General features: G+C 43.1%; 7 protein-coding genes across 11 annotated transcripts; 2 read left to right on the forward strand and 5 right to left on the reverse strand.

The window, feature by feature from the left end:
• Positions 1–7,019: 7,019 nt before the first annotated feature.
• On the reverse strand, positions 7,020–8,132 carry LOC109776237 (F-box/LRR-repeat protein At2g43260-like; the record flags this gene model as incomplete). Its single annotated transcript, XM_020334900.1, has 1 exon — positions 7,020–8,132. A coding segment is annotated over one exon (1,113 nt), but the record flags the coding sequence as incomplete, so codon positions are not given.
• A 16,736-nt stretch (positions 8,133–24,868) lies between these two features.
• LOC109748545 (disease resistance protein RGA4) lies at positions 24,869–28,821 on the forward strand. The gene is made up of 2 exons (XM_020307578.4): positions 24,869–26,243; positions 26,660–28,821. The coding sequence occupies exons 1-2, from the start codon at positions 25,027–25,029 to the stop codon at positions 28,572–28,574; spliced, it is 3,132 nt and encodes a 1,043-aa protein (XP_020163167.1). The 5' UTR covers positions 24,869–25,026; the 3' UTR covers positions 28,575–28,821.
• Positions 28,822–36,043: 7,222 nt separating this feature from the next.
• LOC120968558 (uncharacterized) lies at positions 36,044–39,089 on the reverse strand. Its single transcript, XM_073503472.1, has 3 exons — positions 38,995–39,089; positions 37,100–38,735; positions 36,044–37,003 (listed from the first exon to the last, which is right to left on the reverse strand). The coding sequence occupies exons 1-3, from the start codon at positions 39,087–39,089 to the stop codon at positions 36,044–36,046; spliced, it is 2,691 nt and encodes an 896-aa protein (XP_073359573.1).
• A 13,971-nt stretch (positions 39,090–53,060) lies between these two features.
• On the forward strand, positions 53,061–62,572 carry LOC109748541 (uncharacterized). 4 transcript variants are annotated; one of them, XM_073505621.1, is made up of 7 exons: positions 53,061–53,201; positions 53,287–54,255; positions 55,141–58,425; positions 59,287–61,318; positions 61,435–61,756; positions 61,893–62,010; positions 62,237–62,572. In XM_073505621.1, exons 2-5 carry the CDS (start codon positions 53,303–53,305, stop codon positions 61,474–61,476), a joined length of 6,312 nt encoding a protein of 2,103 aa, XP_073361722.1. In that variant the 5' UTR covers positions 53,061–53,201; positions 53,287–53,302; the 3' UTR covers positions 61,477–61,756; positions 61,893–62,010; positions 62,237–62,572. The 4 variants fall into 4 exon arrangements, with proteins under 4 accessions (XP_073361722.1, XP_020163160.1, XP_020163159.2 ...); XM_020307570.4 differs by having other exon boundaries at positions 53,064–53,205; XM_020307571.4 differs by lacking the exon at positions 62,237–62,572 and having other exon boundaries at positions 61,893–62,179.
• A 797-nt stretch (positions 62,573–63,369) lies between these two features.
• Positions 63,370–67,533, reverse strand: LOC109748540 (large ribosomal subunit protein uL5m). 2 transcript variants are annotated; one of them, XM_020307569.4, is made up of 5 exons: positions 67,304–67,533; positions 66,211–66,315; positions 66,023–66,099; positions 65,876–65,930; positions 63,370–64,299 (listed from the first exon to the last, which is right to left on the reverse strand). In XM_020307569.4, the coding sequence occupies exons 2-5, from the start codon at positions 66,277–66,279 to the stop codon at positions 63,700–63,702; spliced, it is 801 nt and encodes a 266-aa protein (XP_020163158.1). In that variant the 5' UTR covers positions 66,280–66,315; positions 67,304–67,533; the 3' UTR covers positions 63,370–63,699. The 2 variants fall into 2 exon arrangements, with proteins under 2 accessions (XP_020163158.1, XP_045087610.1); XM_045231675.2 differs by lacking the exon at positions 67,304–67,533 and adding an exon at positions 67,163–67,284.
• Positions 67,534–86,526: 18,993 nt separating this feature from the next.
• Positions 86,527–88,420, reverse strand: LOC109748538 (uncharacterized). Its single transcript, XM_040397135.3, has 2 exons — positions 87,091–88,420; positions 86,527–86,755 (listed from the first exon to the last, which is right to left on the reverse strand). Exon 1 carries the CDS (start codon positions 88,274–88,276, stop codon positions 87,095–87,097), a length of 1,182 nt encoding a protein of 393 aa, XP_040253069.1. The 5' UTR covers positions 88,277–88,420; the 3' UTR covers positions 86,527–86,755; positions 87,091–87,094.
• Positions 88,421–96,956: 8,536 nt separating this feature from the next.
• Positions 96,957–97,715, reverse strand: LOC109748542 (uncharacterized). The gene has a single exon (XM_020307575.1). It carries the CDS (start codon positions 97,713–97,715, stop codon positions 96,957–96,959), a length of 759 nt encoding a protein of 252 aa, XP_020163164.1.
• Positions 97,716–125,353: the final 27,638 nt, after the last annotated feature.

Raw genomic sequence — 125,353 nt, forward strand, 5'->3', positions numbered from 1 at the left:
CCATCGAGCACAAATCGCTGAAAGAACAAACCGCGCAAAAAGTACTAATCAACCACACGTTTTTTTAGAAAGAAAGGGATCTTTCCCCCAATTTCATTAACGAAACCAAGTAGTTTGATACAACCAAAACACAGCAACGACCCTCCTCAGGCCTCAGCGCCCGCTAAACATACAACCAAAACACGGTTATAATAACCGGCCAGTATCAAGTCGAAATCATCCATATGGAGCACAAAATCACGGAAGAGGATTGGAGCTATACCTTTTGCCGGCGACGACGGGGATGTGCCACGGCCTGATGAAGATCCAAAAGAACTCAATTCCCTGTTTCGTACATTTGCCCCTAGGTACACCATAGGGAGTACACCTTCCTCAAGGGGTGGCATGCATGGCGGATAGTCTAGTCACCATCCTTAATTCCCGACTTCCTCTGATGGTGTAATGTCGGCTCTTGCTGGCAAAAGCAACTGGTTGGTTGAAGGCCACGACCTTTTGGCTCACAATGATTCCATACTGCACCTTCCCTTGCCTACATCCAAGACATTCTCTTTCAGCTCCCCATGGCTCCTCGCGATGCCCTGCCGCATCTATCCCAGGAAGTCTTGCTGGAACTTCTCTTCCTGAATTATAGCCAACTCATCCAACAGCAGATGAATCTGAAAATGATGATATTGATCTCTGTTAATACTGCAGTGGGTTGTAGTCTTGTCTCTAACAACATGCAGCAATAATGCATGCTATATGACGACTATGATACAGGAGTAGGATTGCTGGTTGCCACGTGGGATCTCGTGATGCTATTTTCTTAGTCATAAAAATATATGGATATTGACCAACTATATATGGAAATTCCTAAAAAAAGGAACTTTGTCTATACACTTTTGTGGTGGGCTTGAGTATATTGGCTAGAGAGCAAAGATATTGTAAGAAAAAACTATTAGCTAAAACGGTAGATTGAGATATATAAGAATATAAAGAATGATTAAACAAAGATTGTTTCTTTTGGTTATGTATAGGTTTTCGTCCGTATTTCATGAAGGTTGGTTTCTTTGTTTAGGCATTTGAACAAACGTTGAAAGAAAATTAAGTTATGGAAAGGGGAGGGTAAAATTTATATATGTTTACAGAGTGGCTATGGCACCAGCCCGAGCAATTGCGTAGGGCTAACATACAAGTTTTATATAAATTATGTGGCCGACGTAGACTCACTTGTCTAGCATCAGCAGCTGCGGGCTGCCCATGGTGCCCAGCGATAGGATGATCTCGTCGTTCCCGTGGCGCGCGTAGTTAAGGAGCCCTGTGTGTCTAAGTCATGGAACACGACGTCGTGCTGGCTCCAAATAATCGAAAGTTCGGGGAATAAATTCAGTGTTTTGGTATCGTCATGCCAAGTCAGTATGTCACCAGACCGTACAATAAAAATAACAATCACAGAAACAGCAAGTCCGTTGTCGGCTCTGACCTCTGACGATATTGATGAACAGGATCTTGGCTACACTGGCATGGAGTAAGACATCGATCCCATCTGCTCGTGCATACCACAGCAGGTCCGCGGCGGTCGGCCTTGAAAATGAACCCACCAACCTTGGTCCACTGAACATGCTCGAAGGTGAATCCGTTATCTGGCCAAACCTGGAACTCGAGCAGCCCCCTCCTTAGAGCGACAGTCAATGACGCGCCGAGCCACCGAGCACCGAGCAAAACAGTTGTGGTAATAGCCTTGGAGATACCATTTTGTTGTGATTAATTTCTATATATGATTCTACAGAACATACATAGGGCTTGTCCTAGCAGATAGCGATCCATGTACCTAGAAGGTCTACCCACGGCATTTGCAATATTTTCACCGTTCTTTTGTTTTTGAAAGTTCAGTTTATTTGTAATGTTTGTGGTCATGAAGGCAAAGATTAATTTTTCTGTGATTAACTTCTCCATGTGATTTTACAGAGCTCAATCCTACCAGCTAGTGATCCATGTACTGAGAAGCTCTACTTACCGCATTTCCAATATTTTGTTGATCTCTTGTGGTTGAAAGTTCAATTAATTTGCATTATTTTTGGTAATGAAGGCGAGAATGTCTTGCATGTGTTGGTTAATTGTGCAAAGGCTTGTGCCCTGTGGTTCGCGCTCAGGATTTGCCCAGTGAGGAGTTTTTTGTCGATTCAAGCCTGTGTTGGTGTCGGGGCAAGTTGACACCGGCATTCGAGGTAAGTTATTGTTTCTCACCTCAGAAATGATTTGATTTCTTTGTGAAGGAAATCTGCTATTTGGCCGCTAGTCATTTTCTTCAAAATGAGTGTTTCTTCTTTTCTTGGACTTAAATGTGGAATAATGGCAATGGCAAGTCTGCTTTTAGGGCTACTTTATTGAAAAACAATATGTTAGTAATTCTTTTCTTGGAGTACGAAAGTTGAAATTCGGAATGATGGCAACGGTAAGTATCGGTTATGTGTGCTGCCCGAGGAGTTCCTAATGACAAGTCTTTTGGCTCTGGTAGCCCCTTTAGGCCCCATTTGTTTGGGCGACAGATTCCCAAGAATCAATTGTGGCTTCGATTCCAGCTGTGGCTACAGATTTTGAGAATCAGAAGTTTACCATTGTTTACCTTTCTTTTAGAATATCATAAGCATTGTGAAATATCTGCAACGCCCCGAATGTGTTGGTCAACCATGGAACGTGCAGAACTAATCACACTCATTGAACAGTTCACAAATCTTCCAATTCATACATACATACATACATACATACATACATACACATTCTCACCGGGAGAAAACACACATGATATGAACAAATGTCCATCAGAGAAGAGAAAAGAACGACAAATAACATGGCAACTTCTCAACCACGACAGTAGAGCAGTGATGTCTAGAGTCTAGACCCTCTAGTTGATGGACCAACATGGAAATGAGGCAGGCGGTGGAGCGCAGTAGATCGGGCTCGAGAATGGAGCATGTTGAGGGCATGGCTAGAGCAGGGAGTGGTGTGCTTGGGGTGTCGTTGGTCGACCTCGGGGCGGTAGGGGGCGCATGAGGTTCCGTCAGGGAGGATGATGGACAGAGGTCAGAGAGGTGGAGGAATTTAGATCCGGCTGCCATGGGTGCCGGCGGGGGTAGGGTATGTGTGCGTCGCCACAACCAGATGGGAAAAATGAGAAAGAGGACGAGGGTAGGAGAGGGATGAACGGTTTGAGAGGTGGTAAAAATCTGTAAAAAAGTCAAGTGAGTGCAGGAAGCAACAAAGAAGCTCAGGAATTAGCGATTTCAGTGATTCTGACTTTGGATGGCCCGTAGTTCATTTAATAGAATCAGTTCTGGCAGTCCATTTAATAGAATCAATTCTGGAGAGCTAGAAAGAACATGATACGTGAGCTGACTGACAGTATAGGTGTGGTACATTCAGATTTGGCATCGATGGGGAAAGTGGTCAATGAATATTTCCAGGGGATTTTTTCTGCAGAAAACTCACTTGATTCTGCTCCTATATTGGACCTGGTTACTCCCTTGGTGTCGGCTGATGACAACACTAAACTTTGTGCTCCATTCAGTGATAAAGAAATATCAGATGCATTGTTTCAGATTGGCCCCTTGAAGGCCCCCGGACCAGATGGGTTTCCGGCTCGTTTTCTCCAACGTAATTGGAGTGTTCTAAGGGATAGTGTTCTGGCATTGGTAAAGGAATTTTTTCGTTCCGGTATAATGCCGGAAGGTGTCAACTCTACTTCCATTGTACTTATCCCAAAAATTTCTAAACCCGTCAGAATTTCTGATTACAGGCCAATAAGCTTATGCAATGTTACATATAAGGTGATCTCGAAGTGTTTAGTAAACCGGATGCGGCCGTTGCTGGATGATATTATTCCTCCGGAGCAAAGTGCGTTTATCCCTGGGAGACTCATCACAGATAATGCACTACTGGCTTTTGAATGTATGCATCATATCAAGCAGGAGAAAGACCCTTCGAAGAGTTTTTGTGCTTATAAGCTAGACCTCTCAAAAGCTTATGACAAAGTGGATTGGGGTTTCTTGAGGCAGGTGATGCAAAAGATGGGCTTCTCACACCGATGGGTGGACTGGATTATGTCATGTGTCACATCGGTGAGGTACTCTGTTAAATTAAATGGGACCCTCTTGGATTCGTTTGCACCGACGCGTGGGCTTCGGCAAGGTGACCCTTTATCACTGTTTCTTTTCTTGATCGCGGCGGATGGCTTGTCAGCTATTTTAAAGCACAGAGTGGCAGATGGAACTATTACCCCGGTGAAGGTGTGTAGAAGAGCTCCGGGTATTTCACATTTACTCTTTGCAGATGATACACTTCTTTTTTTCGAAGCGTCTCAAGAGCAAGTTGTCCAAGTTAAGGAGGCTTTGGAAGTATATGGTAGTGCTACAGGTCAGAGGTTGAACCATGATAAATGCTCTCTCTTTTTTGGAACTGCTTGTCCAGATGCTACACAAGATCAAGTAAGGGCTGTTCTGAATGTTACAAGTACTGTTTTTGAAGAGAAATATTTGGGGCTCCCAACCCCGGAGGGGCGTATGTCGAAGGGTCGTTTTCAGAATTTGCAGACTAGCTTGACAAAACGTTTGATTCAATGGGGGGATGGATACCTAGCTCAAGGGAAGTTCTCATTAAATCTGTGGCTCAATCGCTACCAACCTTTATAATGGCGGTGTTCAAATTACCATATTCACTATGTGATGATCTAACGCGAATGGTGAGGAACTTTTATTGGGGCTCATCTAAAGGGAGAAGGAAAGTTCATTGGAAAGGATGGGACCAACTCCTACAGCCAAAGGATAGAGGAGGGGTTGGTTTTCGTGATTTCCGAATGTTTAATCAGGCTCTGTTGGCGCGACAAGCGTGGAGATTGTTAGTTAAACCTGAAAGTTTGTGTGCCCAGGTTTTGAAAGCCAGGTACTATCTGAATGGGAAACTTGAAGATACAATTTTTTCAGGGAATGCCTCATCCTCTTGTCAGGCGATCAGCCATGGCTTGGACCTATTGAAGAAGGGGCTGCTGCGGAGGGTTGACAATGGTAGAAGTATAAGGATATGGAGAGATAATTGGATCCCGAGACCTTATTCATACAAGCCAATCACACTTCAAGGGAGGTGTCGTATCCGTTTTGTCTCGGATTTGTTGAATGAGAATGGTTCTTGGAATGTTAACCTCCTGTCAGAATATTTTCATCCCGCGGATGTGTCTGAAATTATGAAGATCCGTGCATCTCCAAGACAAGAGGAAGATGTTCTAGCTTGGGGACCTGGTCGCTTTGGTCTCTTTTCAGTAAAAAGTGCTTATGATATGGCTTTTGACGAAGCTCACCGTGGTAGTGCCGTTTCATCCAGTAGTAGTCCGAATGGCAGTAGATCTTTGTGGAAACTAATATGGTCAGCTGGTGTTCCCCCGACAGTCCGGAACTTTGCATGGAGGCTCGCGTCGAACTCTTTACCAACCTGGCAAAAAAAGCATAAGATTGGCCTTGAAGTTTCAAGTCTGTGTCCGATCTGTGGGATGGAAACTGAGGACAATTTTCACCCAATGTTGAACTGCCCGTTGGCTCGCCAACTATATCTGACGATGACAAAGGTGTGGGAGCTGCCTGACATTAAGTCAATTCTGAATACCGGAAGAGAGTGGCTGTTCCAGGTCTTAGAGCCGCTGGATAATGTAAGGCGATGTATGGTGATGCTCACGTTTTGGAGATGCTGGTACATTCGGAATGAAATTATAGACCTGAAACCAGTCCCTCCGATGAATGCATCATGCAGGTTCCTTCAGAGTTATTTGGATTCGCTCATGGGACTCAAGACAAACATGCATGCTGATCCTGGGAAAGGAAAGATGATTCTGTCTTATGACACAGAAGTGCGGCAAGCTAGCGCTGTAGCTCCGGCCTTGGCATGGACTCCGCCGAGGCTCGGCTGGGTCAAACTGAGTACCGACGGGTCTTTTGCAGAGGACGGTTCAGCCGGCGCGGGAATGATCTTACGCAATGAAACTGGTGGTGTTATTTTTTCTGCGTGTAGACAGTTGTTTACTTGTCGAGATGCGATGGAGGCGGAACTTTGTGCATGCATGGAAGGGCTATCCTTTGCTATCCAAAGAAGTGAGCTACCAATTGAGATCGAGATGGACTCGCTGACGACGTTTGGCATGATTCAGAAGCGTGAAGAGGACAGATCCATCTATGCCTCTCTCGTGAAAGAAGTTAAGTATTTGTTAAGTCTTCGAGAAACTTGTATTACTCATGTTAGTCGTAGTCAAAATAAGGCTAGTGATTGTCTAGCTAGATTTGCAAGAACTGAAGGTAGAACCATGACGTGGATCGGTTCGGGTCCGTCTATGGTCTTAGATTTGGTGAAGGAGGATTGTAAGAACTTTGTGATTGAGTAATATATTTTTCTCCCCCGCAAAAAAAAAAATCAATTCTGGAGGAATCAGTTTGGGAAGCCGGTTGTTTGTTAGGGCTATGGGCCTTGGTAGATTTAAGAAAGAGGCATTTGGGGTTATGCAACACCTTCAAAGATAGCAAATCTTATGTGGCAACCTCCAAAGGGTTTTAGAGGTTTTGGAGTGTACTACCATGTCTGATTCCTTAAAAACTTATTACCTTATATTAATTCTCTCTTATATTTCTCTTATGTTTGTACATATGAGCTCCTTTTCAATTTGACCTTCGTATGGATATAATTGAAATATTCATGTTCAAACTCAAACAATTTAATAACATTTAAAATCCATGGATTGTAAAAAAGAAGAAGCAAAACACCCGATCTTCCATTAGGTGTGTGTGTGTGTGCCTCTTCTTTTCGAACAGAAGCGTGTTTCTGACAAATAACATAATACTTCTGCAAAAACCATTAGTGACATAGTTAACTAAAGCTTCTCGTCATGCAAGCCCTAAAAACCATGTCAAAGTTCATATAAAATCTACCATGTGCAAACAACTATATTTGGTTAAAATACCAGTGATTGTCCTTGCTGATTACATAGCTAGCAATAAGCCAGCTAACTAGATTTGAACTAGGGTAGGAATGAAAAAGATTACATCAAAGTCCTTAATGGTCCCCCATGAGTATTCAACAAGTGTGCCCATGTCGGGGTTATGATACTTCAAGTCAGTCATGCAAACCATAAATTTATTTCCTTGATGAGTTTGACGCCAGAGATACGATGATCCGTCTTGGTACACTATCTCATCGTTGAATGTAGCTATCAGACGAATATAAGCCCGGAAGTTGAAAACATGGCGCTGCTCCCACCGTGGCGGGTTGTTGCTTTCCGCATCATTGCACATCCATATCTCAACAGATTCATAGTTGGGCCCTAGACGATGGACGGCTAGCTCACCGTTCAACTTAGCTAATCTGGATTCTAAATAGTCGCCCGCTTCAAACCATGGAGGACCCGTCATGATGCTGAATGATTCGTCTTCAAGACTAAACCGGACAAAGCACGTCATACTTGCATGATGAAGTAGAAGCGAGGGATCACATTCATACATAAGTGAGTACTGGTCAACTGTCCAAATCAGGGAACCCTTGAAGAAGGTCGCAATCCGTCCTGCTAGAAACGGGTACGGTGGTTGTGCGGCCGTCTCACGCCAGTATTGGTCCTTTCCGATAGTGAACACCTCCATCCCATGGCCACCCATGGCACGAGTTTCACGGTAGAAGAAGCGAGCGACCTTGTAGGCGTTGGAGCGATGGTCGCGCCCGAAGCCGAATGCTTGGTGTCCTTGTGCCACCAAGTGCCGGCGTGGCGCAACGCTGTTGGGGCTCCAAGGGAGCTCGATGATTCGGCTTGTGGCTGGGTTGAGCACACGCACGGTATCCTCGGCGGGTAGGAGCACGAGCCCGTCGCAGTGGGCGAACCCATGTCTTATCTTGGCCTCCTCATCAGTGAACGAGGAGGTGTCGTGCAAGAGGGTCGCGACGCCCTGCCGGCTCTCCTCCCACAGGTAAAGTCCCGGGGTGGCGATCTTCCCTTTGATCCTTTCGCTTCTGATACGTGGTGCGATGAGCAGGCTGCAGGGCTTCTTGACTTGCTGATGAAGTCGGTAGAGGTGCGCCTGAGAGAATGAGGGGTCGGCTCCGGAGATGGTGTCGCGCCAGGCCCCATTTGTTTAGGCCCTATTTTGTTATGCGTTCATTTTTTTTTGACACACCGGCCATTATGTGCACGTAGCATCCAAAAAATAAATTTCGCTTGAAGGGAATCTAACCCTGGTTGCCGAGTTATATAGGACGTCGCGTAAACAAACTAATCTAGCACCTGTTGCATGAAAAGGAAGCGGACAGTTTCCTTTTGTCATTTTTCGTCGGTCGTGTCCTTCATACGTGTCGCGGTTTCAATAAGGAGATATTGAGGATTTGGAATTTCAAACAACGTGGCCCAGAGATAATAAGGAAAGGAAAAGCGTGACAAAACGAGATAAGGAAGGAAGAGAATGAGGTAATTAATGATGAGATAATTGAATGGGATTCCCGAGAGAGACACATGATGCATATAATTATGATTGGCTGATTAATGATGGGCTAATTAAACATATTATGGTAATTAATGGTGGGCTAATTGAATGGGATTCCCAAGAGACGAGACATCATGTTGCATATAATTATGATTGGCTAATTAATGTTTGGCTAATTAAACGAAGTATATGGCAATCTCTGAGAGACATGCACGACTCCAAGAACACAGCCGTTATGATTGGCTAATCATAATGGCGAGTTAATTAAACAAATTATGGCTATGGATTCCCGTGGGGCATGCATATATGGCAACACGTGTTCTCTCGCAGGCTCCAAAAACACATCCGTTATAATAAAATCGATCCACTAACCCCTCGAACCAAAGGTAGTCTTCCGCCACTGATTTTTATCCACACTCTTTTTTTCTCACCTTCCTTTTGATGATTTCTTTGCTTGCTTGCATGTGTGTTTTGCTACTTCCATCTAGAGTCCCCAATTCATTCGCCGCAATTACAGTTTACCTACGTACAAATGCAATTTAATTCCATGTGAAGTCAATGACTGATTATTTACGAAACTCTTTAGGTTTGCATGATGAAGTTGGATTTGACCAAATAGATATGTTAAATTATGGAAGTTTTTCGCAATTAGTATCCAACTGGGTTGGTTTGCTTGCTGTTGTTGGTGCTGCAATTGTTATTCTAGGTTGGTTTGATTGTTGTTGTCCGCAAATGATTCAATGTTTTTTTCTCATCGGCGATCGTTGTCCCACGATTTTCTCGGCTCGGGAACATGGTTCATAGGAATTGTTATTTTTTTCCCGTTGCAATACACGGGCATTGGTGCTAGTATTTTATAAAAAAGTTGTATAAAAAGTTAAGGCATCGGTATTTCATTTTTTTTCTTTTATGTTTTTTCATGTTCTTTCTTAATTTTTGTTTTCATATTTTCTGTTTTCACCAATTTTATCTTTTCAACATATTCTGTTTTTTAGTTCCATTTTTGATGTTTTCTATAATGGGCCGCCGAGTCCGTGGGAGGAGCCGGCGAGGTGGGGTGACCTGTGACTGTTGCCCCGTGAAGAGGGAGGGGACGACTTGTTTCGAGGGAAGGTGGGTGTGTGTGTGGGGGAGCGGGGTGGAGCTTAAATGGAATTCCATGGCGCCCTAAAAACAAGAACCAAAATGCTTAATTCTTTTGTATGTAGACACACCTCTTACATATGCGCGGACAAACAACAAAGGACACATCACATAGGCGTCTGCCATGCCTGGCAGGCGGCACTGCCGAGGGTTTGACACGCCTAATTAGCAGGCGGCACGATTGACGGCCTGAAACTCCAACTTGACAGGCGCCACTGCCGCTGTACAGCCACGACTATTTGTCAGGCGTCACTGCCGGTGTATAGTCACGCCAAACAGGCGGGCGTACTTATGTTTTTGAAACACCAAATCTTAAGACGAATCACAACTGAAACACGCCAAACAGATGGTTGTGTTCAGATTCAAGTATTGACTATTGACGCCTATCACAACTGAAACACGCAAGACAAATGGTCGTGTTCAGATTCGAGTATTGATGCCTATCACAACTGAAACACGCCTAACAGATGCATCATCATGAGCTTCAGAGATCCTATCAAACACTGAAGGGGTCCTCATCATCCTTCTTCTCTTCTCCCCCACAAAGTCCTCCGTAGCCGTCATACGGTCACCATCATTGGGCACCCAAATATGCTTCGGCCTCCTCTTTGCATCCTTCTAGGCTCCGCCACCTATCATCTCTCTGGGTGTCCAAAGCCGGATGAGTCTGCCTTGGTTTACAAACAAAAGTATGTGGGAGCCGCTGGTACTCATCATTCCTCAAACTAGACCCTGGTCTACCCGAGCCGCTCCTTGAGGATTGGCCCTGTCGCCCCTCCCTCTAGTGAGGTTTTTCCGGGCTAAATGCTTTCTATCGAGACTCATCTGTTTGTAGTTGTAGCGGTTGCCCCTTCCAGGCTCCCTGTCATCAGATCTGTATGCTTTGTTGTTCTGGGAACTTTATATGCTCGGTTTTTCTTTGCTTCTCTGTATCGTATTTCATTTTTTCTTTTATGCTTTTCTTTTCCTGTTCCATTTTAATTTTTTTTCATATTTTCTGTTTTTCTACCACTTTTATCTTTTCAACCTATTCTATTTTATTATTTCCATTCTCATATTCTCTATATAAAAAAGGAGTGAACACTTTTTACGTATCATAAATATTTAAGAAATTGTGCGATTTTTTTAACACACCCATGAACATTTTTCTAAGCATGTGATATTTTTCTAAAGTATTATTAACAATTTCCTATATATCATGATTATCTTATAAAAAATGCGTAATTTTTTTACATTTCGTGAGCATTTCTCATACACATAATGATTTTTTATAATTCCATTATAATTGTTTATAGACTTATGAAAAAAATTAATGGTACAATTTTTTACTGAAATTTAAGTGCACATTTTTAGGAAAGGAGGACAATTTTTTAAAATCAATGTTGAATATTTTTCAAAAACACATAAAAATATTATAATGTGTGAACATTTTTCAATTTATTGAACATTTATTTCAGCAATTGCGTGAAAATGTTTTACATTTTATGAAAATTATTTGAAAATGTCATGAACATACTTTTTAAATCCATGGACATTTTTTTAATATCAAGAGTACTTTTTTGAGTAATACAATATTTTTTAAATCATGCCAATAAATTTACAAATTTCTTCAGAAAATACCATTAATAGTTTTTAAATGTTTGAACATTTTGGAATGTCACAAACATTATTTTGGATGGTATGAACATTATTTAAAAACTAGAGTAATTTAAAATTAAATCAACTTACAAATGATTTAAATTAGTTTAAAAGAAATTTGAAAAATTCAAATATATATATTTAGTGTGAAAAAGGAAAAAAATAAACAAAGAAGATTTTTTTTTTGAGGATCAAATCAGCAAAGAGCAAATTATCAAGACTTTGAACTTTTAGCAAATTGTTTGAGCTGATCAGCAAGCTAATCTATTTAGTTGTAGGTGCACTGCTTCTCCTGACAAATAATTGAATACTTTTGCAGAAAGGCCATTAGTGACCTAGTGAATTAAAGCTCATCACCATGCCCGCCTTTATGAAATCACTTGTCAAAAATCATACAATCTACCTCGAGCAAACAACTATATTTTTCGTTGAATGAACCAAAGATGACACTTGTTGATTACACACGGTAATAATCTAGCTAGATTTGAAGCAGGGTGGGAATGTAAAACATTAAATCAAACCACACGACATCCTGCCGCGAGTATCTAACAAGCCTGCCCATGTTGGGGCCATAATACTCCAAGAGATTCATGCGACATAATCTTATCTCCCTGATAAGTATGACGCCGTAGATAGTCTGATCCATCTTGATACACTATTTTGTCATCAGACATGGCAATCAGCCGAATAGAAAACCGGTAGTCGAGGATGAATCACACTGTGGATGCATCACATAGCCTATACCATGTCGATGCATCTCCCTTCAAAGATAAAGGGAAGACCTTCTTCTTAACAACATCATCGGGTATACCTGCAAGCTTAAATAATCCACAAACTTCATTCACATAGAGTAGATGTTCATCAGGATGCTTTGTTCCATCTCCTGTAAAAGTATTAGCTAGCAGTTTTTCTAACATACCCGAAGGAACTTCAAAAGGAACATTTTCATTTTCAGTAGGTTGAGTAGGTTGAGGAGCAATTCTTTGCTCTACTGGTCGGGGTGAAGATACCCCGAACAAGCCCCTCAGAGGATTACTTTCCATAGTAACAAGTGACAGTAAATTTTAGCACACTATATAAATTTTTCCTTACCAAATTCCACCTACCAAAGGCGCTTCACTCCCCGGCAACGGCGCCAGAAAAGAGTCTTGATGACCCACAAGTATAGGGGATCTATCGTAGTCCTTTCGATAAGTAAGAGTGTCGAACCCAACGAGGAGCGGAAGGAAATGATAAGCGGTTTTCAGCAAGGTATTCTCTGCAAGTACTGAAATGAGTGGTAACAGATAGTTTTGTGATAAGATAATTTATAACGAGCAACAAGTAACAAAAGTAAATACAGTGCAGCAAGGTGGCCCAATCCTTTTTGTAGTAAAGGACAAGCCTGGACAAACTCTTATATAAGGAAAAGCGCTCCCGAGGACACATGGGAATATCGTCAAGCTAGTTTTCATCACGTTCATATGATTCGCGTTCGGTACTTTGATAATTTGATATGTGGGTGGACCGGTGCTTGGGTGCTGTTCTTACTTGAACAAGCATCCCACTTATGATTAACCTCTATTGCAAGCATCCGCAACTACAACAAAAGTATTAAGGTAAACCTAACCATAGCATGAAACATATGGATCCAAATCAGCCCCTTACGAAGCAACGCATAAACTAGGGTTTAACCTTCTGTCACTCTAGCAACCCATCATCTACTTATTACTTCCCAATGCCTTCCTCTAGGCCCAAATAATGGTGAAGTGTTATGTAGTCGACGTTCACATAACACCACTAGAGGCTAGACAACATACATCTCATCAAAATATCGAACGAATACCAAATTCACATGACTACTAATAGCAAGACTTCTCCCATGTCCTCAGGAACAAACGTAACTACTCACAAAGCATATTCATGTTCATAATCAGAGGGGTATTAATGTGCATAATGGATCTGAACATATGATCTTTCACCAAGTAAACCAACTAGCATCAACTACAAGGAGTAATCGACACTACTAGCAACCTACTAGTACCAATCCCGGACTTGGAGACAAGAATTGGATACAAGAGATGAACTAGGGTTTTGAGAGGAGATGCTGCTGGTGAAGATGTTGATGGAGATTGCCCTCTCCCGATGAGAGGAGCGTTGGTGATGACGATGGCGATGATTTCCCCCTCCCGGAGGGAAGTGTCCCTGGCAGAACAGCTCTGCCGGAGCCCTAGATTGGTTCCGCCAAGGTTCCGCCTCGTGGCGGCGGAGTCTCGTCCCAAAAGGTTGCTTCTGATTTTTTCCTCGACGAAAGACCTCATATAGCAGAAGATGGCCATCGAAGAGCCAACAGGGGGCCCACGAGGTAGGGGAGCGTGCCCTGGGGGGTAGGGCGCGCCCCCCACCCTCGTGGCCAGGTGGGTCCCCCTCTGGTGAACTTCTTTCGCTCAATATTTTTTATTATTTCCAAAAATGACTTTCGTGGAGTTTCAGGACTTTTGGAGTTGTGCAGATTAGGTCTCTAATATTTGCTCCTTTTCCAGCCCAGAATTCCAGCTGCCGGCATTCTCCCTCCTTATGTAAACCTTGTAAAATAAGAGAGAATAGGCATAAGTATTGTAACATAACGTGTAGTAACAGCCCATATGCAATAAATATCGATATAAAAGCATGATGCAAAATGGACGTATCAACTCCCCCAAGCTTAGACCTCGCTTGTCCTCAAGCGGAAGCCGATAACGATAAATATGTCCCCATGTTTAGAGGTAGAGGTGTCGATAAAAATAAAATACGGACATGAAGGCATCATGATTTTTCTCATAACAGCAACATATATAGATATTGTCATATGATTTCTTATGCTCAAGTAATAATCCATTCACAATGCAGAGTACGAATCATAAACTTTATTGAGAACCAACAAACTATATTCTCAGTCATTGAAGCAATTGCAATTTATCATAACATTAGAAAGAGTCTATGTCAGAGCTTAATAGCAAGTCCACATACTCAACTATCATTTAGTCTTTCATAATTGCTAACACTCACGCAATATTTGTGGTTACGGAGTTTTAATCGGACACAGAGAAAGATAGGGGCTTATAGTTTCGCCTCCCAACCTTTTACCTCAAGGGTAATGTCAACAATAATAACTCATGCTCCCCTACATCCAATTAGATATATCTATCAGGATCTTTCCAACATACTGTGCTTGCCAAAGGATAAAGTGTAAAAAGGAAAGGTGAAGATCACCATGACTCTTGCATAAGGTAGAAGATAATAATTAAAGATAGGCCCTTCGTAGAGGGAAGCAGAGGTTGCCATGCGCTTTTAGGGTTGGATGCACAAAATCTTAATGCGAAAGAACGTCACTTTATATTGCCCCTTGTGATATGAACCTTTATTATGCAGTCCGTCGCTTTTATTTCTTCCACATCACAAGATCGTATAAAGCTTATTTCCTCCACACCAATCAATCATACATATTTAGAGCAATTTTATTGCTTTGCACCGATGACAACTTACTTGAAGGATCTTACTCAATTCATAGGTAGATATGGTGGACTCTCATGGCAAAACTGGTTTAAGGGTTTTTGGAAGCACAAGTAGTATCTCTACTTGGTGCTAAGAATTTGGCTAGCATGAGGGGGAAAGGCAAGCTCAACATGTTGGATGATCCATGACAATATACTTTATCTCAGATATAAGAAAACATAACCCATTACGTTGTCTTCCTTGTCCAACGTCAACTCTTTAGCATGTCATATTTTAATGAGTGCTCCCAATCATAAAAGATGTCAATAATAGTATATTTATTTGTGAAACCTCTCTTTCCTTATTACTTCCTATTAATTGCAACGATGACCAAAGCTATGTCTGCCAACTCCCAACAACTTTTAATCATCATACTCTTTCTATGTGAAGTCATTACTCTCAATAAGATCAATATGAACTCTTTGTTTCTTTTTATTTTTTTCTCTTTTCTTTTATTCACTCATGATCATGGCAAAACAATCAAGCCCTTGACTCAACACTAATCTTTATTATATAGCTCACGGACTCGATTGCATAGAGAGATCATAAAGCAAAAACTCAAAACTAGATCATGCCATAAACTTTATTCTACTAGATCAAGATACTACTAATAGGATCGAACTAAGAAAAACGGTAAAGATAGGAGATGTGATGGTGATACGATACCGGGGCACCTCCCCCAAGCTTGGCAGTTGCCAAGGGGAGTGCCCATACCCATGTGATTATGTCTCCTTCTTTGGTGAAGAGGATGATGGTGATGATGGGGTTGATGATGATGTAAATTGTGCCTTCAGCTTCTCCATATTATAATTGAGGAGAGCAATTTCCTCCTTTAAACCATCGACCTCCGATTCCAGCTTCAAGATCTTGTTACATAAATCTTCTTTGCTTTTCTGTCGAAAACGAGAAGGAATAGATCGATTGTTAGATAGTTTAGCCCTCTTAGGGAGACTAGACTTCTTGAACATCACGTGCATATCCCCAGGTTGAGGTAGAGGGACTTCATCTTCATCTGAGCTCGTCTCCTCCTTTCTCTTAGGTTCATAGTCCTCTTCTTCTTCCGTAGTCCAACCACAATGCTCCACATCTCCATAGACTTTAGGATTTGCAAGGTAATCAGCCACATAACTTTCTCCTTCCGAGTCCTGGGACGACATGTTGCTCAAATCTGCAGCAGGACGGCTCGAAACGAAAACAGAGGATAATTGTGTGATACAGGAGTCAAAACCTTCGAGAGAATATATAATGAATTTTTACCGACCAAAATACGTATCGTGCAGGAAAACGGAGTCCGGAAGGCACACGAGGTGCCCACGAGGTAGGGGGCGCGCCCAGGGGGTAGGGCGCGCCCTCCACCCTCGTGGAGCCCTCGTGTCCTTCCCGGACTGCTACTTATTTTTCTATTTTTCTAAATATTCCAAAACGGAGAAATATTGCCTTTAAAACTGTTTTGGAGTCGGTTTACTTACCGTACCACATACATATTCCTTTTCGGAGTCTGAAACGTTCTGGAAAGTGTCCCTTATGTATTCCTCCGGGGTTACGGTTTCAATAACATTGGTTTCAACATTTATAGGATTACCTGAGATATAATGTTTGATTCTTTGTCCGTTTACCACCTTCGGATTTGTGCCTTCGAAGTTGTTGATTTTTATGGCACCGGAATGATAGACCTCCTCGATGACGTAGGGGCCTTCCCATTTAGAGAGAAGTTTTCCTGCAAAAAATCTTAAACGAGAGTTGTATAGCAATACATAATCACCTACATTAAACTCACGCTTTTGTATCCTTTTATCATGCCATCTTTTAACTTTTTCTTTAAACAACTTGGCATTTTCATAAGCTTGGGTTCTCCATTCATCAAGTGAGCTAATATCGAATAACCTCTTCTCACCGGCAAGTTTGAAATCATAATTGAGCTCTTTAATAGCCCAATAAGCCTTATGTTCTAGTTTGAGAGGTAAGTGACATGCTTTTCCATAAACCATTTTATACGGAGACATACCCATAGGATTTTTATATGCAGTTCTATAGGCCCATAATGCATCATCAAGTTTCTTGGACCAATTCTTTCTAGATCTATTAACAGTCTTTTGCAAAATTAATTTGAGCTCTCTATTACTCAATTCTACTTGACCACTAGACTGTGGGTGATAAGGAGATGCAATTCTATGATTAACATCATACTTAGCAAGCATTTTACGGAAAGCACCATGAATAAAATGTGAACCACCATCAGTCATTAAATATCTAGGGACTCCAAACCTCGGGAAGATAACTTCTTTAAGCATCTTAATAGAAGTGTTATGATCAGCACTAATAGTTGGAATAGCCTCTACCCACTTAGTAACGTAATCAATAGCAACTAAAATATGTGTATACCCATTAGAGGCAGGAAAAGGTCCCATATAATCAAAGCCCCAAACATCAAATGGTTCAATAACAAGTGAATAATTCATAGGCATTTCTTGACGTCTACTGATGTTACCAATTCTTTGACATTCATCACAAGACAAGACAAACTTACGGGCATCCTTGAAGAGAGTAGGCCAATAAAAACCGGATTGCAATACCTTATGAGCAGTTCTATCTCCAGCATGGTGTCCTCCATATGCTTCGGAATGACACTTGCGTAGGATCTGTTCCTGTTCATGCTCAGGTACACAATGTCTAATAACACCATCTACTCCTTCTTTATAAAGATGTGGGTCATCCCAAAAGTAATGTCTCAAATCATAGAAAAACTTTTTCTTTTGCTGATATCTGAAACTAGGTGGTATAAATTTAGCAACAATATAATTAGCATAATCAGCATACCATGGAGTGCTATGAGAAGTACTTATAACATTTAATTGTTCATCAGGAAAGCTATCATCAATAGGTAGTGGGTCATCAAGAACATTTTCTAACCTAGACAAGTTGTCTACAACGGGGTTCTCAGCTCCCTTTCTATCAACAATATGCAAATCAAATTCTTGTAGCAAGAGAACCCATCTTATAAGTCTAGGTTTAGCATCTTTCTTTTCCATCAGATATTTAATAGCAGCATGATCAGTGTGAATAGTTACTTTAGAATCAACAATATAAGGTCTAAACTTATCACAAGCAAATACAGCTGCTAAGAATTCTTTTTCAGTAGTAGCATAATTTCTTCGAGCATTGTCTAGAGTCTTACTAGCATAATGGATAACATTTAATTTCTTATCAACTCTTTGCCCTAGAACAGCACCTACAGCACAATCACTAGCATCACACATAATTTCAAAGGGTAAATTCCAATCAGGTGGCTGAACAATAGGTGCAGAGATCAATGCTTTCTTAAGTATTTCAAATGCTTCTACACAATCATCATCAAAGACAAATGGTATATCTTTTTGTAATAAATTAGTCAGAGGCCGAGAAATTTTTGAGAAGTCCTTAATGAACCTCCTATAAAATCCGGCGTGACCAAGGAAACTTCTTATACCTTTAATGTCCTTGGGACATGGCATCTTTTCAATAGCATCAACCTTGGCTTTATCAACTTCAATACCTCTTTCAGAAACTTTATGCCCCAAGACAATACCTTCATTAACCATAAAGTGGCACTTTTCCCAATTCAAGTCAAGATTAGTTTCTTCACATCTCTGCAAAACTCGATCAAGATTGCTCAAGCAATCATCAAAAGAGGAACCATAGACGGAAAAGTCGTCCATGAAAACCTCACAAATCTTTTCACAAAAGTCAGAGAATATAGCCATCATGCATCTTTGAAAGGTAGCAGGTGCATTACATAAACCAAAAGGCATACGTCTATAAGCAAAAGTACCAAAAGGACATGTAAAAGTAGTCTTTGGTTGATCCTTAGCCGACACAGGTATTTGAGAGAATCCAGAATAACCATCTAGGAAGCAATAATGTGTATGTTTGCATAATCTCTCTAGCATTTGATCGATAAAAGGTAAGGGGTAATGATCTTTCTTAGTAGCCTTATTTAATTTGCGGAAATCAATTACCATCCTATAACCTGTAATAATTCTTTGCGGAATCAATTCATCTTTATCATTAGGAACAACAGTAACTCCTCCCTTCTTAGGGACACAATGGACAGGACTTACCCACTGACTATCAGCAACGGGATAAATTATACCTGCCTCCAGAAGATTTAGTATTTCTTTTCTTACCACTTCTTTCATCTTAGGATTCAGTCGTCGTTGATGATCACGAACCGGATTAGCATCTTCTTCCAAATTTATTTTATGTTGACATAGAGTGAGACTAATGCCCTTAAGATCATCAAGAGTATATCCAATAGCAGCACGGTGCTTCTTCAGAGTCTTCAATAATCTCTCTTCTTCATGCTCTGAAAGGTTAGCACTAATAATAACAGGATATATCTTCTTTTCATCAAGATATGCATATTTAAGATTATCAGGCAACGGTTTAAGCTCAAACACGGGATCACCCTTGGGTGGAGGGGGATCCCCTAGGATTTCAACAGGAAAATTGTGTTTCAGAATAGGTTCCTGTTTAAAGAATACTTCGTCTATTTCCCTTCTTTAATTCATAAACATATCATTTTCATGGTCTAGCAAATATTGTTCTAAAGGATCACTAGGAGGTACGACAATATAAGCAAGACCAATAATTTCATCCTTACTAGGCAATTCTTCTTCACGGTGTTGTCTACTAAATTTAGAGAAATTAAACTCATGAGACATATCACCCAAACCAATAGTAACAACATTCTTTTCGCAGTCTATTCTAGCATTGACAGTATTCAAGAAGGGTCTACCAAATATAATGGGACAAAAACTATCTTGTGGGGAACCAAGAACAAGGAAATCAACAGGATATTTAGTTTTCCCACACAAGACTTCAACATCTCTAACAATTCCCATTGGTGAAATAGTATCTCTATTGGCAAGTTTAATTGTGACATCAATATCTTCTATCTCAGCAGGTGCAATATCATGCATAATTTCTTTGTATAAGTCATAAGGTATTGCACTAACACTAGCACCCATATCACATAGGCCATGATAACAATGATCTCCTATTTTAACAAAAATGACAGGCACGCCTACCACAGCTCTATGTTTATCTTTAGCACAAGGTTTGGCAATTCTAGCAGTTTCACCGCAGAAATAAATAACATGTCCATTAATATTATCAGCCAAGAGATTTTTAACAATAGCAATATTAGGTTCAACTTTAACTTGCTTAGGAGGTGTATAAGTTCTAATATTGCTTTTACGAACCATAGTTGAAGCTTTAGCATGATCCTTTATTCTAACAGGAAAAGGTGGTTTCTCAACATAAGAAGTAAGAACAACAAGATCATTATAAGTGACAATCTTTTCTTCAACTTTAGTAGGTGCAGCTACTTTTACTTCTATGGGAGGATGATATTTAAACCACTTCTCCTTGGGAAGATCAACATAAGTAGCAAAAGATTCACAAAAAGAAGCTACTATCTCAGAGTCAAGTCCGTATTTAGTGCTAAATTTACGGAAAATATCGGTATCCATAAAAGATTTAACACAATCAAATTTAGGTGTCATACCTGACTCCTTACCTTCCTCGAGATCCCAATCTTCAGAGTTGCGTTTAATTCTATCCAATAAATTCCATTTGAATTCAATAGTCTTCATCATAAAAGAGCCAGCACAAGAAGTATCGAGCATGATGCGATTATTTTCAGAAAGCCGAGCATAAAATTTTTGAAGGATTATTTCTTTTGAGAGCTCATGATTGGGGCATGGATATAACATTGATTTAAGCCTCCCCCAAGCTTGAGCGATGCTTTCTCCTTCGCGAGGCCAAAAATTATATATATAATTGCGATCACGATGAACAAGATGCATAGGATAATACTTCTGATGAAATTGCAATTTCATTCGCTTATAGTTCCATGATCCCGTGTCATCACATAGCCTATACCATGTCGATGCATCTCCCTTCAAAGATAAAGGGAAGACCTTCTTCTTAACAACATCATCGGGTATACCTGCAAGCTTAAATAATCCACAAACTTCATCCACATAGAGTAGATGTTCATCAGGATGCTTTGTTCCATCTCCTGTAAAAGTATTAGCTAGCAGTTTTTCTAACATACCCGAAGGAACTTCAAAAGGAACATTTTCATTTTCAGTAGGTTGAGTAGGTTGAGGAGCAATTCTTTGCTCTACTGGTCGGGGTGAAGATACCCTGAACAAGCCCCTCAGAGGATTACTTTCCATAGTAACAAGTGACAGTAAATTTCAGCACACTATATAAATTTTTCCTTACCAAATTCCACCTACCAAAGGCGCTTCACTCCCCGGCAACGGCGCCAGAAAAGAGTCTTGATGACCCACAAGTATAGGGGATCTATCGTAGTCCTTTCGATAAGTAAGAGTGTCGAACCCAACGAGGAGCAGAAGGAAATGATAAGCGGTTTTCAGCAAGGTATTCTCTGCAAGTACTGAACTAAGTGGTAACAGATAGTTTTGTGATAAGATAATTTGTAACGAGCAACAAGTAATAAAAGTAAATAAAGTGCAGCAAGGTGGCCCAATCCTTTTTGTAGCAAAGGACAAGCCTGGACAAACTCTTATATAAGGAAAAGCGCTCCTGAGGACACATGGGAATATCGTCAAGCTAGTTTTCATCACGTTCATATGATTCGCGTTCGGTACTTTGATAATTTGATATGTGGGTGGACCGGTGCTTGGGTGCTGTCTTACTTGAACAAGCATCCCACTTATGATTAACCTCTATTGCAAGCATCCGCAACTACAACAAAAGTATTAAGGTAAACCTAACCATAGCATGAAACATATGGATCCAAATCAGCCCCTTACGAAGCAACGCATAAACTAGGGTTTAAGCTTCTGTCACTCTAGCAACCCATCATCTACTTATTACTTCCCAATGCCTTCCTCTAGGCCCAAATAATGGTGAAGTGTTATGTAGTCGACGTTCACATAACACCACTAGAGGCTAGACAACATACATCTCATCAAAATATCGAACGAATACCAAATTCACATGACTACTAATAGCAAGACTTCTCCCATGTCCGCAGGAACAAACGTAACTACTCACAAAGCATATTCATGTTCATAATCAGAGGGGTATTAATGTGCATAATGGATCTGAACATATGATCTTTCACCAAGTAAACCAACTAGCATCAACTACAAGAGTAATCAACACTACTAGCAACCTACTAGTACCAATCCCGGACTTGGAGACAAGAATTGGATACAAGAGATGAACTAGGGTTTTGAGAGGAGATGGTGCTGGTGAAGATGTTGATGGAGATTGCCCTCTCCTGATGAGAGGAGCATTGGTGATGACGATGATGATGGCGATGATTTCCCCCTCCCGGAGGGAAGTGTCCTTGGCAGAACAGCTCTGCCGGAGCCCTAGATTGGTTCCGCCAAGGTTCCGCCTCGTGGCGGCGGAGTCTCGTCCCGAAAGGTTGCTTCTGATTTTTTCCTCGACGAAAGACCTCATATAGCAGAAGATGGCCATCGGAGAGCCAACAGGGGGCCCACGAGGTAGGGGGCGCGCCCTTGGGGGTAGGGCGCGCCCCCCACCCTCGTGGCCAGGTGGGTACCCCTCTGGTGAACTTCTTCCGCTCAATATTTTTTATTATTTCCAAAAATGACTTTCGTGGAGTTTCAGGACTTTTGGAGTTGTGCAGAATAGGTCTCTAATATTTGCTCCTTTTCCAGCCCAGAATTCCAGCTGCCGGCATTCTCCCTCCTTATGTAAACCTTGTAAAATAAGAGAGAATAGGCATAAGTATTGCAACATAACGTGTAGTAACAACCCATAATGCAATAAATATCGATATAAAAGCATGATGCAAAATGGACGTATCACACACGTATATGAATTTGACTGTTAACGTCGCAGTCTGTGAGAATTGGGTGTTTTCTAATAAATTTATGAAAAGACCCTGGAGTACGACGTATACGCTCCACCCGCGGGGAAGCCTTGTGGCATCCCAGTATCGGTCAAGAATTTGTGTGAAACTAATCTCGCAGAAAACTTGTAGTTCAAGGCATAGTCCATTATTCAAGTTGTGATCTAGTGTAGCATAAATCTCTAAGTGGAAGTTCAACTTCACAGTCTCCACTAAGCACCGGTATATAAACAATGTTTTGGAACCAAATGGTGAAATGTGCCAATGAGACTTTGTGGGGGATTGTTGGAATTTGCTAGTGGTCTTTTGGCCCAAAGCCCAACTAAAATTCTGAAATTCTCTTGGCCCATTCATGCACACACGTGAGTGGAGTGAGTGAGGCTAAAGTTTAGTCCCACCTCATAAGTTGAGAGAGAGTTGCACCTCTTTATAAAGTGAGCTCTTCTACCACTTGTATGAGCATCAGAAGAGGAGACCTACACGCGCGCTCCTCCTCCTCGCCTCGTCACGACGCGCCGCGCCGCGCCGCGGGTTGCGGGATTGAGCCGAGCCGAGGACAGAGCTATGCACGTTGTCTACATTTTTGCTGCTCGGGAAAAATTAATGAGTCATTAATTAATAATTAACGGACGCGTTAATTACTGAACCGTTTCCGTTTCCGATTCTTTTGGATCGTGACGACTCGGAAGTGGGGTTTACTCCCACGACCTACCCGGCCCGCACTATATAATCAGGCAGACGTCTACCCTGGCCGCCGCCGCTTCGTATGGTTTCTCACCACCGTTCCAGATCATTGTGCCGCCAAGCAAGTCTTCTCCATCCCTCTTTTCGGCGTGCACCGGGAGAAGGGGCAGCAGGCCTCCGGAACCCCGCCTCTCGTGATCCTGTACGGGAGAGGGGCGATCAGGTTTTTGGGGAACGCACTCGCGCGATTGCTGGCAGCGACGACTTCACGAACGATGACTTCTTCCCCGACCTCGGCAACCTCATCCTCGACGACATGGGCGACAACGTCAACGTCGGCGGTGCTGCTCCCGCTGCACCGTATGTGATTCTATCCTTCCTGTTCGAGATCGTGGTAGAATTCATGTTTCTAGTATGTGCCCTAGATGTGATATGTTCATCTGCTATGCTAGTTCGCATGATCAGTTCAATCTCTGCTACTGTAGTCATGATTTATCTTCTATTTATTCGGATTAAATCCCGTAGTAATTTGCTCATATTTCCAACAGAGGAGACATTCCCGTCGACTACATAAGCTTCTGGGATGACTTCGTCAATCTCAAAATGATATGTCGGCTTAGTCTCTCGAAGGCGCTTGTAAGGGTAGGGTGTGTGCGCGCGTTCATAGAGGTGAATGTATGTGCATAGGTATAAGCGTTTGTATTTGTACTGTATCAGAAAATATTAGCGTCTCGCAAAATATCATGATGAAATAATATCACACAAAAAAAATAGTACTCGGAGCAACTCCAACGCGCGGACCCAAACAGACGCACATTTTGTTCATTTTTTGTCTATTTGGGTCGTCCATCCCCTTGTTGTTTGCCCCTTGCGTTTGGGTCGGCCACCCGCTCGTTGCGTGCCCCCTTTTGCGTTTGGGTCAGCCGTGACTCCAACCTGCGGATGCATTTTCGTCCTCGTAGCCGGCCTGCCATGTTTTGTACCTTGTCATGCGAGTCCATTTGAGTCGAACGGCTTGTGGGCGTCTATTTGAAAATGAAATTGTGGAAAAAGAACTCGTCGACAGAGTCCATTTGTACCTTGCGGGCAAATCGCCGAACAACCTGCAGGCGTTGTTGAAGAAGCTGGCCGTTGAAGATTCATGTCCGTGTCCGATGAGCATGGCGGCGTCCGAAGAGGGAGGACACCGCCCTTCCTCCGCTTCAGGCAGAGCCGGCGGGCGGGGCGAGGTGGTGCTATCGTCGACGGTGCGGCGAGGCGGTGGTGGCGGCGAGGTTGGAAGGTGACATGCTGCGGGGGAGTATATGGGTGCGGACGGTTGGCCTGGGCACCGGAACTGGGCGGCAGCGGCGGCGATAGGATGGGGCGACGCTGAAAAAGAATGGCCTATGTGCCACCGACTGGTGGGCCAGGAGAGAAATAGGTGGATGTCGCACGCGTCCGTCGGGTGTCCGTCGGACCCGAACTTTTGAGTTGGAGTTGCTCTCATACTTTCGAGCACTTTTGAGTTTTGAGTACTGATTTTGTTAGTACTGACTCGTCGTTGGCCTGAGTGTTGCGAGGTGGTTTCCCCTCCCCATCCATTCTGATCCCCTTCCCTTCCGGCCACACTCCCCCGCTAGCTAGCTACCCATTGACCGTGCCGGTGATCACCGGCCAAGGAAAGGGAGACCGATGGAGGCGGCGATAATCGGCGCGCTGCTGAAGACCACGCTGCCGAAGGCCCTCTCGGCGCTGGGCGGGAGCAGGGACGTGCGGTCCATCCAGTCGGAGCTCAGGTACATCGAGGCCACCATCCAAGACCACCGCAAGAAGACCGGCGGCCGGGACACGAGCCACCTGCGGGCGGCGTGGATCCGGGACCTCACGCTCTTCGCCTTCGACATCGAGGACTGCGTCGACCGCTTCCTGCGGCAGGAGATGCCGCCGGAGGACGGCGAGGCCGGCTTCCTCCGCCGCTCCGCCCGCGCCGCCAGGAGCACGGTGTTCACCCGCACGTTGTTCTCCCTCAGGATCCGCAAGCTCAAGGCCAGATCCGAGGAGATTCACCGGCGCCTGAAGCGCTACATCGAGGAGGAGACGGCGGAGGCGACGACGCCAGACTGCGGCGCGGCGTCGGTCCCTTCTGCTCGATGCGGTGCTCCGGCGGCGGCCGTGGGGATGGACGAGCCTCTTGGGGAGCTTCTTGAGCTCGTCCGGGAGCCTGGGACGCCGTCAGAGGGGAAGCTCAGGGTGATCTCCGTCGTCGGCTTCCATGGCATGGGCAAGACTCTTCTTGCCCACCAGGTGTTTGATCACGGCGATGTGCGCCGCCTGTTCCCTATGCGCGTTTGGGTTTGCGCGGCGGGCAAGGGCACGCCGGAGGTTCTCAAGGAGATGCTCGATCAAGTGCTCCAGAGTGGTGCGGGCACCTCCGCCGATGGTGCCCGGCAGGTTGACTCTGCACCTGTGGCCACGACGACCACTTCCAACGCCAACGGCGCCGTCCCAGAGGTTGAGGAAAATGGTGTTGAGCAAGTCCAGAATGGTGAGAGTGCCTCAGTCAGTGTTGCCCACGGCATCAGTACATGGCGCCAGTGCCTCCAAGCAGTTTGGTGGACTCTGGCGACGATAATGCTGTACATCTTGTCCCCGGCGTTCACCGTGGCGAACATGGTGCAAGCCTCTTCTCTCCAAGTTGAGTCTGCAGACATGCATAGCGCTACTGCAAATGCGAGTATCTCCACAAGCACCAAGATCGTTGCACAAGTTGATGGGAACAAGAATGTCCAGATGAAGAGGCAAGCTGACCGGGGCAAGGCTATTCAGGAGGGCACTCACGCTCACCAGGACGCTGTAGATGATACGACGCTCATCGAACAACGTCTAGGATCATACCTGAAGAATAAAAGGTGATCTTTTGTTTTTGTTGATTAATTTTCTCTACACGCATATATACAAGTTCACAGCTTACACATATAAAAGATACTCTGTGCTATGGAATAATTTGGTAAATCTATACTACTGTAATTTCAACAGCTAAATGAGTTCTTCATATGTAACCAAGAATTTACAAGAATAGTTGCTCTGGACAATCTTTTGTAGGAGTATGTATGAAGTGATTAATTCTGACATAGAAATCTAAGTGGAAACATTTAAACTCAACTCTGTTTTGTAAGATCTAGTTCTGATTGTTCGGTCAGTCTCGAGAGTAAGTTTAGTTAGTATATTACTTACTATTTAGTCCGTCTCAAGATCTATTTAGCTGCAGAGGAGAAGGGATATACTATCACTTACTATTTTTATTTCCTTAATTTACGTCTTGTAGGTATTTGATTGTAATTGATGGCATGCAAACAGAAGAGTTGTGCAACATAACATCTGTATTCCCTGTGGATGACGGAGTGGACAGCAGAGTTATTGTGACGACAACCATTAAGAAAATAGCAAGACGCTGCAGCTCTGCCAATGGCCGTGTGTACAAAATGAAAACACTTGACGACAATGATTCAAGAAAGCTGTTCTTCGAAGTATTTTCCAAGGGTAAATATTCAGTTGCAGATGCAACGGAGTTGAAAGCATCTGCCCTCCTGGAGAAATGTGGCGGCCTACCGCTTGCCCTTGAAAGCAAAGCAAAGTTTCTGAAGAGTGAGGAAGACCTGACAAAGAGTAAATGTGAAGATGCCTGCCGCAAGCTTTGTGCTCCAGAAAGATGTGATGACACATTGGGAAGAATGCATGGGGTTCTCGTCAGCAGCTACGAGAGTCTATGTAGCCTTGTTCTCCAGCAGTGCTTGCTATATTTCTGTATGTTCCCGCGTGGCCATCGTGTCAGGCGGAATCCTCTAATCAGGCGGTGGCTGGCGGAAGGACTTGTGCATGTACAACCAGGGGATGCAGTGAGCACAACACCCCAAGACATCGCAATTGAGAATTTGGAGACCCTGATTGACCGCAGTATCATTCAGTCCACGGAAGTGAGCACCTGTGGGCATGTGAAGAGATGCCAACCTCCTGGGATGATGCTCGAGTACATTGTCCGCAAGTCCATGTCTCAAAATTTCATCACCTTGCTTTGTGGTGAGAGTGAGACGACCGGAGAATGGGACTACGTTCGCCGACTTTCTCTCCATGATTACTGTGCTGAAAAACTGCCCAAGGGCTTATCTCGTCTGCGGACCCTGGCGGTATTCCCTACCGGGGATGCTGCTAAACACGGACCTACATTGAATTTTGCCAAGTATGACCTACTGCGAGTGTTGGATTTAGAAGAATGTGATGGTCTGAATGACGGGCACCTCCAGAACATATGCAACCTTGTGTTTCTGAAATATCTGAGCCTCGGGGGGCGCATTAGTGAGGTTCCAAAGAAAATTGCCAAGCTGCAATGGTTGGAGACACTGGACCTGAGAAGAACAAAGATAGAGAAGGTGCCCATAGAAGTCATCCAGCTCCCCCAATTAAAACATCTCCATGGCAAATTTCAGCTTATTGAAGGTGACTGCGGAAAGATAAATCCAGAGTACTTGTCTAAGAGATGTACCCTGGAGACACTTTCAGGATTTGTTACAGGAGAGAGCGAAGGATTTCCACAGCTGATGAGGCACATGAAGCGGCTGAGGAAGGTGAAAATATGGTGTGAATCCACCGCAAGCAGAAGAAACCTGAACCAACTTGAAGAAGCCATTAAGGTGTTCATTCGTGATGGGAACGAATGGCCTCATCGCTCCCTATGCATTGACTTCCAAGAATGCTCAGACCCATTCTTGGGTTCTCTGAAGGCCCCTGGCAGTCTTGCCTCGCTGAAGCTGCGCGGCAAACTCAGCGGATTCCCTCAGTTTGTTACGAAGCTGAACAGAATCGAGGAGCTGTGTCTGTCGTCGACTAACCTAAGCCGGGGTGTTCTTCTATCTGGGAGTCGTCTGGATACACTTAAGTATCTGAAGCTGATCGAAGACAACATCGGGCCTCTCGAAATACGCCACGAGCACTTCCCAAGCATCCGGCGCATATGGCTCGTCGGCGTGAAAAGTCTGCACTCTGTAACGACCGGAGCTCTGCCACATCTTACTTCGCTTCATATGATCTGTGAATCTTTAGATGGTCTTGCTGGCATCGAAATCAGACGCCTAGAAGGATTAAAGGAAATCAGGCTGCATTCTGCAGTCGATCAAGGAACAAAAGATGCATGGAAGAAAACTGCAAGGAGCCACCCGAAAAGGCCTGACGTTCTTCTTCACTGACTACTGTTCTGTGCTGGGTCGATGTATCTCTTCAAAGTTATGTAGATTACTTGGTTCCAATTGTTGGTTTTAGGACAGAGATAGTCATTTCTATTACTTTTTTTATTGTTACTACACAATCATCTGTGTGTGGCAACGGGAGCATAGTATTTTAATAGATTAGCCCGTGATTTACATATCCATATAAATGTGATTGTGTAAATAAAGTATTTTATTTGGTAAGCATTCATTGACTTACCAAAGAAAACATAAGGGCAGTGCTATGTGTCATCGAGTGATAATGTAAAAAAGATTGACTGTCTCGCCCGCTGTTGGATGGAGCCCCGAATAGCCGCCTGATCTCTCCTGAGCGCCGGTCTTTGCAACAAGGCTTTTTTTTGAGGGAGTCTTTGCAACAAGGCTAGTGTTACGCTCGGCCCTATGCAACCGGAGCCTTGTTGCAATCTTCCCGGACCGCTTTTTTCCTTCTAAACAAGGCCTTTGTTGCAGTCGCAACAAAGACTGTAATACAATCCCATGATTGATTTGTTTTCTCCTTGTCCTTTTATCCTTTGAAACAAAGCCTCTTTTCCGATCGCAGCAAAATCCCATCAATTTGTTGACAAAGGAAACACTAGTGTTCCTACCATCTAACCCTTTGATTTGAGGAAGATTTCTATTGAAATTGGCGGCCTACAGCGAGTGAAAAGGGGTGTGTGGATTGGTATCTGACTAAGTTAGGGAGGCCGCTAACAGCGGGACCGGTGTTGTCATAGATGCCGTGGGATCTGCGTCGGTCGTCCGGATAGACATGTGTCGTCGCCTCTGTGGGATCCAGCCGCCGCCACCCTCCCTAGCGTCTGGTCGGTCTGCAATAGACCCCTTGTTATGGTCAAAAGGATTTGCAACGACTGCCAAGTTGCAAACCTAGACTATTGGTAGATGTTGCTCCCGAGCCGACTGATCAAAATCATATCTGAAACGAAGAAAATGTTGGAAATATGCCCTAGAGGCAATAATAAATGGTTATTATTATATTTCTGTGTTCATGATAATAGTCTTTTATTCATGCTATAATTGTATTGTCCGGAAATCGTAATACATGTGTGAATACATAGACCACAACATGTCCCTAGTAAGCCTCTAGTTGACTAGCTCGTTGATCAACAGATAGTCATGGTTTCCTGACTATGGACATAGGATGTCATTGATAACGGGATCACATCATTAGATGATGTGATGGACAAGACCCAACTTAAGCATAGCATAAAAGATCGTGTAGTTTCGTTTGCTAGAGCTTTTCCAATGTCAAGTATCTTTTCCTTAGACCATGAGATCGTGCAACTCCCGGATACCGTAGGAGTGCTTTGGGTGTGCCAAACGTCACAACGTAACTGGGTGACTATAAAGGTGCATTACGGGTATCTCCGAAAGTGTCTGTTGGGTTGGCACGGATCGAGACTGGGATTTGTCACTCCGTGTAAACGGAGAGGTATCTCTGGGCCCACTCGGTAATGCATCATCATTATGAGCTCAATGTGACTAAGGCGTTAGTCACGGGATCATGCTTTGCGGTACGAGTAAAGAGACTTGCCGGTAACGAGATTGAACTAGGTATTGGGATACCGACGATCGAATCTCGGGCAAGTAACATACCGATTGACAAAGGGAATTGCATACGGATTGATTGAATCCTCGACACCGTGGTTCACCCGATGATATCATCGTGGAACATGTGGGAGCCAACATGGGTATCCAGATCCCGCTGTTGGTTATTGACCGGAGAGGCGTCTCGGTCATGTCTGCATGTCTCCCGAACCCGTAGGGTCTACACACTTAAGGTCCGGTGACGCTAGGGTTGTAGAGATATATGTATGCGGAAACCCGAAAGTTGTTCGGAGTCCCGGATGAGATCCCGGACGTCACGAGAGGTTCCGGAATGGTCCGGAGGTGAAGAATTATATATAGGAAGTCCAGTTTTGGCCACCGGGAAAGTTTCGGGGGTTATCGGTATTGTATCGGGACCACCGGAAGGGTCCCGGGGGTCCACCGGGTGGGGCCACCTGTCCCGGAGGGCCCCGTGGGCTGAAAGTGGAAGGGAACCAGCCCCTAGTGGGCTGGGGCGCCTCCTTGGGCCTCCCCCCCATGCGCCTAGGGTTGGGAACCCTAGGGGGGGAGTTCCCCCTTGCCTTGGGGGGCAAGGCAACCCCTTCCCCCCTTTGGCCGCCGCCCCCCCCAACCCTAGATGGGTTTTGGCCGGCTCCCCCCTCCCAAGGGGTCCTATAAATAGTGGGGGGGAGGGAGGGCAGAAAAGCTACAGCCTTTGGCGCCTCCCTCCTCCCCTACAACACCTCTCTCTCTCGCGCAGAAGCTCGGCGAAGCCCTGCCGAAGAGCCGCTACATCCACCACCACGCCGTCGTGCTGTTGGATCTCCATCAACCTCTCCTCCCCCCTTGCTGGATCAAGAAAGGAGGAGACGTCGCTGCACCGTACGTGTGTTGAACGCGGAGGTGCCGTACGTTCGGCACTCGGTCATCGGTGATTTGGATCACGGCGAGTACGACTCCGTCATCCACGTTCATTGGAACGCTTCCGCTCGCGATCTACAACGGTATGTAGATGCACTCCCTTCCCCTCATTGCTAGTAGACTCCATAGATGCATCTTGGTGAGCGTAGGAAAATTTTAAAATTATGCTACGATTCCCTACAGAAAAATTGTCGACGCTCGTAGAGTTATCTGTCGGGTGAGCCATAGCGTTCCAGTTGTTATTGGTAGGTCAATAAGAGGTGCAGCAGTTGAAGGGTTTCTGAAACAATGAAACCGATGGAAAACCAGAGATATGTTGGTAAAAAATCAAAATAGGAAAAGAGAAGGGAATTGTACATATTATGGTCGGACGAGCGGACCATGGAAACTTACGACATTTTTTAAATAAGGAGAGAGAAGAGAAGAGAGTATTTGGCGGAAATACAATTGGTGTTGTTCTTCTATATATGTATCATGTTCCAAGGTGGACAATTTGATCACTACACTGTCCTAAAACAAGTGGAAATGTCAAAAATCTAACGCTAAAAATCTGACGACTAGATTTGATATGCAAAAACATATAAAATTACTGTGTTTGTGTATAAGGATTTTTTTATGTTCTACAGTGAAAATTGTCATGTAGCGTAAAAAAATCAACAGGAAAATTGTCATGCTGCAGCAATTAATTGACATGTGTTCGATCTGGATGAGTATTTAACCAAAAACTACCACATTTGACAGAAACGTGACAAAAAACTACCACTCTACGATTTTGTGCGAAAAACTACCAAATTTTTCCTAAACCGTGGCAAAGAACTACCAACTCTCGAAATCGCTCGCTTCGGCCGCGCTAACCCCGAATTTGACCGCTTGGGCCCGCGATTCAGTTGCCACGCTAGCGAACGGACGCCCGCCGCGCGTTGACGGCCGTTAATGGCCCGTTCGCTGTCGGAACGGCGGCTGTCAGTGGGCCAATAAGTCAGAGCGAGCTCAGCCACTCGCTCATTCTCTTCCTCCTCGCTCGCTCTCACTCGTCCTCATCCTCTCCCTCTCCCTGGTTCTCTGAGCGAGCTCAGCCTATCGCCGTCGCCGCCGCGGCCATTGCTGTCGGTAGAAGTTGAGGATGCCATCCTGGAATGACGAGGAGAGCTCGGACGAGGACATCAACATGGTTTCAATGGATCCTCAGCTCTTTGTAAGTGCATAATGGTGGAACAGAGTTAGGGTTAGGGTTAGTTCATCAAAATTGGAGATTCCAAGTTCCTTTTGGTTTGATTCGAAGTTTCTTTTGCAGGAAACCCCTGACAGTGTGGTGGAACCATCTTTCTGTGGTTCTTACACTGAATCTGAGCCGACGTGCATGATGCATCATCAGAGGCCGAAGAAGATGGTGGCTTTTGAAGGTGCTTTGACTGGGAGGCGATTCCTGGGTTGTCTTGTGCAGCAGGTATTAAATCTTGCACGCTAACTTGTTTTGCTGGTGGAGATGTGTGATGTGTTTTGCTGCTGGAGATGTGTGGTGCAGCATGTGGTGCAGAGATGTGTGATGTGCAGAGATGTGTGCTGTAGTTTAGAACTGAAACTTGAAAGTGCCATACATATGGAAGCTATATGTGAAAGTAGATTTTTAGTTAACTGAATTCAATACATGACTGAACCTGAGAACACCTACATGCAGAGATCTTTAGTGTACTGTGAACTGAATGTATTTGTTAGGTGTTAACTGAAAAAGAACAGAGTTAAATGAATTTATATCTACTGCTAAATATAGCTGTTAACTGAATTTATCTCTAATGCCAAGTCAGGTGTTGTGTGCTTACTATGAAAGAATTATGTTTGCATAATTCAGAGAGCATATTAATGTAAACAAAGGGTTTTAAATGAAATGACTTTATGACTTTAGTTATCTGTACTAAGTTTGTTTCAAGTGCTTTGTGCTTAATTATAAATAATTGCTTCTGTAGGATGTAGGTGTGAACTGTGGGGTTGTGGAGTGGGTGGATGGTCCTTGGCCAGAGATTCTACAAAGGTGCCTAACAAGGATTTGGGACATGTACCATGAGCAGAACTTGGGGAGGGTGAATGACAAACAAGCCCATGAGAAAGAGGTTGGCAAGCTATAGAAGGAAATTGATTTCCTGTCAAACAACTACAGCCAGTTGGTGGAAGATGTATCCAAGCTTTTTGACTATCAAGATGGCAAGATGTCTCATGACATGGACTATACCAGTCAGGCAATCAATGAACTAGCTGAGAAGAAGAAACAACTTGAGGATCAGGCAAAGATTGAGTTAAGTATCGAAAAGTTGAAGCTTGCCAAGGAGCAAAGGTGCATTCTTCAAAGCCAAGCAGATATCATTCAGAACATGAGGAAGGCCATGAAGGAAGTGGAGGGGGACAGGGACCTACTTAAGCAAGAGAAGAAGAAGCTGGAGTATCTGATTGCTGATCTGCTCAATGTTGGGCATGCCAGCAAAGATAAGCTGGAGAGGATCAAGGCAATTATGAATGAGTGAAGTGCTTGGTGTGTGGGTTAAGTAATTAGTAGGCCTATATATATAGCTGGCCTTCGAATGTCATGCATGTTAGGTGTATATTTTGGGAAAGTTTCATGTGCTTTCAGAATGGTATGAGGGAGGGAGGTACTGTTATGGTTTAAGAACTAGTTGGTTTTATCTATGATGTAATGACTTTTATGTTAAGACCTACTATGCTAAGTGAGTACTCATGCTAAGTTAAGTAAGTAAGAATGTTTTATCTATGAATGTTTTACTCTGCATATATCATGTGTGGATAACTGACAGTAGTGACATAGTTGGAAGTGGCAAGTAGCAAGTAGCTTAGATAGTGTGACAAATAACTTAACATATGTAGCAAGTAGCAAGTAGCAAGTAGCAAGTAACATATATAGATAGTCTGACATAGATAGATAGTACTGCCATTCATAGTCTGACATATATAGAAACTAGTAGTAGATAGTGCCTGACATAGATAGCAACTAGTAGTAGATAGTGCCTGACGAAACTGAACCTAGGAACTTACTGAACTTACGAAAGTTCAGGGCTGACGAAACTGAATATTTTTGCACTGAAGTAACTGAACGCAGCACTTCACTCCTCCTTCTTCAGCATCTTCAGGCGCTGGGAGCGGCGCACCGCAGTCACGGCCGCCCTCTTCTTCTTGCCCGGCGCCGACTCCACCACATCTTCCTCGCCGCCATCTTGTTCTTGCTTCACGACGACGCCGTCTGGGAGATCGACCTCTGGCGGCGCATCCACATGGATTGAGAGGTTCCTGTCCCCCTCCACGGCGTCGAGGACGGGAGCCAGCAGCTGCACTTCAGGCTCGTCGTCGGAGAGGACGACGACCTCATCCACCTCGTCGTCAGAGTCGTCAGACGACTCGTCCTCATCATCGTCACTGGACTCATCGTCAGAGGACTCGTCGTCTGAAGACTCACCGTCAGAGTCGTCAGAGGGCCCAAGGACCCATGGATTGCGCCTCTCCCAGTAGGCGTTGTTGATTGGGGCTGGGAGAGCGAGGACGGCGTCGGTGACGTGGTCCGCGGCGGCCGGCGGCGTGGTGGATGAGCGGTACATCCACCATCGGGCGCGCTACCTGGGGTCGGGGGAGCGCTGCACCTCGCGCATCGCCCACAGCAGAATGGTCGCCGGCGGGATGGTGCGGCCGGCAGGGAAAGCGCGCTGCTTTTCAGCAGCTGTCATCACCTTCACCAGGCCGTGGGCGTGGTTCCTCATCATCTCAAGACTTGGGAACCAGCGCGTGATCTCCCTGTACTGCGCGCGCATCTCCTGGTTGTTGCCGGCGAGAGCTTCGATGGCGAGCTGCCAGTCCATGGCGACGGCGGTGGGGGTGGTTGTCGGCGGCGATTTCGACATGAGAGAGGGGGAAGTGGAGTGGGCGGTGCGAGCGGCGAGTGGGCGAGTGAGCAGAGAGCGTGGTGGGTGGACACGTATTAAAGGCATAGAATCCGAAACGGCTTCTGTTACTCAAGGCACGCTCACCACGCTGCCGGCCGCAACACACGCTGAAAAGACGACGTGGCTAACAACATATAATAAGTTTGGCCGATACTAGTCAAACAAATCACTAGCACTGGCCCATTGGTACTGAACGCATGGTTACAACCAACTGGTCCTGGGTTCGAGCCCCAGGCCAGACTTTTTTTTGTGCAGATATTTTTTCTAAAATGAATTTGTCAGTAACTTCTGAACTGTAGAAATGTCAAAGTAAAACAAATAAAACAAATTAAAACAATTAAAACATGCACCTAAACTGTAGAAATGGAAAAGTAAAACAAATAAAACAAATCACTAGCACTTAGCCCATTGGTATTGGGCATAAAGAAGTACCATACATTCAACATTGTCCACAAGTTCACGTGTCTGAATTTAAGCAGTCTAGTAGCACAACACGCATTTAGTAGCAGAACAAAAACTTAGTACCATACAATCAAACTAAGTAGCAGAACACAAACTTAGTAACAGAGTTTCATTTGTTTCCACTAGCACTGAAATATAGTGCAAACTTGCTAGGGGGTTTCCTCTTCCTCTTGCCTGCTAATATCCCTGGTTCTCCAGTGGATGCTCTTGGTGCATTGAATGTTCTTGTTGATGTTGATCCTCTTGGAGCTCTTGTTGATGTTGATCCTGTTGGAGGTGCTGGTGAAGACCTGGCTGCTCCTGCTGAAACTGTTGATGCTGAAGCTCTCTTATCTGCTGCTGTTTTTCTGTTCCTCACTGCTTTAGGAGGTGGAGCAGATGAGGCTGGCATCTGTGAAGTTTGGTGTTGATGTGGTGGTTCTGGAGGTGGGTGTGTAGCACTAGAGGAACCCCTAAAAATTTCTCTATTCTCCTGCATGACAGAATTAAAATAGTTAGTACATACAGCAGACCTAAAATAATTAAACAACTAATAACTAAACAAAGAATGCAACATTTTTAAATGACCTGGTGTAAGTTCTTTCTCATCTGAAGACTTGGGTTTAGAGCTTTCCCACAGTAAGTATATCTATGGCCCTGTAGACCACAATTGTTGCATGTAATTGTTCCCATCCTGCTTGTGTCTTTTGGTGCACGCACCTCAAACTGGCCCTTTCTCCTAGCTGTTTGTTTCTTCCCTGCTTTTCCTTTGAACACTGGTGGCTCTATATCCTGAGTATGGGTGTCAGGCCAGAATCCAGGACCAGGGACAGGGTACACTATGTCTTTGTATGCTTCAATATATAGTGGTTTCTTGAAAAATTCATGCACATAGTCCTCTGGGTGCATGTGAATCTTGCTCATTGCTGCTATTGCATGACTGCATGTCACACCTGTCATGTCCCACCTCCTGCAGTCACATGAGTTAGTAGCTAGGTTGACATAGTACTGATTTTCCTTACTAGACACTTGCCAAATGTCAGGACCAGCCTTATGTGCCTCACAAAATTTGGCATACTTCTTATTCTCCTCTAGTTTCTCTGAATAGTTGGGTGTGATCATCCACCTACTGTTCTCTGTTTTTTCCCTAGTCTTCTGCCTTTTGATCATCTGCTTAGTCCTAATTCTTTCAAACATAGTCCTAATTGGTTTGGCCCTAACATCAAGGATCATTTTGTTGAAAACCTCACTAAGGTTGTTCACAACAAGATCAGTTTTGCAATTGTAATCCATTGCAGACCTACACCAAGTCTCCTTTGGAATTTTTGTAAGCCACTTCCAGGCATCCTCACACTCTGCTTTAAGCTCTGCCATTGCTAATTCATGGCCATGTTTGGTGAATGAGTAGCTTGCCTGATCTACTAGCTTTTTTAGTTCTGCTCCTCTGAAACCAGCTGACTGAAAATTTGCATATATGTGCCTGAGGCAGTATCTCTGAGGGGAATCAGGGAACACCTCATTTATAGCCTTAAGAAGACCCTGATTGTAAATTAATAACCATGGTCATGAACAAAAAGAAATAAAGCCAGTAATAACTATATTTATCTGAACTACTGGCTAAGATAGGTTGCATACCTTTTGCCTGTCAGAAATAATGGTGTAGGTTCCAAATTTGCTTCCACTTCCAATGCAAAATCTTAGCTGGGTTAGGAACCATGTCCAACTCTCTGAATCTTCCTTATCAACCACACCAAAGGCTATGGGGTAGATGTTGTTGTTGCCATCTCTTCCTGTGGCTGCAAGAATCTGCTGTCCAGTGGTTAGCTTGATGAAGCAACCATCAAGCCCTATAAAGGGCCTGCAACCATTAAGAAATCCTTGCTTTGATGCATGCAAGCAGTAGAACATGTACTTAAATCTAGGAGTTGGGGCAGGGTTTTCTGGATCCTCAAATGTTGTAACTATACACCTGCTACCAGGGTTTGTATCAATAACTGCTTGTAGGTAGTCCCTCAGTCTATAGTACTGCTCCTTCTGGTCACCTTGTACAACCTTAATAGCCTTCCTCCTTGCCCTATAGGCCACACTCTTTGATACATCAACTGAAAACTTGACTTTGCTGTTTTTAATAAGTGAATCCACAGGTGCTCTAGGATCTGCTCTAAGAGAAGGCTCAACTGCTTTGGAAAGCCACTTAGTAGTAACCTTTGTGTTCTCTGCTAATGCTGGACAAGTGTGCTCCATGTTACACTTCTTAATGCAAAATGTTCTTTCATGAGCTATCCTGGAGGCACACATGTAAAATTCACATCCATGCTCTCTCTGTGAACACCAAACAATAATTCTTGTTGGAGTGTTCCTGTGGTAGTGAAAAGATCTCAAAGTCCTTATATGAAAATCTCTTAATGCTTCTCTGAACTGGTAAACAGAATCAAAACACAAGCTCTTGCACAAGAGTAAATGTGGATTGGGAATTGAGGGGTCAAAATATACCCTTTCCTTCATCTTTTTCTTACTACTCTTTGTCTTTGGCTTCTTCATGAGGTATGGTAGTTCAACTTCATCTTCTTCTTCCTCATCACATATGCCTGCATCACCAGCAAAACAAAACTCATCTGCTTCAGGAAACCAATCTTCAAAACGTTTTTTCTCTACCTCATTGTGACATCTGCTAGTTGGACCAGGGTTCTTCACATGTTTCACAATAGCAGTAGTTTGCAATGTTGTTTCCTCTTCAGAGCCACACTCTATTTCCATTTGTTGAACAGCTTCAGCACTCCCATCTGAATGAACTGAATCATCAGAACAAAATTCATACACTTCAGTGTCTCCTTCAAAGTGGTTCAAATCTGCCCCTCTTTGAATCCTGCTCCTCTCAAGCTGAGCCTTTCTATCATCTATCTCATTCTGAAGCTCAGATTGCTCCACAACCTTTTTCAAACAACAACTCTCTTGAGTGTTCATGTAATTCTGATTAGCTTGTGTACTTATTCCAGGTTCAACATCTCTCCCAACCCTTATGTTCACAACCTTGACATGATTAAAAAACTCCAACATTTCATGAACACTAGCTACATTACCTAAATACTTTACTCTTTCAGATCCAATTTCCTCCTCCTTCACATAGTACATGTAATCACTCTGCCCATACCCTTCACTAGCAATGAGTGATTGTAGAGTAAGAAAAGATATATCTGACTCATATATACCCCTTTTCACAGGGTTTCTTCCTTCTAAATGAAACCATATCTCCCACTTCTTGTCAGCAAAACTGCACAAATAGGTTCTCATGAATTGAATTGAAATTGACAGAGCTACAAGTGCAATACAGTTTACTACACATGTCCAACAAACAGAAACAAACACATCTTACTAATTTGCCAGATTGAAGCAGCTAACCAATTTGCCAGATTGAAGCAGCTAACCTAGCAGATGATATTTCCATACCTGCAACCCATTGCGATGACTGGGCAAGCTGTGCCTCCTGCTGCTGCGAGCCGGCCTACGTCGAGAAACTGGTGCTCCCCAACCAATTGTCGACTGAGCCCGCAGCGTCCAAACTTGTGCCACTGCCGCCTCCACCACCCATATCGCCCACGCCCCGCTCCGGAACCACCGACGACATGGCGGCCGCCACCTAGTTCAGAGAGAGGGAGGAGGGAGAGAGTGCAGCGAGAGGGGAACGGATCAGATCTTGACCCGCACCCGACCGACAGTCGCCGTTCCGACAGCGGACGGGCCGTTAACGGCCGTCAACGCACGGCGGGCGTCCGTTCGCCAGCGTGGCAATTGAATCGCGGGCCCAAGGGGTCAGATTCGGGGTTAGCGCGGCCGAAGCGAGCGATTTCGAGAGTTGGTAGTTTTTTGCCACGGTTTAGGAAAAATTTGGTAGTTTTTCGCACAAAATCGTAGAGTGGTAGTTTTTTGTCACGTCTCCGTCAAATGTGGTAGTTTTTGGTTAAATACTCGATCTGGATCCGACATATCCGAGGGTATCAGTTTTTTATCCCTAAAAATATGATGTCAAATGTTTATTGAAGTCCTAAAACAAATGTATATTGAACACACATAATAAGTGAGAGATGCAGAGTAGGAGGATAAGCTGTCAAGGCTGACCACACATATAAGGGGTGCAGAGGAGGAGGATAATCTGAAAGGTTGGCTCCGCATAACAGGAGAAGGGTCCCGAAGACAGGTTGGCTCCGCAATTTTCATATACTAGGGCTGTACCAAAATATGGCCTGCAAAAAGTCTTATATTTTGATACAAAAGGAGTATATCAGTAGAGGGATAGGCACTAGTAATACAATATATGGGTTATGATTTTTTTTTTGCTATTCTTGATTATTCAACATGGTGGCGGTTATAGGTTGATGGTTATAGGTTGCTTTGGTATCACCAGTAAAACTGTGTTTTTCTGTTCTTGATTATCCATGTGATAGTGGCATGATCCATTGGTGTGTGTCTTAACATTGAATCATATGCTAAATTTTAATACTTATAAATCTTATATCTTATCTTATATATATATACACTAATTGGAAGCACCTTTCAAGCCTTCTTATTAATTCACATCATCAAAATTAATTACACCGTTGGATAATAGAATTTACGTCTAAGATGAAAGGATAACTTATGTAACATAGACGGTCATGCCATAAGAAAAAAAGCATCTGACACGTTCAATGTTTGAGAAACAAAAAAAAGGAAAGCAGCCACGTTTTTTCTAAAAACTCCACGGTTGGAAAGGAAAAAGAAAATAACAGATTGCATCTGACACGTTCAACATTTTTTTTAAACACGTCTAACATTGGTGAAATAAAAAAACGTTGGAGAGACAATACAAGGAAATCATCCAGGGTCTTTTTTAAGGATAGCCTCCTTACATATTAACTTCAAAGATGAAAAGAAAAGAAAAAGATTGCATCGACGGATGGAAAGGAAAAAAAATAACAGATTGCGTCTGACACGTTCAGTGTTTCTTTTCTTGAGGGAAAAAGTCCATTTTAAACCCTAAACTCGTAGAGGTTTGGCGAAATGAATCCTCAAGTTAAAATCCCGGTCGATTGCACCCTGAACTATGCAATCCCGGTCTAAATCGAACCTTGACATGGTTTGATACATAAAAACGCTGATGTGGCAGGGATTTGTCTGGCTTGCGGGCCAAGCAGCAGCGATGTTGACCACAGCGCGCACTGGGCCGGCCCATCATACTCTTTTTTCTTTACGTTTTTCTGCAAAACGTTTCAAAAAACGTGCGCCATGACGTTTCGAACCCAGCACCTCACAGGCAATGTACGAGTGCGCTAACCATCCAGGAAAACATCCGCTTCGTCATAGTTTATTCTTCCATTCTATTTTTAGTAACGATCAATTTTTTGTGCTAGATTCCAGCTTGTTTGCTTTTTTGTGCCATTTTTCTTCTTTTTTCAATTTCGTGAACTTTTCTCGAGTTTATGAATTTTTTTCGTTTCTGTGAACTTTTTTCCGAATCTTTTGAATTCATGAACTTTTTCAAATTCAATGAACTTGTTTTCAAAATAATGAAAATTTTCTAAATTTGATGAACTTTTCAAGTTGACTAACTTTTCAATGAATTTGTTTTTTTTTGCCTGTTAAAATGTCTTTTTTCTGTTACACTGCTAAAAAAAGGTGTGCACATAAGGTGTTTTGAACTTGCAACCTCCCCCTTTTGGTGCAAAAACTGTCCTTACCAACCACGCCACCTCACCTCTTGTGAATAATTTATTCCAATTTCTTAGCTTTTTTTCGTTTTTATCTAATGCGTGAAACTTTTTACAGAACTCGTGGACTTTTTTTGAATCCGTGGACTTTTTTCAAATCCACGAACTCTTTTCATTTTTACAACTTCTTTCAAAATTCCGAGAATTTTTCTTTTGAAAATTTGTGAACTTCTTTTGAAAACATTTGAATTTATTTCTAAATCCGTGAAATTTTTATTAAAAAATTGCGGCCTTTTTTTCCTTTTGAAAAATTGGTTCACGAGGTTTTTTTTCCTTTGGTATTCCCTACTAAGATGTCCATGAATTTAACAAAAAATAAAAAACGAAAAATATAAATAAAAAGAACAGAAAAAGAAAGAAGAAAAAGAAGAAACAGGGATAATGTGAACAATGATGTGCTGTCCAGGTGGTTACTTCCGTCGACTAACAGCAGCAGGTCGCGGGTTCTAGTCACCCTACGTGCTCCTTTTTTGCAGTTTTAAAGAATAAAAAAAACGGCGCGTTTTAAAAGAAAGAAAAAGAAAACTAAAGCGGGCCGGCCCAATGGGGAACAGTGCGGCGAAATGGCACCAATCCCGGCCATCCTGTGACAGGTCGTTGATCTTGGTTTGCCAAACGACTCCTGGGTTCAGTTTAGACCGGGATTGCATAGTTCGGGGTGCAATCGACCGGGATTTCGACTTGAGGGTTTGTTTCGCCGAACCTTTACGAATTCAGGGTTTAAAATGAACTTTTTCCTTTCTTGAGGAAACACATTCAATACTGGTGGAAAAAAAGGAAAGCATCCACGATTTCTTTTTTAACGATAGCCTCCTACCATATAAACTCCATGGATGAAAAGAAAGAAAGATTGCATCTGACGTCGGTGAATCAAAAGGAAAGCATCCACGGTTTCTTAAAATAAGGATAGCCTCCTTCTATAAAAATTTCACCGACGAAAAGAAAATAAAATCCATTTAATGACCATCGGAATTCCGGCAATAAAATCTTTTCCCGATTCAAAGAGAAAATCATTCACGGAAAAAAGTAAAAACATCTCTTCATCGAGTCCTTGGCCGCTGAAACTTACAATATAAATTGTTCCGTCCAAAAAAACAAACATTTGACACGTACAAGTACACATATGTTGGTGACAGGACCATACATGTACGTGGATACTTAGTTGTAATCCATCACACTAATTTATGCTAAAAGAATCTATGGATACTTAGTTGTAATCCATCACACAAATTTATACAAAAAAAAATCTTTTTTTGCGAATAAAAAGAAACTATCACACTAATTGTCCTACACGGAGCACATACATGTGTATATCTACCAGGGAATCTCATATGTACTTATGCTACAGACACGTACAGTTGGTGTTAAAAGAAAGGAAATCATCCATCGGTTCCTTAAAAACGATAATCTCCTTGCATAATAAAAACTCAAAAGGACAGATCCATTTGACGTCCATTAAAAGTCCATAAATTCCCCGCAGAAAAAGTCCATAAATAGATTCTTCTACCAACTGAGAAAGGAAAAAATACTCACGCAAAAAAGGAAAAACATCTCCCTAAAAAAAGGAAATCTACGTAACATATACTCTAGAATTGGTTTCATATGATTCATTGGACGTACTGATTGCCAATACGTATTTGCATATATAGCACGGCTATGCATGTCTTTTTTTATCCTTATAACAAAGACAAAAATTAGCCAATAAAACATCTTTATATCCGTATAAATTAGTGCATCAACAAAAAGAATTTGGAGGTGTCATGCGCCACAAAGATCTCATATAAACACATGATTGTCTATGCGTTATATTAGATATATATATATATAGTATGGATAGAAAAATGTAATTTTCCATCCATGTTAATCATAACAGAATTTTTTTAAGAATTCATTGGTACACACAAAAACTTCTAATGTGAATAATCTATGGTTCTTATAGTATAATGAGAATATAGAACTTCCATACATATATTATTTGCTAGGATATCATGTATGTTGACCGAAAGTTATGCATGCATGTGTCCATTATTGTGTATAGAAACAAAGTTTTTATAATTCTACCATTCTTCCGTGGCAAAAAAACATGTATTTCTTCTTTTAGGTTAACTAAGAAAGGCTACAATAGAACACTTGACCTTTATGCCTTTTAGAAACTTATAGATCACGAGTGCATGATACACACAATAACTTTTGCATTCGTAACCATGTTTTCTACCAACATAAAAAAATACCTTATATAACCTTCATAAAGTAGCACATCCATATTTCCACAAATCTTCTATAAATCTGACGTGATTTGCCATCACACAGCGATATTTTTTATACTGTCGTCACACAATTGGACATAAACAATCAATCACAAAATAGTCAAAGCAATGTAACTTCATTGGATCCAATGTGCATGTGTAATAATAATAACCTATATCAAGATATCCAAATGATTGTTTCATATTTCTAATTTGTCAAAAATATGTTATATCTGATATTAAAAATGCTAGCCCGTGCAGGTGCACGGGTTGACGACTAGTTGGCTGAATTCGGTATTATTTTGATAAAACCATGTTTTACTAGTGATCTATGTGCATTGCCTTAATTTAATACGATAGGATTTTCTTGTGCACTTTACCATACACCTAAATGGGCACCTAAATTTAAGTTCCTTCAAATAAGCTAATGAGGAAGAATATAAATAGGAAGCAAAGATTTTGATATATACGCACAAGGTCTCAATATCATTTTGTCTCAAGAGATGTTGTAGCTGAAATGGAATACAACCAAACATGCCCGAGCGCAACAAAACAAAAAACAAAGACTGCAAAGAGGCTACCACTTTGCTCCAAAATCAGTAAAGACATCCCATTTGTATCCTAACCCTCATGCATCAACAATCCCACAAATTCATATGACGGTGAACAACATGATATGTTCGGTTAATCAATTTGAAACAGCCCATGTTGGGACTTATAATAGCATGCAAGAAAGTGTTTCACCTTTTGTTCATCGGCAACTAACCTGTGGATGCTGGAGATGAAGAGCTCGTTGTAAATGGTTACACCGATGCTAGCTTCATGACTGATATAGATGACTATATATAAGGGCCTGTTCGATAGTTATCTAGCTTCTTGATCCATCAAATCCTCAGTGGATCTGCGCCGAACAGTCCGGCTCCCAGAAGCTGCCTTCCCGGATCGGATGAGGTTTTACGTGTAAAAAACTGGAGCAACGTTTTGGGTGATCCCAGGAAAAACGAGATCTGGAGTTAGCCTAATTTATGAACGAATGCCACCGCCAAGTGACTCCACGGGCGCGTACCAGTTCACTACATTCTCTCTCCCCTCTCCTGATATGGTAGCTCTCATGAACGAGCCACCTTACCTCACTAATGGGCCAACTTCGCTCCTTCCTGGGCTGGCGGCCCGTACAAAAAATAGAAGCTGAATCAATGGCATCGAACAATTTTCTTAGCGATGATTCGGCCGGTAGAAGTGGGAAGCTGGCATGCGGAGTGGGAGCTGAAGATTTTGCGAAGCTGGGAAACTACGGAACATGCCCTAAGTCTCAATCAGGCTATGTTTTCACCCTTAAGGATGGTGCAGTGGTTTGTAAGAGTTTCAAGCAGAACATTGTTGCGCATTCTACAGCAGAAGCAAAATATATTGCGGCTTTAGAAGCTTCGAAGGAGGCAGTCTGGATCAAGAAGTTTCTTGAAGAGATTGATGTGGTCCCAAGTGCGATGAACCCAATGGCACTCTATTGTGATAATAGTGGTTTCATTGCTCAAGCAAAGGAACCTCCCAGGTGAATACCAGACATATCGAACGCAAAAGTATCACATTATCCGACAACATGTCGAGAAAGGTTTTGTGAAAGTACTCAAGATTCACACGGATTTGAATGTATCACACCCAATCATGAAGCCGCTACCACGAGCAAAACATGAGCAACACTGGATAGCCATTGGTGTTAAAGAAGCTATGTAACTAGATTATTGACTCTATTGCAAGTGAGAGTCTATTGGAAATATGCTCTCGAGGCAATAATATTGTATTATTTGTTTCCACATTTATAATTAAGAGTTTATGTTCTATACTATAACTACAATGATTCTGGAATATGCGATTGAGTGGAAAACTCATTAGCACGCGTGGAATGATGAACGGTAAAATCGATTCATAGTCTTGCCTCTAGGACTATCTCAAGTGTTGTTTGTGATTATGTTTTCCAGATCTTGGGATATGGTTAAGTGTAACTATAGTCCCGAAACAACTTTGAGAACATGACATTAGAAGAACGATCATACTAAATTGACCCAACATGTTTGTTATACTTTGAGATACTATCGTCACATGTCAATCAATATAACACAGAAAATTAACATATGCTTTAGTTCCTTAGACCATGAGAGTATCGTAGCCACTTCTTACCGTGCGGGACTTTGGGGTTGCTCAAACATCATCAGATCTGTAACACGGTGATCATAACGACAACTTACAAGTTCATCAGAGAGTTTGACAAGGGGCTAGATAGCTCAAGAGTGACATTTGCTCCTCCGATGATGGAGAGATATTCTTAGGGCCCTCTCGGTGTGACAGCATCCATCATCGTCTGGCCAGACATAGGTAACTAGGTCACAGGGATGCCGGAACATGTCAACCAGAAAGAAGAACAAAACCGGTAACGAGGAGACTGGCATAATGAGCATGAGAATGACTCAAGAGGAAACCGATACATCTCACCTCGGGCTTTGTAAAGTATCGCGAAGAAAAGGGAATAGCACATGATAACCAAAGGTTCACGCTAATATCATTCGTGTATTCATAGGGAACAATATGGATGTCCATGGTTCCGCTATTGGTCATTGAACGAAAGGTAGTTTGGTTCATGTTTATGTTTTACCAAACCTACAAGGTCACAATCTTAAGGGAATCATGATCTGTTGAGTGTTAGTGGAGTGAGAGTTATGAAAAATATTCTTGGAATAGTTCCGGAAATATAAGAAATAGTTTCGAGAGAGCTCCGAAAGAGTTTCAGATGTTTCCAGAATTGTTCCGATAGATTCTGGATAGATCCAAAGGGTCCTTGGTGCAAGGACACCTTGGCTGAGCAAAGGGGTAAGGACCATGAGGCCTTAGATCAGTGCAAAAAGGGTTTTTGCTGAGGACATGGGCCAAACGCCAGGGTCCCTGACGTTTCCCCCTTGGGCTAAACGCTGAGGTCCGTGTTGTTTCCGAAAATGCCAGGAACCTTGGCGTTTCATGTTGGAATCCGAGAAGGACTCTTCCTTGTGGTCCAAATTGACTTTGGGGAGGCCCTCTCCCCAAGTTGCGACCCAATGGCTCAACATATAAATAGAGGGGCAGGGGCAGGGGCAGGGGCAGCCCCTAACAAAAGTTTTGGAGCCTCCTCTAGTTCTCTAGTTCTAGTTTTAATCTGGAGTTGATCTAATTAGAGCTAGATATAGATCTCTCTAATTCCCTTAATAGAGAAGCCCCGTGCGGTTCTCTTCTTCTCTCTCTAATTATCCGGCGGCGATTAGCTCTGAACGGCGAAGTGCTGCCAGATCGTGAAGCCCGTACACTTGCAATCTGTAGAGAGGTCGTGTTTTCGGTCTTTGGTTCGGAGGATCATTCATGAACAATTTGATGGACTTCATCAATGACCTACACCAACTCTTCTTCCGCTGCAACTCATAGTTGGTAACGATCTGATCTAAACCCCTTATGTTGTTAAAAATATGTTCTAGAAGCAATAATAAATTGGTTATTATCATATTTCCTGTTCATGATAACTTTTATTATTCATGCTGCTGCCTCAGTCACGGTTTAAAAGGCGCACTTCAGTTTTCATGCATTTTTAGAATAGGAGAGGATTAAGGCGTGTGGCCAATTAATGCTAAGTTACTTAAGCCGTTTTGAGTGCGCCTAGCTGTATCCCATGAAAGCAGTGCTTTTCCTTCACAGGTGTATACGCGGGGTTGAAACATTTCATGCATAGTGCGAACGTCTCTGTCCAGTCTCCACCACTGCATGACAATTAATGCTGAGTTAATTTCTCTGCTAATTAGGCGTCATAGTTAACAACTGATGCTATTTTTCAGTATGTGGTACAACCAACCACTAATCACCTTGGTCCTAGAGATTTTTCAGTACGCCCTGTAAACTCTGACGGAGGGAGTAGAATTGTATTGACCGGAAACTTAAATATATGTGTGAAAAAAATACATAAACTACATTGTGTCCTTGGTAAACCTCTACTAGACTAGCTCGTTGGTCAAAAATGATTAAGGTTTCGTAACCATATACATGAGTTGTAATTTGATAACGGGATCACATCATTAGAAGAATGATGTGATGAATAAACCCAACCGTAAGCTTAGCATCAGATTGTTTGGTTATTTGCAACAACTTTTTTCATGTCAAGTATTAGTTTCATAGACCATGAGATCATGCCACTCCCGGACACCAGAGGAATACCTTGTGTGCTATCAAACGTCACTTCGTAACTAGGTGATCATAAAGGTGCTCTACATGTATCTCCGAAGGTGTCTGCTGGGTTGCATGGATCAAGACTGGGATTTATCACTCCATGTGACGGAGAGATATCTCTGGGCCCTCTCGGTAATACAACATCATAAGAAGCTTCATGTGACTAATTAGTTTAGTTACGGGATCTTATATTATGGAACGAGTAAAGAGACTTGATAGTAACGAGATTAAACTAGGTATGGAGATACCGACGATCGAATCTTGGGCAAGTAACATATCGCCGGACAAAGGGAATTGTATACGGGATTAACTGAATCCTCGACATCGTGGTTCAACCGATAAAGATCTTCGTGGAATATGTGGAAACCAATATGGGCATACAGGTCCCCTATTGGTTATTGACTGAAGAGGAGTCTCGGTCATGTCTACATGATTTCTCAAACCCGTAGGGTCGCTCGCTTAATGTTCGATAGCGCTAGAGTGGTATAGATATTAATAGTGGAAAGTACAAAGGTTGTTTTGAGTCCCGGATGGGATACGAGACATCACGAGGAGCTCCGAAATGGTCCGGAGGTAAAGATTTATATATGGAAAGTTGTTGTCGGGGTTCCGGGAAAAAGTCTGGTTTTTTCGCTACTGTACTCGAAAGTCACCGGAAGGTTCCTGAGGGGTCCGGAAGTCTTTGTAGGGTTCCACCACGTCCCAAACAGTAGCATGTCTGTAGGGGGGCGCCCTGGCCTTATTGGGCCAGGCGCACCAGCCCGTACTTGGCCCATGCGCCTAGGGGAAGGGCCCTCCACTTGGCTTGGAGGGCACTCCTCGCCCCTTGGCTGCCGCCCCTTGCCTTGGGAGGGGGGCTAGGGCTGGCACGCCCCTCCCTCACCCCTATATATAGAGGACAGGCGCACGGGGCAGCCAACCCTTCCACGCTTGCCCCGTCTCCCTCCCGTTAGTCCTCTTCCATGTTTCGTCAGCGCTTGGTGAAGCCCTGCCGGAATTTCGCTGCCACCACCACCACGCCGTCATCTTGGTTCAGATCTCATCTACCTCCTCTTCCTCACTTGCTAGATCAAGAAGGAGAGGACGCTGCCAAGCCATACGTGTGCTTAACTCGGAGGTGCCGTCCGTTCGGCACTAGATCGGATTGGATCACGATTGGATCATGAAGAGTACGACTACATCAACTGCGTTACTACATTAATGCTTTCGGCCTACATGGGTATGTAGACACATCCCCTCTCGTTACTTTGCATCTCCTAGATTAGATCTTTGGTGTTCATAGGAATTTTTTTGATTTTCATGCTCCGTTCCCCTTCATATGCATCTTCATAGTGTTCCTGGACCGTGATCGTATCACGAATATTTTTGTTTTTCTACTACGTTTCACAACATCCATAATGCATATGAAGTGCTCCATACGCATATGGAGTCACCGACTCACCGTAGGCGACTCTAGTAGAATTTCTATTAGAGCAACTCTACAGAGTCGTCATGTGGCCTCGCTTTCCATAATAACTGCCAATATGAACATTTTAAGCCAAAATAGCACTCGAGCATAGTTAGAATATGAGTTTCGATCGACATAATTTATCGAGCTCACTCGATAAATGTCCTTGTAGCCTCCATATTGGAGGCCTCCATATTTGGAGGCTGCCGGGGGCGGTACGGAGCTCACTCTATACAGTGTAAGCGCGGGAGAAAAGTTTCAGCTTCTTCCTCCTCATGCCATGGTCGAGTTTAAAGCAGAGCGTCACCTGCACATGCGTATTCGCATTCTGATTAATCACTGGGGAGTGGGGCAATGTGACCGGTAACCACCCACACATTAATGGCCTCCATCACTCCTCTCGATTCCCAAGGCGGCCATTCAGATGGCCACGCGACTTCTTCCTTGACTATAAAATCCCGGCGGCGAGGCCTCCCCTTCACCAAAGCCCTAGCCGCCTCCTTCCCCCTTCCCACCTCCTGCTTCCCTCCCATCTCGCCATGCAAGAACGCAACATATTGGCTGGACTTGGTAGTGGAGCAGAACCTCCCGCCCTTGCGCACCAGCGCAAACTCTCACAACGGCTCTCTAGCCACAATTGCCTCTGGATCCTCCTCCCGTGGCGGCGGTGAATCTGGCAGCGGCACGAGATCTAACCCCCTCATCCGGGTGAAGGAAGAGGAGGACGCCGCCTCCATTGGTCCCGCGGGACCCCTCGTCCCGGTTAACGATGTTGTCCCTGTCAAGGCCTAGCTAGTGCCGTAGTCTGAGGACCTCATTGACGGCGTGTTGAGGCTCTACATCTTCGAAGCTCGCAACGAGTAGCGCATCCTCCGAGGTTATGCCCCCGCACTCACCGATGAGGAGGAGCAGTGGCAGCTTGTGGCTCCTGCTCGAGAGTCTGTTCCTACGCCCACTTCGACGATCTCTCGGGGACGAGGAAAAGGAGGAGGAGAAGACCCGTAACTGGACGATGTCGGCCACCAACAGTGTAGGTAGCAATGTCAGAGACACTTCTTGTTTTGAAAATATCATTAAACGATGTTTGTCACTAAGTTTATGTAAAGCGGCACATTTTGGCCACTGAATATAGTTAATCACTTTGTAGATGCAATGTTGTCCCAAATTAGTGTTTTCGAATCCTTCAAATTATGTGTGTGAATTTTTAAGTTGATGCAAAGAAATAGAAGAAGAAGATATGGTCGCGGTTCCATATCCATAGGAGGAGGTCGACCTCCTCCAAATATGTGTTTGTGGTCGCGCCCTCGATATCCATATGGAGTGTACTCTATATGCCATATGGTGACCGTAGATATGACTTGACTTGTGGGAGTTATAATATGAACCATGTGACCGGTTAGTGATAGAATTGATTTCTCTTCTTCTATCTTCTTTGTGTGTCCCGTACCCCACCACATGCAGGCATAGCAGACCTCCACATAAGAGCATCTACAACCAGGCACCCCAAACCATCCCAAAACTCTCGGACGGGCCGATTGGTCACTGACCGGTCAAAAATATCCAATCCACCAGGGGCGCCTCAAACCTGTCCCAGACGCCCGGGCCATCCGGCACCCCTCATATCAAACCCAAAATGTCTGGGCGCGTCCGCCACGTCAGCTCGGCCCACCACTGACCCCACTCCGTCCCCCACAAAAAGCACAATCCGGAAACCTAGCTCACTTCACTCTTCGCTCTCGTTCTGTCCCCTATTCTCCCCTCATCCAATTTCTCCGATTTGGATCGAATTCGATGACTCTGGCGAGCATGTCGGGCTCCGGAAGATGCGCCGACTCTGAACTAGATGTCAATGAGGAGCTGGCCGTCTGCATTGCGCTGGAGGGGGGGTCCAAGGTGGACACGGGGGACAGTTCCAGATCTGTCCCGTTGCCGGTTCCCTGCTGGAGCAGCGCGAACGCCGGAGCTGGCCCCTCCCGGCCCACGTGCAACTCTGCGAGGGTTGCTTAGTCTGCGCCGCCCCTCCGGCGTCGCCTTCCCGCACCAGTTGCTGCCAGTGCTGGGTACTAGTGCCGTTCCGCCAACCCTGTGGACGCGCATGTAGGAATTGGAGGCGTGCGTCGCCCGCCACTAGAGGCAGCGGGCAAGGTAGAGGGAGACGACGGAGCAATCCGTTCGCCACCTGCACGGGTTGTCGGCGGAGCCCGACAAGGAGGAGCGGCTCCTCTCTTGGGTCTACCGTCGTTCGCTTATGACGGCGGAGATCTCCGGAGGAAGAACGCCAAGGTGGTCCGGCTAGCCATTGAGCAATCGAAGCGCGAGGTGAAAGGGTGGCCAAGCTCAAGCGGTAGCACCGGGCCATTCGGCGGATGAAGGGCCTCATCATCATCTCCGATTGCTCCTTGGACGACGATGACCACGACTTTGACTCCGACAATCCACCACCTACTGCGGAATCCTACAGCTACGCCGGCAACTGGAAGGGCAAAGGCCCAACAAGAAAGTGGTGAATTTCCGCTGTCTCCATCGTTAATTTCTAGTTTTTTAGTACTCTAGTTAGAATCGTTTCGTCATATATATGCGGATTATTTGAATTTTGACTGTACTTGGCCATAAGTCGGGCCAGGCCTAATAAAGCCCGTAGCAGAAAACATAGGCCCGAGCCCGTCCCGACCCCCAGGCTTAGATTTTAGGCCCAGGCCCAGGCTCGACCCATCAGAGGAAAAGCCCGTCGAGCCTCGGGTCGGGCCTCTTCCCTAAAACGCAAATATGCAAGCCCAAACCTGGCCCAGCCGGCCTTCGGGCTCAGATTTCAGGCCTAGGCCCCGCCCGTGGGCAAGACCGGGCTGGGTCGGGTCAGGCCGGCAGGGCCGGGTTTCCCATGGCCAGGTATAACTTTGACTAGCATTTGCAGATCCATTGGTGATCAAATTGTGCATATCTATGTCTGTTTCATAGTCCGCGCGATGATCTACATACTTTTTATTCTTGTTGCATGCTTAGTATGGATATAGGGTATCAGATATGAGATACACGGATGTGGAGGACAGAAATTAAATAGTGTCGTGACAGTGCCCTGGGCGCATTCGCGGGCGTTTGAGGGGTCAGTTTTGATGGACCTTTCTCCGCTCCTCTTATTACCAATGAAGCCATCAAACAGGGAAGACGAGGGGGAATGAGGCCATGTCTGTTTGGGTTTTTACTTTTGCGTTTGTAGTTTTCCACTTTGACAAAAAGCCAAAAAAACTCTTAAATATGTGCTTTTGCTTAGGCTTTTGGCTTATACCATCGTATAAAGATATTGATTCATAAGCCAAAAGCCGAAGCAAAAAGTCCCTATTTAGGAGTTTTTGTGCTTTAAAAAAAAAGTAGAAAAGATACAAAAGCAGAAGCAAAAACCAAAAAATAGGACATGAGGCGGCGACATGTATGGAAGTTGTGCCAGCGGGTAAAGTTGGGAGTATAGCTGGCCATAAATTGGGCTAGGCCTAATAAAGCCTGTAGCAGAAAACCTAGGCCCGAGCCTAAATTTCAGCCCCGGCCCGACCCATCAGAGGAAAAGCCCGTCGGGCCTCAGGCCGGGCCTCTTCCTTAAAACGAAAATATGCCAAGCCCAAGCCCGACCCATGGGCAAGACCAGGCTGACCGGGCCGGGCCTAATAAAGCCCCCGTAGCATAAAACTTAGGCCTGGGCCTAGATTTCAGGCCTAGACCTGGTCCATCAGAGGAAAAGCCCGTCGGGCCTCAAGCTAGGCCTAAAATGTAAATATGCCAAGCCCAAGCCTGGCCCAACCCAGCCTTTGGGTTCAGATTTCAGGCCCAGGCCCGGCCCGTGGGCAAGACCGGGCCGGGTTTTCCATGGCCAGGTATAGTAGGGAGTCACTGCTCTGAATTTTTATATGGTGGAGATGCTCTTAGGGGTCGTAATCTGAACCGTGAGACAGGTTAGGGGTAACATTGACATCTCTCTTGGGTTCTTCTTCTTCTTCCATGAGTCCCGTTCACCACACCTGTGCTGCCATGGCGTAGCTCCACCTTGCGCTCCTCAATCGAAATCTCTTTGTGTAGGTAATTCCGCCCTCTTTTTACATGTTTCATCTGCTGCTTGGCTTCTCATCCATGACTAGAATTATCTTTTGCTTGCTTCAGCTACAGGCGGGGATCGATGTTCCGATTTATCAGTGCTTGGCTACAGGTGGTGCTCCGGTATATCGCCGCATGGCTTCAGGCGGCGGCGGCCGCGGCGTCGGCAGCGGCGGATAAACTGGATGCTGCGTCGCTCTCGCTTCAGGGGACGGCGGCGATGGATTTTCCTGCTACTGTTTCGCTTGGCCCCCTCCACCGGCAGCTCCATTCATTCAGGGCCGCCAAGAACAATCTCCCAAACGGGGTTAGCGAGGGCCAGGTCCGGCGCCTCGAAGAAGATCTGGAGACACTGTTCACCGAGCTCAAGATCGTGTCGGAGGCGGACGACCCCAGCTTCACGGCAAGGTGCTGGATGAAGGAGGTGCGGGAGCTCCGCTACGACGCAGAGGACTTCTTCAACGAGGTCCCGCGCTCCTCCCCCGGCGCCGGCAGAAGCGCTCTTCACACCCTCATTCTTTCAATCCCCAGAAAACTGAAGCGGCGGCGCCAGGTTGCAGAAGCTTTCTCAGATCTGTGTGCTCGTGCCAAGGATGCGAGTCAAAGACGCCAAAGTTTCCAGCTTGGACCAGCAACCATCAAACCTGAATTTGGACAAGTCAATGTCAGCCGCTCCAAGAGCCTCGGACTTATTGGCCTTGAGGAGTCCATGGATAAGCTTGTCAAGCTGCTGGCTTTGGACGACCAAGAGATTGCAGAGCTGCTGGCTTTTGACAGTGAAGATACAGAGCAACTAGTTCAGGTGGTACCCATCTTTGGATCTGCAGGTGTTGGCAAAACAACACTTGCCAGAACCTTCTATCGGAACTTCGGGGGGAAATTCCAGTGCCGGGCTTTCGTGCGGGTATCTCGAAATCCAGATATGAGGAGGATACTTTCCAGCATGCTCTCACAAATTAAGGCGCCACCGGTTCATGGCTTTCCTGATGTGCAGGACCTTATTGACCATGTCAGAGAATATCTGCAATGCAAAAGGTACATATTCTACTAGTACTGAATACTCCTTGTGTGCATATGTACCTTTCAATTGTATGTACATTTCAGTTTGTGCATCAGGAATGATAATGCTCAATCCTGATGTACACGATCAAGTGTGCTTTCACCACCGGTCCATCAGGAATATGTACATGTACCTTTTGCATTGTTGAACATGTACATTCAGGAATATGTGCAGGACCTTATTGACCATGTCAGAGAATATCTGGAATGCAAAAGGTACATGAACAATAGAGAATATCTGGAATGCAAAAGGTACATGTCCATGGAGTATATCTTTTAACTGGACAAACGATGCATTGTTGAAAAACAATGATAAATGTCTTGAGCAAATAAGCACTACTGTATATCTTAAGAGGCTATTTGGGTTGGATTTAGGAAAAATAAACCTTTTCAATTTTCTATTCTTCATGAATTTTGATTGCAGGAAGTTGATGAATTGGGAAAAGTAAACCATTATTTTTGGATTCCTTATGTATACACATGTACATGTACCAATCTAGAGCCCAGGGGAATAGACAAAGTTGCCTCCTATGTAATCTTAAGAGCATAAGTTTTCTTAATGCATTTTTTCCGGTGTAGCAAATTACTCGTTTCAATTGTTTACTTCACTGCCCGCTTGATCTTCCTTAATGGCCTTACCCTTATCCACTGCGCGCTGGCAACTCGCGAACCTATCAAGCCCGTGACTTCTCTTGCCCGTGATATTTAGGATATAGTATTTCTTACTTTAAGATTACTAACAATAATACCAATTTCCTTGTAATTTGTGGTTTATTTATTTATTTTATTTTGGTTATACTTCTTTTTTTGTTTTTTTGTCAGCTTGACAAACATGTTTATTGTGAATAAAATATTCTGCAGATACTTGATTATAATTGATGACTTGTGGGCCTCCTCGACATGGGATATTATTAGCCGTGCTTTTCCTGATGGTGATTGTTGCAGCAGAATAATAGTAACCACGGAAATCAAGGATGTAGCATTGGGATGCAGTAGGTATCAGTTTAAGTACATGTATGAGATGAGTCCTCTTAATGGTGATCAGTCAAGACAGTTATTCCTCGGTAGAGTTTTTGGGTCTGAAAATGGTTGTCCTCCAGATTTCAAAGAAGTTACATATGAGATTATTCGAAAATGTGGAGGTTTACCATTAGCAACTGAAAATATAGCCAGCATGTTAGCATGTGAATTAAACGTTGATCAATGGAAGCACATACGAGATTCTTTACCCTCTGTTTTGAGATTGAGGACAGACCCTAGTTCGGAAGGGTTGAAAGAAGTTCTGAACATTATTTATGACAATCTTTCACCATATTTGAAGACATGCTTGCTATATCTTATTATGTATCCAGAGGGAAGCACTATCAGCAAGGACGAATTAGTGACACAATGGGTAATTGAAGATTTTATCGGCGAAGGGCAAGACAGGGAGAAAATTGCACGGTATTACTTTGATGACCTTGTGAGTAGAGGAATGATCCAACCTGTTGATAGAAATTATAACGATGAGGTGTTGACATGTACAGTTCACCACATGGTACTAGATCTTATTAGGTACAAATCTCTGGAGGAGAATTTCATCATTAATGTGAGTTGTTTTCAAACAACTACAGGTCTTCCTGACAAGGTTCGTCGACTGTCTGTCCAGTTCGGTGGTGCAAAATGTGCAAATATACCGGCAGACTTTATGATGACTCAAGTTAGATCGCTTATATTTTTTGGCTTCTTGAACTGTGTACCTTCCTTTGTGGAATATAAGCTGCTTCGAGTTCTGATTCTTCATATCTGGGCTGATCAAAGCAAAATATTTGACCTCACTAGAATTAGCGAACTGTTTCAGCTGAGGTATCTGAAAATTGATTGCAACATCACTGTCCATTTGCCAGATGAGATTCAGCAGCTACGATTCTTGGAGACATTAGAATTGCATGCACCAGTAAGTGATATGCCATCGGATATTAGTTGCTTGCCCTTACTTCGCACTCTGGGCTATTTTGATCTCGGCAAGAACTCAATAGAGAATGTACAGAGCCTTGGCGAGCTGAACAATCTCCAAGACCTTCATCTCACCTGGTCTAACATAGCAGACCCTGACAACCTGAAGAACAATATGCAATGCCTGGGCTCAATTCTCCGGAAACTCAGCAACCTCAAGTCTTTAACTCTAGTACGTGCAGCCTCCTCTCATCCAGATGTTTTAGACGATGCTGGTGGTGCAATCTTGGGTATTACTGGCGATGTCTTGAGCAGCGTGTCCTCTCCCCCACCCCTTCTTCAGAGGCTTGAGCTGTCAGGGCGCTGTTGCATCTTTGCCAGCCTACCCGAGTGGACCAAAGAACTTGGCAATCTCTGCATTTTGAAGATTTCAGTTAGGAAGTTGTTGAGGAAAGATATTGATATCCTCAAAGGATTGCCAGCCCTCATGGCTCTCTCGCTGTACGTTTGGACTGCCCCTGTAGGAAAGGTCGTCTTTGATAGTGAGGGGTTCTCAATTCTCAAATACTTCAGGTTTACATGTGCTGCCCCATGCCTGGCATTTCTGATAGGATCAATGCCTAGTGTCCGGGAGCTTAAGCTAGCATTCAATGCTAATAGAATGGAGCAATACAGCCAGATAGTTGCTGGCTTAGAGTACCTGATAGAACTTAAAGAGATAACTGCAAAAGTTGGGGGCACTGGTGCGGATGAATCTGATAAAAGGTACGCGGTGTCGGCATTGAGTGGCGCCATTGCCAATCATCCATGCTCTCCTATAATCACAGTACAATGTGTAGATCGGATTTTGTATGGTGAGGACGATACGAGTGCCGTCACACAAGAACAAGAACACTGGACTCTGGAAGAAGAACATGAGATGCAAGAGGAATCACTTGATCCTCTTCCTGAACTTGTTCCCATTCCAAGCACACAAACACAAATGAGAGATGGAAGCCAGAATGGAGGAACAGATAGCTCAAGGGAGGTGCTGACACAAACAAGAGAGGGAGTTCAGGATGAATTAATAGAAAGATCGATGGAGGTCCTGACATATGAACAGGAACATGTAACTCTGGAAAGACAACACGAGATTCATGAGGAATTGCTTGATCCTCTTCCTGAAGTTCTTTCAACTTCAAGCACACAGACACAAGTGAGAGAGGAAGTGCGGGATGGAGAAATAGAGAGATCAATGGAGGTGCTGACACAAGAGCAAGAACAGCATACCCTGGAACAACAAGATGATATGACAGACAGAGTGCTGAATGTACAAATAGGGACATTGATGGAGGTGCTAGCACAAGAAGAACAATGGCGCAATAATATGCAGAATAGTGGAATCGGGAGATCGATGGCGGTGGTGAGCGCTTCCCATGGCACCTTGGACCCCCTACTGGACAAGCTCAATGCTTTGCTCGCCGAGGAGTATGGCAACTTGGAAGGTGTCCTCCATGAAGTCAGTGCCCTCAAATCTGAGCTGACATTAATGCATACGGCGGTGAGAAAGTACACGATGCTAGAAGATCCAGATGTCCAGGTGAAGTTATGGCTATCGTTGCTGAGGGAGTTCTCCTATGATGCAGAGGATTACATTGATAAGTTCATTCACCAGCTCGACAATGGCGGACATCATGGCGGATTCAAGCAGATCTTCGGCAAGACTGCTTGCCAGCTGAAGACGCTTGGATCTCAGCATGAAATTGCAGAAAAAATCGATGAGCTGAAAGATCGTGCCAAGAACTTGAAAGCGAGTAGTTACAAGATGGATGATACTGCTTGCATCACATCTTGCCATTCCACCGTGGATCCCCAGTTGGCTGCTCTTTTTGTTGATTCTGCACACCTTGTGGGCATTGACAGTCCAAGAGATGATCTTGCCAAGTGGACGGTCGAAGTAGGAAACAGCTCAGCCAAGCATCATTGCAGGATGTTATCTATTGTTGGGTTTGGCGGATTGGGAAAGACAACACTAGCGAATGAGGTGTATCGCAAGGCTAAAGGGCATTTCCATTGTCAGGCTTTTGTATCAGTCTCACAAAAGCCGGATATAAAGAAAATTCTCATGAACTTGATCTCCCAAGTGTCTCCCCATGGATTCACGAAAGATACTTACAATTGGGACAAAATGAGATTAATTAGAGAGCTAAGAGAACTGCTAAAGGATAAGAGGTAATTTCAGCCCACATTCTTTCCTCCAAAACATGTATCATCTCTCATGCGTATTCTCATTAATTTTGACTGTAGTTACTGCTTGTACAATTGTTTTTCTCAACGAACACCACTACGATTCTAGCATTACTTTAGTTTTTACATCATGGCCTATGCAGTACTATTATGTCCAAATAATGAGTACAATATTGTATACACCTTGGTCCTGAATTACCCTTCTGAAATATGGCTAAAAAACGTCCAATGCAGGAAACTTCTGTCATATGAAAGTATGCATAGCCAAATAGCCAATAACTATTCCTTATGTTCTCGTCTTATCGATAATATTGCCTTGATTACGGTGCACTTATAATCGGAGGTAAAAAGAAAAAACATCAAGAAATCGGTGTTAGTTAGAAGCACTAAACAGATATGCAAAATGATTAACTGAACTAAATTCCAAGACTCGGTATGAGGAAGATTAGAGGTGAGTTGTAGTAAGTATATTGCTCACCATTACGTATCATCTTTGGCTCCTGAGTGGATGCAACTTAATAGTAACAATCTGATAACTACCCATCCTTATCAAACAAATATTAGTTGTTAAATGATGCTGTGAACTTCAGTTAAGTGGATGCAATACTGATGTACGCATAAAATTGGATATGGAAATATAAGGAACAGTGGAACAATAGCATGATGCACTTAATACCCTCCGTTCCAAAATAGATGACCCAACTTTGTACTAACTTTGTACTAACTTTGTACTAAAGTATTTTGGAACGGAGGGAGTATTTGAGTACCCATTGGAGTTTTATGGATTTTTTACCTTTTCTATCTGAATTACTTAGCATAATAATTGAATCTGTTTTCTAATACTAGGTATCTTGTTGTCATTGATGATATATGGTCCATATCGGCATGGAACATTATCAAATGTGCTTTTCCAGAGAATAACTGTTCTAGCAGAGTTATAACTACTACACGCATTATTGAAGTTGCAAGGTCATGTTGTATGGGTCAAGATGACCGCATGTATGAAATGCAACCCTTGAGTGATTTTCATTCTAAAAGATTGTTCTTGAGAAGAATTTTTGGGTCCAAGGATAGTCCCGATATGCTGGAAGAAGTTTCAAATGAAATTTTGAAAAAATGTGGAGGCCTACCATTGGCAATTATCAGTGTATCTAGTTTATTGGCAAATAGGCCAGCTAACAAAGAGGAGTGGGAAAAAGTTAGTGCATTGGACAAAGACATAGGTCTAGAGGAAATGAACAGAATACTATGCCTTAGCTACAATGCTCTTCCAGATAATCTCAAGACTTGTTTGTTGTATTTAAGTAATTTTCCTGAGGGCTGTGTGATTGAGAGAGAGAGATTAGTGAGGCGGTGGATAGCAGAAGGCTTTATCTCTGAAAATCATGGGCAGAGTCAGCAAGAGGTCGCAGAGTGGTATTTCTATGAGCTTATCAATAGAAGTATGATTCAAGCAGTGGACATCTGCTATGATGGTAAGGCTCGTGCATGTCGAGTCCATAACATGATGCTTGAACTCATCATTTCGAAGTCAGCTGAGGATAATTTTGTCATGGTGATTCGTAGCAGGCAGACTGGTTTGGTAAATCGCCATGGTTGTATTCGACGGCTATCAGTCCAGCACATTGACCAGAATATTGCATCTGTATTGGCAAATGAAGATCTAAGCCATGTTCGCTCTTTAACAGTAACATCATCAAGTTGCATCGAACACTTGCCTAGTCTTGCTTGCTTTGAAAATTTGCGTGTACTAGATTTTGAAGGGTGTGATGGATTGGAAAAGTATCACATGAAGGGTCTTGGCAAGTTTTTCCAACTAAAGTACCTGAGCCTTAGGGGCACTTGGATATCACATCTACCATCAGAAGTTGTGATGTTACGTAATCTAGAGACCCTAGATATTAGGGAGACACATGTAGAAGAGTTGCCTGCTGAAATTGTCCACCTTACGAAGCTACAACATCTTATCGCTTCAACAGATTATGTAATGCCTGGAATAAAGATACCAGATGGAATCGGGAATATGAGGAACTTACGGGTATTGTTGGGCTGTGGTATCAGCTCGGGTTCTGTTGGTGCACTAGAGGAGCTCGGTAACTTGACCAATTTGAATGAGCTCGATGTACAGTATTGGGGAATAGGATCCGAGTACAAGAGGCATGAAGACAGGTTCCTCTCCTCATTAATCAAGCTTGGTAGCTGCAAGCTACAGTCTTTTAGGATATGGAGGAAGTGCCCTGGTGATGTCAAGTTCTTAGAATCATGGCTCCCTCCGCCATTTTCCCTCCAAAGATTTGAGATGAGTGGCTGCTACAGTTTCAAGTGGATTCCATGCTGGATTTCACCAGCACTGACCAGTCTTGCATACCTAGAAATTAATATAGTGGAAGTAACGCAGACGGATCTGTGCATACTTGGAGAGATGCCTGCCTTGCTTCACCTGGGGCTAACATGCCAGACTTTCAGAAAAGAAAGGCTTATTTTTTACAGCAGAGGATTCCAGCATTTGAAGGAATTTGTGTATGATGTTTCTGTATTGCCATCGGGAAACCTTCTGTTTATGGAAGGGGCACTGCCAATGCTTGAGGATCTTAGCCTAATCTACTGTGTATCAATGGTTAATGCCTATGGGTTTTTCCTGGGTATCGAGCACCTCCCAAGACTCAAAAATGCACAAGTTCGCCTCTACAAACAGGGCGCGGCATCTTCTGATATCGCTTCCGCAGAAGTTACTATCAGGAATGAAGCAGATGACAATCCCAACCGTCCCAGAGTAACTCTGGTGGAACATGTAAAGAGAGAGGATTATTGCTCCGACGGTTGTCCTAACAGAACCGTGGCAGTTGAAGGACTAGATGCCAATACAACTAACCAGAAGGTATTGGTCATTTTCTTTACCAAGTTTTAGTGGTTCATGGTTACAACAATCACTCCTTTGCTGTGTCTGTTTTGCGTTTTATCCAATTTTTTTGGCTTTTTGACCCCATATTGCAGGGTGGATCTCGAAAGACAACAAATCAAACTACAAATCGTTGAGAAGCCTATTTCTCAGCCGCGTGTCTTACCCTTTTTAGGGAACTTATTAAATTCATGAAGAACTACAAGTGGGAGGTGGCGAGCTGCGCTCGCTCGCCTGGAACGCTCGGACAAAGCCTGGGATGAAGCAGATGACAATCCCAACCGTCCCGGAGCAACTCTGGTAGAACATGCCAAGAGAGAGGATTATTGCTCTGGCTAATGAATGTTCTAACGCAACTGTGACAGAGTTCTGCTGACAAATCCAGAATTAGTTGCCAATACAACAACTAAGCAAAAGGTATTGATCAGTTTCTTTACCAAGTTTTAGTGGCTCATGTGCTTCCGACAATCACTCCATTGCTGTCTCTGTTATGCATTTTATCCATACCACCGTGACGCCTATTTCTCAGCCGCGTGTCTCCTACCCTTTTTAGGAACTTAAATTCATGAAGTACACTGCTAGTGAGAATTGGCGCGCTGCTGCCCGCTCAACTGGAACGCTGTGGTGAAGCCTGGAACGCTCGAGCAAAGGGGCCGGCCCCGGATGGAGGGGTCAGTCATAAATGCTACTCCCTCCGTCCCATAATGTGACCCTAGTGTCAAAAAACGTCTTACATTATTGAGACGGAGGGAGTATTTTCTATGTGATACTATGAGAATTTTGTTGTTGTTGAACTCTGTATCCTATTGTTTTCACTGATTAAGAATTAAGCTTGCCTCTTGGGTTGGAGCCTTGGTCTTATTTACTGGAGTATTTCCTTTTTGTGTGTGTTGTAAGCTTATCCAACGACTTTTATCAACCGAAGAGGTGGAAATGTACAGGAGATGCAGGCTCTTCATGGACCCTGCATGCATGCTTCTTTACATCTCCTCTTGTGGCATTTGCAGCAAGGAAGGCCGGCCATCTGAATTTACAACATTCTCTGGTGCACTTTTACACTATGAATTGTTGTCAAACTGTTGATTAAGCATGGGATTGCAAAAGACTCTGAATGTTGCCTCGTGTATTGAAAATGTGTATAGGCCAGCTATTGCACGGTTGGTTTATATGGTGTAATATGTATTTCGTGATTTACTTCATGAGTTAGACCAGAGATATTGTTATTTTCCTCTTCTACAGACTAGTCCAAACTTTACAGAAACCGACTTCGAACAAAGCTAACAGTCTTACTTTCGGGCAGGAGGAACTAGATGATCAGATCAGATTCACAGAAATGAACCTGATGGAAAACGCCATCATTTACGGCAAACATCACTTACACAGAAATCCCCAGTCTTCTCTTGCTCAGGCTGCAGGAAATCCCCGGTCTAGATGCTACAGTTGATTTGATGCATCGAAAAGGTATGAACATCTTATAAATTACCTAAATAAATACACACTATGGAAACACGGTTGAAGATTTATCATCTGACATTAGTTTGGTATATGGTAGATGTTGTCAATTCTTTCTCTAAACTTTGGTAAAACTTCAAAAGGTTTGGCTGAGAGCAAAACAAACACGTTCTCAAATTGTGGAAAGGAGGGAGTAGATGGTTACGTTCACAGAAATAAACCTACACTAGTGTCAAAAAACGTCTTACATTATGGGACGGAGGGAGTAGTAAACAAATCGTTTACGGTGAACAACACTTTTCTCTAACAAACTTGACAAAAATGACATCAGTTTAAGCATGGCTACAAACTTGCAGCAGCAGCAGCAGCAGCAACAGCATCGAAACCAGGCGGCCAGCTGTCCACTCAGTTTGCACTATGGAAATATAATTAAAATTTATACACGACGAATCAAAAGAATCAAAATGGAGACCAACATGGCACATGACAGCGCACGACCGAAATAATGAGGGAAAAGGCTAGATGCATATCCATCTAGGGTTGCTGCAGGCATAGCAAAACTAGCCATACATATCATATTTGCCACAGATTTAATCAAATGCATTATTATTTAGTTCTCCTCACATGAAGAGGATGGCCAAGCCTATCAGGATTCAACTAGGATAATCACCATCTAGAAATTTGCCAGCGTAGAAACCAATGAATCTCTGCATATCAGAAGTAAAACGAGCCTCTTCTGAAGATAAACACAACAAGAGGAATTCAGTTCCATCCCCCAACAAGATTGCTCCAGAATGAAAAGCTGGTCATCGACTCTAGCTAGAAAAGATCAGATCACAAAATGGTAGAAGCTTTCGTCTCATTTCGTCTTTAGCTGTGACGCTGGTGATCTCACTCAAGCATCAGACTTAGCTGATCTCACCTTCATCCTTGAGCAAGAAGCCGCTCCACAGCAGCGAGGTCTCCTCCTTCGAGCAGGCCGTGGTGACGATGGTCACGTTGAACCCTCCGATGGTCTCAAAGATCTCGAAGTGGTCCTCTATCTCGGGGGAGAACTCGCAGAACTCCGTGGCCATGAAGAACTTTACGCAGTTCCCCTGCTCGATCGCCACCTTGGAATCCAACATGGACATCACTGTCAGGACCCTTACCAGGAAGTTGTACATGCCGTGCCCACGGATGATGCTCTGCCTCAGGGACACGGCGTCCTTCTGGGACCCCAGGTATGCGTTGGTCGCCTTTCCTTTCAGATGGGCAGGCAGCTCCGCCTGTATGCATCTCTGGCCGCACAGAATCTCCATGGCCAGTTTCCCAAACTGGATTTTGGCACCCGTGGTAGACTTGGGCACCAGTCTGATCTCAAACAACCCAGGGACCTCCATGGTGTTGGTGTGGTTAAGTTTGAGCAACAGATCCTCACGCAACACATCTTCGTAGTGGAAATGGAGTGGGAACATCATGGCTTTTCCGCTTTTCGCGCCCTTGGCCTTTTTGCCCACCCGCCGTTTCTGCACAAACAGATTATTTATTAGCAATTTTTACCAGAAGCATCACTACTAATCAACTACCAATTGAAGGCGTCATCATCATCATCAAAACACAACATTAGATCAACTGAGCATCACATGATTAACTGCACTTCATCACTGCGTAACCCTCTTGCATTTTTCTCTTATGCTTCCCCATTTAAATATATATACAAAAGGCCAAGTTGAATCTGGGTGCAGGTTACAGAGGAAGAATAGATGTTGATATACCTGTGGCTTTGACAAGTTTATCCACATACTCCCTCTGTTTCATAATTCTTGCGGTGGTTTTAGTTCAATGACAAGATATATGGAACGGAGGGAGTATTATTTTTTCATGTCTCTTGTCAATTCTTCAGATATCCCCTCATCTCTACATGATATTTTCCACACAATGCCTGCTGTTCCCTAAACTATGGACCGTCCATATGAGATTCAATGGATACAATATGGGCAACCAGTAGAAGCACGTTTCTATCCAGTAGAATTTAGTTTTGAGTTTTCATATTTATTTTCTATTTACAATCTTATATAAAAGTTTGGGCCAGGAAAATGTTAAAAACCCTGCTGTTAATCTATATATTTAGTTATACAGCACATGTGGTTTCAATCATGCTTGACCTGAACTAGTTTAGTACTTCGATGTCAGTTTCATTTTGTATTAACTTAACGGAACCCAACTATAATACATGATCACTGAATCAACTGAACCATTTCTACTCCCTTTTCTCTAGCATCACTCCCTTCTTTCATCCAGGCCAGACATCCGACACGTGTAAGATTTCAGACTTTCAGTTAGCAGTTAGCATACATAGCATATCATTCTCTTTTGACACTGTATCCCTTTTTTTTATTGGATGCAGGATGCCACGGTATAAACTTTGCTTGCTGATCTAGCAATAAAGAATGGGTGCAAAATTTCTCTGCTGTAAGGTATATGCAAATCAAGTTGTGATGGTGGTGTATTGTCTCGAAAGACAGTCCACTACGCGTATGAATACCCAGTACTTGTTTCTTGTGCTCTGTTTTTGGTGAAGTACAAGGCAGATAATGTCTTACCAAAATCAGAATGCATGCATTCATGGATTGTTCATTATATATACACAGAAAGTAGAGCAGCGCTGTTAACCTATAAAGCTCATATGACGTCCACAAAGTACACAATTTAACACATTATGGTGTGTGGTTCAATTTAACAAGTGCAATGTATTGCCAGGATATAATAGACCCGCCATTTCCCCTTGGTAATAGCATTCTGGTTTTCTGGTGCTATTCTAATACGTTGGCTTTGACTATCTAATGTACTTACATTTATCCGTACAAAGAAAAAAAGGTGTTATTTTCTCTCTCTGCTAAACTATCTCCATTTTGACATCAGCTAAATATACACATATAGCATTAAAGCAACAATTTGAAATGGTTCTGAACAACACATCAGTCAGGGCAGAACATCAGGCAAGGTGCGCATATTCTGCTAGCAGCTACTCGTTTACAAATGGATCCTACACTCACACACAATTAGCAGAACATGATTGATTTAGGGAGGGGAGTAACACACCTGCACTTCCATGACAGGGACATCTGAAGCGACATCCGCTGCTGCAGGGCTTGAGCTGCACACATATAGCACGAACAACTCATTCAGGTCTTTCCACAAGCAAGAGGCAGGCTGGCATCAAAGGCTTGAGATAGTAACAAGAGATACCTGAAGGCGCGGGCTAGTGGTGCAAGCCTCGAGAGCAGCGGAGGCACACCGGCGTGCTGGTGCGCCCTGGAGGCCGCCTGATCAATCGCAGTAAAACACATCAGATCAGTTCAAAGATGTTGTGAATCGTTGTCCTCCTTGGGTTGTAAAGAAAGAGGTCCAAGAAATGCGGGGGAGGGGCGCCTGACCTGGGAGATGGTAGCAGTGGCGAGGGCATGGCTGGACCTGGCCGCGGCGATGAGAGATCTGATGGACATGGCTGCTGGCGCTTAAGCTCTCCCAGCAGCGGCGACCTGTTGAAACAGAGAGGAGAAAGTGATGAGGACTCGCGTGGACCTTGCGGGTTGGAATGGGTATTGCAACAACTCTCTATCACGGAACAAGATACAAAAGTTAAGAAATGGGGCCCTACTCATCATAAGCTGGCTGCAGCAATCGGTCTCATTCGAGTGGTAGATAAAACATAATTTTGACAGCCTAACCATGTCTCTCTTGAGCATCGACTGCTGCTCAATACTGTTCCTAATTCCAACCCTTGTAAGTATCATGGCCGTGTAGGAACCCGGAACAGGAACCAACTCTGCTGCTCGCAGTATTAGCAGTTGCCATTCTCTTGCCGATGCCACCCATCATAATAAATATATTGCTTCTACTGTTGATACATGATTGCATTCACGCAAACGAGCCAAGCCCAACAGGAAACGCCATCATCTAAGATAAACATACTTGCACCTCTACCAAACTAGTCAACAAAGACATGGCATCATCATATGTAAACATCATTTGCAACCAATTTTAGCATGGAACCATATATATGCACATTTCCAAATAGGTGCATCAGAATGACGTTGCATTATCATTTGTAATTAGATAGAGTAGTTAGCAGCAGCTTCCAGATCAAAACAAGCCCCTAATCAGCTCAGAAATGCATGGACAGACCTGGAGCATAAGAGGGGGAGAAACGTGGATGGGGAGAGTGGGGGCGCTGTTGGGCGACGGGGAAGGGGTGTGGAGAAGAGAGGAGGAAGGGGTATGCACGCCGTCGGCCGTCAGAGGGAGAGGGAGAGAAGGACCAGAAGGTGACCGAGGAGGAGGGGGGAGGGGGGGGGGGGGGGGAGGAATGGGGGGACGGGGCAGTACCTCGACGGCGGCTAGGAGGCGCGCCGGTGGACGGGGAGGAGGCGCGGGGAGGGGCGCGCCGGCGGAAGGATGATGGGGACGGGAAGGGAGGGCAGTGGAGATGGGGAAGAAGAAGGTGTGAGGAGGGGGTTGGATGCTCACCTCCGCAGCGACGATGGCGGCGTGACCCGTCCGGCGGCGGCGGCGTGATCTGGGAGCGGAGCGGGAGTGGGGAGCGGCGGCGAATGGGAGTCGCAGGGAGCGCCGCCTATTCCCAGACACACGCACGCGGTGGGGCAGCGAGGGAGCGCGATTCTGGGCCGGCCCATTTGGGGGCGGGGTGCCCCTGTTTATTTTTCTGCTTCATTAGATTAGAAAATGTTCACGTGATCCTCAAAAATAAAATGCTCTCGGAATCAGAATTATCCCGAGTTCAGAAGATACTCTTGAGTTGGAAAAAATGTTCCCGATTGGAAAGCACGCTTGCAAACTTGAAGAATGTTCGTCGGTTCCGGAAATTTTTTTCAGGATGCAAACAAAAAGTTCCTGATTTTGAAAATTATTCACGATTTCAAAAAAAATGCTTCTGGGTTGTAAAAAATTTACGATTTTCAAAAATTGTTCATGATTTCAAAACAAATGTTAGTAAAAAAATTGTTCACGATTTCAATTATTTGAATTGTATGAACAAATATTTGACTTAGATGTAATTTTGAATTATATTAACATTTTTTCAAATTCATGAACATTTCAAGAAGATGAGGAACATTTTTTGAATTTAACAAAAAAAATGCTCATGATTGTCAAAATGATCGTGAAATGAAAAGACCGCTTCGTCGTTGCGATGGGGGGACCGCGCTTGTGGCACCCCCGCATGTAAGGCGGCTTGGCTGGCCCAGCAACCTGCGGCAAGGCAGGCTATGGGCTTCCTTTTCATCTTCTTCCCGTCTTAATATTTCGAAAATAGAGAAAACGTAATTTGTTAAAGCCAGTTTAAAAAAATATAAGAATTAGAAATTTTCATGATTTAAAATTATTAAATCACATTCTTTTTCATTTCAATTTCCCTTTATTATATGAGAAATATATGAGCTAAGAATTTACATATTTAAAATTATGATATAATTTTTTGTAATTCAATTTTCTTTTTTGCTAGGCGAGGTGTCCTTATTGCCTAACGAATCAACTACCTCAAATTAGTCTGACAAGTATATTACCTTGTATTACCAATGTGAATAAAGATACATATGGATAAAGCCAGGCCATTCCAACCAATAGCAACATTGTTTCTTGTGGACCTAGATATTGCAGATGTTTACCAAATCCAAGAGCAAACTTGGAACTTAAAAGCATCTCCAACAGCACATCCAAAAACACAGTTGTGAGAAAAACTGCTCCAAGCCTTCAACAACTGACCAAAACCTACATGGGACCAGTTTTTGTCGCATCCCAAAAACTGCTATAGGTTCCCTAAAGAAATTGCTACAGGAGTGGTACGTTTGGGCTTCTACTAGCAAAAAAGGTGGTGCCAAACCTAACCACCGCCTCGTCACGACCACCGTGCGGCCCACACCCTCATTCCGCCCCATTTTGTCCCTCGACGTTGTCTGCAGAGCCGCCCTAACGCCCGACGAGGTCGCCACACTGACGGCCAGTCACATAGATTCCGGTCGTTTACTAGTTGTCACCGCCGCCGCGCTGCACGAAGATGGTCGCCGTCGCCACCCGGCGAGCTCGAATAGGAGACGGGCAAGGTCCCGCGGGCTTCGCTCCCATCGCCGTTGAACTCCAGAAGTGAGCCCGGCGCACCGAACGTGTTCGACGAAATGCCACAAAGGAATTTTTATTGAATATGAGTGTAGTTGCGGTATGCTAGGAAAATACACAGGAGCTCATGGGTGCTCCACACCCCTATATGAATATTAATCGTAAGGAATACCAAAGAAACTCAAAAGAATCTGAAATTTGAGGATATCAAACATGAGTTCCCAATCTACTCCCGTGAGAAGTTTCGTGGAAAAATACCAAGAAATGTATCCGTGGCGAGGGAAATACTGTCTGAACAAAAACCCATCCAAACAGTTTTTCCTATACATAGGAAATTTTTGTCTTTGAATATGTTTCCTGGTATTTTTTTTCACAAAATTTCACACGGGCATAGATCGGGAACCCAGATTTGATATCCCAAAATCTCAGATTTTTTTTTCAAATCTCTTGGTATTTTTTTGAATTTAATGTTCATATAGGGGTGTGGAGCACCCGAATGCTACAAATCCGCTTCCCGGTATGCTATGAATATTGATAGCTAAAATAGATGATTTTACATTGAATTTTAAATTGACATTTTCTTTCAGTTTTTGGTCCGCTGGGGAAAGCAGAATTTTTTTTGGAGAGAAAAAACCTTTGTACATAGCCATCAGTACCCAAGAGTTCACAAGCTAGAACACACTTCAAATGCTGCAACTGGAAAAAGAAATTGTACGCGAGGATACCACGCAGTCAGAAAACCACAGCTTACAACATGGCATCAGCATTGAGCAAGCGAATACATCTGATCCAGACATGAGACTGCCGACACGCCGGGAGCTGTACCAAGCATTGAACAAGCGAATGCATCTGATCCACACGTCACCTTCTCTTCCTTGGAACCAACTCCTTTTCGACACGGCATCAGCATCTGTGGACAGAAGGAACACGAACTTTCTATATGAGCTAGAAACCAGTAAGAATACGAGGCTGTCAAGTACATATATATAATAGAAGGCAAATATATCAGCTGCAGCATGTCCAAAGTTTTTGAGTCGTTCTGAGGTAGCGACTCGTGAATAGTCGAGCCTACAGTTGCGACTAGTCATTCGACTCACAAACAGGGAGCATGTCGACAGTGGATATTACATTGCCCGGTAATGCTGTGAATTACATGAAAAGAACCTACCAATTAGGGATTAGCCTTGAAATGTGTACTACTCCTTCCGTTCCTAAATATTTGTCTTTCTAGAGATTTCAACAAATGACTACATACGGAGCAAAACGAGTGAATCTACACTCTAAAATATGTCTATATACATCCGTATGTGGTAGTTCATTTGAAATCTCTAAAAAGACAAATATTTAGGAACAGAGGCCGGTTTCAACAACGCGCCGCCCCTCTCCCCCACCTGCTGCTCCTCCGTCGCCGGATCACTTGGCTCTCTGTTGGCGCGCCGCCGCGGGAGTGAGGAGGGGAGAAGGAAATGGGGATCGGATCGGGGGCCAGCTAGGGTTGGTTCATGTGGGAGTTGGGCTGATTCAACCTCATGTGGGCTGGTTTTGGCAACATGGTTATTTTGGTCATGCATTTTGCACTGCATAATAATATGAAAATTCACTTAAAAGGCATAATACCCCTAAAAAAGCATAATAATATGGAAATATGTTTAAATCATATAGAAATTGTCAAATAGTGGAATTCTTTTGGTAGAAGGATCAACACAATTTCTTAGAAGAGTTTTTGGCAAAAGATCAACACAATTTCTCATAAGTGCAACTGCTGCTTTTTAGGGCAAGCGCATAGCCATGCAATGGAGAGGAAACGGTGGAGATATGCCTAATCATTTTTTTTTGGGAGAAAAAAAAAGGAAAATGGATGAGATCACGCGGAGACATAACAGCTCTCACGCGGATTGGGTGGTTTGGTGAGGAGGGGATTTGGTGAATCCCCCTCTTCCACTCAATCCCCTCACATCCCCCAACCAGGCACAATCGCCTCCATATATAACACTATTTGGTAGGGAGGGATTGCCATATTGAGACAAAAATGATGCAAAACAGTTAACAATCCAATCTTGACAGGTTAAATAGCATCATAGCTAGACAAACTTGCTATAAAATTGTAAATGTCACCTAATAAAAACATAACAGTAGTGCTTCACATCAACAACATAATTTTGCTTGCTTGGAATCAATATCTCATCACAGCAATATCAGTCACATCATCGCAACATAATCTCTCACAGCAGCATGACTTGAAACCAATAATATCATAGCAACATGATCTTCCACAATTGTAGCCTCCAGCAAAATGGTTTTGTTTTTAGCCTTTTTGTGTTGCCAACATGTCATTTTCTAATTGAGTAAATGTAGCAGCAGCATTTGAAGTTGTTCATAGGCTCTCATATGGCTAAGGTCATGGTAGTAGTCAAGCCCACATTCGTCCAAGTCTAATACATAGATCAAACCACACACCATGGACCGTGATATGCTGATCCGGATTGAGCGCATGGGCAGAACACACATGGTGATGTTTTGTACTTCCCCAATCAAGTGTCCTGGTTCCATGACGATACCCTGAAGAAGACTACTCAAGCTAACGAAAGGGGGGAATGTGACTTCATTGAGGAAACAATCTAGTTTAGTCGCAGATCCCGATGCTTCCAAGTCCTAGGATGTCTCTGGGTTTCGACTACATTGCAAAAGCAGTTTCCAACTAAGGGCAAAACTTGTTCCATCGTGTACACACGTGTTGTATGTTGATATTAATCTAGCATATTAAAATCTATCCCGACTAAGATGAAAAATTTGGGTACATTGCTTATGTGGTATTTGCTAGTATGAACCTAGCAACAACCGAGCTTTTACACCTTGCTCGGCCTATGCATGATAGTTTGGTTGCGAGTTATATCATGTTCCATCTCTCTTCTCATGCTTAAATAGGAACACTACATACATTACCGTACCACTTGATACCATATGTGCAACAACCATACGATGAATGCTTTCATGCATGCAGTTCAATACCACCATAAAAAGAGCATGTGGACATGTCTGAACTACTATGGTTATCCCCTCCCTCAATATATTAGCTCACCAGTAGATGTTCTGGTCATATCAATTCGAGCTCAAAGTGTAATAGATGACCACAACTTGATAACGCCTTTGCATTCACCGTCTCAAAGTTGCATACATTGTCACTATGAATGTGGTAAAGCAGCTAATAAATCATCACTACATATGAGAGCAGAAACAGACCTAAGCACTCATAATATCCGCAATATACAACCACATATAAAAGAACATCAAATCATCATTTGGTATTATCTGCCTGGAAAGAGGCAATTGAAGGTTGGGCTGGGGGAGGAGGCCAATCTTGTATAAGTGTATGCCCTTAAACACAAACATACTAGTAGAGAGATTTTCACAAAAAATAGAATAATTCAGTTGACATACAAACAGAATGACCAAATGAAGTTTGTTCAGCTCCGGCCTTTCTTGAGCAACTATTTCTAGAGTGCTTACATGTATGTATCCTTTTAGAGGTTAATATATATATCATGATCTTGTTGGAAGCAGAGAGTAACAAGAGAGTTGGAACTCCACAAACAGAGTACTCTGCTTGCTTTTCCAAAACCAGAGTACAGTCATTGAGATGTAGTTACAACCAGTGTTCAATATACTCGATGAAATAAAAAAGAAAAAGAAAGCAGTGTCCAATATACTCGATGAAATACAAAAGAAAAAGAAGGCAGACAATGATGCGGATCTCAAGCATGTAATCAGGTGGATGACGTACATACATACAAACACACCTCAAATCCTTTAAAAACAAAACATACAAACTTCAAAAAAAGAATGTCAAAACAAGTCTACTCTACTGTCGACTAGGGCATTCGTTATTGGACAGCATATGTTACACTTGAGCAAAGAACTTAATCTAGACACCTCATCTCTGCCAGAACATCAATGGCAAGCAATATCTTCAGCCTGCTTCAGAGTTGACTCAAGCTTTATATAAGTTCAGAAAGTGCTACTTAGCAATTCAAAGACGATACAACATCACTGGAGTACAGGACCAAGCGCTGAACTAGTAAATACGTCTCATTCCGGTATCACTTTGTCTTCCTGGGACATGACACGCTCAGTGGAATCAACCTTCTTTCCAAGTGGTGCTGGTGTATGTGCATAGATGAAACAAGATGAATTTACCACACCTCGGAATATAATAGGAAGCACATGAATAGAAGCCTACCACTTACATTTATTTATTTATATAACAACATCAGATAGATCAGTAGCTACTTTGCTTCATTCTAAAGTGCATATGGCGTGAAGCAACAAACTGATTTTTGCAAATGTGTATCAAAATGTGCATGTGACTTCACATCCTGAAGTTTACACAATAACACATCAATAAGAGGAAATTTTCATTCAAGAAATCAATTTAGTTTATTTCCTTGGGTTAAATCCAAAGAAAAAAATGAAAGACTAAGCAGTTTATTATTCAGTATTTATCAATTGAAAAAGGAACAGATAAACTATGCAGCCGGAAATTTATACAGCAAAAGGGTCAGATAGAGAAGATGTGTTAAAACTAATGGATAAAGACGAAGATGCATCCAGAGGAGAGAAGAATGAGAGCTAAGGAATTATGGAAAGACTAGGAACAGTAAGAACTTTAGATGTAGAAAGGTCATCATAAAAAAAGGCAACTGATTGAATATATTATTATTAGGTGAGGAAACAAACAGTACACCGGTATTTCCTAGAATAATACTATTTTTCTCCTTGTACTCCTATGATAACTTCCACTATATGCAGCAACTTCCTAGCTGTTTATCAGTTCAGAAAAAAACTCAATTGCAACATCGCTCTGAAAGCTCAACTGCACCGTAGATCTGCTCCAAAATGCATTTTTTTCTAAGCATCCTTTTGCTGAGTGAAACGATCTGGTATGTAAATTCAGTTGCACATGTACGATGTTCCCTGCCCCAAATCTTTTTCACATCCACAACACATGGTGGCTTGAAACCAATCTGCTATCTAGTTCACCCAAGCCAAATCAGTTCATTCAGTAATACATACACTGTTTCATTTAGATATTGTCATTGCAGGATCACACTGCATCAAGCAAACTCATATTTTAAGCATGGCAAACCTATTCTTTTAGACATTCAAGGGTTTATAAAAGAGCCAGTGGACTCTAACCATGTAAAAACAAACTCACGGAACTATTTCATCGGTTTTAAAATTGCTACTCAGAGAGCAAACAAAGGGTTGTTGTTATTTGATTATACTAATACAAATGTTATATATAAAGATACAAATGTATCGATTAAGGCAATAAATTGAAAATGATGTGAGCATGCTGGTCAAAACAAGGGCCAGTCAAATATACAAGCCCGATGCCAACTTTGGATTACTAGAAGATAACAGTAAAGTTGTTTCCTTTTATGAGTAATGCAATCATAAGATGATCATATGCGCGTTCACTTGATGAGAATTGCTTTCCGAGGTTAGTAAAGCTTCCAGTTACATGTAAATTGGACAGTACATTATCACAAAATGCACCAACAATACATAACACCAATTAACTACGTATACAATTGCAGACAAGTCATAATACTAGGCAGGATAAAGAGTCCCCTTGTCCTAATCATTTTTTAGTGGGAAAATAAGTCCCCAAGTTATCATTTACCTTACACAAACTTTACCTCCTCTAATAGTTTTCATAACCCAATCTATCCATTTGTATGGAAATCCCTTCATTTTACACATTTGAAAAAAAGACCATTTAATTTTATCATAGGCCTTTTCAAAATCTACTTTAAGAAGCAAAGCACTTTGGTTCTTTCTATGTATACTGTCTAGAGCTTCATGAAGAGTTAAGACCCCTTCCATAATATATCCACCTTTAACAAAAGTAGTTTGAATTGTAGAAATAACTTCAGCAACCACCAAATTGGGTCTGTTCATCAAGACTTTGGTAACAATTTTAAAACTCACATTTAACTATTTTATCATAGGCCTTTCCAAAATCTACTTTAAGAAGCAAAGCACTTTGTTTCTTTCTATGTATACTATTTAGAGCTTGATAAAGAGTCAGGACCCCTTCGATAATATATCTACCTATAACAAAAGCAGTTTGAATTGGAGAAATAACTTCAGCAGCCGCCAAGTTGAGTCTGTTCATCAAGACTTTGGTAACAATTTTAAAACTCACATGTAACAGACAAACGGATCTGAATTTTTGAATTTGATTTGTATTTTTTATATTGGGCACTAGGGTAATAATGCCATAGTCCAGTCTGCTGATATCTGTTGATCCTTCTGTAAAATCATCTAAAACAGCCTTCAAATCATTTCTCAAAATAAATCATAGAAGCGCTGATAAAATTTAGTAGTGAAGCCATCTTGACAAGAAGATTTACTATGAGCCATAAAAACAACATAATTAATCTCCTCTAGAGAGAATTTCTTAGTCAATTTGTCACTGTGTTCTTCGGAGTTTTTCTTGGCATTATCAGCATCTAATGAAAAAGAGGAATTATCAGGAGGACCAAAAATATTTTTGTAGAAGAGAGTGATGTAATTGATCAAGTTTTTATCTCCTTCAATTCTCCCTTCCTCTTGGTCTAGACAAATAATTTTCTTTATCCTACGCCTGCCATTAGCCTTGGCATGAGAAATGTTTAGTGTTGCCATCACCCTCTATCAATTCATCTACTTTAGCACTTTGTTTCCATTTAGTTTCTTCATGTTGGAGGAGCCCCCTCTAGCAATTCATCTACTTTAGCACCTTGTTTCCATTTAGTTTGTTCCTGTTCAAGGAGCCTATCCAATGGGGCTCTAAGTTCCATTTGTTCAATTCTATCTTCAGTAGTGAGCCTAAAAATCTCATAGTGCTTATCAATAGCATCAAGCTTACAGAGTACATCTTTTTTAGCTCTATGTACGAGGCATTCATGTTCCTCTTCCACCCTTTTAATTTAGTCTAAGTAATCTAAACCTAGTTCGGCATTTATCTATATTGCTACCAGTAATGTTTGGATCATGCCAAACATCACATACAATTTTGTCAATTCCTTCTCTCAAAAGCCAGGAATTTTCAAATCTAAATATAGGATTAGATCTCTGTATATCACTAGAATCTAGAAAAAGAGGAGTATGGTCAGATTTTTCTCTGACCAAGGCAGAAACCTGTGTCAAAGGGAATGTCTCTTCCCATTCCACACTACAGAGAATTATGTCAACCTTTTGAAAGGTGGGGACAGGGAGATTATTTCCGCAGGTGAATTATCTACGATGCATTTCTAATCCTCTAGCCCCAGCTTGTTCCAAAATAGCATTAAAGAGGAAGCTCCAGTGATCAGGAGATCCTGGGTAGTTTTTGTCAGCGACTTTTCTATTTAAGGTAAAATCTCCACCTATTTAAATAGGGTTAACATTATCTTGGCAAATTCTAGATATTCAGCAAGGAAAGCAGCCTTTCTATCTGGTTGGGCTTCCCCATAAACTACTATCAGGTCCCAAATCAGCCTTGTTTTCAAATCTTGAACAGTCATTTTGATGTGTTGTTCACCTTCACCTTGTGAAATCACATCAAGCATAGTATAATTGACCACCAGTAACATGCCCCCATATTTACCTCTAGGAGAAACATGCCAACACTAGTAGAAAACGGGGCAAAGGTCACAGAGCAGTTTTCACATTAGCCCCGGTTCAGTCACGAACCGGGACTAATGTGAGCATTGGTCCCAGTTCGTATGGACCCTTTGGTCCCGGTTGGTGGTACAAACCGGGACCAATGGGCCACGCTCCTGGCCCACCACCCTTTAGTCCCGGTTCATACCACAAACCGGGACTAAAGGGCTGGTCCTAGTTGCGGCCAGTGTTTAGTCCCACCTCGCCAACCGAAGGGGGCTCACACCAGTTTATAAGCCCGTCCCTCTCTGCCTTTTAAAGTGAAAATAGATGCCCTTATACAGGGAATTTGACCTAAATTCACAGTAAATTTCATAGACATTTATTATGAATTTAGGTTGAATTTTCTCTATAAGCGCATCTATTTTCATTTTTTTATATTTATAAAATAAATAAACCTTAATAAAATAAATAAAACTAAATAAACCTTAATAAAATAAACTATAGTAACTACAATAAATAAACCTTAATAAATTAAGTAAAAATAGCAGCAGTAAAATAAATAAAAATAGCAGCAGTGAAATAAATAAAAATAAAATGCGTCTGGAAGAGATTGTCCGTTTTGTACACGAAGTGCATCCAGTTTATGCCGTAACCCTCTCAACTTTCTTGCACATGCTATGTGGATGAAATGATGATATCATGCCAATTTTCAACGTTTTCAGAGTTCGTTTGAAATGCTTTTCAATTTTAGGGTCTTATAGCTCAAAATAATTAGTAAATGCATGAAAAATAACAAATGAAGTCAGAAAGGATTGAAAAATGATGATGTGGCTTTGAATGGTGCATTTTGAACACACACAAAGTCAGGAGTTCAAATAAGTTTTAAAAAATGAAATCCCTTTGTAACAGACGAGTTTCCGGATGAAATCCTGATACTTTGAAAGAGATTGTCCGTTTTGTACACGAAGTGCATCCAGTTTATGCCGTAACCCTCTCAACTTTCTTGCACATGCTATGTGGATGAAATGATGATATCATGCCAATTTTCAATGTTTTCAGAGTTCATTTGAAATGCTTTTCAATTTTAGGGTCTTATAGCTCAAAATAATTAGTAAATGCATGAAAAATAACAAATGAAGTCAGAAAGGATTGAAAAATGATGATGTGGCTTTGAATGGTGCATTTTGAACACACAAAAAGTCATGAGTTCAAATAAGTTTTAAAAAATGAAATCCCTTTGTAATAGACGAGTTTCCGGATGAAATCCTGATACTTTGAAAGAGATTGTCCGTTTTGTGCACGAAGTGCATCCAGTTTTTGCCGTAACCCTCTCAACTTTCTTGCACATGCTATGTGGATGAAATGATGATATCATGCCAACTTTCAACCTTTTCAGAGCTCATTTGAAATGCTTTTCAATTTTAGGGTCTTATAGCTCAAAATAATTAGTAAATGCATGAAAAATAACAAATGAAGTCAGAAAGGATTGAAAAATGATGATGTGGCTTTGAATGGTGCATTTTGAACACACACAAAGTCAGGAGTTCAAATAAGTTTAAAAAAATGAAATCCCTTTGTAACAGACGAGTTTCCGGATGAAATCCTGATACTTTGAAAGAGATTGTCCGTTTTGTACACGAAGTGCATCCAGTTTTTGCCGTAACCCTCTCAACTTTCTTGCACATGCTATGTGGATGAAATGATGATATCATGCCAATTTTCAACCTTTTCAGAGTTCATTTGAAATGCTTTTCAATTTTAGGGTCTTATAGCTCAAAATAATTAGTAAATGCATGAAAAATAACAAATGAAGTCAGAAAGGATTGAAAAATGATGATGTGGCTTTGAATGGTGCATTTTGAACACACACAAAGTCAGGAGTTCAAATAAGTTTTAAAAAATAAAATCCCTTTGTAACAGACGAGTTTCCGGATGAAATCCTGATACTTTGAAAGAGATTGTCCGTTTTGTACATGAAGTGCATCCAGTTTTTGCCGTAACCCTCTCAACTTTCTTGCACATGCTATGTGGATGAAATGATGATATCATGCCAACTTTCAACCTTTTCAGAGTTCATTTGAAATGCTTTTCAATTTTAGGGTCTTATAGCTCAAAATAATTAGTAAATGCATGAAAAATAACAAATGAAGTCAGAAAGGATTGACAAATGATGATGTGGCTTTGAATGGTGCATTTTGAACACACAAAAAGTCAGGAGTTCAAATAAGTTTTAAAAAATGAAATCCCTTTGTAACAGACGAGTTTCCGGATGAAATCCTGATACTTTGAAAGAGATTGTCCGTTTTGTAACATGCCATTGGTGGCACGAACCGGGACCAATTCTACCCTTTGGTCCCTGTTGGTGCCACGAACCGGTACTAATGAGGCTGTGGCCCCACGAGCACCTTTAGTACCTGTTCGTGGCACGAACCGGTACTAGAGTTTCTTACTAGCTTCTCCTTCGTTCTCGTGTGCTAGACAATTTGGTGTAATGCACTCGAGAACGAAAGGAGGAGCTACCATCACCGACGGTCGCAAATGTCAGAGAGGAATCAGTGAGGGAGAGTTCCACCATATATATATGAGAGGACGAAGAATCCTGACTGTTGTCGTGGGGGTCGCTTCTCCTTTGTTCCCGTGTGCTAGCTAGACATTTTGGTGTAATGCACACGGGGACAAAGGGAGGAGCGACCATCACCAACGGTCGAATGTATACACCACGTGAGCTGAGAGTTTTCAAGAAAAGACTCGACAAACCGATAGTCAACCCGTGATGAATAATAATGATCTAACTTAGGTTTTTTAGTACATATATTTAATTGTAGATGTTTAATATTTGAATTATATATGAACATAGGAAATGTCGTACTCGGACGACGAAAGTCTCCTGGGGGAGTGCGACTGGTGCCACGACGACCGAGGTCAGTGCGACAGGCCTCACCTGGACGAAGATCGGCGCTTCAGTATTAAGCTGGAGGAGACGTTCGATGTTGAAACGGTACGCAACGACGACAAGTGTTATTTTTTCGTAATTAAGCACGACTTCAACTATTTCAACGTGTACTTTTCATCTTTTACAATTCGGCTAGCTTATCCCATGCCATGCAAGACGCTACGTCTTGGAGAGGATGGGTTTTGAAGACCATGAAAGTATGGAAACAAAGAAAATTCACCTAAGGACCCATCATGATATAGATTTTGAAGTAAAGCTATATAATTCTGAGAGCGTAACCCATTTTGGTTGCAAAAATTGGGAAGCATTTTGCAAGATGTATGGTTTTGATGAGGGTATGCTTGTCACCATGGATCTTGGTGATCCTGACATCGAGCAAGACAATATGGACATTTGGGTCCTTGTTGATACGCCTCCAATTCTACTGCTATGTGAGTTTCTCAAACATAGTTATTAGCTAATTTATATTGTTCATTTCAAAATATTTGACAGCTTATTTTCATTTACAGCTTATTTTGATTGTTCAAACAATGTGCGGAACATGGTAGACAGAACCTACTACACCGATGGCTCTGAGTTAACTTATAAGGAGAAAACTCATCTGGTCGGATTTTGTACTGATATTGAGAATTACAATATCTACAATCAAACTCCTCATCATTATGGTCCTCCATACGTGCCACTAGTGCACGTGGTGAACTACGGTAACTACTATGGAGATACCCTGGTAAGATTTCTTACTATTACGACATCCGTGCATATTTTGCATAGTTCTAAAACTAGTGCATTATCATTGCTAACTATGAAGTTATTACTATGTTTTTCAACAGATAATCCCAGAGGATTGTGTGCCTCATTTGATGTATCAGAATGGTAGGCTTGATGTTTTGAATATACAACCAGGTCATCCTACGAATCTCAACTGTCCATACCAGATTTCTAAAAGAAGTGGAGACATGCAAATCAAAGAATGGAAAAAATGTATGGACAGTCGCAAGGAGCTTCTTGGAAGCAAAAGGAAGCGAGGCACAAGAATTGGAGACAGGATGATCTCCATTCTCCATAATGGAGAGTCAGGGTCTATATTGTTTTATGCTATTTGACCTTAAAGAGGGTATTTCGGTCCTACCTAATACTGATGATCATGTGCTAAGAACAATTAAGTAGGGTTGGTTCGATGACTGTGAGGATGATGATCGATCGTATGACTTGTTATTAATAACGAGTAGAAGTTGTATGATGATGATTAGTAGGACTTGTTATTATATATGATGATGCATGATGCGTGCATGAAGAGTTATTATATATCAGCGGGTGAAATGAACATGGATTGGATTGAAGTGAAGGCAACATGCATGTGGTGCGTGTCGAAAGTAGTACAATCCAAACTTGATAAAGTCCGGATTAGTATTACTTTCGACATGCACCACATGTTGCCTTCACTTCAATCTAAGCCATGTTTAGGCATAGCAGTACGTAGCGTTGGTAAACCAAGCACGGAGATATAAGAGAGGACACTTCTCTCTAATAGCTACCTAATAACAACCTAAATTAACCCCCCAAAACCCCCAAACCCCCCCCCCCTTTCAAAAAAAAAACAAAAACCTCAGCTCCTGCCAGGTGCTCACGCGTGGATGCCTATTGGTCCCGGTTGGTGGCACCAACCGGGACCAAAGGCCCTCCTGCCTGGGCTCCCCGCACCGGCCACGTGGACGGCCTTTAGTCCCGGTTCGTGTAAGAACCGGGACTAAAGGGCTAGGGCATTAGTAACGACCCTTTAGTCCCGGTTCCTGAACCAGGACTAAAGGCCCTTATGAACCGGGGTAAAAGCCCCTTTTCCTACTAGTGCAATGAAAATCTCTACCAGCACATACACTTTGCAAATAAGTTCTAGAAAATTGTTGTCTCATAGTTTCTTGTAAGCCAAGAAAATCAACTTTCATATCCATGATCATTTATCTAAGAAATCTTTTCTTAATATCAGCACCAAAACCTCTCATATTCCAAAAGACACCTCTCATCTTTTTTCCCCAGATTGTTCAAAGGTTTTGATAATAATAAAAGTTTTGCCACCAGAATTTCTAGTGTTTCCGTCTTTATGTTTCCCTTTTCTTTGGAGAGAAAGTCCCTCTCAACTTATCCCAATCATCAACATTGTCTTCATCATTACTTTCTTCATCATGTTCCATCAATTCTTCTAAGCTATGCTCCCCAGTTTCAATAATATGTGTTATTTCAGGAATGTGGACATCTTTTGTATTTGTATTATTATTAGCAACCCACAAATCAATTCTAGCATGTTCCACTGCTTTAATAAGCTTAATATTGCGTTCAATCACATCAATATTTTTACCTAAACTAACCTCCACACCACTAGCCACTTTCCGCAAGTAACTATGAGATGGAAGCAATAAAGCAGGAGAATTATGCTCACCGTAGTTGTCCTTCTTAGCAGCTCTCTCTTTGCTAAAGCAGTAATGTTGCGATCTTCTTTTCCTTTGAGCCTCTCACATCTTATAAGTCTCCCTTCTTCTTTTGGGTCTAGTTCTCCTCTTCCTGTCATTTTGACGTTAGTTTCAAAGGAATCTTGTTCCTGGCTGACATTATAATCAAGTGCCTCCAAGTACCCCATCCCTATTTCCTGTTCAAGCAATTCCATTTATGTCATGCCTTTTCCTGTAGCCACACCATCCCCTTTAAGCTCACCACCATCCAAAGTCTCATTTTCCCTCTCTAGACTTTTATCATCAGATTGAGATTCTCTCACTTCATCAACTGGCTTTAGATTAATTTGTAGCAGTTCATGATGACTTTTAACCTCTCTCTCTCTAGACTTTGTTTAATAATTTCTATTTGTTTCCTCTTTTTCTCTTCCATCATTAGCTGAGCAGCCAGTCTGGCAGCCATCTCCTCTGCCAATCTGAGACTCATGAGCAAATTATGTTCCTCTTTCTTGTTCACAACTACCTCTTGCTCTATATATATTACCACTATAGCCTCCCAACAAAAGCTTTGCTCTACCCATCCCCATGCACAACATGTTCGTACTGTATAAACCCCAGGCTCCCCAAACTTACATTGTGTTTGACAGGGTCAATTTGTTTGTTTTTCTTATGCAGATCATTGTCTCTTTGTTTAGGCACACCTTCCAAAGATAAGAAGTCAAATGTTTTCCTTTTGTTCCCATCATCAAACTTATACCATCCCTGTTCTGCAATGGACTCGAATTCAAAACCAATGTCATACACCAACATATCTTTTGTAGTGATTTTAGTCCCAGCTGGAATCTTGTGCAAGTCTCTCACCCCAAATTTCAATCCAATTTCTTCGTTTGAATGAATATGTTCTACATCAACCTCCACCACAGGCCCCAAAGCAGATCCAATCTCATAGATTCCTCGATAATGTCTCAAAGTGTCAGGCTCCAGAAGTCAACCTCCACTATGGCCCCTGTTCCCAACAGAGTGAATTTCTGAAAAACTATAATTCCGCCAACTTGGCCTTGTTAGGTAATCTCATTAAGAAAGGTTTTGGACTTTGAAATTTATCTCTCCATGTCCATCCCCATTATTATTATTTTGCTGAAACCTTGAGCTATAGTAGTTTGATTCAGCTATCCTGAGTAAACAGTTATCAGCGCCTTAGGATTAGCATGTTCTACAATAGAGATGTCTTTTTTATTTTGCACCAGCAGACAACCAAGCCCCTTAGCACTATATCCTATATACTTTGCAACAAGTTTAGTCTGCTTCAACACAATACACTCTTTTGTGCTATGTGAGGGTCTTTGGCAGACCACACTGAACACCTTACCTTGCACTCGTTTTTTAGATGCCCCTCTCCCTTACACTTGGCACAGAACAACTCCTTTGACCCACTAGCATCATTTTTCTTGTTTGAGTCTTTGCCCTCATCTTCTTTTCCAGCTCCTTGAGTTTGTAGAACCGCCTGCTTAGGTACATTGGCAAGCAAATACTAATATTGTTGTGCAATTTGTTCCTAATGCATAAATCCAAATTGGCCCAAACCCAAGCCAACATGAACCATTTGAGGGTAATTCTGGTTCGGCATAACAACAACCCCCCCTTGCATCTGTAAATTGCTCCCCAGTCCACCAGGCTATTGAAAACTTGAATTACCTTCTACAAATCCATTACCAGCCCCAAAACAATTCTTCCCAAATTGCAAACTATCTTGCTGACCCATAAATCTAACAGAGTTATACCCTCTTGCCTAACCAACAAAATCATTCCCTTGTCCAACTGTATCCCCTTTTCTTCCAGATCCACTACTATTAGTCCCAGATCCGCCTCTGAAACCACCATCTCCCTCTCTATGGTCGAAATTATCCGGGTCTCTATGATCTCTCCTTCCAAAATCTCTGCTATAATTGTTCCCAAATGTAACAAATGAGTTCCCTCTCCCCCCAAACCACCTCTGCTCATCCTTAGACGCCAATTATCTTGTCTCCCAGCCATCCTTGCTTCTTCCATCAACAGATCTTCTTCTACTTCTTCCCTCCCAGCTCTATCCGCCGCCACACTCTCGTTAGGGTTTTTTGATGACAAGAAGTGTGGCTCCGACAAGGGAGGGAGCGGAGTCCAGGTGTTAAATACCCCTAGCCCCCCAGTTTTATCTGGACCTCCACACCAAGGCATCCCACTAGGCCCAACGCTAGTAGGCCCAAAGCCCTCATCAGTAGTTCCTAGGCCCAATCCGCTGTCACTTCTCAAGCTACAGATCTCAAATATCTGAATCCCCCTCCCAATTGAGCTCAGAAGAAAAATCCTCAAACATCTCATTGATAGGTATTATGTTAGTCATCCCAATCTTTTCAAGCTCAACATCCGTGATACATAATTTTTTTCCACTAATCCCTTTCTAGTGAAATCATCTTTCCCTTCTATATCCATCAAATATCCAGGAAGACGACATAAATCACAAGCTTTGGGAATGGGATGCTTAATTTTTATCAATGCTAAATCAATTTTTTTGTTATGTATCTTCCCCAATCAGGAGAATTGATAGACAGGAGATGATTTTGACAATCTACAGCACCCCCAATCTATTCATCCTCTATTTTTTGTTCTCCATTTTAAGCAGCAAACTCTGAACACATTCGTTCATTTGAGTTTTAATTCTATGATTCGCTCCTCTAATACGACGACGTTGCATTTTCATATTGTTACCCCAACTCCCACTATCAACATTAGTAACTAGGTGAAGGTAACGAGAATCAATACGATCTGGAAAATCCAAACCTAGTTTGGAGCCACTAACGCCCCCCCCCCCCCCCCCCCCCCCGCATCAGAATCATCACCTGAATCCTCTCTAGCCAGCATTCAGAAGCGGTTGCTGGCTAGCGTAGAATTCATGCATCATTTCCCATGAGTTGCGCCGAGCGGTGGGGGGTCGGAGTCGCTGGAGGTGGTGCTAGCTGGGTGGAACGCCGAAGTGGAGCGGTCTGGGGCACCATCTCTGGCATGTGAGTCACCACCGGCCCGTCCTGGATCACAATCGGGGCCAGAGCCGACGCCGGCGCTAGAAGGGCTAGCACCGTCTCGTGGGATCTGAGTGCCCATGCCCGCATAGCCAGAGCCAATGGAGTGGTGTCGAACGAGACGAACGCTACCCACCTCTGCGTCGTCGCCCTCACCGACGAATTGGCCTAATCCATCACCCACATGAGGATCTTTAGTGAGTGCCTACGCCTCGCCCTGCCACCTCCTTTGTCAGGCCATCTAGAATCGCTCACGCTTCCGCTTGCAATTCCCCCTTGCCGCTGAACCAAGATTCGATCTCGAGCAGACGGGCGCAATTCCTCGCATCCCCGCCCATAAACATCCACATCTTCTCTTCCTCAATCTCCACCATGCTCACGCTCGCTTGCACTAGGAGGTTTGGGAGCAGCCGCCTCACACTGACCAAGGTAGGGGATGAAGTGGAATACAGAACGCGAGCGAGTTAACCCACGTGGCCAACCACTCGAATTAAATCCCCCATGGCCCGCACTTCTACTATGATCGGGTCCCGAGGTGCGCGTCGCATCGCACTGCCCCGCATCCTCGATGCACGCGAAGTGACACGGAAACGTGACCATGGCGCACAGGGGCAGGAGCACCCCTCGACTCACTCGTGAGTCAAACCACACATACGCTCTCGTCAACGAGGAGCAGCTTCGTGGTAGCTAGAGGCGCGACGCACCACCGCCACCTAGTGGTACATGAGTACTACGACCACCCTTTGGTTGGGATGTACCACGCCGGGCACCATCGATCGTTGGAGTCGCCCGGGGCATATCGCCAGAGACGTGTCATCCTCCTAGATAGATGCTTTTCAAGAAATGATAGATGTAGAAAGGTCATCTATAAAAGAAGCCAACTGATTGAATATATGAGGCGAGGGAACAAATAGTGCACATAGTATTTCTTAGAATAACACTATTATTCTCCTTGTAGTCCTATGATAACTTCCACTATATGCAACTTCCTAGCTGTTCATCACTTCCGCAAAAAAAAAAGTTATACGTAAAAATCCAACTGTACAACTATAGTGGATTTCAATTCCTTGTAGGAAACAAACTGACAATAGAAGTACCTCATTACTTTTAAAACTACTATTCAGAGGAGAAAAAACCCGAAGAGGCGGTATTCGATAATTTCTAGTTTCTACTCACACAAGGTATAGCTGACCAAGGTAATCAACTGGAAATTGAGATTTCATAACACCCATGCTAGCCTAGCCATTTGTGAAAACTAGCATCAGAAAAAAAGTGGCCTAGTTGTTTGTGAAAAGTGAGCGCTGTTTCTCATTCATAATACCCTTGCTAGCCTCGTCGTTTCTTTCTGACGCCCTTTGAATGCTTCTCAGCAGCAGTGCTCCTGCAGCTTGAAAAGCAACATGGCTTTGAAAGCTCAATTGCACCGTAGATCTGCTGCAAAATGCATTTTTTCTAAGCGTCCTTATGCCCAGCGAATCAACGATCTAGTATTTAAATTCAGTTGAACATGTACAAGGTCTCCTGCCGTAAATCTTTTTCACATCCACAACACATGGTGACTTGAAACCAATCTGCTATCTGGTTCCCAAGCCAAATCATTTCGTTTAGATCTTGTCATTACAGGATTACACTGAATCAAGCAAACTCATATTTTAAGTAGGGCACACCTATTCTTTTAGAGATTCAAAGGTCTTGTAAACAGCCAGTGGTTGTAACCATGTAAAAACGAACTGGCAGAACTACCTCATCGCCTTTGACAGTCCTACAAACAAGGGGTTGGGTTTGTTACTCCCTCCATAAAAAAATGTAAGACGTTTTTATGCAAAAAAAAAAAGCAAAACCAAAAATGTCTTGCATTTTGGTACAGAGGTTAGTATTGAACTGCAGACAAGGTTAGTATTAATACATGGCAAATGCTGGGCAAGATATGACTTGGCTGCATCCATAACCAGCACTGTTTGCAAGCATATAAGGAGCAAAGTGGCAAAGCATGTTATCATCAAACAAATCCCTGCAACACATTGCTATTTGCTGTATAACAAACACGGATACCAAATTAAATAAGAGTAAGCAAAGAGTAAGAGATAAGACGCTCACCGCTTCAAATAGTTGGTGCACACAATGATGGTGGGAAACCAGCATATAGTCGTCCAGGTAAGTGTTTGCTAAGCTCAGCGAAAAACTCGACCTGCAATGTCTTGACGTCCACAGAAAAACATCCAAATTTCAGCGTCTCTTGTGCAGTTGTGGTGTACAACGCTTCTAGGAGCAGGTATCCCCCGGCTACACCAACAAGAGCAGCATCGTTTACTGGCAATTGGATGACCTTGTTCAAGTGCCATTGGTTATTTCTCAGAATGGAATACGTGAGCCAAAATGGGTCACTATCGTGGTCCTCGCCATAGCCTTCAGTGAGCATTCCGAGCATCCCTTCTGCTGCCTCAACAAGGGCAAAACTGTTAGTCCCTCGTTCAGGTGGGAGGTTGATGGCAGACAACTCCATTGCACGCACGTCCAGCACAAGCAACTCGTTCCGAAAATGCAAATGCCAATAGAAGCATCCGTGGACGAATTGACGATTGGACAACCCACCATGAGAGTGGATAAATGAACCACCGGAAGCAGATGTACCCTGACCACTCCATTGATCAAATGTATGAGCATGCCACTGTCCTTGTCCACCCAAAGAGGAGGAGAAGACGAGAATGAGCAGTTTGGTTGTGCATTGCGCCACGCACATCACCCTGAATGATAAAGGGCCCTCCTCATTCTGGCCGGGAGCAAGGAAGGCCTCCAGAGTGAGGAGGTCCAGCTGAGGAGCCAGCGCTTTCAGGTCGTCTGGAATGGCGGGCAGCAGGACATACCGGTGGTGAATGGGGTCGCACACAGCGAGGTCCTTGACCCAAAATTGGCGGTCTTCTTTGTTTGGGGGGCCGACGAGGAGGGCGCGTCCGTCAAAGAAATCAACTCGACGCCAGGTATGGCCGGGGGTGGAGGGGAGGAAGGATGAGCAGGAGAAGTCGAAGCCAAGGAAGGCGCGAGCGGCGACAGCGGAGGGGTGCGGCGGCTGGGCTGGGCTGAAGGTGTCTTGGAGCAGGCCGATGAGAGGCGGCGGGTGGAGAGCGCGGTACCGGCGCAGGAAGGCGTGGTCGGCGATGACACGGCGGAAGGAGGGGCAGGTGGTGGAGGCGCGGGCGAGGTCTTCGGCAGCTGTGAGGCGTAGGAAGATTTCCTCGAGCATCACATCCGGTATATCGGCCATGGACGTCGCCGGCGGTGCCATCTGGGTGGTCGGGTGGGGGTTCGGTTTGGCCTTCTAAAGGAAAGGCGTGGCGCTTCTCTTCTCACTCTCTCTTCTCTCTCTCTCACAATCGGCGACTGCTGCGTGTTCGTGCGCCGCCGTGGGAGAGGAAGAGAAGGGACAAGGAAATGGGGATCGGGGGCTAGGGTTCAACCTTTTTTTTGGAACTGCCTAGGGTTCAAGCCTATGCAAAGCTGGCTAAATGGACCGGGCCAACCAGGCCGGCCCGTGAGCACGCCGGCACGGCCCGCCATGGTCCAGGCGTGGCACGCCCTCGGCTGTGCTTGGGCTGCTAGGCGGAGCACGCGGGCCGGCACAACACATCCCAATTATCTTTTTTTATATATTTTCTATTTTGTATATATATGGCCTAATACTAGCCCGGTAGGTAAAAATAGGACCAAAAAATGCCCAGTAGGCTAAACAGCAGGCGGGCCAGTGTGCCGGCCCGATTAGCAGTTGGGTCGTGCCTGGGTTGCAGGCTGTAGCACGTAGGCCAGCACGACACGACCCGTATAATAATCGTGCCCCGGCTGGCCGTGTCGTGCCAGGCACAATTACGATAGGCCGGCCCGGCCCGTTTGGCCAGCTTTGACCTCATGTGGGCAACAAGGGTATTTTGGTCCTCCGTTTTACACCCTATAATAGTACAGTATAAAAAATATGTTTAAATCATGTAGAAAGGGGAAATACTTGATTTTTTGGCAAAGCACTGCAAAAGATGAATACCCATGGAAACTGCAAATTGCACACGCCGTCACAACCATTGTGTTTAGTTGGATCAGTACATGTCATCGTCAAGGTGAGAGTGTTGTCGAAGTCATTACATTTAGGTTAGTTTGGCCTTTGGTGGCTTTATCATGTTTTGTGCGGTGGTACAAACACTGTGTATATTAACTTCTCTGTTTTTAGATCCTTGGCCCACCTTGAATTTGTGAAACTGTGATGTTTTTTCCCATGAAACGACTACCGGGAAATCCTTCCATAGTCACCCTGATGACCTTTGTCACCAAAGCGTCACGACAGTTTTCAAGACCTTTCATATAATCTCCAATGAGGATCATTTGGAGCACATAGGAGTGCCACCACTACATAAGCCATGTCTGACTAAGGCAAGTAGGAAGCGGGGGAAAGTATTTTGAAGTACAAAAATGTTGGTACTTAAACTAGGGTTCTTTCTTAGCGCTAATCTTGGCTTTTTCAGCAGTTAGTTATAGCGTGCCTTTCATTCTTCTCTCATTTCGGAAAGATTTGGCAGTATTTCTTATCATGACCTGGTTGAGAGAATATGAAACATCGGTGTAAAAGATTGAGTGGGATGGTTATAGTAAGGGGCAAACCAAGTGCTTCCGTGAAGATGCAAATCAATCAGATCGGAGACAAGGAACGGAGGAGAGGAGAAACTCAACGAAAAAGAAAAAGGGGACTCAACCGACTATCATGAGCGAAGCGAGGGACTTCCTTCTGATTGGATCCCTTGGGAGACATACAAAAATAGAATCAAATCTTCCATGATTCAATACTAGCTAGAAAGTGTATGGACTTAGACTTTGATGACTCCCTAGTGGCCAAGGAAGGCAAAGGAAGCTTTAGCTTCATCCTTTAAACGTCTCATTTACTCTCTCTAGCTCTCAACTTTAAGTATAGGAATTTCAGGTATATTGGTCGATGAAAGTGAACATGTATCTTATCTTACGCCACTTACTCTAGTTTTACTTTGTGGAAGACGTCCGATTGAATGATCTCTAGTGGGTTCTATTACCAACTGTACGCAGGCATGTTTCCTTCTTATTTTACCAGCCCCCATGGTTCCGTCAGTGTAGAGGAAAGTCATCAATCCCTTGAGACAAAGACAAAAATGGCAAATAAAAGATACATACCAGAACACATCAACTATGCCATCTGAGCCTATCCACTTGCTAGTCAGGAAAAAAATCGATATGTTTCATGGGCTTCTTTTGCTACTCTCTTCACGATCGCTTTACAAGGGCAAGCAAATTCAATAAACAGTTCATGCTAATTCATAGACCATGTTGGTTTCTATGTAAGAGTCATGTGAGACGCTTCCTTCTCATACACATCGGAAGCTACATTTGATCATCCACATTATAGAGTTTTGCAGGTGCTTAAGAGAATGTTATCCAATCAGTTATGACTTGACCATGGTCTAAGCTTAAATTGGTACTGGTCCATAAAACCAAAGTTGTTGGGCAAGCGCAGAAAAGTCGTCTGAAGGGGAGTTATATTGGAATGCTCAACTCCGATCAACCCCGGTTAGGTCCCATGCCTAAAACAGGAATAAGGTCCAAACAAAATAGGGGTGATATAAGCCACTGCTCGCCTAAGAATGTACTAACGTAATGCCTACTATGGCTTTCTGAATGAGGAAGTTATGGGACTTATCTTATATAACAATATATATGGTGGAATGATTCAAAAAATTGTGGGGGTCAAGGTGCATAATGCGAGCTCCACTTTCAGGCAATGAGTTAGCTTAACCTTGATTTCTTAAGGTTTTAATACAGTCATGTGATCTGTTACTAAGAAAGGAAAAGAAAGGCTGATTGCGACAGCTCAACCGGATGAGACATCTCTTATTTACAGAAATGTGCCTACATTGTTTGATTTACCAGTTCTGGGTATTAGATTTTTGAATAGAGAGAATGAAACTAATACCAGCTTATCGACAACTATGCTTTCAACCAACTCTGTCAACCCCAAATCTATACCTACTAATAAAGCAAGGTGTGTTTCTCCGATTTTTTCATCCGTTCACCGCTAAAAAATATTTTCTCTATCCGAGGTGGTACTAAACTTTTGTACGTGCATCTGTTACCAAGGAAAAACGATATGTCCAGAATTTCGTAGGTGGGCCGCGTGTGCCATGGCCCAGTAAGGTCAGCCCATTTTTTCCTGCCCATGCAGCAATAAAATATCCTATTTCCCGCGCAATGCGGCAAATAGTTCAAGCTATGCACAGGAGGCCCAAAACTGGGCCGCCCATTTTTTCCGTGTTATGTTAATGTTTATATTTTTCTTTTTCTGTTTCCTTCTCTTTTTATTTCGTATTTCTTTTTTAATTTTCACATTACAAGTCTATTTTTTCCTTTTTTCTCTAAAATTCGAAATTAGAAAAATGTTCGGAATTTTAATTTTTGTTAAATTTTTCTAAAAAGTAACGAACTCTAAAAATGTTTTCCTATTTTGAATATTGTTTGGAATTTTACTTTTTGTCTGTCCAGAATATGGTCAACATTTTATAAAATTTATCATTATTGTTCAAGATTTTAAAAATGTTCCAAATTGGAAAAATATTCTTGTTCTAGCGATACGTTCAAAAGTTGAAAATAATATTTAAATAAAGAAACACATTTTCGAAATTTCTTCTTAATTTTGAAAACATGTTCCCATTTAAAAATTGTTAAAAACTTCAAAATTATTCCTATTTTAATAAATAAAATATATGTGAATTTATAGAAATGTTCCATTCAAATTTTTGCTCTTGCTCTTCCCAAAAATGCATTGAGTTTTTAAAAAAAATCATAATTTGGAAAACAAAATCATGTTGCCAAGTGTATTTGGTACTTCATGTTACGAATTCTAAAATTGTGTTCCTATTAAAAAAATTCTTGCAATTTTAAATATTTTATCGTTCCGATATTTCTTGAAATTTTAAAAAATATTCCCATTTTTTAAAAATGTTTGGCTTTTCCCATATTTGTTCAAGGTATTAAAAATGCATTTAAAAAATGCTACAAATTTGAAAAATATTCTTGTTTTAGGGATATGTTCAAAAATTGTAAATAAGTTTTCCATTAAAAATACATTTTCTAAATTTCTTCTAAATGTCCCTATTTCAAAAAATGTTCAAAAATTTGAAAAGTGTTCGTATATTTATAAAAGGTTCATGCTTTTAAGAAATGTTTGTGAATTTCAAAAAATGTTCTGTTCAACTTTTTTTTAATGTATGGATTTTTTAATAAACTGTTTGTAATTTGGAAAGTTGTTCGCATTGCCAAGTATATTTTGTGGTTCATCATTATGATTTTTTGAAAAGTTCAAAAAATGAACAAATGTTTCGAATCTGATGTTGTACTATAGTCTTAAATATTCACATTGAGCATTGGTTAGCAGGACGTGTTTGTTTTAGTGGCTAGCAACATGTGATCGGGTCTTTGAGGTCATGAGTTTGATTACTCACATACTGGGCTTGCTCCGCATCCGGACATCGAGCTAAGTCGGATTGTTCAGAACAAGGGACATCATAAATTATTGAAGGTGGTAGCTTTCAGTGCCAATAAAAAAGAATATAGTGGTTAACTATAATTGAAAGAAATTGTGGGCACGTGCCGATAAAAGAGAATATATTGGTTTGGTTCTAATTAAAGGGCGCCATGTTGAACTAGAGAATATGGACATGTAGGGGTCTTGATCCAGGATGCGGCTTTTTTGCTCCTAGGTGCATATGCACCCATTGTCGAAAACACACATTTTGAAAAGTTGAAAAATTCGGAACAAAAATCCCGCGTGTATATCCGGACATTTTATGTCCGTTCACAAGGTTTCGGTGAAAAACGACGTTTTTTGTGGCTTGTGTAAAAAAGATAAAGAAATGCCTCGTGAATAGTTAGAATGAAGCATCAGAAATTGTCTTTTTTACACAAGCCACAAAAAACGTCGTTTTTCACCGAAACCTTGTGAACGGACATAAAATGTCCGGATATACACGCGGGATCTTTGTTCCGAATTTTTCAACTTTTCGAAATGTGTATTTCGACAATGGGTGCATATGCACGTAGGAGCAAAAGGGAATATCCCTCTTGATCCATTCTTATATTGAGCTAGAGGCATGTAACTTTATTATCCCGTTGCAACGCGCGGGCATGTGCGCTAGTAGGAATATTGATTGCGATTCATCTGCACCAGAGCCTGCAACTGCTGCCTCTACTCCGCCTACTAGTGTCGACTTCGCTGGCCTCATAGGGTACCGATTTCCTCCTGATTTGTGTGCATGCCATTGACTCCTTTAATGGGTCAAAGCCTACTTAGTTCTCTTTTTTATTACAACTATATAAGAAAAGAAGTGTTTGTGTTTAGCAAGACAGAGAATTTTGGAACCAAGTAGCAAGGCATAAACATCACTACTACTAGCAGATACATAAATCTCACAAAGAAATTTTGGATGGGCCTCACTTTAACTAACAATTGTGGCCTCCAGCAAAATGGTCTCGTTTCTAGCCTTTTTGTGTTGCCAACATGTCATTTTCTAATTGAGTAAACGCGGCGGCGGTATTTGAAGTTGTCTATAGGCTCTCATATGGCTTAGGTTATGGCTGCAGTCTAGCCCACTTTCGACCAAGTCTTACACATAGATCAAATCACACACCATGGACCGCGGTATGCTGACCCGGATTGAGCGCATGGGCAGAACACACATGGTGATGTTTTGTACTTCGCCAATCAAGTGTCCCGGTTCCGTTACTGTACTCCAAATAAGACTCCTCAAGCTAACGAACAGGGGGAATGCAACTTGGTTGAGGAAACAATCTAGTTTAGTCGGAGATCCTAATGCTTCTAAGTCCTAGGATGTCTTTGGGTTTCGACTACATGGCAAAAGAAGTTTCCAACTAAGTGCAAAACTTGTTCCATCACGTACACACATGATGTATGTTGGTATTAACCTAGCATATCAAAATCTATTCCAACCAAGACGAAAAACTTGGGTACATTGCTTATGTGGTATATGCTAGTATGAACCTAGCAACAACTAAGCTTTTACGCTTTGCGTGTCCTATGCAGAATAGTTTTGTTGTGAGTTATGATCATGTTCCATCTCTCTTCTCATGCTTAAATAGGAACACTATCACATACATTACCGTACCACTTGATACAATATGTGGAACAACCATGCGATGAATGCTTTCATGCTCACCATAAAATGAGCATGTCGGCATGTATGAAGTACTACGATTATCCCCTCCCTGGTCATAGCAATTTGAGCTCAGTGTGTAGTAGATGACCACAGCCGGATAATGTCTTTGCATTTGCTGTGTCAAGTCGCAGGCATCATCACTATGAACTTGGTTAAGATAATAAATCATCAATATATACGAGAGCATAAAAGACCCAAGCAATCCTAATATCCACAATATACAACCACATATAAAAAAACATCAAATCATCATTTGTTAGTATCTGCCAAGAAAGTGGCAATTGAAGGGTGGGGGGGGGGGGGGGGGGGGGGAGGAGGGTGCATGCCCTTAAACAAAAATATAAATGTAGAGGGTTTTCACAGAAATTAGAATGATCCAGGTGACATAAACATAATGACCAAATGAAGTTTGTTTGGCCCTCGCAGCTTTCTCACTCATGTATCCTTTTAGAGGTTAATATACATCATCGATCTTGTTGGAAGCAGGGAGCAACAAAAGAGCCGAAACTCCAAAAACAGAGTACTCTGCTTGCTTTTCCAAAAGCAAAGTACGCAGTCATTGAGATTTAGTCACAACCAGTGTCCACTATACTCGATAAAATTCAAAAGAAAAAAAGGCAGACGATTGATGATGCACATCTCAAGCTTGTAATCAGGTGGATAACATACATACAAAAATACCTCAAATCCTTTAACGACAAAATATACAAACTTAAAGAAGAAGTCAAAACAAGTCTATTCTACTGTCGATTAGGGCAGAGGCTACACTTGAGCAGAGAACTTTATCCAGGCACCTCATCTCTACCATAGCATCAAAAGCAAACAACATCTTCAGCTTGCTTCAGAGTTAACTCAAGCGTTGGACTAGTAAATACGGCTCATTCTGGTATCACTTCCTCTTTTTGCAACTTGATGTGCTCCGTGGAATCGACCTTCTTTCCAAGTGTTGCTCGTGCTTGTGGATAGATGAAACAAGATGAATTTACCACACATGGGAACATAATAGAAAGCACATGAATACAAGCCTACCAATTATATAACAACATCAGATAGATCAATAGCTAGTTTGCATCATTCTAATGTGCATATGGCATGAAGCGACAAACGGAAGTTTGCAAATGTGTATCAAAATGTGCACGTGGCTTCACAACCTGAAGCTTACATGATAACACATCAATAAGATGAAATTTTTATTCAACAAACCAATTTAGTTTGTTTCTTCGGGTTAAATCCAAAGAAAAATGAACGAGTAAGCAGCTTATTATTCAATATTTATCAATTAAAAAAGGAACAGATAAACTACGCCGCCAGAAATTTATATAGCAAAGAGGGTCAGATAGAGGAAGATGTGTTAAAACTAATGGATGAATACGAAGATGCATGCAGAGGAGAGAAGAATGAGAGCTAAGGAATTATGGAAATACTAGAAACAGTAAGAACTTTAGGTGTAGAAAGGTCATCATAAGAAAGGCAATTGATTGAATATATTAGGCATGGTTTTAAATAGCCTGCTATAGCGTTTATATGAGGTCCTGCGCTAAGGGTTTTTTGTCCAAACACATGAGCAAACATTTTAAATAGCTCGCTATAGCACCGCTATGGCATTTAGAAGAGGTCCGCCACTAAGAGGCTTAGCGCGCTATTTAAAAGTTTGATATTAGGTGAGGAAACAAACAGTACGCCGGTCTTTCTTAGAATAATACTATTATTCTCCTTGTAGTCCTATGATACTTTCACTATATGCAGGAACTTCCTAGCTGTTTATCAGTTCAGAAAAAAAAAACTCAATTGCAACATCGCTCTGAAAGCTCAATTGCACCATAGATCTGCTCCAGAATGCATTTTTCTCTAAGCATCCTTTTGCTGAGTGAAACGATATGGTATGTAAATTCAGTTGCACATGTACGATGTTCCCTGCCCCAAATCTTTTCCTCATCCACAACACATGGTGGCTTGAAACCAATTTGCTATCTAGTTCACCCAAGCCAAATCATTTCATTCAGTAATACATACACTGTTTCGTTTAGATATTGTCATTGCAGGATCACACTGCATCAAGCAAACTCATATTTTAGCAGGGCAAACCTATTCTTTTAGACATTCAAGGATTTATGAAAGAGCCAGTGGACTGTAACCATGTAAAAACAATCTGAGAGAACTATTTCATAGGTTTTAAAATTGCTACTCAGAGAGCAAACAAGGGGTTGATGTTATTTGATTATACTAATACAAATGTTATATATAAAGATACAAATGTATTGATTAAGGCAATAAATTGAAAATGATCTGAGCATGCTGGTCAAAACAAGGGCCAGTCAATATACAAGCCCGATGCCAACTTTGGATAACTAGAAGATGACAGTAAAGTTGTTTCCTTTTATAAGTAATGCAGTGATTGAAGTCATAAGATGATCATATGTGCGTTCACTTGATGAGAATTGCTTTCCGAGGATAGTAAAGCTTCCAGTTACATGTAAATTGGATAGTACATTATCCCAAAATGCACCAACAATGCATAACACCAATTAACTACGTATTAAATTGCAGACGAGTCATAATACACTAGGCAGGATATGAATTGGCTGCATCCATAACAAGTACTGGTTGCAAGCAAATAAGCAGCAAAGCATGCTACTATCAAACAAATCCCTACAACATATTGCTTTATTGTATAACACTGAGACCAGATTATATAATAGTAAGAAAAGAGTAGATAACAAACTTACCACTTCAAATAGTTGGTGCACACAATGATGGTGGCAAACCAGCATATAGTCGACCATACATGTTGGGTTTGCTAATCTCAGCGAACAACTCGACCTGCAACATCTTGACGTCCACGGAAAATAATCCAAATTTAAGCATGTGTTGTGTAGATGGGGTGTACAACGCTTCCACGAGCAGGTATCCCCCAGCTACACCAACAAGAGCAGCACGCTTTACCAGCAACTGGATGACCTTCTCCGAGTACCATTGGTTATTTCTTAGAATTGAATACGTCAGCCAACATCGGTCATCTTCTTTGTACTCATCATAGCGTTTAGTGAGCATCCCGAGCATTCCGTCCGCTGCCTCGAGGATGACATAATTGCGGTTCGGTGGTTGTTCAGGTGGGAGGTTGACAACAGAGAACTCCATGGTGTGTGTGTCAAGGAGAAGCAACTTGTTCATGAAATGCAAACGCCAACAGAAGCATCTGTGGACGTTCCGACGATAGGACAACCAAGGCTCAGAGTTCTCAAATGAGCCAACAGTGGCCTGAGCACTCCATTGATCATAAGTAAGAATGTGCCATTGTCCATCCAAAGAGGAGAAGACCATCATCAGCAGATTTATTCTGCATTGTGCCAAGCACACCACTCTGAATGATAAAGGGTTCGCCTTATCCTCGCCGGGAGCAAGGAAACTCTCCAGCATGAGGAGGTCCGGTCTACGGACCAGAGCTTTCAGGTGGTCGGGGACGGAAGGAGAGACGTGATTCAGGACCATGGTTCAACCGAACCTATAGTCTATGCCGTACGATTAAACATCCTACTACATGTGGATCTGTGACGTGCATGCCAACTGCATTTTTTAATCAACCATGCATGGATCCTCATGAATAGACATGCATGCCAACTGATTTTTTTAATCAACCATGTATGGATCCTCATGAATAGTGTCTAGAAATCAATGGTGTTGAGCGTAGGTTCGGCTGAACCATGATTCCGTAAAACATTTTCGGGACGGAAGGCAGCAGGATGTAGCGGCGGTGCACGGGGTTGCACACGGCGAGGTCCCTGACCAAAAATTGGCTGTACTGTGAGTCACACAGCTCAGCGCCCACGAGGAAGCGGCTGCCGGCTTCCTCTTTGACCGGGGCGCCCGCAAGGAGGGCCCGTCCGTCAAACAAGTCAATTTCACTCCAGGAGCGGCCGGCGGTGGAGGGGAGGAAGGAGGAGCAGGAGAAGTCGAAGCCGGCGAAGGCGCGGGCTGGGACGACAGAGGGGTGCGGCGGCTGGGCCGAGATGAAGGGATCGTGGACCATGCCGACGAGAGGTGGCGGGTGGATGACGCGGTACCGCCGGAGGAAGGCGTGGCCGGAGATGACGCTGCCGAAGGAGGCGCAAGCGGTGGAGGCGCGGGCGAGGTCGGCGGCGGCGGGGAGGCGGAGGAATATTTCCTCGAGCAGCACATCCGGGAGATCGGCGACGGACGGCGCCGGCGGTGGGATCTGCTGAGGGCCTGGCGCCGGCGGCGAGGCCATCACGTTGGACGAGAGGAAGATTTCCTGGAGCAGTCCGTCATGGACTAGAAAGGACGGTGGCTCCGGCGGTGGTGCTGGGTTGGAGGTTGGCGGCGGCGCCATCGGGTGGATTTTGGTGTGTTTCGTGAGGAACGAATGCCAATGAACACTTCACTGCACAAGAGGGTCAACATAATCCATTCTAAACAAAAAATCACCTTTGTCTAAACATTCCATGATTAACAAATCTCTTGATTTTGTCGACCAAGATGGTCCAACTAATCCATTTTTCTTTTAATGGTGGGGAATAACTTTGAATTGAAGGATTTAATTAGCCAATATTCGATTGGAATGGATTCACAATAATTCTGTAAAATATTACGATTTATTTTATCCCGTTAAAATTCTAATTTCACTAAAAAATAACCTACATGATGAGATGGTTCCATGATTAATCGTTTGGTATGCCAACATTTACATGTTCATTAGACTAGTTGAATGCTCGTGCATTTCCACAAAATAAAATATGTGCTGCTACTTCTCAAATGATCATGTTTGTATGATAATTGCAACCAAAAAAGGTGTTGCTACTTCTCTAGCTAATTTTTTTAAATAATACATTTTTTTATTAATTTTCATAAATATTACGCTGGGTAATTTTTTTTCAAAAATAATACACCGTCGGCCCACAGCAGGCCGATTGGACTCCAGTCGGCCTACAGCTGGCCGACTGGCCCCTGTCGGCCCACTGTGGGCTGATTGGGTCCTGTCGGCCCACTGTGGGCCGACTGGAGCTAATTGGCTCGCTGTGGGCTAATTGTTTTTGCAAAAAAAGTAGGCATAAAAAATATATGTTAAAAAAATATTAATTATGTAATTAAAAAATGTTAAACGTGTATAAAAAATGTTCCTGATGTATACAAAAAATGTACAATATATATACAAAAAATTTGACTAAAAATATGTTTTCAAAAGTGTTAATCATGTATTTAAAAATTGTTAAATGTGTGTATAAAAAATGTTCCTTATCTATAAAAAAATATAGAATGTGTATAAAAAAAGTTGACACCAAAAAAATATGTTTGAAAAAAAATTTTAATCATGTATTTGAAAAAATGTTCCTTATCTATACAAAAAATATAGAATGTGTATGAAAAAAGTTGACACCAAAAAATATGTTTGAAAAAAATGTTAATCATGTATTTGAAAAAATGTTCCTTATCTATACAAAAAATATAGAATGTGTATGAAAAAAGTTGACACCAAAAAATATGTTTGAAAAAAATGTTAATCATGTATTTGAAAAAATGTTCAACGAGTACACAAAAATGTTTCATGTATTGGAATGAAAGGTTAAACGTGTATAAAAAAATGTTCCAGCTCCGGATCCGGTATGGAAGCATCGCGGACATAAGTATGATTGGTTGCTCTTTTTGTATGGAACTGGAACATTTTTTTCAAACATATGTTTTTGGTTTCAAATTTTTTTCATACACATTCTATATTTTTTGAATAGATAAGAAACATTTTTTATACACACATTTAACAATTTTTAAATACATGCTTAACACTTTTTAAAACATATTTTTATGTCAACTTTTTTGCATATATATTGTACATTTTTTGTATACAACAGGAACATTTTTTTATACACGTTTAACATTTTTTAATTACATGATTAATATTTTTTAAACATATATTTTTTATGCCTACTTTTTTTGCAAAAACAATTAGCCCACAGCAAGCCAATTAGCTTCAATCGGCCCACAGTGGGCCGACAGGACGCAATCAGCCCACAATGGGCCGACAGGGGCCAGTCGGCCAGCTGTAGGCCGACTGGAATCCAATCGGCCTGCTGTGGGCCGACTAGGCCCAGTCGGCCTGCAGCGGGCCGCCGGTGTATTATTTTTGAATTTTTTTATCCAGCGTAATATTTATGAAAATTAATAAAAAAATGTATTATTTAAAAAAATAGCACTTCTCTAGTGATGATGCGTGTATTGCAACCAACAAAGGTACTCGACAAGTATTTCATCAGTTCGTGAATGCAAGCGTGATACAAATGTTGTCTTAAGATCAAGACTCCATTAGAAATGGTAATTTTATCATCTCTGATGATCAATTTATACCCTCACAACTCCTTTTATTCTAGTCATGCATCTCCTTGATCATTTATCTCGGGTACTAGATCTTCTTCAACTCGGGTATATACTAGGTAATTGTAGTGAATGGTAATTGCCTGTATATATATATACTTCAGGTAATTGTACATGCGTTGGAACGGATGCATAAACACTCTAGTAAGTGAATATGATTGTGCACCAAAATAGACTTTATTTGTCAATTGAATCGTTACTTTTGTTTGGTAAGCTAATAAGACATGGGGCAGTTGACATGATTTTTTTTACAACGGCAGGGAAAATCAAAGATGAGATATAAAAAATATTCAAAACAGGGCAGTTGACATGATAAGATGGTCCCATTGGCAATTCTAATCCCCGAAGCCTTCATATTTTATTTCAAGACCCTTTTGGTTAAGGCAAGCCAACTCCCTACCCTATGCCTCTAAGCATTGCTTGCATCATTTCGGGGATGTTTAGTATCCATGTCTTTTATTTATAGGTGGCTATGTCTTGGTATGATCCTATGGGACATCTGTTGAGTATTGCTTCGGTGCTTAGGCTTGGTTTTAACTTAAGGCGCCACATATTTCAAAATCGGTAGAAAGCGCCCACGCCTTCCAAGCGTTAGGCTTGTAATGGGCTGGCCCATAGCTTCCATTTGGTCACGGTCTTTTCCAATTTTTTCATATATGTGTTTTATCGCTTTATCTACTAGAATTTTGTTCATTTTTATTCAAGTTATTCATGAGCCTTGTGAACATTCAGTGCATCTTTGTTGCATGGTGATTTTCCTTCATGATTGTTTTTTTCACTTTCTGTTCTTTATTATTTTGGATATTTTTTTAAAAAAAATTGATTTTAAGAATAATGTCCATTAATGTTATTTTATTTTGCATATTTAAAAATTCTAGTGAATTTTAAAAATGTTCATAATTCAAAAAAAATGTGAATTCTAAAAAAATGCACACATGATATGAATTTGGCACCCATGCCTTTTTATCTATTCTGCCTTTTTCGGACAAGGACCTGTTGATAATTCTAGTCGCCGAGTATTCACATTTACAGTTTAAAATTCATGATATTTTTTAATATTTATGAACATTTTTAGAACAGTGAACATTCTTATATTTTTTAATTCCTAAATAAAAATAGTCCAAAATAATAAACCAACTGAAAAAAAAATCGAACGAGAAAATGACCGTAAAAGGAAAATTGCCAGCCAAAGCACTAAGGTGGTCGCTGCCCAGTGTGTGCTTTGACGCTAAATTGGCGTGTGAAGTGCTAAATAGGACGTCCCAAGAACTGATGGAAATTTCCGGGCAGTTTTCAAGCCATGGGCCAACAAGAAGCACCAACCGATATCTTTTCAATGCCTTATGTAAACCCAAGGTTTCATTTTCCCCAAAAAAACATAGATAAATACTTGTAACTGGTAGGCTTGTATTCATATGCTTTCTATGCTATTCCCATGCGTGGTAAATTCATCCTGTTTCATCTATACACAGGCACCAGCACCACTTGGAAAGAAGGTTGATTCCACTGAGCGCGTCATGTTGAAGGAAGATAACGTGATACCGGAACAAGGCATATTTATCTGTTCAATGCTCGGTCTTGTACTCCAGTGAAGTTGTCGTTGAAGTTTCAGATAGATGATATATATTAACCTCTAAAAGGGTACATAATTGCACGTAAAAGGATACATAGGTGTACGCAGTCTAGAAATAAGTATGCAACTAAGTATGCATCCTTGTGTTGTCTAATAGCTGCTCGAGAAAGCGCTGGAGCTAACAAACTTCATTTGGTCATTCTGTTTATATGTCACCTGAACCATTCTAATTTTTGTGGAAGTCTCTCTACTAGTATGTTTGTGTTTAAGGGCATGCACTTATACAAGATTGGCCTCCTCCCCCCACCCCGCCCTTCAATTGCTATTTTCCCAGCAGATACTACCAAGTGATCATTTGATGGTTTTTTATATGTAGTTGTATATTGCGGTTAGTATGATTATTGTTTCTGCTCTCATATATAGTGATGATTTATTATCTTTATTCTTTACTACGTTCATAGTGACGTTGCCTGCGACTTGAGACGGCGAATGCTAACGCATTATCGAGTTGTGGTCGTCCCTACACTTTGAGCTAATTGATATGGCCAGAACATCTATCAGTGAGCTAGTGTATTAAGGGAAGGGATAATCATAGTAGTTCAGACATGCTCACATGCTCCTTTTATGGTGGGCATGAAAGCATTCATCGCATGGTTATTGCACATATGGTATCAAGTGGTACGGTAATGTATGTGATAGTGTTCTTATTTAAGCATGAGAGGTGAGATGGAACATGATCATCACTCGCAACAAAACTGTCTTGCATAGGCGGAGTAAGGCGGAACAGCTCAGTCCAAGTGTTTCGTCTTTGTTTGAATATATTTTGATATGCTAGGTTAATATCAACATGCAACACGTGTGTACGCAATGGAACAAGTTTTGCACTTAGTTGGAAATTGCTTTTGCAATGTAGTCGGAACCCAGGGACATCCTAGGACTTGGAAGCATCAGGATCTCTGACTAAACCAGATTCTTTCATCAATGAAGTCCCATTCCCTCCGTTTGTTAGCTTGAGGAGTCTTCTTTGGGGTACCGTCATGGAACCGGGACACTTGATTGGGGAAGTACAAAACATCACCATGTGTGTTCTGCCCTATGTGCTCAATCCGGGTCAGCATACCACGGTCCATGGTGTGTGGAGAAGCATGCACTCAACATATACGCAAGGGACGGCGACTCCGGCGGTGGTGCTGGGTGGGAGGTTGGAGGCAGCGCCATCGGAGTGGGAAATTTGGGGATCGATGAGGAACCAGCATTAACCAGAGCACTTGACACTTCTCTCGCACTCCTCACCACTCCAAAATTCACCTCGAAACATTCCATAGTACAAAGATCCATTGAGTCTCTAATTCGAATCGATGTATTTTGTTAGCAATGGGAATGGATTAGCAATGATTCCGTAAAAGATTGAGATTTTTATCCCATTAAAATTCTAATTTCATTAAAAAATATACATGGTGAGATGGTTCCGTGATTAATTGTTTGGTACGCTAACATTTACATGTTTATTAGGCTAGTTGAATGCTCGTGCATTGCCATGGAATAAAATATGTGCTGCTACTTCTCAAATGATCATGTTTGTATGATAAATTGCAACCAACAAAGGTGTGTTGCTACTTCTCAAGTGACGATGTTTGTATGATAATTGCAACCAACAAAGGTACTCGACACGTGTTTCTTTAGTTCGTGTCGGGGATATACCCCGCGGCGTAACCCGGCACGAAGTATAACCCGGCCGGACTTGGCGACTCACTGGTAACCCGACGGGCAGGACAGACGGATGACAAGGCCCAAGGCCCAGAAGGCCGGTTTATGTTAATGGTGGGCCGGTTTAAAAGGAAATGCGTGAAGAATATTTACCTTACAAGGACTTAAGACCCGGACTTGTATCCGGTTTGTATTAGAAGGTAGACTAGTCCTAATCCTAATAGGACTCCACATGTAACCCACCCCTTCAACTTATATAAGGAGTGGCAGGGCTCCCCAAAGAGGGACAAGCAAGAAGAAACAATCTCTAGGGCTAGACACAGAGAGCCGGTTTACCGGCGACTCTCTCGTGATCATAATGAGACCTAGCCTCAAACAGCATGTAGGGTTGTTACCGGATGATATTTCCCGGGGCCCGAAGCTATCTAAACCCTTGTCTTGTGTTGCGTCTCTCGATTTCGATCAACCCCTCTCAAACTACTACATAGATGCGCTGGCTTCACGACTAAGTCCTCACTTTAGGACATCTGCCGTGACAAATCCACGACAGTTGGCGCCCATCGTGGGGCTCGCGCATGGTGATGTTGAGTTCTTGGAGGGCTTTTTCCTAGGGTTTCGAGAAGTTTTTTCTGGTGAAGAAAAATTCTGCATGGAAGGATTCACGTCAACTGATGTTTCATCGATCAAGATCAAAGAGGTTTTTCAACGGCGGCATGTACGAAACTAAGATTTGGAAGTTTTTAGGGTTGCGTGCTAAGCGGCCGCTGCGAGCACCACGAAGATCTGCCGAATCCGAGACGAGAATTTTCTGAGAAGTTTCAAGGACCCATCAGTCGCCGATTGTACCGAGACGAAACAGAAATTTCCCATTGCAGCTGTTTTTTGCGATCCGCCGAGTTGTCATTGTTTTTGTCCACGCCTCCACATACAATCTGCTGAAGGCCGCTGCATCTCGATTACTCCAGATTTACAATCAGCACAAAAAAGAACGCCGAAAGACCTACTGTGTGCAAGTCCTCGTATATCAAATTTGAGAACAAAGCAGAATCTGCAAAAGCTGGTCACGCCTCCTAACAGGACACGGATTCGCTGTCCCAAGCTGACCGCGCCCGTTGACCCGCCAATGTCGTCGCAGCTCCCCCAGGGTACAGCCACCGATACTCCGCGGCCTCGTCGCGCCGTTTCACCTCCCCGGCGTCCCCTTCGAGCTGCCGCTGTGTGGCCGCAGCCGCACCTCAAGGCGGCTCCTCCTCAACTCGCTCGGGTCCGTCTTGTGCCCACTGCGCCTTGTGCCATGAACCGCCTCTGGCGTTATCGGTGAAACGCCGCTTCCGCCTCCGCTGAACACGGCCCGCTTCCATTCAACCACGGACTCACAAAACTCGCCGCCGAAGCCTGTTGAGTCGCCTCCGCCCCGGGTCAACCCCGGCCGAACTGCGGCACCATCCGAGTGACCGCGGCTGCGTTCCGCCTCTGCCGTGGTCGAGCCGCCGCCTCGTCAGACCCGCCTCCACAACTCGCCTTGCCGCCGGCCGCCTCAGTACTCCTTGGCCATGGCGCCGCCGCCGTTTGTTTGGCCCAGCAACAAGCTGCCCCGAGCCGCCTGGTCTCCTCGACCCGCCGCAGAGGCCACGACCTCAAGCCGACACTGTCACATGCAGAGCCGGCCGCACCCTGGGCTGCCTTCGTCGGCCCGGCTCGCTATTTCAGCCGCGCCTGAGCGCCACGACCAACAGAGTACGCCTTGAGACGGCCTTCCGCCGGCTCGCTGCCAAAGCCGAGCCTCCGCTCCTCCGCTGCCGTCAAACCATTCCAACCTGGCCCGCAGCCCCGCGGACCTCACCGTTGAGCCGCTCCGTGCGCGGCCGCACCTCCGAGTCACCTCCACCTTGAGCCACCGCGCGTCGACTGCTGGCCGTTTCGTCAGCCGCTGCAGTTTGTCGCCGCCGCCGCAGTCACGTGCCAGGCTTGTTTTCCCGCTGCTTCTGCCATGGACTGCTTCAGTTCGCCTGCTGCCTCCGCAGTTGTAGCCGCGGGCGCACCATGAGCCGCCGGCCGCCTCAGCCGCTGCACGCCGAGCCACCGGACTCCGCCTCCGCCGTGGTTCTCTCTCCGTCTCAGTAGCTTTGCCGGCTCTCTTCCGTCGCGCTTCTGCCCTCGCAGACTCCTCTCGTTGCTAAGTTGCTGTTTGGGAAAAAGAAACAGGACCCGGATGTGGACTCAGTTTCCGCCGTCACGAACATGGCCTCGCCTGTTGGCCCGCCTCTGCTATGGCCGTTTTCACGCCAGCCGGCCCCGTGCAGCTCTGTTCCGACGGACGGTCCACCTGCCTTGAGCCGCCTGTGCCGCTGAGCGTCGCGGTCCGTCTGCTGCAAGCCGCCACTCTGCCTCCTCCCGCTGAGCCGCTATAGCCGTCAAGTTTGGTGTGCAGACGTTCCAGTGGGAATGCAGAGCCTTGCGCTGTCAGATCAAGAGATTGTCAAATTTCAGGATCCTTGTCATTGGATGAATTACTTCCCTCAGTTGGCCAAGGACCATCTAAAGGATTTTGGCCTAGGTTGTGGTTGAAGGCGTTTCTTTCGTAACCAGAGACATGCAACCACGGCCTGGAGCTCCACGTACATCTAAACACTCGAGGAAGCTTGACGCCGGTCAAATCAGTATGGATCACCTGCAAAGTGCCAACCAGCCGCCTACCTCCAGTCAGGGACCTCCAGTATAATCAGCAGGGTCGCCCTGCTGTCACATGGTTGATCAGGAGCAATCCGGGCAGTTGCCGTGCAACGTCAGACACATGTGAAGCAAATTGGATTAAAATTGCTGGTCAAACGGACCAAAGCAGAACACATGTTTCCAATCTATTAACGCGCAGAGAGCACCAAGTGCCATTAATTAATCTGCACACGTTCCAAGGTTCAGTGGATCGGCTGCTTGCATGCATCAGCGTCTGTGTTCCTCCGACAAGAGTATCAGGTGCTATTCGCCCTCTCTATTTTCAGTACATGTTAAATTGTTTGAGAACAATTACTCTGTTCTGTGGTATTTTTCCCTCAGGACCGTTACTCATTACAAAGGTGTCGCAAAAGGGCATGCGCCAATATTATTTTTGCACCAGCGCTTGTTCGTGCCGTACTGCTCGATGGATATGTGCGCAAGTCGCCGCCCCCGCAACATCAACACGCGCCACTGACTCATCGTTCATGCCCGCGGCTGACTCGCCCGTATCCATGTCGTTTTCAACAATATGGCCGACTCTCTCGTCCGCACCGCATTACAGCGCCACAGACGACTCGCCCGCCCGCCCTTGCGACCGGTTCACGCGTCCGCATCGGCTTACAACGAGGAGGACAATTTGCTCGTCCGCACCGGCTTACAACGCCGCGGCCGATTCATCTATCTGCTCCCGCGGCCGATTCACACGTGAGTGATTTCAGTGTCACCTAGTGATCATCAACTTCAAGGCGGATTATTTTCGGCCTAAACACATCAGGTGATATCCATCTAAAATATTTTTTTATTAGCATAAATTATTTTTGTCAAAAAACAGTTTATCTTTGCCTTGGTCTGCAATATTGTTTATGCAGGATAATTGTTCACTGCAAAGGCTATGGCTGTGTCATGGATGTATAACTCGCGCCACCTTTATAATGCGCTAGTATTTTACCATGCCATCAAGCTCGATGAATATATGTGCAAGCCGCCATTCCGCAGACCGGCTTACAATGCCGCTGCCGACTCATCTGTCCGAGCTGCCTCTGATGCTGCGGTCGTCTTTGCTGTCCGTCTCTCGCGGCCTGGTCTACGTCAACATACCGGGCCGCACCTGTCTGCATGAGCTGTTTATTGAGTATGAGCAAGTCACAGCTTGGGCAGCCCGGTTTTATTTCAACAAATTCGAGGCAAATTATCATATACTATCAACCGCCGTCTGCACTGGATGGCTCAATGGACAGGCACACAAGTCGCCGTCACTACAGTTTGGTTAAACTTTAAGGAGCCGGTTGAAAGGAACCATTGGCCGAGTTGCTGACACGGCTCATATGGGAAAATTTATAACCCCCCGCAGTCACCTCAGCATTCTGTGGATTCACATAATGCTATCAACACCAAAGATATACAATTTATGCCGGTTTATATCACAGTCAAATATGAAGAATCTCAAGCCAACTCCTCGAGTCACCAAGAGACTAGGGGGCTACGATGACATGACTCAGCAAATCTTGCCGGTTTTAGCAAATTTAAGAACCCCACGACGATGGAGGGAAAGATAACCCAGTCCCGGAGGCTACTGTTATATTGATGAAAATTTAAAGGTCGTCAGAAAATTTTCGGCTTAGAAAGTGTATGACAGTTACAAAATCCCGGCTCAATAAAGAGGTTCTGGGTCATCAGAAAGGATTCCGGTTTACAATCCGGTTCAAGGGAAGTCAGTCTCACTGAAGCTCTCAAACATCCGGTTTACAATCCGGTTCAAGGAAAATCTGTCGCGGTCTTACTCTGTTGCCCACAAAGCTCTGAAGCTCTCAAATCCGGTTTAAAAATGTCCGGTTCAAAAAGGAATTAACTTCTCGCAAGTTCGAGTTTAAAGGCCGTCAGAAAATTTCCGGCTGAAAATGAAGATTCCGGTTTAAAATCCGGTTCAAGGGAAAGATGTCTCCCCCAAAGCATTGAAGCTCTCAATATCCGGTTTAACATCCGGTTCAAAAAGAATTCATCTCTCGCAAGTTCGAGTTAAGGTTGCCACAGAGAACTTGCTGCCATGATGTGCGGTTCAAACACGGGTATCCTGCCTTATGGGCTCAGCTTATTATGGTTACTTGGGGGCTTCCTGTTCAAACATAGGTGTATTCACCAAAGAGAACATAGCGTTACTACCCTTTTGACTGGGTTATCTTGTTCAAACATAGGTGTATTCACCAAAGAGGACATAACTCTTCCGGGTCATCCTGCCTGTATGCCAGCTGCTTCTTCATCAGGTAATCCTGATTGGCCCGGCGAACTCTTAATAGTCAATCTTTAAAACAAGACCCTGAACTCGCTAAGGTTAAAACGCCGGTTTGTCATGTGATGGCACGGCTTACAGATAGCGGGGATGAACCCAGGCTACTAAGCGGCCTTCATTGAAACTTGGTTAAACCTGCCTGTTTGCATGATGCTACTCCGACCTCGTGTACTCTCGATAAGTCAATCTTTAAACAAGACCCTGAACTTATCCAGGTTAAAACATCGATTGGGTCATGTGAGAGCCGGCTTACAGAAAGCGAGGATACTCCAGTGGCTATCATGCTAGTTTCATTGAAGTATTCTGTTATCATACACATACATCATCATATATTGCATCATACATTGCATCATCATTACATTATCATAGCATACATCATATCTGCATGGATATACTGGTTTATATTGCAGGAACCGATTTTCAAACCAGGTTATATTATTGAAATCTTTAAATAGCCAACATGGCTGGGTTCTTATTATGGTTATCAATAACCAGTATTATGATTGAGGTTTTCAAAAGTCGCTTTAGCGCAATGGATATTATCTTATCAATGGATATGATTTATTCTACAATGGAAGGAATAGTCCCGAGTCGCTGCAGGCTTACGACCCGGCACTTGGGGGCTACATTATTCAAATTGAGATTACATCAAATATGCAAGTCCCATGTCACTGCCAGCATGCACCATGGCACTTGGGGGCTAATGCAAAGTCATTTTTTGCTTGCCTTTTTGAAGACCCGACTCATCACATCATAATGAGCCGGCCCTTGGGGGCTACCAATTGCTCCTGTCAACAATTCAAGGTACACAAGTCTTAATCCATTATATTGAAGGTTTATTGCTCAGTTGGTAAAGCACAAGGCTCTTAACCTTGTGGACGTGGGTTCAAGCCCTACGATGGAGGCTACATCATATGATGTTATTTTCAATGAAGTATATAAAGTCCCAGCTCAGTATTATCTTACTGACCTGGCCCTTGGGGGCTACATGTTGCTGTTCAAATCTACATGATCATATTTATAAAGTCCCTGCTCATTATTGCATAATGACCCGTCCCTTGGGGGCTACACTGGTTGAAGTTTTTTGAGCATCAGGCAATTACAAAGTCCCCGGTTGCTGCAAGCATGACAACCCGGCACTTGGGGGCTACATACCATAGAATATTCAGTTGTGACTAGTGACTGCGATGAACAATCTGGATTTCTTCAAGGTTGCAACATTATAATGAAACAAGTCTTAAGCTATCACTATGTTCTCCTCTTAAGACTTGGGGGCTACAGGTAATATGCATATAAAGGAGGAACATCTTAATAACCCGGGATCATCAGTTTTTCTAAAGGGAAAATCAGGAAGATTAATTGTGTGACCCGGCGTTGGCAACAATTATAACCCAGCGTCTATAAACGGTCACGACCCGGGATCATCAGTTTTCATAACCCGACAATTTTGGCAATGATAAACCGGCAAATTCTACATTTTCAAACCGGCTGATATCAGTTGAATATTTGAAGACCAATATTTTTGTCAAATCAGTGCATTGAAGGCCGATTCAAATGGATTCTTTATTTACAAAATATCTTCTGCAAGCAAATTGATTATGAAGCTGGTCTATTGACTCGGATTTTTCAGAAGGAAGAAATGACAAGGACTTAAGGATGATCAAGTGCCGGTTTATAAGAATATTTAAGCCGGAGCACAACCCACCAAATTTGTTCTTGTGTTTATGTTGCAGATCAGTTTAACATGGATAAATCCAAATTAAACTGGGGGCTAATGTCGGGGATATACCCCACGGCGTAACCCGGCACGAAGTATAACCCGGCCGGACTTGGCGACTCACTGGTAACCCGACGGGCGGGACAGACGGATGACAAGGCCCAAGGCCCAGAAGGCCGGTTTATGTTAATGGTGGGCCGGTTTAAGAGGAAAGGCGTGAAGAATATTTACCTTACAAGGAGTTAAGACCCGGACTTGTATCCGGTTTGTATTAGAAGGTAGACTAGTCCTAATCCTAATAGGACTCCACATGTAACCCACCCCTTCAACTTATATAAGGAGGGGCAGGGCTCCCCAAAGAGGGACAAGCAAGAAGAAACAATCTCTAGGGCTAGACACAAAGAGCCGGTTTACCGGCGACTCTCTCGTGATCATAATGAGACCTAGCCTCAAACAGCATGTAGGGTTGTTACCGGATGATGTTTCCCGGGGCCCGAAGCTGTCTAAACCATTGTCTTGTGTTGCGTCTCTCGATTTCGATCAACCCCTCTCAAGCTACTACATAGATGCGCTGGCTTCACGACTAAGTCCTCACTCTAGGACATCCGCCGTGACAAATCCACGACAGTTCGTGAATGCAAGCGTGATACAAATGTTGTCTTAAGATTAAGAGTCAATTAGAAATGGCAATTTTCTCTTCTCCTATGATCATTTTGTGTCCTCACAACTCTTTTTATTCTACTCATGCGTCTCCTGGACCATTTATCTTGAAAACTGGATCTTCTTCAACTCGGGTATATACTAGGTAATTGGAGTGAATGGTAATTGCCCGTATATACTTTAGGTAATTGTACATGCATTTGCAACGGATGCACAAATATTCTAGTGAATGAATTGAAGGAAATATGCCCTAGAGGCAATAATAAAGTTATTATTTATTTACTTATATCATGATAAATGTTTATTATTCATGCTAGAATTTTATTAACCGGAAACATGATACATGTGTGAATACATAGACAAACAGAGTGTCACTAGTATGCCTCTACTTGACTAGCTCGTTGATCAAAGATGGTTATGTTTCCTAACCATTGACATGAGTTGTCATTTGATTAACGGGATCACATCATTAGGAGAATGGTGTGATTGACTTGACCCATTCTGTTAGCTAAGCACACGATCGTTTAGTATGTTGCTAATGCTTTCTTCATGACTTATACATGTTCCTATGACTATGAGATTATGCAACTCCCGTTTACCGGCGGAACACTTTGTGTGCTACCAAACGTCACATCGTAACTGGGTGATTATAAAGGTGCTCTACAGGTGTCTCCGAAGGTACGTGTTGGGTTGGCGTATTTCGAGATTAGGATTTGTCACTCCGATTGTCGGAGAGGTATCTCTGGGCCCACTTGGTAATGCACATCACTTAAAGCCTTGCAGGCATTGCAACTAATGAGTTAGTTGCGGGATGATGTATTATGGAACGAGTAAAGAGACTTGTCGGTAACGAGATTGAACTAGGTATTGAGATACCGACGATCGAATTTCGGGCAAGTAACATACCGATGACAAAGGGAACAACGTATGTTGTTATGCGGTTTGACCGATAAAGATCTTCGTAGAATATGTGGGAGCCAATATGAGCATCCAGGTTTCACTATTGGTTATTGACCGGAGACGTGTCTCGGTCATGTCTAAATAGTTCTCGAACCCGTAGGGTCCGCACGCTTAAAGTTAGATGACGGTTATATTATGAGTTTATGTGTTTTGATGTACCGAAGGAGTTTGGAGTCCAGGATGAGATCAGGGACATGACGAGGAGTATCGAAATGGTCGAGACGTAAAGATCGATATATTGGACGACTATATTCGGACATCGGAAAGGTTCCGAGTGATTCGGGTATTTTTCGGAATACCGGAGAGTTACGGGAATTCGTATTGGGCCTTAATGGGCCATACGGGAAAGGAGAGAAAGGCCCCAAAGGGTGGCCGCACCCCTCCCCATGGACTAGTCCGAATTGCACTAGGGAGGGGGGCGCCCCCTTCCTTCCTTCTCCTTCTCCCTTCCCTTCTCCTACTCCAACAAGGAAAGGAGGAGTCCTACTCCCGGTGGGAGTAGGACTCCCCCCTTGGCGCGCCCTCCTCCTAGACAGGCCGCCTCCCCCCTTGCTCCTTTATATACGGGGGCAGGGGGGCACCCCAAAGACACAACAATTGATCGATTGATCTCTTAGCCGTGTGCGGTGCCCCCCTCCACCATAATCCACCTCGATAATATCATAGTGATGCTTAGGCGAAGCCCTGCGTTGGTAGAACATCATCATCGCCACCACGCCGTCGTGCTGACGGAACTCTCCCTCAAAGCTCGGCTGGATCGGAGTTCGAGGGACATCATCGAGCTGAACGTGTGCTGAACTCGGAGGTGCCGTACGTTCGGTACTTGGATCGGTCGGATCATGAAGACGTACGACTACATCAACCGCGTTGTGCTAACGCTTCCGCTTTCGGTCTACGAGGGTACGTGGACAACACTCTCCCCTCTCATTGCTATGCATCACCATGATCTTGCGTGTGCATAGAATTTTTTTTGAAATTACTACGTTTCCAACAGTGGCATCAGAGCCTGGTTTTATGCGTAGATGTCATATGCATGAGTAGAACACAAGCGAGTTGTGGGCGATATAAGTCATACTGCTTACCAGCATGTCATACTTTGGTTCGGCGGTATTGTTGGATGAAGCGGCCCGGACCGACACTACGCGTACGCTTACGCGAGAGTGGTTCTACCGACGTGCTTTGGACATAGGTGGATGGCGGGTGTCAGTTTCTCCAACTTTAGTTGAACCGAGTGTGGCTACGCCCGGTCCTTGCAAAGGTTAAAACAACACCAACTTGACAAACTATCGTTGTGGTTTTGATGCGTATGTAAGAACGGTTCTTGCTAAGCCCGTAGCAGCCACGTAAAACTTGCAACAACAAAGTAGAGGACGTCTAACTTGTTTTTGCAGGGCATGTTGTGATGTGATATGGTCAAAGCATGATGCTAAATTAATTGTATGAGATAATCATGTTTTGTAACCGAGTTATCGGCAACTGGCAGGAGCCATATGGTTGTCGCCTTATTGTGTGCAATGCAATCGCCCTGTAATGCTTTACTTTATCACTAAGCGGTAGCGATAGTCGTAGAAGCATAAGATTGGCGAGACGACAACGATGCTACGATGGAGATCAAGGTGTCGCACCGGTGACGATGGTGATCATGACGGTGCTTCGGAGATGGAGATCACAAGCACAAGATGATGATGGCCATATCATATCACTTATATTGATTGCATGTGATGTTTATCTTTTATGCATCTTATCTTGCTTTGATTGATGGTAGCATTATAAGATGATCCCTCACTAAATTATCAAAGTATACGTGTTCTCCCTGAGTATTCACCGTTGCGAAAGTTCTTCGTGCTGAGACACCACGTGATGATCGGGTGTGATAGGCTCTACGTTCAAATCCAACGGGTGCAAAACAGTTGCACACGCGGAATACTCAGGTTAAGCTTGACGAGCCTAGCATATAACAGATATGGCCTCGGAACACGGAGACCGATAGGTCGAGCGTGAATCATATAGTAGATATGATCAACATAGTGATGTTCACCGTTGAAACTACTCCATCTCACGTGATGATTGGACATGGTTTAGTTGATATGGATCACGTGATCACTTAGAGGATTAGAGGGATGTCTATCTAAGTGGGGTTCTTAAGTAATATGATTAATTGAACTTGAATTTATCATGAACTTAGTACCTGATAGTATCTTGCTTGTCTATGTTGATTGTAGATAGATGGCCCGTGCTGTTGTTCCGTTGAAATTTAATGCGTTCCTTGAGAAAGCAAAGTTGAAAGATGATGGTAGCAATTACACGGATTGGGTCCGTAACTTGAGGATTATCCTCATTGCTGCACAGAAGAATTACGTCCTGGAAGCACCCGCTAGGTGTACCACCTGCGCCAGCAACTGCAGACATTGTGAATGCCTGGCAATCACGTGTTGATGACTACTCTATAGTTCAATGTGCCATGCTTTACGGCTTAGAACCGGGACTTCAACGATGTTTTGAACGTCATGGAGCATATGAGATGTTCCAGGAGTTGAAGTTAATATTTCAAAAGAATGCCCGGATTGAGAGATATGAAGTCTCCAATAAGTTCTACAGCTGCAAGATGGAGGATAATAGTTCTGTCAGTGAGTATATACTCAAAATGTCTGGGTATAATAATCACATGATTCAACTGGGAGTTAATCTTCCGGATGATAGCGTCATTGACAGAATTCTCCAATCACTGCCACCAAGCTACAAGAGCTTCGTGATGAACTATAACATGCAAGGGATGGATAAGACAATTCCCGAGCTCTTCGCAATGCTAAAGGCTGCGGAGGTAGAAATCAAAAAGGAGCATCAAGTGTTGATGGTCAATAAGACCACCAGTTTCAAGAAAAGGGGCAAAGGGAAGAAGAAGGGGAACTTCAAGAAGAACAGCAAGCAAGTTGCTGCTCAGGAGAAGAAACCCAAGTTTGGACCTAAGCCTGAGACTGAGTGCTTCTACTGCAAGCAGACTGGTCACTGGAAGCGGAACTGCCCCAAGTATTTGGCGGATAAGAAGGATGGCAAGGTGAACAAAGGTATATGTGATATACATGTTATTGATGTGTACCTTACTAATGCTCGCAGTAGCACCTGGGTATTTGATACTGGTTCTGTTGCTAATATTTGCAACTCGAAACAGGGGCTACGGATTAAGCGAAGATTGGCTAAGGGCGAGGTGACGATGCGCGTGGGAAATGGTTCCAAAGTCGATGTGATCGCGGTCGGCACGCTACCTTTACATCTACCTTCGGGATTAGTTTTAGACCTAAATAATTGTTATTTGGTGCCAGCGTTAAGCATGAACATTATATCTGGATCTTGTTTGATGCGAGACGGTTATTCATTTAATTCAGAGAATAATGGTTGTTCTATTTATATGAGTAATATCTTTTATGGTCATGCACCCTTGAAGAGTGGTCTATTTTTGTTGAATCTCGATAGTAGTGATACACATATTCATAATATTGAAGCCAAAAGATGCAGAGTTGATAATGATAGTGCAACTTATTTGTGGCACTACCGTTTAGGTCATATCGGTGTAAAGCGCATGAAGAAACTCCATACTGATGGACTTTTGGAACCACTTGATTATGAATCACTTGGTACTTGCGAACCGTGCCTCATGGGCAAGATGACTAAAATGCCGTTCTCCGGAACTATGGAGAGAGCAACAGATTTGTTGAAAATCATACATACAGATGTATGTGGTCCGATGAATATTGAGGCTCGTGGCAGATATCGTTATTTTCTCACCTTCACAGATGATTTGAGCAGATATGGGTATATCTACTTAATGAAACATAAATCTGAAACATTTGAAAAGTTCAAAGAATTTCAGAGTGAAGTTGAAAATCATCGGAACAAGAAAATAAAGTTTCTACGATCTGATCGTGGAGGAGAATATTTGAGTTATGAGTTTGGTCTTCATTTGAAATAATGCGGAATAGTTTCGCAACTCACGCCACCCGGAACACCACAGCGTAATGGTGTGTCCGAACGTTGTAATCGTACTCTACTAGATATGGTGCGATCTATGATGTCTCTTACCGATTTACCGCTATCGTTTTGGGGTTATGCTTTAGAGACGGCCGCATTCACGTTAAATAGGGCACCATCAAAATCCGTTGAGACGACGCCTTATGAACTATGGTTTGGCAAGAAACCAAAGTTGTCGTTTCTTAAAGTTTGGGGCTGCGATGCTTATGTGAAAAAGCTTCAACCTGATAAGCTCGAACCCAAATCGGAGAAATGTGTCTTCATAGGATACCCAAAGGAGACTGTTGGGTACACCTTCTATCACAGATCCGAAGGCAAAACTTTTGTTGCTAAATTCGGAATTTTCCTGGAGAAGGAGTTTCTCTCAAAAGAAGTGAGTGGGAGGAAAGTAGAACTTGATGAGGTAACTGTACCTGCTCCCCCATTGGAAAGTAGTTCATCGCAGAAACCGGTTTCTGCGACACCTACACCAATTAGTGGGGAAGTTAATGATGATGATCATGAAACTTGAGATCAAGTTATTACTGAACCTCATAGGTCAACCAGAGTAAGATCCGCACCAGAGTGGTACGGTAATCCTGTTCTGGAAGTTATGTTACTAGACCATGACGAATCTACGAACTATGAAGAAGCGATGGTGAGCCCAGATTCCGTGAAACGGCTTGAGGCCATGAAATCTGAGATGGGATCCATGTATGAGAACAAAGTTTGGACTTTGGTTGACTTGCCCGATGATCGGTAAGCAATAGAGAATAAATGGATCTTCAAGAAGAAGACTGATGCTGACGGTAATGTTACTGTCTATAAAGCTCGACTTGTTGCAAAAGGTTTTCGACAATTTCAAGGGATTGACTACGATGAGACCTTCTCACCCGTAGCGATGCTTAAGTCTGTCCGAATCATGTTAGCAATTGCCGCATTTTATGATTATGAAATTTGGCAAATGGATGTAAAAACTGCATTCCTGAATGGATTTCTGGAAGAAGAGTTGTATATGATGCAACCGGAAGGTTTTGTCGATCCAAAGGGAGCTAACAAAGTGTGCAAGCTCCAGCGATCCATTTATGGACTGGTGCAAGCCTCTCGGAGTTGGAATAAACGCTTTGATAGTGTGATCAAAGCATTTGGTTTTGTACAGACTTTTGGAGAAGCCTGTATTTACAAGAAAGTGAGTGGGAGCTCTGTAGCATTTCTGATATTATATGTGGATGACATATTGCTGATTGAAAATGATATAGAATTTTTGGATAGCATAAAGGGATACTTGAATAAGAGTTTTTCAATGAAAGACCTCGGTGAAGCTGCGTATATATTGGGCATCAAGATCTATAGAGATAGATCAAGACGCTTAATTGGACTTTCACAAAGCACATACCTTGACAAAGTTTTGAAGAAGTTCAAAATGGATCAAGCAAAGAAAGGGTTCTTTCCTTTGTTACAAGGTGTGAAGTTGAGTAAGACTCAATGCCCGACCACTGCAGAAGATAGAGAGAAGATAAAAGATGTTCCCTATGCTTCAGCCATAGGCTCTATCATGTATGCAATGCTGTGTACCAGACCTGATGTGTGCCTTGCTATATGTCTAGCAGGGAGGTACCAAAGTAATCTAGGAGTGGATCACTGGACAGCGGTCAAGAACATCCTGAAATACCTAAAAAGGACTATGGATATGTTTCTCGTTTATGGAGGTGACAAAGAGCTCATCGTAAAGGGTTACGTTGATGCAAGCTTTGACACTGATCCGGACGATTCTAAATCACAAACGGGATACGTGTTTACATTGAACGGTGGAGCTGTCAGTTGGTGCAGTTCTAAACAAAGCGTCGTGGTGGGATCTACGTGTGAGGCGGAATACATAGCTGCTTCGGAAGCAGCAAATGAAGGAGTCTGGATGAAGGAGTTCATATCCGATCTAGGTGTCATACCTAGTGCATCGGGTCCAATGAAAATCTTTTGTGACAATACTGGTGCAATTGCCTTGGCGAAGGAATCCAGATTTCACAAGAGAACCAAGCACATCAAGAGACGCTTCAATTCCATCCGGGATTTAGTCCAGGTAGGAGACATAGAAATTTGCAAGATACATACGGATCTGAATGTTGCAGACCCCTTGACTAAGCCTCTTCCACGAGCAAAACATGATCAGCACTAAGGCTCCATGGGTGTTAGAATCATTACTGCGTAATCTAGATTATTGACTCTAGTGCAAGTGGGAGACTGAAGGAAATATGCCCTAGAGGCAATAATAAAGTTATTATTTGTTTCCTTATATCATGATAAATGTTTATTATTCATGCTAGAATTGTATTAACCGGAAACATGATACATGTGTGAATACATAGACAAACAGAGTGTCACTAGTATGCCTCTACTTGACTAGCTCGTTGATCAAAGATGGTTATGTTTCCTAGCCATAGACATGAGTTGTCATTTGATTAACGGGATCACATCATTAGGAGAATGATGTGATTGACTTGACCCATTCCGTTAGCTTAGCACACGATAGTTTAGTATGTTGCTAATGCTTTCTTCATCACTTATACATGTTCCTATGACTATGAGATTATGCAACTCCCGTTTACCGGAGGAACACTTTGTGTGCTACCAAATGTCACAATGTAACTGGGTGATTATAAAGGTGCTCTACAGGTGTCTCCGAAGGTACTTGTTGGGTTGGCATATTTCGAGATTAGGATTTGTCACTCCGATTGTCGGAGAGGTATCTCTGGGCCCACTTGGTAATGCACATCACTTAAAGTCTTGCAAGCATTGCAACTAATGAGTTAGTTGCGGGATGATGTATTACGGAACGAGTAAAGAGACTTGCCGGTAACGAGATTGAACTAGGTATTGAGATACCGACGATCGAATCTCGGCAAGTAACATACCGATGACAAAGGGAACAACATATGTTGTTATGCGGTTTGACCGATAAAGATCTTCGTAGAATATGTGGGAGCCAATATGAGCATCCAGGTTCCGCTATTGGTTATTGACCGGAGATGTGTCTCGGTCATGTCTACATAGTTCTCAAACCCGTAGGGTCCGCACGCTTAAAGTTAGATGACGGTTATATTATGAGTTTATGTGTTTTGATGTACCGAAGGAGTTCGGAGTCCCGGATGAGATCAGGGACATGACGAGGAGTCTCGAAATGGTCGAGACGTAAAGATCGATATATTGGACGACTATATTCGGACATTGGAAAGGTTCCGAGTGATTCGGATATTTTTCGGAGTACCGGAGAGTTACGGGAATTCGTGTTGGGCCTTAATGGGCCATACGGGAATGGAGAGAAAGGTCCCAAAGGGTGGCCGCACCCCTCCCCATGGACTAGTCCGAATTGCACTAGGGAGGGGGGCGCCCCCTTCCTTCCTTCTCCTTCTCCCTTCCCTTCTCCTACTCCAACAAGGAAAGGAGGAGTCCTACTCCCGGTGGGAGTAGGACTCCCCCCTTGGCGCGCCCTCCTCCTAGGCCGGCCGCCTCCCCCTTTGCTCCTTTATATACGGGGGCAGGGGGGCACCGCAAAGACACAACAATTGATCGATTGATCTCTTAGCCGTGTGCGGTGCCCCCCTTCACCATAATCCACCTCGATAATATCGTAGCGGTGCTTAGGCGAAGCCCTGCGTCGATAGAACATCATCATCGTCACCACGCCGTCGTGCTGACGGAACTCTGCCTCAAAGCTCGGCTGGATCGGAGTTCGAGGGACGTCATCGAGCTGAACGTGTGCTGAACTCGGAGGTGCCGTACGTTCGGTACTTGGATCGGTCGGATCGTGAAGACGTATGACTACATCAACCGCGTTGTGCTAACGCTTCCGCTTTCGGTCTACGAGGGTACGTGGACAACACTCTCCCCTCTCGTTGCTATACATCACCATGATCTTGCGTGTGCGTAGAATTTTTTGAAATTACTACGTTCCCAACATGAATATGATTGTGCACCAAAATATACTTCATTTCTTGATTGCATCATTACTTTATTCGCAGTATAATTTTATTTGGTAAGCCAAGAAGACATGGGGCAGTTACATGATTTTTTTCGAAATGATGGGGGAAATCAAAGATGAGATAGAAAAACAAATTCCAAATAGGGGCAGTTGAGATGATAAGATCGCCCCGTTGACATTTCCGATCCCCGAAGCCTTCACATTTTTTTCAAGACCCTTTTGGTTAAGGCAATCCAACTCCCTAGCATATGCCTCTCTAAGCATTGCGTGCATGATTTCGTGCATGTTTAGTATCTATGTCTAATTATTTTTGGGGTAGTTATGTCTTGGTATGATCGTATGGGACATCTGCCAAGTATTCTTTCGGTGGTTATGCTTGGTTTTAACTTAAGGCGCCACATACTTCAATATCGGTAGAAAGCGCCCACGCCTTCCAAGCGTTAGGTTTGTAATGGGCTGGCCCATAGATTCCATTTGGTCACGGTCTTTTCCAATTTTTCATATATGTGTTTAACGCTTTCTCTACTAGAATTTTGACCATTTTTATTTTTTCTTAAAATTATTCATGAGCATTGTGAACATTCAGTGTATCTTTTTTACATTCATGTTGTTTTTTCACTTTCCGCTCTTTATTATTTTGGAACTTTTTTAAAAAAAGTTTATGAATAATGCCATTAATTTTATTTTATTTTGCAAATTTAAAAATGCTAGTGAAGTTTAAAAAAAATCATAATTCAAAAGTATTTGTGAATTTAAGAAAAGTTCACTTTCATACTTGTTGCATGATATGAATTTTGCTCCCATAACTTTTTATCTATTCTGCTTTTTTCGGAGAAGGACCTGTTTCTGATCCCCGAGCATTCACATTTACATTTTTTAAGTTCATGATAATTTTTCATATTTATGAATATTTTTAAAATTAGTGAACATTCTAATAAGTTTTTTAAATTTCCTAAATAAAAACACTCCAAACTAATAAACCAATTGAAAAAAATCGAATGAGAAAACGACCGTAAAGGAAAATTGCCAGGCAAAGCACTAATAAGTGGATTGCTGCCCAGTGTGTGCTTTAATGCTAAATTGGCACGTGAAGTGCTAAATAGGACGTCCCAAGAACTGATGAAAAATTCCTGGCTGTTTTCAAGCCATAGACTAGCAAGAAGCACCAACCGATAGCCTTTCAATGCCTTATGTAAACCCAAGGTTTCATTTGCCTAAAAAAGTAGCTCCAAGACTTACAAAAAAGCAAAGTCGTTTGAGTGTTGTTGGCTCTTTTGGAGGCCGGCAGTTTGTGTGTTAATCAAGAGAAGCAGTTGGCTGACTTGGTGTGGCGACATCGATCTATTTATTTGTTTTGTGGCATTAGCCTAGTTTCTCCAACTCTCTAGATGGTGGTGAAGGATTGCAAACTTGCTCAACGCCGGGTGATGTCCAAAATGATGTTCCTTAGCGGTTACCAGATCTCATTTTGGGCAGCGAGTGGTTATTATCTTCAAAGCCTGGTATGACGAGGGTGTTTGTAGGTGTCCCTTCCTTTTAAGCTCCGACCAACGACGTGTCTAGGGGCTTTTCGTCGATCCTAACAGCAGTACAAGGGGGAACACTTGGAATTTGTAGTCAATGGGGTAACACGTCAGGAAACCAGAGGGTTTATAACATAGAACACATGTACAGACGATTTTACCAAGTTTCACACCCCAATGTGGGAAAAGCCCTACTCCATGCCTTGCTCTTTTCTAACATATGTGTGGAGAGTACAAGAGAATAAAATGTCTGGGAAGGATCTGAATGAGTTATGATATTGGATATTCATGCGATATGCTCTGAAATTCTTCTAGGTGGTCTACACTAAACTATGGCATGGGAGAAGGTGTCCCTCTCCCATGCCCCATGTAACCCTTATATAGCACAACCTATGGAAGGCTTCGATGTCAATGCATGGGGCTTACAGAGATTGGAGTCGATCTGTTGCCGGTTTACAACATGTTTGGGCCCTTATTCCATGTTCACTGAGAGTTTCTTGATTCCCGATGCGTTGTATGATGGCATGACTCCTCCTGGTGTGGTCGAGAATCTTCTGGTGTCTATGGGGTATCCCGGATTTCAGGGGCCCACCTTTGCAGCGAAGAAAGGCAAGCCGATAAGTGATTTGACATCATCAATAGCCCCCCATGAGTACTCGTAATAGAGAAAGGTCCGAGTAAGTCTGGTGTGTAGATACTCGTGAACGCCTCCGTCTTATATATTCTTTAGGTTGGATGATGGGGTAGCTCCTTCCTTGCCGTCTTGTTCTTGTGTTTGATGTCTCACTGGCATCGGTCAACATGCAAAATGTTGTTGTAGATGAGTATTTTCCCAACATCTTCAATGGGCGGGGTGTTCATGCAGACACGTTGAGTCGAGAGACGTATGTCAACACGCAAATAGTTGATGTAGATTCCTTTTTCATTGATGGCTTTCCAATAAGTCACTCGTGACTCCTCCTATTTCCCTACACACTACGCTCGCTTAGTGAATTGGCTTGACCGTTTAGTTTCGTTTTGCTTTGATTTTTATTTTGTTTTTCCTTTCTTTTTCCGTGCTTGTTCTTTCTTTTTCTTTCGTTCTTTGTTATTTTTCATTTTTTATTTCATGAATATTTCTTCAAATTCCTGAACTTTCATTTTAAAATTGTGAACATTTGTTTTCATCAAATCAAAAAGGTTCCCCGAATTAAAAAAATGTTCTTTGAATTTAGAAAATTTTCATTAAATTAAAAGTTTGTGAATTGTAATCCACAATTGTTCATATAATATAATAAATGTTCATCACAACTAAAAATCTGTTCATTAATGTTTAAAAAATCATGAATTTCAAAAAAAATGTTCATCGAACTGAAACATTGTTCATCCAATTCAATATGTATTTATCAAATTGTAAAAAGTTCATACAATTTAATTTTTTTTCATCAAACAGAAAAAACTTCATTTTAATAAATTGACAAACATTTTTTGGAATCGGCGTACATTTCGTGAATGTCATGAACTTTTTCGCCAAATTAGTGCGCACTTTGTTTTCTCATTTTTGTGAACATTTTTTGAAAATTCTTGAATTTTAAAATTAGTTAATATATTTTAAATTTTGAGATTTTTTTTCAGAATCATAAACATTTTTGAAAATTCCGAATTTGATGTAGATAAGAAAAAATTAAAAAAAGATAAAGAAAAAATAATGAACAGGAAAAATGAAAAGAAGGGGCTTCCCTCCCAGCACATGAGCCGTCTAAATGGGCGCGTGGGAGGGGAGTGCGCGTTCCAGCGCTTCCCATCTCGTTGGTCGTGGAATAGGAAGTCCCCGAACGCCACATGTGAAAGTATAATATTATTAAATTTCAAAGGTACATAGTATACATGTGAATGTGTATTCACAAAAAAAAATCAATTTGTTGTGCTGTGAAAAATTGTATTTCATTATCAGGCTCCGTGGAGCCCATCACCATTGGCATCTTCCGCTCTTCCTTTTCATCTTATCTCTCATCCTGACATTTGCGTTTGTCTTGTAGTCGCATCTCTTTTCTTGCGGTTGAGGAGTCAATTCCCATCTTTTCTCTTTTACCCGCGACCTTTTTTAGACAAAGTATAGATGCAGACGCTTGTACATAAGCACATACATCTATCCTTACGAATGCACGCATGCATACCCTATCTCTAAATAAAGCAGCAGCCTGACTTTATAAATAAAGCCATCACGACGTGTTCACCATACGTCACCGTGCAAGAGGTAGTAGAAGTTTACGGAATACAAAATACCCATCGGCAATTACCAAGCGCGACCTCAAGAACTTCCATGAGAATAGGGAAAATTCTTTCTACCAATGAAAAATTCAATCAACATTAGGTTATTAAACTGAGTCATTTATTTTGCTACAAGTTTTAGAGTGGTTGGGCTTTTTTAGAACCGTTCGTTGATGTCGATCTAACGGCAGACAAATACGAAGTACTGGGTAGTACTCCGATGAAAGTACGCGAAAGTACTAAAACGAGTGGGGCCGGTACTCGTGACAAGGTGGGGACGCGTTTTAATATAGGGGCAGTTTAGTCCTAGGAAAATTTGCACGCGCCGCCCCTCTCGTCGAATGCAAAACCGCCGCCATGGTGCTACACCTTCCACAATTACTCATCGACGGCCATCTCCGCCCTCTCCTCCAAGTCCACCGCAGTCATCTCCTCCTTCTCGCCGCTGCAACTTCTCTCCACTCAGGCAAACCCCCCCCCCACCCACCCCACCCCCTCTTCCATCAAAGCAAGAATCGGCAGATCGAGCTGATGGCCGGCGGCGAGAACACCGACTTCGTGCAGATCGCCGGCGGCGACCAGGTCAAGTTGGCCAGGTTGAGGGAGATCCGTTGTTGGTTTGACAACACAAGGCAGATGAGCTGGACGGCAATGGCCACTCTCAAGAATTTGACGAAGAAGGAGAGGGCAAAGCTTTGCCCCCCGCCCGCACAACCGATTCACAAGATCGAGATCCTCCTCTGGGCGATGGAGCAGGCCAATTCGTCCAGCAAGTGGACCAGGCGGAGGTGGTGGGCGTTCAGATCCAGGGTAGAGCATCCACTGGATCAGGAACCCACCGTGCACGAGGTGCCGTTGCAGATTGTGCAGCCTCCAACCGAGTCATTGGAGACTCCGAAGCACAAGATGAGGAGGACAGTGGTCGCGACCTCGCTTCCCCGCCGTTCTCCACGCTTCCCTCGCCGCTCTCCTCGTCTGAACGGCGGCGGTAGCTATGTTTAGAGTAAGCTTCCCCACTCCTCATCTTCCTACTGTTCGTGCTTACATCGTGGTGATACTGATCGTAATAGCTCAGAGAGGGAATGCTATATGCCATTTTAATCTCAATGAATTGCATGAATATTTGAGTACATGGATTTGGAGGATGATTATGATGTATGTGAACCCTAGGCATCATATGAACCCTAGGAAAAATTAGTAATGTTCTAGTGGTAGACACTGAAATATTTCGGTACACACCGGTAGGCACTGAAATATTTCGGTACTGCCCTAGGCAAAATTTGTAATGTTGTAGTGGTGGACACTGAAATATTTTGGTACACACCGGTAGGCACTGAAATATTTCGGTACTGCCCTAGGCAAAATTTGTAATG

The sequence above is a fragment of the Aegilops tauschii genome, chromosome 7 (genome assembly GCF_002575655.3).
Source record: "Aegilops tauschii subsp. strangulata cultivar AL8/78 chromosome 7, Aet v6.0, whole genome shotgun sequence".
Classification (NCBI taxonomy): domain Eukaryota; kingdom Viridiplantae; phylum Streptophyta; class Magnoliopsida; order Poales; family Poaceae; genus Aegilops; species Aegilops tauschii.

Bases quoted from the DNA above. Each gene is read 5' to 3' on its own strand.
- LOC109748545 (XM_020307578.4), top strand. From the start codon at position 25,027: ATGGAGGCGGCGATAATCGGCGCGCTGCTGAAGACCACGCTGCCGAAG. The intron at 26,244-26,659 runs GTGATCTTTTGT...TACGTCTTGTAG, and splicing joins TCATACCTGAAGAATAAAAG to GTATTTGATTGTAATTGATG.
- LOC120968558 (XM_073503472.1), bottom strand. From the start codon at position 39,089: ATGTCGTCGGTGGTTCCGGAGCGGGGCGTGGGCGATATGGGTGGTGGA. The intron at 38,736-38,994 runs GTTGGGGAGCAC...CTATTTGTGCAG, and splicing joins GCGGGCTCAGTCGACAATTG to TTTTGCTGACAAGAAGTGGG. The intron at 37,004-37,099 runs GTATGCAACCTA...ATTTACAATCAG, and splicing joins TTATTTCTGACAGGCAAAAG to GGTCTTCTTAAGGCTATAAA.
- LOC109748541 (XM_073505621.1), top strand. From the start codon at position 53,303: ATGTTCCGATTTATCAGTGCTTGGCTACAGGTGGTGCTCCGGTATATC. The intron at 54,256-55,140 runs GTACATATTCTA...AATATTCTGCAG, and splicing joins GAATATCTGCAATGCAAAAG to ATACTTGATTATAATTGATG. The intron at 61,319-61,434 runs GTATTGGTCATT...CCCATATTGCAG, and splicing joins CCAATACAACTAACCAGAAG to GGTGGATCTCGAAAGACAAC.
- LOC109748540 (XM_020307569.4), bottom strand. From the start codon at position 66,279: ATGTCCATCAGATCTCTCATCGCCGCGGCCAGGTCCAGCCATGCCCTC. The intron at 66,100-66,210 runs GTCAGGCGCCCC...GCGATTGATCAG, and splicing joins CCACTGCTACCATCTCCCAG to GCGGCCTCCAGGGCGCACCA. The intron at 65,931-66,022 runs GTATCTCTTGTT...ATATGTGTGCAG, and splicing joins CCACTAGCCCGCGCCTTCAG to CTCAAGCCCTGCAGCAGCGG.
- LOC109748538 (XM_040397135.3), bottom strand. From the start codon at position 88,276: ATGGCACCGCCGGCGACGTCCATGGCCGATATACCGGATGTGATGCTC.
- LOC109748542 (XM_020307575.1), bottom strand. From the start codon at position 97,715: ATGGTCCTGAATCACGTCTCTCCTTCCGTCCCCGACCACCTGAAAGCT.